The 137,366-nt window shown below is 46.4% G+C and overlaps 3 protein-coding genes and 54 non-coding genes across 58 annotated transcripts; 51 read left to right on the top strand and 6 right to left on the bottom strand.

Annotated features, from left to right (window-relative positions):
* The first annotated feature begins 630 nt into the window (after window positions 1-630).
* On the top strand, window positions 631-702 carry trnag-ucc (transfer RNA glycine (anticodon UCC)). Its single transcript has one exon. It is a non-coding gene; the product is annotated as a tRNA-Gly (tRNA).
* A 528-nt stretch (window positions 703-1,230) lies between these two features.
* On the top strand, window positions 1,231-1,302 carry trnag-ucc (transfer RNA glycine (anticodon UCC)). Its single transcript has one exon. It is a non-coding gene; the product is annotated as a tRNA-Gly (tRNA).
* A 1,418-nt stretch (window positions 1,303-2,720) lies between these two features.
* Window positions 2,721-2,792, top strand: trnag-ucc (transfer RNA glycine (anticodon UCC)). The gene has a single exon. It is a non-coding gene; the product is annotated as a tRNA-Gly (tRNA).
* Window positions 2,793-17,446: 14,654 nt separating this feature from the next.
* On the top strand, window positions 17,447-17,518 carry trnag-ucc (transfer RNA glycine (anticodon UCC)). The gene has a single exon. It is a non-coding gene; the product is annotated as a tRNA-Gly (tRNA).
* Window positions 17,519-18,046: 528 nt separating this feature from the next.
* Window positions 18,047-18,118, top strand: trnag-ucc (transfer RNA glycine (anticodon UCC)). Its single transcript has one exon. It is a non-coding gene; the product is annotated as a tRNA-Gly (tRNA).
* Window positions 18,119-41,169: 23,051 nt separating this feature from the next.
* Window positions 41,170-41,241, top strand: trnag-ucc (transfer RNA glycine (anticodon UCC)). The gene has a single exon. It is a non-coding gene; the product is annotated as a tRNA-Gly (tRNA).
* A 1,041-nt stretch (window positions 41,242-42,282) lies between these two features.
* On the bottom strand, window positions 42,283-42,354 carry trnad-guc (transfer RNA aspartic acid (anticodon GUC)). Its single transcript has one exon. It is a non-coding gene; the product is annotated as a tRNA-Asp (tRNA).
* Window positions 42,355-42,690: 336 nt separating this feature from the next.
* Window positions 42,691-42,762, top strand: trnag-ucc (transfer RNA glycine (anticodon UCC)). The gene has a single exon. It is a non-coding gene; the product is annotated as a tRNA-Gly (tRNA).
* Window positions 42,763-45,516: 2,754 nt separating this feature from the next.
* trnad-guc (transfer RNA aspartic acid (anticodon GUC)) lies at window positions 45,517-45,588 on the bottom strand. Its single transcript has one exon. It is a non-coding gene; the product is annotated as a tRNA-Asp (tRNA).
* A 335-nt stretch (window positions 45,589-45,923) lies between these two features.
* trnag-ucc (transfer RNA glycine (anticodon UCC)) lies at window positions 45,924-45,995 on the top strand. The gene has a single exon. It is a non-coding gene; the product is annotated as a tRNA-Gly (tRNA).
* A 528-nt stretch (window positions 45,996-46,523) lies between these two features.
* On the top strand, window positions 46,524-46,595 carry trnag-ucc (transfer RNA glycine (anticodon UCC)). Its single transcript has one exon. It is a non-coding gene; the product is annotated as a tRNA-Gly (tRNA).
* A 529-nt stretch (window positions 46,596-47,124) lies between these two features.
* On the top strand, window positions 47,125-47,196 carry trnag-ucc (transfer RNA glycine (anticodon UCC)). Its single transcript has one exon. It is a non-coding gene; the product is annotated as a tRNA-Gly (tRNA).
* A 1,188-nt stretch (window positions 47,197-48,384) lies between these two features.
* On the top strand, window positions 48,385-48,456 carry trnag-ucc (transfer RNA glycine (anticodon UCC)). Its single transcript has one exon. It is a non-coding gene; the product is annotated as a tRNA-Gly (tRNA).
* A 528-nt stretch (window positions 48,457-48,984) lies between these two features.
* trnag-ucc (transfer RNA glycine (anticodon UCC)) lies at window positions 48,985-49,056 on the top strand. Its single transcript has one exon. It is a non-coding gene; the product is annotated as a tRNA-Gly (tRNA).
* A 2,050-nt stretch (window positions 49,057-51,106) lies between these two features.
* On the top strand, window positions 51,107-51,178 carry trnag-ucc (transfer RNA glycine (anticodon UCC)). Its single transcript has one exon. It is a non-coding gene; the product is annotated as a tRNA-Gly (tRNA).
* A 530-nt stretch (window positions 51,179-51,708) lies between these two features.
* Window positions 51,709-51,780, top strand: trnag-ucc (transfer RNA glycine (anticodon UCC)). The gene has a single exon. It is a non-coding gene; the product is annotated as a tRNA-Gly (tRNA).
* A 529-nt stretch (window positions 51,781-52,309) lies between these two features.
* On the top strand, window positions 52,310-52,381 carry trnag-ucc (transfer RNA glycine (anticodon UCC)). The gene has a single exon. It is a non-coding gene; the product is annotated as a tRNA-Gly (tRNA).
* Window positions 52,382-52,910: 529 nt separating this feature from the next.
* On the top strand, window positions 52,911-52,982 carry trnag-ucc (transfer RNA glycine (anticodon UCC)). Its single transcript has one exon. It is a non-coding gene; the product is annotated as a tRNA-Gly (tRNA).
* A 1,453-nt stretch (window positions 52,983-54,435) lies between these two features.
* trnag-ucc (transfer RNA glycine (anticodon UCC)) lies at window positions 54,436-54,507 on the top strand. The gene has a single exon. It is a non-coding gene; the product is annotated as a tRNA-Gly (tRNA).
* A 1,450-nt stretch (window positions 54,508-55,957) lies between these two features.
* Window positions 55,958-56,029, top strand: trnag-ucc (transfer RNA glycine (anticodon UCC)). The gene has a single exon. It is a non-coding gene; the product is annotated as a tRNA-Gly (tRNA).
* Window positions 56,030-57,479: 1,450 nt separating this feature from the next.
* On the top strand, window positions 57,480-57,551 carry trnag-ucc (transfer RNA glycine (anticodon UCC)). The gene has a single exon. It is a non-coding gene; the product is annotated as a tRNA-Gly (tRNA).
* Window positions 57,552-59,001: 1,450 nt separating this feature from the next.
* Window positions 59,002-59,073, top strand: trnag-ucc (transfer RNA glycine (anticodon UCC)). The gene has a single exon. It is a non-coding gene; the product is annotated as a tRNA-Gly (tRNA).
* Window positions 59,074-59,602: 529 nt separating this feature from the next.
* Window positions 59,603-59,674, top strand: trnag-ucc (transfer RNA glycine (anticodon UCC)). The gene has a single exon. It is a non-coding gene; the product is annotated as a tRNA-Gly (tRNA).
* A 121-nt stretch (window positions 59,675-59,795) lies between these two features.
* trnad-guc (transfer RNA aspartic acid (anticodon GUC)) lies at window positions 59,796-59,867 on the bottom strand. The gene has a single exon. It is a non-coding gene; the product is annotated as a tRNA-Asp (tRNA).
* Window positions 59,868-60,202: 335 nt separating this feature from the next.
* trnag-ucc (transfer RNA glycine (anticodon UCC)) lies at window positions 60,203-60,274 on the top strand. Its single transcript has one exon. It is a non-coding gene; the product is annotated as a tRNA-Gly (tRNA).
* An 872-nt stretch (window positions 60,275-61,146) lies between these two features.
* Window positions 61,147-61,218, top strand: trnag-ucc (transfer RNA glycine (anticodon UCC)). The gene has a single exon. It is a non-coding gene; the product is annotated as a tRNA-Gly (tRNA).
* Window positions 61,219-62,667: 1,449 nt separating this feature from the next.
* trnag-ucc (transfer RNA glycine (anticodon UCC)) lies at window positions 62,668-62,739 on the top strand. The gene has a single exon. It is a non-coding gene; the product is annotated as a tRNA-Gly (tRNA).
* Window positions 62,740-63,267: 528 nt separating this feature from the next.
* Window positions 63,268-63,339, top strand: trnag-ucc (transfer RNA glycine (anticodon UCC)). The gene has a single exon. It is a non-coding gene; the product is annotated as a tRNA-Gly (tRNA).
* Window positions 63,340-63,867: 528 nt separating this feature from the next.
* On the top strand, window positions 63,868-63,939 carry trnag-ucc (transfer RNA glycine (anticodon UCC)). The gene has a single exon. It is a non-coding gene; the product is annotated as a tRNA-Gly (tRNA).
* A 1,449-nt stretch (window positions 63,940-65,388) lies between these two features.
* trnag-ucc (transfer RNA glycine (anticodon UCC)) lies at window positions 65,389-65,460 on the top strand. The gene has a single exon. It is a non-coding gene; the product is annotated as a tRNA-Gly (tRNA).
* Window positions 65,461-65,988: 528 nt separating this feature from the next.
* Window positions 65,989-66,060, top strand: trnag-ucc (transfer RNA glycine (anticodon UCC)). The gene has a single exon. It is a non-coding gene; the product is annotated as a tRNA-Gly (tRNA).
* A 1,128-nt stretch (window positions 66,061-67,188) lies between these two features.
* Window positions 67,189-67,260, top strand: trnag-ucc (transfer RNA glycine (anticodon UCC)). Its single transcript has one exon. It is a non-coding gene; the product is annotated as a tRNA-Gly (tRNA).
* Window positions 67,261-67,789: 529 nt separating this feature from the next.
* Window positions 67,790-67,861, top strand: trnag-ucc (transfer RNA glycine (anticodon UCC)). Its single transcript has one exon. It is a non-coding gene; the product is annotated as a tRNA-Gly (tRNA).
* A 1,052-nt stretch (window positions 67,862-68,913) lies between these two features.
* trnag-ucc (transfer RNA glycine (anticodon UCC)) lies at window positions 68,914-68,985 on the top strand. The gene has a single exon. It is a non-coding gene; the product is annotated as a tRNA-Gly (tRNA).
* A 528-nt stretch (window positions 68,986-69,513) lies between these two features.
* trnag-ucc (transfer RNA glycine (anticodon UCC)) lies at window positions 69,514-69,585 on the top strand. The gene has a single exon. It is a non-coding gene; the product is annotated as a tRNA-Gly (tRNA).
* A 6,227-nt stretch (window positions 69,586-75,812) lies between these two features.
* On the top strand, window positions 75,813-75,884 carry trnag-ucc (transfer RNA glycine (anticodon UCC)). Its single transcript has one exon. It is a non-coding gene; the product is annotated as a tRNA-Gly (tRNA).
* Window positions 75,885-78,534: 2,650 nt separating this feature from the next.
* On the bottom strand, window positions 78,535-83,143 carry LOC130092429 (uncharacterized). Its single transcript, XM_056260284.1, has 7 exons — window positions 83,115-83,143; window positions 82,704-82,781; window positions 82,503-82,607; window positions 81,162-82,380; window positions 79,934-81,017; window positions 79,758-79,830; window positions 78,535-79,640 (listed from the first exon to the last, which is right to left on the bottom strand). The coding sequence occupies exons 3-7, from the start codon at window positions 82,513-82,515 to the stop codon at window positions 78,592-78,594; spliced, it is 3,438 nt and encodes a 1,145-aa protein (XP_056116259.1). The 5' UTR covers window positions 82,516-82,607; window positions 82,704-82,781; window positions 83,115-83,143; the 3' UTR covers window positions 78,535-78,591.
* LOC130092437 (uncharacterized) lies at window positions 82,890-106,833 on the bottom strand. 2 transcript variants are annotated; one of them, XM_056260297.1, is made up of 5 exons: window positions 106,767-106,833; window positions 85,434-86,142; window positions 85,268-85,339; window positions 84,303-84,371; window positions 82,890-83,312 (listed from the first exon to the last, which is right to left on the bottom strand). In XM_056260297.1, the coding sequence occupies exons 2-5, from the start codon at window positions 86,131-86,133 to the stop codon at window positions 83,242-83,244; spliced, it is 912 nt and encodes a 303-aa protein (XP_056116272.1). In that variant the 5' UTR covers window positions 86,134-86,142; window positions 106,767-106,833; the 3' UTR covers window positions 82,890-83,241. The 2 variants fall into 2 exon arrangements, with proteins under 2 accessions (XP_056116272.1, XP_056116271.1); XM_056260296.1 differs by having other exon boundaries at window positions 84,303-84,374; window positions 106,767-106,831.
* trnag-ucc (transfer RNA glycine (anticodon UCC)) lies at window positions 87,668-87,739 on the top strand. Its single transcript has one exon. It is a non-coding gene; the product is annotated as a tRNA-Gly (tRNA).
* On the top strand, window positions 89,192-89,263 carry trnag-ucc (transfer RNA glycine (anticodon UCC)). Its single transcript has one exon. It is a non-coding gene; the product is annotated as a tRNA-Gly (tRNA).
* Window positions 90,998-91,069, top strand: trnag-ucc (transfer RNA glycine (anticodon UCC)). Its single transcript has one exon. It is a non-coding gene; the product is annotated as a tRNA-Gly (tRNA).
* Window positions 97,308-97,379, top strand: trnag-ucc (transfer RNA glycine (anticodon UCC)). The gene has a single exon. It is a non-coding gene; the product is annotated as a tRNA-Gly (tRNA).
* On the bottom strand, window positions 100,030-104,638 carry LOC130092430 (uncharacterized). The gene is made up of 7 exons (XM_056260285.1): window positions 104,610-104,638; window positions 104,199-104,276; window positions 103,998-104,102; window positions 102,657-103,875; window positions 101,429-102,512; window positions 101,253-101,325; window positions 100,030-101,135 (listed from the first exon to the last, which is right to left on the bottom strand). Exons 3-7 carry the CDS (start codon window positions 104,008-104,010, stop codon window positions 100,087-100,089), a joined length of 3,438 nt encoding a protein of 1,145 aa, XP_056116260.1. The 5' UTR covers window positions 104,011-104,102; window positions 104,199-104,276; window positions 104,610-104,638; the 3' UTR covers window positions 100,030-100,086.
* Window positions 106,834-109,165: 2,332 nt separating the features above from the next.
* trnag-ucc (transfer RNA glycine (anticodon UCC)) lies at window positions 109,166-109,237 on the top strand. The gene has a single exon. It is a non-coding gene; the product is annotated as a tRNA-Gly (tRNA).
* A 527-nt stretch (window positions 109,238-109,764) lies between these two features.
* trnag-ucc (transfer RNA glycine (anticodon UCC)) lies at window positions 109,765-109,836 on the top strand. The gene has a single exon. It is a non-coding gene; the product is annotated as a tRNA-Gly (tRNA).
* Window positions 109,837-111,257: 1,421 nt separating this feature from the next.
* On the top strand, window positions 111,258-111,329 carry trnag-ucc (transfer RNA glycine (anticodon UCC)). Its single transcript has one exon. It is a non-coding gene; the product is annotated as a tRNA-Gly (tRNA).
* A 224-nt stretch (window positions 111,330-111,553) lies between these two features.
* Window positions 111,554-111,625, top strand: trnag-ucc (transfer RNA glycine (anticodon UCC)). The gene has a single exon. It is a non-coding gene; the product is annotated as a tRNA-Gly (tRNA).
* Window positions 111,626-112,447: 822 nt separating this feature from the next.
* On the top strand, window positions 112,448-112,519 carry trnag-ucc (transfer RNA glycine (anticodon UCC)). Its single transcript has one exon. It is a non-coding gene; the product is annotated as a tRNA-Gly (tRNA).
* Window positions 112,520-114,425: 1,906 nt separating this feature from the next.
* On the top strand, window positions 114,426-114,497 carry trnag-ucc (transfer RNA glycine (anticodon UCC)). Its single transcript has one exon. It is a non-coding gene; the product is annotated as a tRNA-Gly (tRNA).
* Window positions 114,498-115,926: 1,429 nt separating this feature from the next.
* trnag-ucc (transfer RNA glycine (anticodon UCC)) lies at window positions 115,927-115,998 on the top strand. Its single transcript has one exon. It is a non-coding gene; the product is annotated as a tRNA-Gly (tRNA).
* A 527-nt stretch (window positions 115,999-116,525) lies between these two features.
* trnag-ucc (transfer RNA glycine (anticodon UCC)) lies at window positions 116,526-116,597 on the top strand. The gene has a single exon. It is a non-coding gene; the product is annotated as a tRNA-Gly (tRNA).
* Window positions 116,598-117,124: 527 nt separating this feature from the next.
* On the top strand, window positions 117,125-117,196 carry trnag-ucc (transfer RNA glycine (anticodon UCC)). The gene has a single exon. It is a non-coding gene; the product is annotated as a tRNA-Gly (tRNA).
* Window positions 117,197-118,617: 1,421 nt separating this feature from the next.
* Window positions 118,618-118,689, top strand: trnag-ucc (transfer RNA glycine (anticodon UCC)). The gene has a single exon. It is a non-coding gene; the product is annotated as a tRNA-Gly (tRNA).
* A 224-nt stretch (window positions 118,690-118,913) lies between these two features.
* trnag-ucc (transfer RNA glycine (anticodon UCC)) lies at window positions 118,914-118,985 on the top strand. Its single transcript has one exon. It is a non-coding gene; the product is annotated as a tRNA-Gly (tRNA).
* An 822-nt stretch (window positions 118,986-119,807) lies between these two features.
* Window positions 119,808-119,879, top strand: trnag-ucc (transfer RNA glycine (anticodon UCC)). Its single transcript has one exon. It is a non-coding gene; the product is annotated as a tRNA-Gly (tRNA).
* Window positions 119,880-121,785: 1,906 nt separating this feature from the next.
* On the top strand, window positions 121,786-121,857 carry trnag-ucc (transfer RNA glycine (anticodon UCC)). Its single transcript has one exon. It is a non-coding gene; the product is annotated as a tRNA-Gly (tRNA).
* Window positions 121,858-123,275: 1,418 nt separating this feature from the next.
* Window positions 123,276-123,347, top strand: trnag-ucc (transfer RNA glycine (anticodon UCC)). Its single transcript has one exon. It is a non-coding gene; the product is annotated as a tRNA-Gly (tRNA).
* The last annotated feature ends 14,019 nt before the right edge of the window (window positions 123,348-137,366 follow it).

Here is a 137,366-nt window from a genome sequence, read left to right as displayed (position 1 = left end):
GCGGCATCCAGTCTATGCCCAACCGCCTGCGTTGGTGGTATAGTGGTGAGCATAGCTGCCTTCCAAGCAGTTGACCCGGGTTCGATTCCCGGCCAACGCATTGCCTTTTGCTCAAGCTGTCGTTAAAACAGTCGTCCGGGGCCCCTGGCCAACTCCTCATTTAACTCGTGGCTGGAGCAAAACTTTTGCATGGGTCTTTGGGCAGCAGTAAAGGACTAGGTCTCCCCGTCGGGGAATCGAACCCCGGTCTTCCGCGTGACAGGCGGAGATACTGTCCACTATACTAACGAGGAGTAACAGAGAAAGGTAGTCGCCCCCGATCAGCGCCCCCCCGACCAGGAACGGCCTCATGCGTCATTTTAGGTCATCGCTTCACAGAAGCCAGTGAAGCCAAAAAAATCATCTAATACCATTTAAATATGAAGTGTCTGTGTAAAACGGGTTACGTTATTAAATTAGAGAGCTTGCTTTTTTAATAAAGAGCCTGGTAGGTCCGGTCAAAAAGTTCATGCGTATTTTTTCCAGTGCCGGGCCCAAACAAAGAGAGTTTCGGTTCCTGCCAGCTGCTAATGTGTTGCCAGCATTCTTGCTGACCGCACAAGGCGGCATCCAGTCTATGCCCAACCGCCTGCGTTGGTGGTATAGTGGTGAGCATAGCTGCCTTCCAAGCAGTTGACCCGGGTTCGATTCCCGGCCAACGCATTGCCTTTTGCTCAAGCTGTCGTTAAAACAGTCGTCCGGGGCCCCTGGCCAACTCCTCCTTTAACTCGTGGCTGGAGCAAAACTTTTGCATGGGTCTTTGGGCAGCAGTAAAGGACTAGGTCTCCCCGTCGGGGAATCGAACCCCGGTCTTCCGCGTGACAGGCGGAGATACTGTCCACTATACTAACGAGGAGTTGCAGAGATAGGTAGTCGCCCCCGATCAGCGCCCCCCGACCAGGAACGGCCTCATGCATCATTTTAGGTCATCGCTTCACAGAAGCCAGTGAAGCCAAACAAATCATCTAATACCATTTAAATATGAAGTGTCTGTGTAAAACGGGTTACGTTATTAAATTAGAGAGCTTGCTTTTTTAATAAAGAGCCTGGTAGGTCCGGTCAAAAAGTTCATGCGTTTTTTTCCAGTGCCGGGCCCAAACAAAGAGAGTTTCGGTTCCTGCCAGCTGCTAATGTGTTGCCAGCATTCTTGCTGACCGTACAAGGCGGCATCCAGTCTATGCCCAACTGCCTGCGTTGGTGGTATAGTGGTGAGCATAGCTGCCTTCCAAGCAGTTGACCCGGGTTCGATTCCCGGCCAACGCATTGCCATTTGCTCAAGCTGTCGTTGAAATAGTCGTCCGGGGCCCCTGGCCAACTCCTCATTTAACTCGTGGCTGGAGCAAAACTTTTGCATGGGTCTTTGGGCAGCAGTAAAGGACTAGGTCTCCCCGTCGGGGAATCGAACCCCGGTCGTCCGCGTGACAGGCGGAGATACTGTCCACTATACTAACGAGGAGTTGCAGAGATAGGTATTCACCCCCGATCAGCGCCTCCGAACAGGAACGGCCTCATGTGTCATTTTAGGTCATCGCTTCACAGAAGCCAGTGAAGCCAAACAAATCATCTAATACCATTTAAATATGAAGTGTCTGTGTAAAACGGGTTACGTTATTAAATTAGAGAGCTTGCTTTTTTAATAATGAGCCTGGTAGGTCAGGTCAAAAAGTTCATGCGTTTTTTTCCAGTGCCGGGCCCAAACAAAGAGAGTTTCGGTTCCTGCCAGCTGCTAATGTGTTGCCAGCATTTTTGCTGACCGCACAAGGCGGCATCCAGTCTATGCCCGACCACCTGTGTTGGTGGTATAGTGGTGAGCATAGCTGCCTTCCAAGCAGTTGACCCGGGTTTGATTCCCGGCCAACGCATTGCCTTTTGCTCAAGCTCGTTAAAACAGTCGTCCGGGGCCCCTGGCCAACTCCTCCTTTGACTCGTGGCTGGAGCAAAACTTTTGCATGGGTCTTTGGGCAGCAGTAAAGGACTAGGTCTCCCCGTCAGGGAATCGAACCCCGGTCTTACGCGTGACAGGCGGAGATACTGTCCACTATACTAACGAGGAGTTGCAGAGACAGGTATTCACCCCCGATCAGCGCCCCCGAACAGGAACGGCCTCATGTGTCATTTTAGGTCATCGCTTCACAGAAGCCAGTGAAGCCAAACAAATCATCTAATACAATTTAAATATGAAGTGTCTGTGTAAAACGGGTTACATTATTAAATTAGAGAGCTTGCTTTTTTAATAAAGAGCCTGGTAGGTCAGGTCAAAAAGTTCATGCGTTTTTTTCCAGTGCCGGGCCCAAACAAAGAGAGTTTCGGTTCCTGCCAGCTGCTAATGTGTTGCCAGCATTTTTGCTGACCGCACAAGGCGGCATCCAGTCTATGCGCAACCACCTGCGTTGGTGGTATAGTGGTGAGCATAGCTGCCTTCCAAGCAGTTGATCTGGGTTTGATTCCCGGCCAACGCATTGCCTTTTGCTCAAGCTCGTTAAAAAAGTCGTCCGGGGCCCCTGGCCAACTCCTCCTTTAACTCGTGGCTGGAGCAAAACTTTTGCATGGGTCTTTGGGCAGCAGTAAAGGCAGAGATGGGGGACTCGAGTCACATGACTTGAATCGAGTCAGACTGCTAATGTGTTGCCAGCATTCTTGCTGACCGCACAAGGCGGCATCCAGTCTATGCCCAACTGCCTGCGTTGGTGGTATAGTGGTGAGCATAGCTGCCTTCCAAGCAGTTGACCCGGGTTCGATTCCCGGCCAACGCATTGCCTTTTGCTCAAGCTGTCGTTAAAACAGTCGTCCGGGGCCCCTGGCCAACTCCTCATTTAACTCGTGGCTGGAGCAAAACTTTTGCATGGGTCTTTGGGCAGCAGAAAAGGACTAGGTCTCCCCGTCGGGGAATCGAACCCCGGTCTTCCGCGTGACAGGCGGAGATACTGTCCACTATACTAACGAGGAGTTGCAGAGATAGTTAGTCGCCCCCGATCAGCGCCCCCCGACCAGGAACGGCCTCATGCGTCATTTTAGGTCATCGCTTCACAGAAGCCAGTGAAGCCAAACAAATCATCTAATACCATTTAAATATGAAGTGTCTGTGTAAAACGGGTTACGTTATTAAATTAGAGAGCTTGCTTTTTTAATAAAGAGCCTGGTAGGTCAGGTCAAAAAGTTCATGCGTTTTTTTCCAGTGCCGGGCCCAAACAAAGAGAGTTTCGGTTCCTGCCAGCTGCTAATGTGTTGCCAGCATTTTTGCTGACCGCACAAGGCGGCATCCAGTCTATGCCCGACCACCTGTGTTGGTGGTATAGTGGTGAGCATAGCTGCCTTCCAAGCAGTTAACCCGGGTTAGGAAACCTAGGCACTTTGACGGATGTTGGCCCATTCAAATAAGTTGCAATATGACACATAAGCGGTCCAATGGACCGTACACCTGAATTTGGATCCATATTCCCACTTAAGCGGATGGCGAGTTGGCGTTTTGTCCCTGAGAGTGCAAACGGCGCAATTATTGTGCAATAAGCTGTTGGTTGACACCACCGGGGGCGCTGTTGCACTGCGCGTCCAACAAACGGCCTATTTCGTCCACCTAGGCGCCTATCCTTCATTAATTCGTCCACCTAGCAGCCTAAAGCGCCACCTAGGCGCCTATTCTTCATTAATTCGTCCACCTAGCAGCCTAAAGCGCCACCTAGGCGCCTATTCTTCATGAATTCGTCCACCTAGCAGCCTAAAGCGCCACCTAGGCGCCTATTCTTCATTAATTCGTCCACCTAGCAGCCTAAAGCGCCACCTAGGCGCCTATTCTTCATGAATTCGTCCACCTAGCAGCCTAAAGCACCACCTAAGTGACTACTCTTCACCGTAGTCTTCCTCTCGTCCTACGAACGGCCTATTCGTCCACCTAGGCGCCTATTCTTCATGAATTCGTCCACCTAGCAGCCTAAAGCGCCACCTAAGTGACTACTCTTCACCGTAGTCTTCCTCTCGTCCTACGAACGGCCTATTCGTCCACCTAGGCGCCTATTCTTCATGAATTCGTCCACCTAGCAGCCTAAAGTGCCACCTAAGTGACTACTCTTCATCCTTAGTCTTCCTCACGTCCCACGGACAGCGTATTCGTCCACCTAAGTGCCTATTTTTCATCAATGTGCCTAAAGCGCACCTAAGTGACTGCTCTTCACCGTAGTCTTCCTCACGTCCCACGAACAGCCTATTCTTCCTCCTAACTGCCTATTTTCTCCAAATTCGACCCGGGGGGCCCCAAACTTTGCACGCTGGTAGCCTAGGGGCCCCACTCCCACATATCAGGAGCCTAGGACCCTGAAACCCGGGATCCTGAACCGGGGGCCCCTGGACAACCACCGTGTCAAATTTGGAGCCCCTGCGACCTTTTGGCCCCTGCTTTCCAGACGTCCGTCCTGCAACCTATCCGACGTAGGCTGTTCCTTGACAGTTGGGCCAATTAAGCACGAAAACGGGTCCGAGGGGCCCCAAACTTCGCACCCTGGTAGCCTAGGGTCCCCACTGCCACATACTAGGAGGACGAGTCCCTAGAGCGCAGGGAAAAAAATGTTCTCTTCCTTTGTCAAAATCTCTCACAAAGGCTTCTTGCACTCATAGACAGAAAGACCCTCTCCAAAGGGCACAATGAAAAGATAGAGTAGGGTTAAGAAAAAGACTCGAGGCCCACCTAGGACCCTGATATCCACGATCCTTACTCAGGGGCCCCTGGACAACCACCGTGTCAAATTTGGAGCCCCTGCGACCTTTTGGCCCCTGCTTTCCAGACGTCCGTCCTGCAACCTTTCCGACGTAGGCTGTTCCTTGACAGTTGGGCCAATTAAGCACGAAAACGGGTCCGAGGGGCCCCAAACTTCGCACCCTGGTAGCCTAGGGTCCCCACTGCCACATACTAGGAGGACGAGTCCCTAGAGCGCAGGGAAAAGTTTTTCTCTTCCTTTGTCAAAATCTCTCACAAAGGCTTCTTGCACTCATAGACAGAAAGACCCTCTCCAAAGGGCACAATGAAAAGATAGAGTAGGGTTAAGAAAAAGACTCGAGGCCCACCTAGGACCCTGATATCCACGATCCTTACTCAGGGGCCCCTGGACAACCACCGTGTCAAATTTGGAGCCCCTGCGACCTTTTGGCCCCTGCTTTCCAGACGTCCGTCCTGCAACCTATCCGACGTAGGCTGTTCCTTGACAGTTGGGCCAATTAAGCACGAAAACGGTCCGAGGGGCCCCAAACTTCGCACCCTGGTAGCCTAGGGTCCCCACTGCCAAATACTAGGAGGACGAGTCCCTAGAGCGCAGGGAAAAAATTTTCTCTTCCTTTGTCAAAATCTCTCACAAAGACTTCTTGCACTCATAGACAGAAAGACCCTCTCCAAAGGGCACAATGAAAAGATAGAGTAGGGTTAAGAAAAAGACTCGAGGCCCACCTAGGACCCTGATATCCACGATCCTTACTCAGGGGCCCCTGGACAACCACCGTGTCAAATTTGGAGCCCCTGCGACCTTTTGGCCCCTGCTTTCCAGACGTCCGTCCTGCAACCTATCCGACGTAGGCTGTTCGTTGACAGTTGGGCCAATTAAGCACGAAAACGGGTCCGAGGGCCCCCAAACTTCGCACCCTGGTAGCCTAGGGTCCCCACTGCCACATACTAGGAGGACGAGTCCCTAGAGCGTAGGGAAAAAAATGTTCTCTTCCTTTGTCAAAATCTCTCACAAAGGCTTCTTGCACTCATAGACAGAAAGACCCTCTCCAAAGGGCACAATGAAAAGATAGAGTAGGGTTAAGAAAAAGACTCGAGGCCCACCTAGGACCCTGATATCCACGATCCTTACTCAGGGGCCCCTGGACTACCACCGTGTCAAATTTGGAGCCCCTGCGACCTTTTGGCCCCTGCTTTCCAGACGTCCGTCCTGCAACCTATCCGACGTAGGCTGTTCCTTGACAGTTGGGCCAATTAAGCACGAAAACGGGTCCGAGGGGCCCCAAACTTCGCACCCTGGTAGCCTAGGGTCCCCACTGCCACATACTAGGAGGACGAGTCCCTAGAGCGCAGGGAAAGAAAATTCTCTTCCTTTGTCAAAATCTCTCACAAAGGCCTCTTGCACTCATAGACAGAAAGACCCTCTCCAAAGGGCACAATGAAAAGATAGGGTAGGGTTAAGAAAAAGACTCGAGGCCCACCTAGGACCCTGATATCCACGATCCTTACTCAGGGGCCCCTGGACTACCACCGTGTCAAATTTGGAGCCCCTGCGACCTTTTGGCCCCTGCTTTCCAGACGTCCGTCCTGCAACCTATCCGACGTAGGCTGTTCGTTGACAGTTGGGCCAATTAAGCACGAAAACGGGTCCGAGGGGCCCCAAACTTCGCACCCTGGTAGCCTAGGGTCCCCACTGCCACATACTAGGAGGACGAGTCCCTAGAGTGTAGGGAAATTTTTGACACCCACCTAGGACCCTGAAACCCGGGATCCTGAACCGGGGGCCCCTGGACTACCACCGTGTCAAATTTGGAGGAAATTACTGAAAAGAGGTGCCTAGGTGGATGAATAGGCTGTTCGCCGGATGAGAGGAAGACTACGGTCAAGTGTAGTCAATTAGGTGGCACTTAAGGCTACTAGGTGGACGAATTACTGAAAAATAGGTGCCTAGGTGGATGAATAGGCTGTTCGCCGGATGAGAGGAAGACTACGGTCAAGTGTAGTCAATTAGGTGGCACTTAAGGCTGCTAGGTGGACGAATTACTGAAAAATAGGTGCCTAGGTGGATGAATAGGCTGTTCGCCGGATGAGAGGAAGACCACGGTGAAGAGTAGTCACTTAGGTGGCACTTTAGGCTGCTAGGTGGACGAATTCATGAAGAATAGGCGCCTAGTTGGATGAATAGGCTGTTCGCCGGATGAGAGGAAGACCACGGTGAAGAGTAGTCACTTAGGTGGCGCTTTAGGCTGCTAGGTGGACGAATTCATGAAGAATAAGCGCCTAGGTGGATGAATAGGCTGTTCGCCGGATGAGAGGAAGACCACGGTGAAGAGTAGTCACTTAGGTGGCACTTTAGGCTGCTAGGTGGACGAATTCATGAAGAATAGGCGCCTAGTTGGATGATTAGGCTGTTCGCCGGATGAGAGGAAGACCACGGTGAAGAGTAGTCACTTAGGTGGCGCTTTAGGCTGCTAGGTGGACGAATTCATGAAGAATAAGCGCCTAGGTGGATGAATAGGCTGTTCGCCGGATGAGAGGAAGACCACGGTGAAGAGTAGTCACTTAGGTGGCATTTAAGGCTGCTAGGTGGACGAATTACTGAAAAATAGGTGCTTAGGTGGATGAATAGGCTGTTCGCCGGATGAGAGGAAGACCACGGTGAAGAGTAGTCACTTAGGTGGCACTTTAGGCTGCTAGGTGGACGAATTCATGAAGAATAAGCGCCTAGGTGGATGAATAGGCTGTTCGCCGGATGAGAGGAAAACCAAGGTGAAGAGTAGTCACTTAGGTGGCACTTTAGGCTGCTAGGTGGACGAATTCATGAAGAATAAGCGCCTAGGTGGCGCTTTAGGCTGCTAGGTGGACATAGTTATTAGGAATAGGCGCTTAGGTGGCACTTTAGGCACTTCGGGGGACAGGAATAGGGAACCTGGCCCCCTAGTGGTGGAAAAAACATCCTACGAAGTGCATACGGTTCCGTAAACCAAATACTGAGGGGAAACCATTCATATACGTTGGACCTAGGATCCGGAATGGTGCCTTTTCATCCCTTTGTCCCACTATTGCACCATATGGCAACTTATATGAACTAGCAAAAATCCACAGACTGCATATTAGTCCTAGTGCTATATATGGTATATGACACCATGGAATAACCTAAATGACAGCCCGTTGACGCGAATCCCTAAGCGCTGCGCGCCGGCCCCTAAAAAATTTTTGGCCCCCAAACGACGCATATGGTTCGATGCGGCCTCACCCCCTGAGCCCGGGGACGGTGGTCCCGTCTCCGGAGACCCTCCAGGGGCCCCGGGGCGGGCAAAATTGACCTAAAAGGGCTTTTACAGATAAGTCACAGGGAGGATGCATTACAATAAAAGGTCATATTTCATAATTACAGTGGTTGTATGTGGTCAAACCTACTGTACACCACACAGGGGACACACCACAACACACGGATGTACATTTCAGCTATTATTTATGAAAAATTAGCATAATACTCAACTATCAGTGGGGAAGCCTATAGGGCACCCGTCAAATAGGTTACAGGATGGATGCTGTTTTTTTAACCGGATGGATCTCGAGAACGAAGCCGACTTTGAGCTCCATACTCTTGGGTCATGTGGGGCCCATGTGCCCCTACCCATGCCCGGAGTTTGGAGCTCAAAGTCGGCGTGGTGTCCGAGATACACCCGGTCAAACTCCCATCTTTGACCGGGCATAACTCAGGAACCAAGCCGACTTTGGGCTCCATACTCTTGGGTCATGTGGGGCCCATGGGTCCCTACCCATGCCCGGAGTTTGGAGCTCAAAGTCGGCGTGGTTTCCAAGATACACCCGGTCAAATCTGGACCGGAAGTGGCCGTAACTCTGGAACGAAGCCGACTTGGGTCTCCATTCTCTGGGCTCTTTGGGGGCCCATGGGTCCCTCCCCATACCCGGAGTTTGGAGCTCAAAGTCGGCGTGGTTTCCGAGATACACCCGATCAAAGCTGGACCGGAAGTGGCCATATCTCGGAAATGGAAGGGCCCAGGAGCTGGGGATGGTGGGTTCTCAAGGGGCCCTATGGGCACCCATCAGGCCCGGAGTTTGGAGCTCCAACTCGGCTTAACTCCCAGGATACACCCGGTTATACATAAGGGACTTTTGGACAAAACGGTCTATATCTCGGAAAGGAAGAGGCCCAGCGGACCGTACTTCGGGGCGGTGAGGGGCCCCTAGGGGCGCTCTCAGACCCCAGAGTCCCGAGCCTCTGGGACCCTTCCTTCTGAAGAGCATTCTTTCCTGTTGGCCCCCGTATCTCGGCCTGTGGGGGCGCTAGAAGCACGGGCTAGGGCGCGTTGGAGAGGGCCCCTCTGGAGCCTACTTTGACCCGAGTTTGGTGTCGCTAGGCGGCCGGGTCCCCGAGTTATAGCCGTTCAAAATTTGGAGCCAACCTGCAACTTATTCGACAGAGCTCCTATAGGCTTCCTCCCGGACTGTGCATTAATGGGTCATATTTCATAACTACAGTGCTTTTATGGGATGGAACCTACTGTACGCCACACAGGGGACACAGCTCCACACACTCATGTACATAACAGCCATTAATTATGCACAATTTGCATAATATTCGACCGTCCAGGGGGAAGCCTATAGGGAGACCGTCAAATAGGTTACAGGATGGAAGCTCTTTCTGACTTAGACATTTTCAGCGGTCAAACTCCCATCTTTGACCGGGCATAACTCAGGAACCAAGCCGACTTTGGGCTCCATACTCTTGGGTCATGTGGGGCCCATGTGCCCCTACCCATGCCCGGAGTTTGGAGCTCAAAGTCGGCGTGGTTTCCGAGATACACCCGGTCAAACTCCCATCTTTGACCGGGCATAACTCAGGAACCAAGCCGACTTTGGGCTCCATACTCTTGGGTCATAGGGGGCCCATGGGTCCCTATCCATGCCCCGAGTTTGGTGTCGCTAGGCGGCCGGGTCCCCGAGTTATAGCCGTTCAAAGTTTGGAGCCAACCTGCAACTTGTTCGACGGAGCTCCTATAGGCTTCCTCAAGGACTGTGCATTAATGGGTCATATTTCATAACTACAGTGCTTTTATGGGGTGGAACCTATTGTACGCCACACAGGGGACACAGCTCCACACACTCATGTACATTACAGCCATTAATTATGCACAATTTGCATAATATTCGACCGTCCAGGGGGAAGCCTATAGGGAGACTGTCAAATAGGTTACAGGATGGATGCTCTTTCTGACTTAGACATTTTCAGCGGGTCAGATCCTGTAAAGGTTTGGGGATTTCACACTATGTGGTGAAGTCCAGTCAGCAACTTATTCGACAGAGCTCCTATAGGCTTCCCCCTGACAGTGCATTAATGGGTCATATTTCATAACTACAGTGCTTTTATGGGGTGGAACCGAATGTACGCCACACAGGGGACACAGCTCCACACACTCATGTACATAACAGCCATTAATTATGCACAATTTGCATAATATTCGACCGTCCAGGGGGAAGCCTATAGGGAGACTGTCAAATAGGTTACAGGATGGATGCTGTTTTCAACCGGATGGATCTCGAGAACCAAGCCGACTTTGGGCTCCATACTCTTGGGTCATAGAGGGCCCATGGGTCCCTATCCATGCCCGGAGTTTGGAGCTCAAAGTCGGCGTGGTTTCCGAGATACACCCGGTCAAACTCCCATCTTTGACCGGGCATAACTCAGGAACCAAGCCGACTTTGGGCTCCATACTCTTGGGTCATGTGGGGCCCATGGGTCCCTACCCATGCCCCAAGTTTGGAGCTCAAAGTCGGCGTGGTTTCCGAGATACACCCGGTCAAACTCCCATCTTTGACCGGGCATAACTCAGGAACCAAGCCGACTTTGGGCTCCATACTCTTGGGTCATAGGGGGCCCATTGGTCCCTATCCATGCCCCGAGTTTGGAGCTCAAAGTCGGCGTGGTTTCCGAGATACACCCGGTCAAACTCCCATCTTTGACCGGGCATAACTCAGGAACCAAGCCGACTTTGGGCTCCATACTCTTGGGTCATAGGGGGCCCATGGATCCCTATCCATGCCCCGAGTTTGGTGTTGCTAGGCGGCCGGGTCCCCGAGTTATAGCCGTTCAAATTTTGGAGCCAACCTGCAACTTGTTCGACGGAGCTTCTATAGGCTTCCTCAAGGACTGTGCATTAATGGGTCATATTTCATAACTACAGTGCTTTTATGGGGTGGAACCTATTGTACGCCACACAGGGGACACAGCTCCACACACTCATGTACATTACAGCCATTAATTATGCACAATTTGCATAATATTCGACCGTCCAGGGGGAAGCCTATAGGGAGACTGTCAAATAGGTTACAGGATGGATGCTCTTTCTGACTTAGACATTTTCAGCGGGTCAGATCCTGTAAAGGTTTGGGGATTTCACACTATGTGGTGAAGTCCAGTCAGCAACTTATTCGACAGAGCTCCTATAGGCTTCCCCCTGACAGTACATTAATGGGTCATATTTCATAACTACAGTGCTTTTATGGGGTGGAACCTACTGTACGCCACACAGGGGACACAGCTCCACACACTCATGTACATAACAGCCATTAATTATGCACAATTTGCATAATATTCGACCGTCCAGGGGGAAGCCTATAGGGAGACTGTCAAATAGGTTACAGGATGGATGCTGTTTTCAACCGGATGGATCTCGAGAACCAAGCCGACTTTGGGCTCCATACTCTTGGGTCATAGAGGGCCCATGGGTCCCTATCCATGCCCGGAGTTTGGAGCTCAAAGTCGGCGTGGTTTCCGAGATACACCCGGTCAAACTCCCATCTTTGACCGGGCATAACTCAGGAACCAAGCCGACTTTGGGCTCCATACTCTTGGGTCATGTGGGGCCCATGGGTCCCTACCCATGCCCCAAGTTTGGAGCTCAAAGTCGGCGTGGTTTCCGAGATACACCCGGTCAAACTCCCATCTTTGACCGGGCATAACTCAGGAACCAAGCCGACTTTGGGCTCCATACTCTTGGGTCATAGGGGGCCCATGGGTCCCTATCCATGCCCCGAGTTTGGAGCTCAAAGTCGGCGTGGTTTCCGAGATACACCCGGTCAAACTCCCATCTTTGACCAGGCATAACTCAGGAACAAAGCCGACTTTGGGCTCCATACTCTTGGGTCATAGGGGGCCCATGGGTCCCTATCCATGCCCCGAGTTTGGTGTTGCTAGGCGGCCGGGTCCCCGAGTTATAGCCGTTCAAAATTTGGAGCCAACCTGCAACTTGTTCGACGGAGCTCCTATAGGCTTCCTCAAGGACTGTGCATTAATGGGTCATATTTCATAACTACAGTGCTTTTATGGGGTGGAACCTATTGTACGCCACACAGGGGACACAGCTCCACACACTCATGTACATTACAGCCATTAATTATGCACAATTTGCATAATATTCGACCGTCCAGGGGGAAGCCTATAGGGAGACTGTCAAATAGGTTACAGGATGGATGCTCTTTCTGACTTAGACATTTTCAGCGGGTCAGATCCTGTAAAGGTTTGGGGATTTCACACTATGTGGTGAAGTCCAGTCAGCAACTTATTCGACAGAGCTCCTATAGGCTTCCCCCTGACAGTGCATTAATGGGTCATATTTCATAACTACAGTGCTTTTATGGGGTGGAACCTACTGTACGCCACACAGGGGACACAGCTCCACACACTCATGTACATTACAGCCATTAATTATGCAAAATTTGCATAATATTCGACCGTCCAGGGGGAAGCCTATAGGGAGATGGTCAAATAGGTTACAGGATGGATGCTGTTTTCAACCGGATGGATCTCGAGAACCAAGCCGACTTTGAGCTCCATACTCTTGGGTCATGTGGGGCCCATGTGCCCCTACCCATGCCCGGAGTTTGGAGCTCAAAGTCGGCGTGGTTTCCGAGATACACCCGGTCAAACTCCCATCTTTGACCGGGCATAACTCAGGAACCAAGCCGACTTTGGGCTCCATACTCTTGGGTCATAGGGGGCCCATGGGTCCCTATCCATGCCCGGAGTTTGGAGCTCAAAGTCGGCGTGGTTTCCGAGATACACCCGGTCAAACTCCCATCTTTGACCGGGCATAACTCAGGAACCAAGCCGACTTTGGGCTCCATACTCTTGGGTCATGTGGGGCCCATGGGTCCCTACCCATGCCCCGAGTTTGGTGTCGCTAGGCGGCCGGGTCCCCGAGTTATAGCCGTTCAAAGTTTGGAGCCAACCTGCAACTTGTTCGACAGAGCTCCTATAGGCTTCCTCCCGGACTGTGCATTAATGGGTCATATTTCATAACTACAGTGCTTTTATGGGGTGGAACCAAATGTACGCCACACAGGGGACACAGCTCCACACACTCATGTACATTACAGCCATTAATTATGCACAATTTGCATAATATTCGACCGTCCAGGGGGAAGCCTATAGGGAGACCGTCAAATAGGTTACAGGATGGATGCTCTTTCTGACTTAGACATTTTCAGCGGGTCAGATCCTGTAAAGGTTTGGGGATTTCACACTATGTGGTGAAGTCCAGTCAGCAACTTATTCGACAGAGCTCCTATAGGCTTCCCCCTGACAGTGCATTAATGGGTCATATTTCATAACTACAGTGCTTTTATGGGGTGGAACCGAATGTACGCCACACAGGGGACACAGCTCCACACACTCATGTACATAACAGCCATTAATTATGCACAATTTGCATAATATTCGACCGTCCAGGGGGAAGCCTATAGGGAGACCGTCAAATAGGTTACAGGATGGATGCTCTTTCTGACTTAGACATTTTCAGCGGGTCAGATCCTGTATAGGTTTGGGGATTTCACACTATGTGGTGAAGTCCAGTCAGCAACTTATTCGACAGAGCTCCTATAGGCTTACCCCTGACAGTGCATTAATGGGTCATATTTCATAACTACAGTGCTTTTATGGGGTGGAACCGAATGTACGCCACAAAGGGGACACAGCTCCACACACTCATGTACATAACAGCCATTAATTATGCACAATTTGCATAATATTCGACCGTCCAGGGGGAAGCCTATAGGGAGACCGTCAAATAGGTTACAGGATGGATGCTCTTTCTGACTTAGACATTTTTCAGCGGGTCAGATCCTGTAAAGGTTTGGGGATTTCACACTATGTGGTGAAGTCCAGTCAGCAACTTATTCGACAGAGCTCCTATAGGCTTCCTCCCGGACTGTGCATTAATGGGTCATATTTCATAACTACAGTGCTTTTATGGGGTGGAACCTACTGTACGCCACACAGGGGACACAGCTCCACACACTCATGTACATTACAGCCATTAATTATGCACAACACCAGGGGGTTCACTCTAAGCAAGGAGAGTCTGCTTTTAGCTATTATGCCAGCCGCAGCTGGAACCAGCTTCCAGAAGAGATCAGATGTGCTCCTACAGTAGTTACATTCAAATCCAGACTCAAAACACATCTGTTTAGCTATGCATTAACTGAATGAGCACTGTGCCACTGTTCGTCCGACTGTTTTTTACTGTACTTTATTTTTTATTCTAAACTGTTTTAATTATTCTCATTTGTTTTGATTATTTTAATTTCTTCTATGTAAAGCACTTTGAATTACCATTGTGTATGAAATGTGCTATATAAATAAACTTGCCTTGCCTTGCCTTAAATGTATTGTCGTGCTTAATTGGCCCAACTGTCAACGGAAAGTCTACGTCGAATAGGTTGCAGTACGGATGTCTGGAAAGCAGGGTTCAAAAGGTCGCAGGGGCTTCAAATTCGACACGGCGGTAGTCCAGGGGCCCCCGGTTCATGATCTAGGGTTTCAGGGTCCTAGGTGGGTGCAAAAATTTTCCCTCAACTCTAGAGACCTGTCCTCCCAGTATGTGGCAGTGGGGCCCCTAGGCTACCAGGATCTGAAGTTTGGGGGCCCTGGGACGACCTGGTGAAAAATAAGCTGTTAGGTGGACAAATAGGCTGTTCGTTGGACGTGAGGAAGACTAGGGATGAAGAATATGCACTTAGGTGGATGAATATGCACTTCGTGGCCTTAATTAGTGTAGAATAGGCGCCTAGGTGGATGAATATGCTGTTTGTTGGACGTGAGGAAGACTAGGATGAAGAATATGCACTTAGGTGGATGAATATGCACTTCGTGGCCTTAATTAGTGTAGAATAGGCGACTAGGTGGATGAATATGCTGTTCGTTGGACGTGAGGAAGACTAGGATGAAGAATATGCACTTAGGTGGACGAATATGCACTTCGTGGCCTTAATTAGTGTAGAATAGGCGCCTAGGTGGATGAATATGCTGTTCGTTGGACGTGAGGAAGACTAGGATGAAGAATATGCACTTAGGTGGATGAATATGCACTTCGTGGCCTTAATTAGTGTAGAATAGGCGACTAGGTGGATGAATATGCTGTTCGTTGGACGTGAGGAAGACTAGGATGAAGAATATGCACTTAGGTGGATGAATATGCACTTCGTGGCCTTAATTAGTGTAGAATAGGGGACTAGGTGGATGAATATGCTGTTCGTTGGACGTGAGGAAGACTAGGATGAAGAATATGCACTTAGGTGGACGAATATGCACTTCGTGGCCTTAATTAGTGTAGAATAGGCGACTAGGTGGATGAATATGCTGTTCGTTGGACGTGAGGAAGACTAGGATGAAGAATATGCACTTAGGTGGACGAATATGCACTTCGTGGCCTTAATTAGTGTAGAATAGGCGCCTAGGTGGATGAATATGCTGTTCGTTGGACGTGAGGAAGACTAGGATGAAGAATATGCACTTAGGTGGATGAATATGCACTTCGTGGCCTTAATTAGTGTAGAATAGGCGACTAGGTGGATGAATATGCTGTTCGTTGGACGTGAGGAAGACTAGGATGAAGAATATGCACTTAGGTGGACGAATATGCACTTCGTGGCCTTAATTAGTGTAGAATAGGCGACTAGGTGGATGAATATGCTGTTCGTTGGACGTGAGGAAGACTAGGATGAAGAATATGCACTTAGGTGGATGAATATGCACTTCGTGGCCTTAATTAGTGTAGAATAGGCGCCTAGGTGGATGAATATGCTGTTCGTTGGACGTGAGGAAGACTAGGATGAAGAATATGCACTTAGGTGGATGAATATGCACTTCGTGGCCTTAATTAGTGTAGAATAGGCGACTAGGTGGATGAATATGCTGTTCGTTGGACGTGAGGAATACTAGGATGAAGAATATGCACTTAGGTGGATGAATATGCACTTCGTGGAAGCCATCTCACAACCTATTCGACGCACGTCGAGTAGGTTGCCCGTTGGACCGTGCTGCCGCCTTGTGGCGAACCCCTGAACTGCAGCATTTTGCAACTTCACCAGTGCGGACTTTGGGGGCCCCTGGAGGGGCCCATGGGGGGGCTAGGAGCGGGGGACAAAGCCCCAGGGCATCATGGGGTGGGGGCCGAGGGACCCCGAGCGACTTGAGACTTGACTTGACTTGAACTGTATGACTCGAGAATGACTTGATATACATTTTTATATAAATCATCGCAACATCCATTGATAAACAAAATGAAAGCAACGGAACCATTGACGTCATCAGATTCTGCGCGATTGCGTGACGCTGCACAAGTCCAGAAATAGCCTACATCGCGGTGAGCGCGCTAAATACAAAAACATCTCCCTGCATCGTATCTTTTTGGATATAAACACTAGAAAATGACCATATTCATGCAAGAAGATTTTTTGTACGCATAATAACTGGCAAGGGATATCGGACGACCATCACAACCTCGAACAGTCGAACTTCATTCACCACGTCTAAAAGTAAGCTATGGCTTGTTTAACCTGTTTGTTATAGTTAATTTGACTATCTTTAAATCTAGAGAGATTAATATTGGTCAAAACAGCATGCCTCTTTATACACAATTATGTTTTCAAATGTAGCTTAATGTTGTCAATATTCAAATGATAATTAATCACGGTATATGTTTTGTATAACATTTGCCACATTTCTTTTTAAATCATGCTTTAAAGCCAAAAATGTTGTTCTTTCCAATGATGAAAAACAATATAGAAAACTGTTAGTTTTGTCGTTTATGTTTCTCTTAATGTTATCAGGGTTTGGTGGCAAAAAATGCCAGCAGAATTAATATGCACCCAAAATTCAAAATGTGGTGGAAAAATGGCCCTAGTATGGCCCTGGCCAACTCCTCCTTTAACTCGTGGCTGGAGCAAAACTTTTGCATGGGTCTTTGGGCAGCAGTAAAGGACTAGGTCTCCCCGTCGGGGAATCGAACCCCGGTCTTCCGCGTGACAGGCGGAGATACTGTCCACTATACTAACGAGGAGTTGCAGAGACAGGTAGTCGCCCCCGATCAGCGCCCCCTGACCAGGAACGGCCTCATGCGTCATTTTAGGTCATCGCTTCACAGAAGCCAGTGAAGCCAAACAAATCATCTAATACCATTTAAATATGAAGTGTCTGTGTAAAACGGGTTACGTTATTAAATTAGAGAGCTTGCTTTTTTAATAAAGAGCCTGGTAGGTCCGGTCAAAAAGTTAATGCGTTTTTTTCCCGTGCGGGCCCAAACAAAGAGAGTTTCGGTTCCTGCCAGCTGCTAATGTGTTGCCAGCATTCTTGCTGACCGCACAAGGCGGCATCCAGTCTATGCCCAACCGCCTGCGTTGGTGGTATAGTGGTGAGCATAGCTGCCTTCCAAGCAGTTGACCCGGGTTCGATTCCCGGCCAACGCATCGCCTTTTGCTCAAGCTGTCGTTAAAACAGTCGTCCGGGGCCCTTGGCCAACTCCTCATTTAACTCGTGGCTGGAGCAAAACTTTTGCATGGGTCTTTGGGCAGCAGTAAAGGACTAGGTCTCCCCGTCGGGGAATCGAACCCCGTTCTTCCGCGTGACAGGCGGAGATACTGTCCACTATACTAACGAGAAGTTGCAGAGACAGGTAGTCGCCCCCGATCAGCGCCCCCCAACCAGGAACGGCCTCATGCGTCATTTTAGGTCATCGCTTCACAGAAGCCAGTGAAGCCAAACGAATAATCTAATACCATTTAAATATGAAGTGTCTGTGTAAAACGGGTTACGTTATTAAATTAGAGAGCTTGCTTTTTTAATAAAGAGCCTGGTAGGTCCGGTCAAAAAGTTCATGCGTTTTTTTCCAGTGCCGGGCCCAAACAAAGAGAGTTTCGGTTCCTGCCAGCTGCTAATGTGTTGCCAGCATTCTTGCTGACCGCACAAGGCGGCATCCAGTCTATGCCCAACCGCCTGCGTTGGTGGTATAGTGGTGAGCATAGCTGCCTTCCAAGCAGTTGACCCGGGTTCGATTCCCGGCCAACGCATCGCCTTTTGCTCAAGCTGTCGTTAAAACAGTCGTCCGGGGCCCCTGGCCAACTCCTCATTTAACTCGTGGCTGGAGCAAAACTTTTGCATGGGTCTTTGGGCAGCAGTAAAGGCAGAGATGGGGGACTCGAGTCACATGACTTGACTCGAGTCAGACTCGAGTCGCAAATTTAAGGACTTGAGACTTGCTTGACTAAATTAAAAAAATGACTCGACTTGACTTTGACTTGAGATCCAATGACTTGAGACTTGACTTGACTTGAACTGTATGACTCGAGAATGACTTGATATACATTTTTATATAAATCATCGCAACATCCATTGATAAACAAAATGAAAGCAACGGAACCATTGACGTCATCAGATTCTGCGCGATTGCGTGACGCTGCACAAGTCCAGAAATAGCCTACATCGCGGTGAGCGCGCTAAATACAAAAACATCTCCCTGCATCGTATCTTTTTGGATATAAACACTAGAAAATGACCATATTCATGCAAGAAGATTTTTTGTACGCATAATAACTGGCAAGGGATATCGGACGACCATCACAACCTCGAACAGTCGAACTTCATTCACCACGTCTAAAAGTAAGCTATGGCTTGTTTAACCTGTTTGTTATAGTTAATTTGACTATCTTTAAATCTAGAGAGATTAATATTGGTCAAAACAGCATGCCTCTTTATACACAATTATGTTTTCAAATGTAGCTTAATGTTGTCAATATTCAAATGATAATTAATGACGGTATATGTTTTGTATAACATTTGCCACATTTCTTTTTAAATCATGCTTTAAAGCCAAAAATGTTGTTCTTTCCAATGACGAAAAACAATATAGAAAACTGTTAGTTTTGTCGTTTATGTTTCTCTTAATGTTATCAGGGTTTGGTGGCAAAAAATGCCAGCAGAATTAATATGCACCCAAAATTCAAAATGTGGTGGAAAAATGGCCCTAGTATGGCCCTGGCCAACTCCTCCTTTAACTCGTGGCTGAAGCAAAACTTTTGCATGGGTCTTTGGGCAGCAGTAAAGGACTAGGTCTCCCCGTCGGGGAATCGAACCCCGGTCTTCTGCGTGACAGGCGGAGATACTGTCCACTATACTAACGAGGAGTTGCAGAGATAGGTAGTCTCCCCCGATCAGCGCCCCCCTGACCAGGAACGGCCTCATGCGTCATTTTAGGTCATCGCTTCACAGAAGCCAGTGAAGCCAAACAAATCATCTAATACCATTTAAATATGAAGTGTCTGTGTAAAACGGGTTACGTTATTAAATTAGAGAGCTTGCTTTTTTAATAAAGAGCCTGGTAGGTCCGGTCAAAAAGTTCATGCGTTTTTTTCCAGTGCCGGGCCCAGACAAAGAGAGTTTCGGTTCCTGCCAGCTGCTAATGTGTTGCCAGCATTCTTGCTGACCGCACAAGGCGGCATCCAGTCTATGCCCAACCGCCTGCGTTGGTGGTATAGTGGTGAGCATAGCTGCCTTCCAAGCAGTTGACCCGGGTTCGATTCCCAGCCAATGCATTGCCTTTTGCTCAAGCTGTCGTTAAAACAGACGTCCGGGGCCCCTGGCCAACTCCTCATTTAACTCATGGCTGGAGCAAAACTTTTGCATGGGTCTTTGGGCAGCAGTAAAGGACTAGGTCTCCCCGTCGGGGAATCAAACCCCGGTCTTCCGCGTGACAGGCGGAGATACTGTCCACTGTACTAACGAGGAGTTGCAGAGACAGGTAGTCGCCCCCGATCAGCGCCCCCCGACCAGGAACGGCCTCATGCGTCATTTTAGGTCATCGCTTCACAGAAGCCAGTGAAGCCAAACAAATCATCTAATACCATTTAAATATGAAGTGTCTGTGTAAAACGGGTTACGTTATTAAATTAGAGAGCTTGCTTTTTTAATAAAGAGCCTGGTAGGTCCGGTCAAAAAGTTAATGCGTTTTTTTCCAGTGCGGGCCCAAACAAAGAGAGTTTCGGTTCCTGCCAGCTGCTAATGTGTTGCCAGCATTCTTGCTGACGGCACAAGGCGGCATCCAGTCTATGCCCAACCGCCTGCGTTCGTGGTATAGTGGTGAGCATAGCTGCCTTCCAAGCAGTTGACCCGGGTTCGATTCCCGGCCAACGCATCGCCTTTTGCTCAAGCTGTCGTTAAAACAGTCGTCCGGGGCCCTTGGCCAACTCCTCATTTAACTCGTGGCTGGAGCAAAACTTTTGCATGGGTCTTTGGGCAGCAGTAAAGGACTAGGTCTCCCCGTCGGGGAATCGAACCCCGGTCTTCCGCGTGACAGGCGGAGATACTGTCCACTATACTAACGAGGAGTTGCAGAGACAGGTAGTCGCCCCCGACCAGGAATGGCCTCATGCGTCATTTTAGATCATCGTTTCACAGAAGCCAGTGAAGCCAAACAAATCATCTAATACCATTTAAATATGAAGTGTCTGTGTAAAACGGGTTACGTTATTAAATTAGAGAGCTTGCTTTTTTAATAAAGAGCCTGGTAGGTCAGGTCAAAAAGTTAATGCGTTTTTTTCCAGTGCCGGGCCCAAACAAAGAGAGTTTCGGGTCCTGCCAGCTGCTAATGTGTTGCGAGCATTCTTGCTGACCGCACAAGGCGGCATCCAGTCTATGCCCGACCCATTTCCTTTTGCTCAAGCTGTCTGTTACGTTGGTCAGCCTGTTGGGAACAATGTCTGTGCTGTTCTTTCTCGCTGTCTCTCCCCATAGGGCACGTGACGTCTCGCCAGCTGCGAGTGGGCGGGGCTTGCTACTATAAGGACGCCGAGATCGACATCCGCTCTCTCTCTCACACCCGTGTTGACGCTCTCACTTTCATTGCTGAGTCGTCTCTGATGGCAGCGCGCGCGCCCTTCAGAGTGCTCTCAGGCGCTCGTCTCCACAGAGGCGTCTACATGATCAGCGTCATGTTTCATGTTTCTTTCTTATGCCGTTCTTAGCGGGACGCTTGTGTATGTACCACGTCTTACCCGTTTTTCTTTTGTTTCGAGCTGGTGGTATTGGTGTTGGGTTATCACGTTGTTTAGTGTAGATTTAGCTAGAACAGCAGTCAGCGGACCCGGAAGACTCACCGGAATATTGTCTTTCTTTTTGGACGGGAGGCAGGAGAGAGCTTTGATCCGAAAGACAGCTGTGAGCAGGGTTTTTCTTTCTGTTTGTTTTACTATTCATTTTACCACCATGCTTTCTTTGTGACTCAATTATTTATCATTTAAACCATTGACAATAAATTGTTTTTGTATTGTCATTTGACGCTTGAGGTGTCGTTTTTATGTGTTATGTTGTCCCTGTTCAAACTCATTTAGTGGGCATGTAACATATAAATGGGGGCTCGTCTTGCCGGGTTTTGGACCATATTTATTTATTTGTTCTTCTCGATTTTTCCTTTCGTAAAAATCTTTTTCGGTGGTGGTTGTACTGCGCGCTGTGGGAGAGCGCCTTTTGTTTTGTTTTCTCTTTCGACTTTTGCCCATTTAGGGAATTTGGAATCACTCGCAATGTTTGATTTAGACGCGTTTATCCTCGCTCCTTCGCAAGAGTTGTTGTTAACGATTACACGTGATGACCTTGTTAGAATCGCTGGCCACTATAAACTTGAAGTGAGTGGTAGCCCTTCCAAGGCTGATCTGCAGGATATGCTTGTGGAAAAGTTGCGAGAACTGGGTGAGTTTGGAAAAGTGTCTCCTGAAGTATCTACATCACCTGATCTGGGTAAGCGTCTTCTTATTGACTCTTCACCTACTAAAGCAGCACTAGAATTGAAACGTTTACAGTTAAGAGAAAAGGAAATTGAATGGGAACGCGAGAAAACTAGGTTAGAGGCTAATAGACAGACAGTACGAGAACGAGAAAAAAGAGAACACGAATTTATATTGAAAGATCTTGAATTTGCACAAGCGTTACGCATTAAAGAACTCGAATTGAAGGCTCGTGAGGCTGGTGTTGCATTTAAGCCAGATCAGTTAGACATAACTCGTAACATTCGCCTCGTTCCACCTTTTAATGAGAGCGAAGTTGATCAGTTTTTTGCGCATTTCGAGCGCGTGGCTACAACATTTAAATGGCCTAAAGAAATTTGGACCATGACGTTACAATGTGTCTTCACTGGAAAAGCGCAGGAAGCTTATTCCTCATTAACTCTCGAAGACGCAGCAGATTACGAAAAAGTTAAACATGCTGTTTTACGCATTTATGCTCTTGTGCCTGAGGCTTATCGACAAAAGTTTCGCAGTTATCTTAAGCCTGAAGCTCTCACCTATGTCGAATATGTTAGAGAAAAAGAAATGTTATTTGATCGTTGGCTTAGTTCACAGGAAGTAACAACTTTTCAATCTCTTCGTGATTTGATTATTCTTGAAGATGTTAAAAACGGTCTTCCTCAAGCTGTCGCTACCCATGTTAGTGAGCATAAAAATCTGACTCCTGCTCGCGCAGCCGTGTTGGCTGACGAGTATGTGCTCACACATAAGCGTGTCCTTCCTAGTTTAAAACTTTCGCAAAATGTCTCGGGTCATTCAAATATGTCTAAAATGTCTAAAGAGACCGTGCCTGCTTCTGCTTGCTCTCCAGACCGCCGTCCGTCGGGGTCTAGTGTTACCGTTCCGACCTGCGCCTACTGTAAGAAACGAGGTCATGTTCTGTCTGAGTGTTATACTCTAAAGCGTAAAAATAGGGCGACAAGTCAGCCCGCTTCTTACAGATCAGAGGTGGGGTTGTGTGTTTCAAATTTATCGGTGAGTAGGAACGACACTAAGTTGGATAAGCACGGTTTTGGGCCGTTTATAATGGATGGTTTTGTCTCTTTGCCCGGTGAGCGTGTAAAAACTCCGGTAAAAATTCTGCGAGATACTGGCGCTTCACAGAGCTTTATTTTACGAGATGTATTGCCTTTCGGTGATGAGACTTTTACTGGTGATAGTATTTTGGTGCGTGGATTCGAAATGGGTCATGTTAATAGTTACATTCAAATCCAGACTCAAAACACATCTGTTTAGCTATGCATTAACTGAATGAGCACTGTGCCACTGTTCGTCCGACTGTTTTTTACTGTACTTTATTTTTTATTCTAAACTGTTTTAATTATTCTCATTTGTTTTGATTATTTTAATTTCTTCTATGTAAAGCACTTTGAATTACCATTGTGTATGAAATGTGCTATATAAATAAACTTGCCTTGCCTTGCCTTAAATGTATTGTCGTGCTTAATTGGCCCAACTGTCAACGGAAAGTCTACGTCGAATAGGTTGCAGTACGGATGTCTGGAAAGCAGGGTTCAAAAGGTCGCAGGGGCTTCAAATTCGACACGGCGGTAGTCCAGGGGCCCCCGGTTCATGATCTAGGGTTTCAGGGTCCTAGGTGGGTGCAAAAATTTTCCCTCAACTCTAGAGACCTGTCCTCCCAGTATGTGGCAGTGGGGCCCCTAGGCTACCAGGATCTGAAGTTTGGGGGCCCTGGGACGACCTGGTGAAAAATAAGCTGTTAGGTGGACAAATAGGCTGTTCGTTGGACGTGAGGAAGACTAGGGATGAAGAATATGCACTTAGGTGGATGAATATGCACTTCGTGGCCTTAATTAGTGTAGAATAGGCGCCTAGGTGGATGAATATGCTGTTTGTTGGACGTGAGGAAGACTAGGATGAAGAATATGCACTTAGGTGGATGAATATGCACTTCGTGGCCTTAATTAGTGTAGAATAGGCGACTAGGTGGATGAATATGCTGTTCGTTGGACGTGAGGAAGACTAGGATGAAGAATATGCACTTAGGTGGACGAATATGCACTTCGTGGCCTTAATTAGTGTAGAATAGGCGCCTAGGTGGATGAATATGCTGTTCGTTGGACGTGAGGAAGACTAGGATGAAGAATATGCACTTAGGTGGATGAATATGCACTTCGTGGCCTTAATTAGTGTAGAATAGGCGACTAGGTGGATGAATATGCTGTTCGTTGGACGTGAGGAAGACTAGGATGAAGAATATGCACTTAGGTGGATGAATATGCACTTCGTGGCCTTAATTAGTGTAGAATAGGGGACTAGGTGGATGAATATGCTGTTCGTTGGACGTGAGGAAGACTAGGATGAAGAATATGCACTTAGGTGGACGAATATGCACTTCGTGGCCTTAATTAGTGTAGAATAGGCGACTAGGTGGATGAATATGCTGTTCGTTGGACGTGAGGAAGACTAGGATGAAGAATATGCACTTAGGTGGACGAATATGCACTTCGTGGCCTTAATTAGTGTAGAATAGGCGCCTAGGTGGATGAATATGCTGTTCGTTGGACGTGAGGAAGACTTGGATGAAGAATATGCACTTAGGTGGATTAATATGCACTTCGTGGCCTTAATTAGTGTAGAATAGGCGACTAGGTGGATGAATATGCTGTTCGTTGGACGTGAGGAAGCCTAGGATGAAGAATATGCACTTAGGTGGACGAATATGCACTTCGTGGCCTTAATTAGTGTAGAATAGGCGACTAGGTGGATGAATATGCTGTTCGTTGGACGTGAGGAAGACTAGGATGAAGAATATGCACTTAGGTGGATGAATATGCACTTCGTGGCCTTAATTAGTGTAGAATAGGCGCCTAGGTGGATGAATATGCTGTTCGTTGGACGTGAGGAAGACTAGGATGAAGAATATGCACTTAGGTGGATGAATATGCACTTCGTGGCCTTAATTAGTGTAGAATAGGCGACTAGGTGGATGAATATGCTGTTCGTTGGACGTGAGGAATACTAGGATGAAGAATATGCACTTAGGTGGATGAATATGCACTTCGTGGAAGCCATCTCACAACCTATTCGACGCACGTCGAGTAGGTTGCCCGTTGGACCGTGCTGCCGCCTTGTGGCGAACCCCTGAACTGCAGCATTTTGCAACTTCACCAGTGCGGACTTTGGGGGCCCCTGGAGGGGCCCATGGGGGGGCTAGGAGCGGGGGACAAAGCCCCAGGGCATCATGGGGTGGGGGCCGAGGGACCCCGAGCGACTTGAGACTTGACTTGACTTGAACTGTATGACTCGAGAATGACTTGATATACATTTTTATATAAATCATCGCAACATCCATTGATAAACAAAATGAAAGCAACGGAACCATTGACGTCATCAGATTCTGCGCGATTGCGTGACGCTGCACAAGTCCAGAAATAGCCTACATCGCGGTGAGCGCGCTAAATACAAAAACATCTCCCTGCATCGTATCTTTTTGGATATAAACACTAGAAAATGACCATATTCATGCAAGAAGATTTTTTGTACGCATAATAACTGGCAAGGGATATCGGACGACCATCACAACCTCGAACAGTCGAACTTCATTCACCACGTCTAAAAGTAAGCTATGGCTTGTTTAACCTGTTTGTTATAGTTAATTTGACTATCTTTAAATCTAGAGAGATTAATATTGGTCAAAACAGCATGCCTCTTTATACACAATTATGTTTTCAAATGTAGCTTAATGTTGTCAATATTCAAATGATAATTAATGACGGTATATGTTTTGTATAACATTTGCCACATTTCTTTTTAAATCATGCTTTAAAGCCAAAAATGTTGTTCTTTCCAATGACGAAAAACAATATAGAAAACTGTTAGTTTTGTCGTTTATGTTTCTCTTAATGTTATCAGGGTTTGGTGGCAAAAAATGCCAGCAGAATTAATATGCACCCAAAATTCAAAATGTGGTGGAAAAATGGCCCTAGTATGGCCCTGGCCAACTCCTCCTTTAACTCGTGGCTGGAGCAAAACTTTTGCATGGGTCTTTGGGCAGCAGTAAAGGACTAGGTCTCCCCGTCGGGGAATCGAACCCCGGTCTTCCGCGTGACAGGCGGAGATACTGTCCACTATACTAACGAGGAGTTGCAGAGATAGGTAGTCTCCCCCGATCAGCGCCCCCCTGACCAGGAACGGCCTCATGCGTCATTTTAGGTCATCGCTTCACAGAAGCCAGTGAAGCCAAACAAATCATCTAATACCATTTAAATATGAAGTGTCTGTGTAAAACGGGTTACGTTATTAAATTAGAGAGCTTGCTTTTTTAATAAAGAGCCTGGTAGGTCCGGTCAAAAAGTTCATGCGTTTTTTTCCAGTGCCGGGCCCAGACAAAGAGAGTTTCGGTTCCTGCCAGCTGCTAATGTGTTGCCAGCATTCTTGCTGACCGCACAAGGCGGCATCCAGTCTATGCCCAACCGCCTGCGTTGGTGGTATAGTGGTGAGCATAGCTGCCTTCCAAGCAGTTGACCCGGGTTCGATTCCCAGCCAATGCATTGCCTTTTGCTCAAGCTGTCGTTAAAACAGACGTCCGGGGCCCCTGGCCAACTCCTCATTTAACTCATGGCTGGAGCAAAACTTTTGCATGGGTCTTTGGGCAGCAGTAAAGGACTAGGTCTCCCCGTCGGGGAATCAAACCCCGGTCTTCCGCGTGACAGGCGGAGATACTGTCCACTGTACTAACGAGGAGTTGCAGAGACAGGTAGTCGCCCCCGATCAGCGCCCCCCGACCAGGAACGGCCTCATGCGTCATTTTAGGTCATCGCTTCACAGAAGCCAGTGAAGCCAAACAAATCATCTAATACCATTTAAATATGAAGTGTCTGTGTAAAACGGGTTACGTTATTAAATTAGAGAGCTTGCTTTTTTAATAAAGAGCCTGGTAGGTCCGGTCAAAAAGTTAATGCGTTTTTTTCCAGTGCGGGCCCAAACAAAGAGAGTTTCGGTTCCTGCCAGCTGCTAATGTGTTGCCAGCATTCTTGCTGACGGCACAAGGCGGCATCCAGTCTATGCCCAACCGCCTGCGTTGGTGGTATAGTGGTGAGCATAGCTGCCTTCCAAGCAGTTGACCCGGGTTCAATTCCCGGCCAACGCATCGCCTTTTGCTCAAGCTGTCGTTAAAACAGTCGTCCGGGGCCCTTGGCCAACTCCTCATTTAACTCGTGGCTGGAGCAAAACTTTTGCATGGGTCTTTGGGCAGCAGTAAAGGACTAGGTCTCCCCGTCGGGGAATCGAACCCCGGTCTTCCGCGTGACAGGCGGAGATACTGTCCACTATACTAACGAGGAGTTGCAGAGACAGGTAGTCGCCCCCGACCAGGAATGGCCTCATGCGTCATTTTAGATCATCGTTTCACAGAAGCCAGTGAAGCCAAACAAATCATCTAATACCATTTAAATATGAAGTGTCTGTGTAAAACGGGTTACGTTATTAAATTAGAGAGCTTGCTTTTTTAATAAAGAGCCTGGTAGGTCAGGTCAAAAAGTTAATGCGTTTTTTTCCAGTGCCGGGCCCAAACAAAGAGAGTTTCGGGTCCTGCCAGCTGCTAATGTGTTGCGAGCATTCTTGCTGACCGCACAAGGCGGCATCCAGTCTATGCCCGACCCATTTCCTTTTGCTCAAGCTGTCTGTTACGTTGGTCAGCCTGTTGGGAACAATGTCTGTGCTGTTCTTTCTCGCTGTCTCTCCCCATAGGGCACGTGACGTCTCGCCAGCTGCGAGTGGGCGGGGCTTGCTACTATAAGGACGCCGAGATCGACATCCGCTCTCTCTCTCACACCCGTGTTGACGCTCTCACTTTCATTGCTGAGTCGTCTCTGATGGCAGCGCGCGCGCCCTTCAGAGTGCTCTCAGGCGCTCGTCTCCACAGAGGCGTCTACATGATCAGCGTCATGTTTCATGTTTCTTTCTTATGCCGTTCTTAGCGGGACGCTTGTGTATGTACCACGTCTTACCCGTTTTTCTTTTGTTTCGAGCTGGTGGTATTGGTGTTGGGTTATCACGTTGTTTAGTGTAGATTTAGCTAGAACAGCAGTCAGCGGACCCGGAAGACTCACCGGAATATTGTCTTTCTTTTTGGACGGGAGGCAGGAGAGAGCTTTGATCCGAAAGACAGCTGTGAGCAGGGTTTTTCTTTCTGTTTGTTTTACTATTCATTTTACCACCATGCTTTCTTTGTGACTCAATTATTTATCATTTAAACCATTGACAATAAATTGTTTTTGTATTGTCATTTGACGCTTGAGGTGTCGTTTTTATGTGTTATGTTGTCCCTGTTCAAACTCATTTAGTGGGCATGTAACATATAAATGGGGGCTCGTCTTGCCGGGTTTTGGACCATATTTATTTATTTGTTCTTCTCGATTTTTCCTTTCGTAAAAATCTTTTTCGGTGGTGGTTGTACTGCGCGCTGTGGGAGAGCGCCTTTTGTTTTGTTTTCTCTTTCGACTTTTGCCCATTTAGGGAATTTGGAATCACTCGCAATGTTTGATTTAGACGCGTTTATCCTCGCTCCTTCGCAAGAGTTGTTGTTAACGATTACACGTGATGACCTTGTTAGAATCGCTGGCCACTATAAACTTGAAGTGAGTGGTAGCCCTTCCAAGGCTGATCTGCAGGATATGCTTGTGGAAAAGTTGCGAGAACTGGGTGAGTTTGGAAAAGTGTCTCCTGAAGTATCTACATCACCTGATCTGGGTAAGCGTCTTCTTATTGACTCTTCACCTACTAAAGCAGCACTAGAATTGAAACGTTTACAGTTAAGAGAAAAGGAAATTGAATGGGAACGCGAGAAAACTAGGTTAGAGGCTAATAGACAGACAGTACGAGAACGAGAAAAAAGAGAACACGAATTTATATTGAAAGATCTTGAATTTGCACAAGCGTTACGCATTAAAGAACTCGAATTGAAGGCTCGTGAGGCTGGTGTTGCATTTAAGCCAGATCAGTTAGACATAACTCGTAACATTCGCCTCGTTCCACCTTTTAATGAGAGCGAAGTTGATCAGTTTTTTGCGCATTTCGAGCGCGTGGCTACAACATTTAAATGGCCTAAAGAAATTTGGACCATGACGTTACAATGTGTCTTCACTGGAAAAGCGCAGGAAGCTTATTCCTCATTAACTCTCGAAGACGCAGCAGATTACGAAAAAGTTAAACATGCTGTTTTACGCATTTATGCTCTTGTGCCTGAGGCTTATCGACAAAAGTTTCGCAGTTATCTTAAGCCTGAAGCTCTCACCTATGTCGAATATGTTAGAGAAAAAGAAATGTTATTTGATCGTTGGCTTAGTTCACAGGAAGTAACAACTTTTCAATCTCTTCGTGATTTGATTATTCTTGAAGATGTTAAAAACGGTCTTCCTCAAGCTGTCGCTACCCATGTTAGTGAGCATAAAAATCTGACTCCTGCTCGCGCAGCCGTGTTGGCTGACGAGTATGTGCTCACACATAAGCGTGTCCTTCCTAGTTTAAAACTTTCGCAAAATGTCTCGGGTCATTCAAATATGTCTAAAATGTCTAAAGAGACCGTGCCTGCTTCTGCTTGCTCTCCAGACCGCCGTCCGTCGGGGTCTAGTGTTACCGTTCCGACCTGCGCCTACTGTAAGAAACGAGGTCATGTTCTGTCTGAGTGTTATACTCTAAAGCGTAAAAATAGGGCGACAAGTCAGCCCGCTTCTTACAGATCAGAGGTGGGGTTGTGTGTTTCAAATTTATCGGTGAGTAGGAACGACACTAAGTTGGATAAGCACGGTTTTGGGCCGTTTATAATGGATGGTTTTGTCTCTTTGCCCGGTGAGCGTGTAAAAACTCCGGTAAAAATTCTGCGAGATACTGGCGCTTCACAGAGCTTTATTTTACGAGATGTATTGCCTTTCGGTGATGAGACTTTTACTGGTGATAGTATTTTGGTGCGTGGATTCGAAATGGGTCATGTTAATAGTTACATTCAAATCCAGACTCAAAACACATCTGTTTAGCTATGCATTAACTGAATGAGCACTGTGCCACTGTTCGTCCGACTGTTTTTTACTGTACTTTATTTTTTATTCTAAACTGTTTTAATTATTCTCATTTGTTTTGATTATTTTAATTTCTTCTATGTAAAGCACTTTGAATTACCATTGTGTATGAAATGTGCTATATAAATAAACTTGCCTTGCCTTGCCTTAAATGTATTGTCGTGCTTAATTGGCCCAACTGTCAACGGAAAGTCTACGTCGAATAGGTTGCAGTACGGATGTCTGGAAAGCAGGGTTCAAAAGGTCGCAGGGGCTTCAAATTCGACACGGCGGTAGTCCAGGGGCCCCCGGTTCATGATCTAGGGTTTCAGGGTCCTAGGTGGGTGCAAAAATTTTCCCTCAACTCTAGAGACCTGTCCTCCCAGTATGTGGCAGTGGGGCCCCTAGGCTACCAGGATCTGAAGTTTGGGGGCCCTGGGACGACCTGGTGAAAAATAAGCTGTTAGGTGGACAAATAGGCTGTTCGTTGGACGTGAGGAAGACTAGGGATGAAGAATATGCACTTAGGTGGATGAATATGCACTTCGTGGCCTTAATTAGTGTAGAATAGGCGCCTAGGTGGATGAATATGCTGTTTGTTGGACGTGAGGAAGACTAGGATGAAGAATATGCACTTAGGTGGATGAATATGCACTTCGTGGCCTTAATTAGTGTAGAATAGGCGACTAGGTGGATGAATATGCTGTTCGTTGGACGTGAGGAAGACTAGGATGAAGAATATGCACTTAGGTGGACGAATATGCACTTCGTGGCCTTAATTAGTGTAGAATAGGCGCCTAGGTGGATGAATATGCTGTTCGTTGGACGTGAGGAAGACTAGGATGAAGAATATGCACTTAGGTGGATGAATATGCACTTCGTGGCCTTAATTAGTGTAGAATAGGCGACTAGGTGGATGAATATGCTGTTCGTTGGACGTGAGGAAGACTAGGATGAAGAATATGCACTTAGGTGGATGAATATGCACTTCGTGGCCTTAATTAGTGTAGAATAGGGGACTAGGTGGATGAATATGCTGTTCGTTGGACGTGAGGAAGACTAGGATGAAGAATATGCACTTAGGTGGACGAATATGCACTTCGTGGCCTTAATTAGTGTAGAATAGGCGACTAGGTGGATGAATATGCTGTTCGTTGGACGTGAGGAAGACTAGGATGAAGAATATGCACTTAGGTGGACGAATATGCACTTCGTGGCCTTAATTAGTGTAGAATAGGCGCCTAGGTGGATGAATATGCTGTTCGTTGGACGTGAGGAAGACTTGGATGAAGAATATGCACTTAGGTGGATTAATATGCACTTCGTGGCCTTAATTAGTGTAGAATAGGCGACTAGGTGGATGAATATGCTGTTCGTTGGACGTGAGGAAGCCTAGGATGAAGAATATGCACTTAGGTGGACGAATATGCACTTCGTGGCCTTAATTAGTGTAGAATAGGCGACTAGGTGGATGAATATGCTGTTCGTTGGACGTGAGGAAGACTAGGATGAAGAATATGCACTTAGGTGGATGAATATGCACTTCGTGGCCTTAATTAGTGTAGAATAGGCGCCTAGGTGGATGAATATGCTGTTCGTTGGACGTGAGGAAGACTAGGATGAAGAATATGCACTTAGGTGGATGAATATGCACTTCGTGGCCTTAATTAGTGTAGAATAGGCGACTAGGTGGATGAATATGCTGTTCGTTGGACGTGAGGAATACTAGGATGAAGAATATGCACTTAGGTGGATGAATATGCACTTCGTGGAAGCCATCTCACAACCTATTCGACGCACGTCGAGTAGGTTGCCCGTTGGACCGTGCTGCCGCCTTGTGGCGAACCCCTGAACTGCAGCATTTTGCAACTTCACCAGTGCGGACTTTGGGGGCCCCTGGAGGGGCCCATGGGGGGGCTAGGAGCGGGGGACAAAGCCCCAGGGCATCATGGGGTGGGGGCCGAGGGACCCCGAGCGACTTGAGACTTGACTTGACTTGAACTGTATGACTCGAGAATGACTTGATATACATTTTTATATAAATCATCGCAACATCCATTGATAAACAAAATGAAAGCAACGGAACCATTGACGTCATCAGATTCTGCGCGATTGCGTGACGCTGCACAAGTCCAGAAATAGCCTACATCGCGGTGAGCGCGCTAAATACAAAAACATCTCCCTGCATCGTATCTTTTTGGATATAAACACTAGAAAATGACCATATTCATGCAAGAAGATTTTTTGTACGCATAATAACTGGCAAGGGATATCGGACGACCATCACAACCTCGAACAGTCGAACTTCATTCACCACGTCTAAAAGTAAGCTATGGCTTGTTTAACCTGTTTGTTATAGTTAATTTGACTATCTTTAAATCTAGAGAGATTAATATTGGTCAAAACAGCATGCCTCTTTATACACAATTATGTTTTCAAATGTAGCTTAATGTTGTCAATATTCAAATGATAATTAATGACGGTATATGTTTTGTATAACATTTGCCACATTTCTTTTTAAATCATGCTTTAAAGCCAAAAATGTTGTTCTTTCCAATGACGAAAAACAATATAGAAAACTGTTAGTTTTGTCGTTTATGTTTCTCTTAATGTTATCAGGGTTTGGTGGCAAAAAATGCCAGCAGAATTAATATGCACCCAAAATTCAAAATGTGGTGGAAAAATGGCCCTAGTATGGCCCTGGCCAACTCCTCCTTTAACTCGTGGCTGGAGCAAAACTTTTGCATGGGTCTTTGGGCAGCAGTAAAGGACTAGGTCTCCCCGTCGGGGAATCGAACCCCGGTCTTCCGCGTGACAGGCGGAGATACTGTCCACTATACTAACGAGGAGTTGCAGAGATAGGTAGTCTCCCCCGATCAGCGCCCCCCTGACCAGGAACGGCCTCATGCGTCATTTTAGGTCATCGCTTCACAGAAGCCAGTGAAGCCAAACAAATCATCTAATACCATTTAAATATGAAGTGTCTGTGTAAAACGGGTTACGTTATTAAATTAGAGAGCTTGCTTTTTTAATAAAGAGCCTGGTAGGTCCGGTCAAAAAGTTCATGCGTTTTTTTCCAGTGCCGGGCCCAGACAAAGAGAGTTTCGGTTCCTGCCAGCTGCTAATGTGTTGCCAGCATTCTTGCTGACCGCACAAGGCGGCATCCAGTCTATGCCCAACCGCCTGCGTTGGTGGTATAGTGGTGAGCATAGCTGCCTTCCAAGCAGTTGACCCGGGTTCGATTCCCAGCCAATGCATTGCCTTTTGCTCAAGCTGTCGTTAAAACAGACGTCCGGGGCCCCTGGCCAACTCCTCATTTAACTCATGGCTGGAGCAAAACTTTTGCATGGGTCTTTGGGCAGCAGTAAAGGACTAGGTCTCCCCGTCGGGGAATCAAACCCCGGTCTTCCGCGTGACAGGCGGAGATACTGTCCACTGTACTAACGAGGAGTTGCAGAGACAGGTAGTCGCCCCCGATCAGCGCCCCCCGACCAGGAACGGCCTCATGCGTCATTTTAGGTCATCGCTTCACAGAAGCCAGTGAAGCCAAACAAATCATCTAATACCATTTAAATATGAAGTGTCTGTGTAAAACGGGTTACGTTATTAAATTAGAGAGCTTGCTTTTTTAATAAAGAGCCTGGTAGGTCCGGTCAAAAAGTTAATGCGTTTTTTTCCAGTGCGGGCCCAAACAAAGAGAGTTTCGGTTCCTGCCAGCTGCTAATGTATTGCCAGCATTCTTGCTGACGGCACAAGGCGGCATCCAGTCTATGCCCAACCGCCTGCGTTGGTGGTATAGTGGTGAGCATAGCTGCCTTCCAAGCAGTTGACCCGGGTTCAATTCCCGGCCAACGCATCGCCTTTTGCTCAAGCTGTCGTTAAAACAGTCGTCCGGGGCCCTTGGCCAACTCCTCATTTAACTCGTGGCTGGAGCAAAACTTTTGCATGGGTCTTTGGGCAGCAGTAAAGGACTAGGTCTCCCCGTCGGGGAATCGAACCCCGGTCTTCCGCGTGACAGGCGGAGATACTGTCCACTATACTAACGAGGAGTTGCAGAGACAGGTAGTCGCCCCCGACCAGGAATGGCCTCATGCGTCATTTTAGATCATCGTTTCACAGAAGCCAGTGAAGCCAAACAAATCATCTAATACCATTTAAATATGAAGTGTCTGTGTAAAACGGGTTACGTTATTAAATTAGAGAGCTTGCTTTTTTAATAAAGAGCCTGGTAGGTCAGGTCAAAAAGTTAATGCGTTTTTTTCCAGTGCCGGGCCCAAACAAAGAGAGTTTCGGGTCCTGCCAGCTGCTAATGTGTTGCGAGCATTCTTGCTGACCGCACAAGGCGGCATCCAGTCTATGCCCGACCCATTTCCTTTTGCTCAAGCTGTCTGTTACGTTGGTCAGCCTGTTGGGAACAATGTCTGTGCTGTTCTTTCTCGCTGTCTCTCCCCATAGGGCACGTGACGTCTCGCCAGCTGCGAGTGGGCGGGGCTTGCTACTATAAGGACGCCGAGATCGACATCCGCTCTCTCTCTCACACCCGTGTTGACGCTCTCACTTTCATTGCTGAGTCGTCTCTGATGGCAGCGCGCGCGCCCTTCAGAGTGCTCTCAGGCGCTCGTCTCCACAGAGGCGTCTACATGATCAGCGTCATGTTTCATGTTTCTTTCTTATGCCGTTCTTAGCGGGACGCTTGTGTATGTACCACGTCTTACCCGTTTTTCTTTTGTTTCGAGCTGGTGGTATTGGTGTTGGGTTATCACGTTGTTTAGTGTAGATTTAGCTAGAACAGCAGTCAGCGGACCCGGAAGACTCACCGGAATATTGTCTTTCTTTTTGGACGGGAGGCAGGAGAGAGCTTTGATCCGAAAGACAGCTGTGAGCAGGGTTTTTCTTTCTGTTTGTTTTACTATTCATTTTACCACCATGCTTTCTTTGTGACTCAATTATTTATCATTTAAACCATTGACAATAAATTGTTTTTGTATTGTCATTTGACGCTTGAGGTGTCGTTTTTATGTGTTATGTTGTCCCTGTTCAAACTCATTTAGTGGGCATGTAACATATAAATGGGGGCTCGTCTTGCCGGGTTTTGGACCATATTTATTTATTTGTTCTTCTCGATTTTTCCTTTCGTAAAAATCTTTTTCGGTGGTGGTTGTACTGCGCGCTGTGGGAGAGCGCCTTTTGTTTTGTTTTCTCTTTCGACTTTTGCCCATTTAGGGAATTTGGAATCACTCGCAATGTTTGATTTAGACGCGTTTATCCTCGCTCCTTCGCAAGAGTTGTTGTTAACGATTACACGTGATGACCTTGTTAGAATCGCTGGCCACTATAAACTTGAAGTGAGTGGTAGCCCTTCCAAGGCTGATCTGCAGGATATGCTTGTGGAAAAGTTGCGAGAACTGGGTGAGTTTGGAAAAGTGTCTCCTGAAGTATCTACATCACCTGATCTGGGTAAGCGTCTTCTTATTGACTCTTCACCTACTAAAGCAGCACTAGAATTGAAACGTTTACAGTTAAGAGAAAAGGAAATTGAATGGGAACGCGAGAAAACTAGGTTAGAGGCTAATAGACAGACAGTACGAGAACGAGAAAAAAGAGAACACGAATTTATATTGAAAGATCTTGAATTTGCACAAGCGTTACGCATTAAAGAACTCGAATTGAAGGCTCGTGAGGCTGGTGTTGCATTTAAGCCAGATCAGTTAGACATAACTCGTAACATTCGCCTCGTTCCACCTTTTAATGAGAGCGAAGTTGATCAGTTTTTTGCGCATTTCGAGCGCGTGGCTACAACATTTAAATGGCCTAAAGAAATTTGGACCATGACGTTACAATGTGTCTTCACTGGAAAAGCGCAGGAAGCTTATTCCTCATTAACTCTCGAAGACGCAGCAGATTACGAAAAAGTTAAACATGCTGTTTTACGCATTTATGCTCTTGTGCCTGAGGCTTATCGACAAAAGTTTCGCAGTTATCTTAAGCCTGAAGCTCTCACCTATGTCGAATATGTTAGAGAAAAAGAAATGTTATTTGATCGTTGGCTTAGTTCACAGGAAGTAACAACTTTTCAATCTCTTCGTGATTTGATTATTCTTGAAGATGTTAAAAACGGTCTTCCTCAAGCTGTCGCTACCCATGTTAGTGAGCATAAAAATCTGACTCCTGCTCGCGCAGCCGTGTTGGCTGACGAGTATGTGCTCACACATAAGCGTGTCCTTCCTAGTTTAAAACTTTCGCAAAATGTCTCGGGTCATTCAAATATGTCTAAAATGTCTAAAGAGACCGTGCCTGCTTCTGCTTGCTCTCCAGACCGCCGTCCGTCGGGGTCTAGTGTTACCGTTCCGACCTGCGCCTACTGTAAGAAACGAGGTCATGTTCTGTCTGAGTGTTATACTCTAAAGCGTAAAAATAGGGCGACAAGTCAGCCCGCTTCTTACAGATCAGAGGTGGGGTTGTGTGTTTCAAATTTATCGGTGAGTAGGAACGACACTAAGTTGGATAAGCACGGTTTTGGGCCGTTTATAATGGATGGTTTTGTCTCTTTGCCCGGTGAGCGTGTAAAAACTCCGGTAAAAATTTTGCGAGATACTGGCGCTTCACAGAGCTTTATTTTACGAGATGTATTGCCTTTCGGTGATGAGACTTTTACTGGTGATAGTATTTTGGTGCGTGGATTCGAAATGGGTCATGTTAATGTCCCTCTGCATGAGATTTTTCTTATGTCTGACTTAGTTACTGGCAACGTTACCGTGGGCGTACGGCCCTCCTTGCCCATTGAAAATGTAGCGATGATACTGGGTAATGATTTGTGTGGGGGAAAAGTTTTGCCTTGCCCCATAGTGTCTCATGCACTTCCAAAAACGTGTACAGATGACTTGTCCATTAGCTTCCCTGAAGTTTTTTCCTCTAGCGTCGTTACTCGAGCCATGGCGAGAAATGAACTAGAGAATGGAATTGAGGAACAGCTTGACCTTAGCGATACTTTTATTGCTCGACCTTCACTCTCAAGCGATAGTGAGTTACTTTTGAATTCTGGTTCACTGTCGTTTCCCTCTGATGTTCATAATTTGTCTATGAGTCGAGAGCAGCTCATTAAGGAACAGAAAAGTGACCCATCTCTGTCTTCTTTTTTTTCAGAAAGTTTGTCTGAAGAAGATATTGAGCATACGCCGCATGGCTATTTTTTACGAGATGGTGTCTTAATGCGCAAGTGGAGACCTCTGATGGCCTCAGCGCAAGATGAGTGGAGAGTTCTTTTTCAAGTTGTTGTCCCAGTTGCTTTTCGTGATAAGGTTCTGAGTTTGGCTCATGACCATCACTTGGCAGGTCATCTTGGCGTAAATAAAACTACTGATAGAGTTCAACGCCATTTTTTTTGGCCAGGTATTAAGAGAGACGTTGTGAGATACTGTAGAACATGTCACGTGTGTCAGGTTACTGGTAAACCTAACCAGGTGATTCCGCCTGCGCCTTTACAGCCAATTCCGGTTGCTTTTGAGCCTTTTGAAAATATTATACTGGACTGTGTTGGTCCATTGCCTCGAACAAAGACTGGGAATCAATGGTTGCTCACCATAATGTGTAGCTCGACTCGTTTTCCAGAAGCTGTCCCGCTCCGCAAAATCACAGCTCCGGTCATTATAAAAGCCCTGATGGGTTTCTTCTCTCTTTTTGGCCTCCCAAAAACAGTTCAGACAGACCGCGGCACCAATTTTATGTCTCGTGTGTTCGCACAAGTTATGCGTCAGCTCGCGGTCCATCATGTTACATCCAGTCCGTACCGTCCGCAGACTCAAGGTGCACTCGAGAGGTTCCATCAAACTTTGAAGAGTATACTCAAGTGTTTTTGCCTCGAGTTCCAGCGTGATTGGGACGAAGGGGTTCCGTCTGCTCTTTTTGCTGTGCGCGAGGTGGTACAAGAGAGTTTGGGTTTTAGCCCGTCGGAGCTGGTTTTTGGGCACACGGTTCGGGGACCTTTAAAGCTGTTGAAGGAGTCTTGGCTTGCTGAGCCTAAAGATTGTCTCAGTTTGACGGATTATGTGTCTAAGATGCGTAGTAGACTCAGTCGTGCATGTCAGTTGGCTAGAGATAATTTAGGGGTCTGTCAGAAGAGAATGAAGCAGAGATTTGATCAGAGGGCTGTTTCTCGAAGTTTCAGTCCTGGGGATAGAGTTCTCGTGTTGATTCCTGGGTTGGGTTCTGCTTTGCAGGCTCGTTACAGTGGTCCCTATCGTGTCGAACGACGAGTGGGTGATTTAAACTATGTTATCTCTACCCCAGATCGAAGGAGAAAGACTACGTTGTGTCACATTAATCGTCTGAAGCTGTTTTGTGATCGAGGAGAAGGTTCAGTTACGGAGCTCAAATCGCCTTCCACTTCAGTTAACAGAACTGATGTTCGCGTGCCAAAAGTGGCGCTGTCCAAGAAGTGGGGTGCTGAAGTTGCTGCTTCGCTGGCGGTGACGGCGCATGTTGAGAATGTGTTTCCGTCGGTACAACAGGGCGCTGTGTTTAGTCCTTTGTTGGAAGATGAAGGTCGTATTCCCTCGAGGGAGGTTATTGAAGGAAGAATGAAGAATTCTGAGGTTCTTAATGATTTAGATTCATTTTTGTCTAACTTATCCACCTTGGAACGTAACGACTTAGTCTCTCTGTTTAAGCAGTATGAGAACCTGTTTCCTGATGTGCCGCATCGGACAACGAAAATTGAGCATGACATTGATGTGGGCGCTACATGCCCAATTAAACAACATCCGTATCGTGTAAATCCACATAAAAGGTTGTTGTTTTCAAATGAGGTGAAGTTTATGCTAAGAAACGGCATTGCAGAGTCTAGTAATAGTCCGTGGAGTTCGCCTTGTTTACTTGTTCCAAAGAGTGACGGTTCCACCCGGTTTTGCACGGATTTTAGGAGGGTGAATGCTGTCACAAGGCCTGACAGTTACCCATTACCGCGCATTGACGATTGTGTTGATCGTCTGGGTTCCGCTGTATTCGTCAGTAAAATTGACCTATTGAAGGGTTACTGGCAGGTTCCGTTGACGCTCCGTGCCAAGGAGATCTCAGCCTTTGTAACACCTGATCACTTCCTCCAGTACACCGCTATGGCCTTCGGCCTTCGTAACGATCCTGCCACCTTTCAGAGGCTTATCAACGGCGTTCTTGAAGGGGTGTCCAACTGCGAGGCTTATTTAGATGATTTGATCATCTATAGTGACTCCTGGTTTTCGCATATGACCCATCTTTCTACTGTGTTTGGCAGGTTGTCTGAAGCTAATTTGACCATTAACCTGGCTAAGTGTGAGTTTGGCCAGGCCACTGTGGTGTATCTGGGTAAAGTGGTTGGTCGGGGGCAGGTGCGCCCTGTCCAGTCTAAAGTGGAGGCGATTTTGAATTATCCTTCTCCAACAACCCGCCGCGAACTCCGCCGCTTCCTTGGCATGGTCGGCTACTATCGGTCGTTTTGTAAAAACTTCTCTGCTCTTGCCTCACCTCTCACTGATCTGCTGAGTCCGAAGGTGTCTTATATCTGGACTTCACGGAGTCAAGCTGCTTTCGACTCTATAAAAGCACTGTTGACTACTGCGCCTGTGCTAGCCGCTCCTAATTTTTCTCTGCCTTTTTCCATCGCTGTTGACGCGAGTGATCTGGGAGCGGGAGCCGTTCTTCTGCAACAGGACGGGGATGGTTTTGAACACCCTGTCTGTTTTTTTTCGCGTAAGTTTACCCGCTGTCAGCGTGCTTATTCGACAATAGAAAAGGAAGCCCTTGCTCTAGTGCTTGCCTTTCAGCACTTCGAGGTCTATGTCGGAGGTGCTTTGTGTCCGGTGGTGGTCTATACAGACCACAACCCTTTGGTTTTTCTTGATCGCATGAGAAATTCCAACCAACGTTTAATGCGGTGGAGTTTGATCCTTCAAGGTTGCAACTTGGAGATTAGACATATTCGAGGACGTGACAACGTAGTTGCAGATGCATTGCCTCGGTCCTGTTGAAAATTGCCAAATAAATTGTTTAATTTTTTTTTCTCTTCCCTGTTTTAGTTCAGCATGTTTCGGAGTCCTTGCTGTTTGTGGGTTTGTAAATGTTATTTATAATCTGTTTATTTATAATCTGTTTATTGGTTATTGATTTAATCCCAATTTATTTTCTTTAAGGGTGGGGGTGTTACGTTGGTCAGCCTGTTGGGAACAATGTCTGTGCTGTTCTTTCTCGCTGTCTCTCCCCATAGGTCACGTGACGTCTCGCCAGCTGCGAGTGGGCGGGGCTTGCTACTATAAGGACGCCGAGATCGACATCCGCTCTCTCTCTCACACCCGTGTTGACGCTCTCACTTTCATTGCTGAGTCGTCTCTGATGGCAGCGCGCGCGCCCTTCAGAGTGCTCTCAGGCGCTCGTCTCCACAGAGGCGTCTACATGATCAGCGTCATGTTTCATGTTTCTTTCTTATGCCGTTCTTAGCGGGACGCTTGTGTATGTACCACGTCTTACCCGTTTTTCTTTTGTTTCGAGCTGGTGGTATTGGTGTTGGGTTATCACGTTGTTTAGTGTAGATTTAGCTAGAACAGCAGTCAGCGGACCCGGAAGACTCACCGGAATATTTGTGGTGTCGTTTTTATGTGTTATGTTGTCCCTGTTCAAACTCATTTAGTGGGCACGTTTATGTACTCATTTATGTATATCGCTTGAGGTGTCGTTTTTATGTGTTATGTTGTCCCTGTTCAAACTCATTTAGTGGGCACGTAACACTGTCGTTAAAACAGTCATCCGGGGCCCCTGGCCAACTCCTCATTTAACTCGTGGCTGGAGCAAAACTTTTGCATGGGTCTTTGGGCAGCAGTAAAGGACTAGGTCACCCCGTCGGGGAATCGAACCCCAGTCTTCCGCGTGACAGGCGGAGATACTGTCCACTATACTAACGAGGAGTTGCAGAGATAGGTAGTCGCCCCCGATCAGCGCCCCCGACCAGGAACGGCCTCATGCGTCATTTTAGGTCATCGCTTCACAGAAGCCAGTGAAGCCAAACGAATAATCTAATACCATTTAAATATGAAGTGTCTGTGTAAAACGGGTTAAGTTATTAAATTAGATAGCTTGCTTTTTTAATAAAGAGCCTGGTAGGTCAGGTCAAAAAGTTCATGCGTTTTTTTCCAGTGCCGGGCCCAAACAAAGAGAGTTTCGGTTCCTGCCAGCTGCTAATGTGTTGCCAGCATTCTTGCTGACCGCACAAGGCGGCATCCAGTCTATGCCCAACCGCCTGCGTTGGTGGTATAGTGGTAAGCATAGCTGCCTTCCAAGCAGTTGACCCGGGTTCGATTCCCGGCCAACGCATCGCCTTTTGCTCAAGCTGTCGTTAAAACAGTCGTCCAGGGCCCCTGGCCAACTCCTCATTTAACTCGTGGCTGGAGCAAAACTTTTGCATGGGTCTTTGGGCTGCAGTAAAGGCAGAGATGGGGGACTCGAGTCACATGACTTGACTCGAGTCAGACTCGAGTCGCAAATTTAAGGACTTGAGACTTGCTTGACTAAATTAAAAAAATGACTCGACTTGACTTTGACTTGAGATCCAATGACTTGAGACTTGACTTGACTTGAACTGTATGACTCGAGAATGACTTGATATACATTTTTATATAAATCATCGCAACATCCATTGATAAACAAAATGAAAGCAACGGAACCATTGACGTCATCAGATTCTGCGCGATTGCGTGACGCTGCACAAGTCCAGAAATAGCCTACATCGCGGTGAGCGCGCTAAATACAAAAACATCTCCCTGCATCGTATCTTTTTGGATATAAACACTAGAAAATGACCATATTCATGCAAGAAGATTTTTTGTACGCATAATAACTGGCAAGGGATATCGGACGACCATCACAACCTCGAACAGTCGAACTTCATTCACCACGTCTAAAAGTAAGCTATGGCTTGTTTAACCTGTTTGTTATAGTTAATTTGACTATCTTTAAATCTAGAGAGATTAATATTGGTCAAAACAGCATGCCTCTTTATACACAATTATGTTTTCAAATGTAAATTAATGTTGTCAATATTCAAATGATAATTAATGACGGTATATGTTTTGTATAACATTTGCCACATTTCTTTTTAAATCATGCTTTAAAGCCAAAAATGTTGTTCTTTCCAATGACGAAAAACAATATAGAAAACTGTTAGTTTTGTCGTTTATGTTTCTCTTAATGTTATCAGGGTTTGGTGGCAAAAAATGCCAGCAGAATTAATATGCACCCAAAATTCAAAATGTGGTGAAAAAATGGCCCTAGTATGGCCCTGGCCAACTCCTCCTTTAACTCGTGGCTGGAGCAAAACTTTTGCATGGGTCTTTGGGCAGCAGTAAAGGACTAGGTCTCCCCGTCGGGGAATCGAACCCCGGTCTTCCGCTTGACAGGCGGAGATACTGTCCACTATACTAACGAGGAGTAACAGAGAAAGGTAGTCGCCCCCGATCAGCGCCCCCCCGACCAGGAACGGCCTCATGCGTCATTTTAGGTCATCGCTTCACAGAAGCCAGTGAAGCCAAAAAAATCATCTAATACCATTTAAATATGAAGTGTCTGTGTAAAACGGGTTACGTTATTAAATTAGAGAGCTTGCTTTTTTAATAAAGAGCCTGGTAGGTCAGGTCAAAAAGTTAATGCGTTTTTTTCCAGTGCCGGGCCCAAACAAAGAGAGTTTCGGGTCCTGCCAGCTGCTAATGTGTTGCGAGCATTCTTGCTGACCGCACAAGGCGGCATCCAGTCTATGCCCGACCATCTGCGTTGGTGGTATAGTGGTGAGCATAGCTGCCTTCCAAGCAGTTGACCCGGGTTCGATTCCCGGCCAACGCATTGCCTTTTGCTCAAGCTGTCGTTAAAACAGTCGTCCGGGGCCCCTGGCCAACTCCTCATTTAACTTGTGGCTGGAGCAAAACTTTTGCATGGGTCTTTGGACAGCAGTAAAGGACTAGGTCTCCCCGTCGGGGAATCGAACCCCGGTCTTCCGCGTGACAGGTGGAGATACTGTCCACTATACTAACGAGGAGTTGCAGAGACAGGTAGTCGCCCCCGACCAGGAACGGCCTCATGCGTCATTTTAGGTCATCGTTTCACAGAAGCCAGTGAAGCCAAACAAATCATCTAATACCATTTAAATATGAAGTGTCTGTGTAAAACGGGTTACGTTATTAAATTAGAGAGCTTGCTTTTTTAATAAAGAGCCTGGTAGGTCAGGTCAAAAAGTTAATGCGTTTTTTTCCAGTGCCGGGCCCAAACAAAGAGAGTTTCGGGTCCTGCCAGCTGCTAATGTGTTGCGAGCATTCTTGCTGACCGCACAAGGCGGCATCCAGTCTATGCCCGACCCATTTCCTTTTGCTCAAGCTGTCGTTAAAAAAGTCATCCGGGGCCCCTGGCCAACTCCTCATTTAACTCGTGGCTGGAGCAAAACTTTTGCATGGGTCTTTGGGCAGCAGTAAAGGACTAGGTCTCCACGTCGGGGAATCGAACCCCGTTCTTCCGCGTGACAGGCGGAGATACTGTCCACTATACTAACGAGGAGTTGCAGAGACAGGTAGTCGCCCCCGATCAGCGCCCCCCGACCAGGAACGGCCTCATGCGTCATTTTAGGTCATCGCTTCACAGAAGCCAGTGAAGCCAAACGAATAATCTAATACCATTTAAATATGAAATGTCTGTGTAAAACGGGTTACGTTATTAAATTAGAGAGCTTGCTTTTTTAATAAAGAGCCTGGTAGGTCCGGTCAAAAAGTTCATGCGTTTTTTTCCAGTGCCGGGCCCAAACAAAGAGAATTTCGGTTCCTGCCAGCTGCTAATGTGTTGCCAGCAATCTTGCTGACCGCACAAGGCGGCATCCAGTCTATGCCCAACCGCCTGCGTTGGTGGTATAGTGGTGAGCATAGCTGCCTTCCAAGCAGTTGACCCGGGTTCGATTTCCGGCCAACGCATCGCCTTTTGCTCAAGCTGTCGTTAAAACAGTCGTCCGGGGCCCCTGGCCAACTCCTCATTTAACTCGTGGCTGGAGCAAAACTTTTGCATGGGTCTTTGGGCAGCAGTAAAGGCAGAGATGGGGGACTCGAGTCACATGACTTGACTCGAGTCAGACTCGAGTCGCAAATTTAAGGACTTGAGACTTGCTTGACTAAATTAAAAAAATGACTCGACTTGACTTTGACTTGAGATCCAATGACTTGAGACTTGACTTGACTTGAACTGTATGACTCGAGAATGACTTGATATACATTTTTATATAAATCATCGCAACATCCATTGATAAACAAAATGAAAGCAACGGAACCATTGACGTCATCAGATTCTGCGCGATTGCGTGACGCTGCACAAGTCCAGAAATAGCCTACATCGCGCTGAGCGCGCTAAATACAAAAACATCTCCCTGCATCGTATCTTTTTGGATATAAACACTAGAAAATGACCATATTCATGCAAGAAGATTTTTTGTACGCATAATAACTGGCAAGGGATATCGGACGACCATCACAACCTCGAACAGTCGAACTTCATTCACCACGTCTAAAAGTAAGCTATGGCTTGTTTAACCTGTTTGTTATAGTTAATTTGACTATCTTTAAATCTAGAGAGATTAATATTGGTCAAAACAGCATGCCTCTTTATACACAATTATGTTTTCAAATGTAGCTTAATGTTGTCAATATTCAAATGATAATTAATGACGGTATATGTTTTGTATAATATTTGCCACATTTCTTTTTAAATCATGCTTTAAAGCCAAAAATGTTGTTCTTTCCAATGACGAAAAACAATATAGAAAACTGTTAGTTTTGTCGTTTATGTTTCTCTTAATGTTATCAGGGTTTGGTGGCAAAAAATGCCAGCAGAATTAATATGCACCCAAAATTCAAAATGTGGTGAAAAAATGGCCCTAGTATGGCCCTGGCCAACTCCTCCTTTAACTCGTGGCTGGAGCAAAACTTTTGCATGGGTCTTTGGGCAGCAGTAAAGGACTAGGTCTCCCCGTCGGGGAATCGAACCCCGGTCTTCCGCGTGACAGGCGGAGATACTGTCCACTATACTAACGAGGAGTAACAGAGAAAGGTAGTCGCCCCCGATCAGCGCCCCCCCGACCAGGAACGGCCTCATGCGTCATTTTAGGTCATCGCTTCACAGAAGCCAGTGAAGCCAAAAAAATCATCTAATACCATTTAAATATGAAGTGTCTGTGTAAAACGGGTTACGTTATTAAATTAGAGAGCTTGCTATTTTAATAAAGAGCCTGGTAGGTCAGGTCAAAAAGTTAATGCGTCTTTTTCCAGTGCCGGGTCCAAACAAAGAGAGTTTCGGGTCCTGCCAGCTGCTAATGTGTTGCGAGCATTCTTGCTGACCGCACAACCCGGCATCCAGTCTATGCCCGACCAACTGCGTTGGTGGTATAGTGGTGAGCATAGCTGCCTTCCAAGCAGTTGACCCGGGCTCGATTCCCGGCCAACGCATTGCCTTTTGCTCAAGCTGTCGTTAAAACAGTCGTCCGGGGCCCCTGGCCAACTCCTCATTTAACTCGTGGCTGGAGCAAAACTTTTGCATGGGTCTTTGGACAGCAGTAAAGGACTAGGTCTCCCCGTCGGGGAATCGAACCCCGGTCTTCCGCGTGACAGGCGGACATACTGTCCACTATACTAACGAGGAGTTGCAGAGAAAGGTAGTCGCCCCCGATCAGCGCCCCCCGACCAGGAACGGCCTCATGCGTCATTTTAGGTCATCGCTTCACAGAAGCCAGTGAAGCCAAACAAATCATCTAATACCATTTAAATATGAAGTGTCTGTGTAAAACGGGTTAAGTTATTAAATTAGAGAGCTTGCTTTTTTAATAAAGAGCCTGGTAGGTCAGGTCAAAAAGTTAATGCGTTTTTTTCCAGTGCCGGGCCCAAACAAAGAGAGTTTCGGGTCCTGCCAGCTGCTAATGTGTTGCGAGCATTCTTGCTGACCGCACAAGGCGGCATCCAGTCTATGCCCGACCATCTGCGTTGGTGGTATAGTGGTGAGCATAGCTGCCTTCCAAGCAGTTGACCCGGGTTCGATTCCCGGCCAACGCATTGCCTTTTGCTCAAGCTGTCGTTAAAACAGTCGTCCGGGGCCCCTGGCCAACTCCTCATTTAACTCGTGGCTGGAGCAAAACTTTTGCATGGGTCTTTGGGCAGCAGTAAAGGACTAGGTCTCCCCGTCGGGGAATCGAACCCCGGTCTTCCGCGTGACAGGCGGAGATACTGTCCATTATACTAACGAGGAGTTGCAGAGACAGATAGTCGCCCCCGAACAGCGCCCCCCGACCAGGAACGGCCTCATGCGTCATTTTAGGTCATCGCTTCACAGAAGCCAGTGAAGCCAAACGAATAATCTAATACCATTTAAATATGAAGTGTCTGTGTAAAACGGGTTACGTTATTAAATTAGAGAGCTTGCTTTTTTAATAAAGAGCCTGGTAGGTCCGGTCAAAAAGTTCATGCGTTTTTTTCCAGTGCCGGGCCCAAACAAAGAGAGTTTCGGTTCCTGCCAGCTGCTAATGTGTTGCCAGCATTCTTGCTGACCGCACAAGGCAGCATCCAGTCTATGCCCAACCGCCTGCGTTGGTGGTATAGTGGTGAGCATAGCTGCCTTCCAAGCAGTTGACCCGGGTTCGATTCCCGGCCAACGCATCGCCTTTTGCTCAAGCTGTCGTTAAAACAGTCGTCCGGGGCCCCTGGCCAACTCCTCATTTAACTCGTGGCTGGAGCAAAACTTTTGCATGGGTCTTTGGGCAGCAGTAAAAGGACTAAGTCTCCCCGTCTGGGAATCGAACCCCGGTCTTCCGCGTGACAGGCGGAGATACTGTCCACTATACTAACAAGGAGTTGCAGAGATAGGTAGTCGCCCCCGATCAGCGCCCCCCGACCAGGAAAGGCCTCATGCGTCATTTTAGGTCATCGCTTCACAGAAGCCAGTTAAGCCAAACAAATCATCTAATACCATTTAAATATGAAGTGTCTGTGTAAAACGGGTTAAGTTATCAAATTAGAGAGCTTGCTTTTTTAATAAAGAGCCTGGTAGGTCAGGTCAAAAAGTTAATGCGTTTTTTTCCAGTGCCGGGCCCAAACAAAGAGAGTTTCGGGTCCTGCCAGCTGCTAATGTGTTGCGAGCATTCTTGCTGACCGCACAAGCCGGCATCCAGTCTATGCCCGACCATCTGCGTTGGTGGTATAGTGGTGAGCATAGCTGCCTTCCAAGCAGTTGACCCGGGTTCGATTCCCGGCCAACGCATTGCCTTTTGCTCAAGCTGTCGTTAAAACAGTCGTCCGGGGCCTCTGGCCAACTCCTCATTTAACTCGTGGCTGGAGCAAAACTTTTGCATGGGTCTTTGGGCAGCAGTAAAGGACTAGGTCTCACCGTCGGGGAATCGAACCCCGGTCTTCCACGTGACAGGCGGAGATACTGTCCACTATACTAACGAGGAGTTGCAGAGACAGGTAGTCGCCCCTGATCAGCGCCCCCCGACCAGGAACGGCCTCATGCGTCATTTTAGGTCATCGCTTCACAGAAGCCAGTGAAGCCAAACAAATCATCTAATACCATTTAAATATGAAGTGTCTGTGTAAAACGGGTTACGTTATTAAATTAGAGAGCTTGCTTTTTTAATAAAGAGCCTGGTAGGTCAGGTCAAAAAGTTAATGCGTTTTTTTCCAGTGCCGGGCCCAAACAAAGAGAGTTTCGGGTCCTGCCAGCTGCTAATGTGTTGCGAGCATTCTTGCTGACCGCACAAGGCGGCATCCAGTCTATGCCCGACCCAGTGAAGCCAAACAAATCATCTAATACCATTTAAATATGAAGTGTCTGTGTAAAACGGGTTACGTTATTAAATTAGAGAGCTTGCTTTTTTAATAAAGAGCCTGGTAGGTCAGGTCTTCCGCGTGACAGGCGGAGATACTGTCCACTATACTAACGAGGAGTTGCAGAGACAGGTAGTCGCCCCTGATCAGCGCCCCCCGACCAGGAACGGCCTCATGCGTCATTTTAGGTCATCGCTTCACAGAAGCCAGTGAAGCCAAACAAATCATCTAATACCATTTAAATATGAAGTGTCTGTGTAAATTAGAGAGCTTGCTTTTTTAATAAAGAGCCTGGTAGGTCAGGTCAAAAAGTTAATGCGCCCCCCGACCAGGAACGGCCTCATGCGTCATTTTAGGTCATCGCTTCACAGAAGCCAGTGAAGCCAAACAAATCATCTAATACCATTTAAATATGAAGTGTCTGTGTAAAACGGGTTACGTTATTAAATTAGAGAGCTTGCTTTTTTAATAAAGAGCCTGGTAGGTCCGGTCAAAAAGTTCATGCGTTTTTTTCCAGTGCCGGGCCCAAACAAAGAGAGTTTCGGTTCCTGCCAGCTGCTAATGTGTTGCCAGCATTCTTGCTGACCGCACAAGGCGGCATCCAGTCTATGCCCAACCGCCTGCGTTGGTGGTATAGTGGTGAGCATAGCTGCCTTCCAAGCAGTTGACCCGGGTTCGATTCCCGGCCAACGCATTGCCTTTTGCTCAAGCTGTCGTTAAAACAGTCGTCCGGGGCCCCTGGCCAACTCCTCATTTAACTCGTGGCTGGAGCAAAACTTTTGCATGGGTCTTTGGGCAGCAGTAAAGGACTAGGTCTCCCCGTCGGGGAATCGAACCCCGGTCTTCCGCGTGACAGGCGGAGATACTGTCCACTATACTAACGAGGAGTTGCAGAGACAGGTAGTCGCCCCCGATCAGCGCCCCCCGACCAGGAACGGCCTCATGCGTCATTTTCGGTCATCGCTTCACAGAAGCCAGTGAAGCCAAACAAATCATCTAATACCATTTAAATATGAAGTGTCTGTGTAAAACGGGTTACGTTATTAAATTAGAGAGCTTGCTTTTTTAATAAAGAGCCTGGTAGGTCCGGTCAAAAAGTTCATGCGTTTTTTTCCAGTGCCGGGCCCAAACAAAGAGAGTTTCGGTTCCTGCCAGCTGCTAATGTGTTGCCAGCATTCTTGCTGACCGCACAAGGCGGCATCCAGTCTGTGCCCAACCGCCTGCGTTGGTGGTATAGTGGTGAGCATAGCTGCCTTCCAAGCAGTTGACCCGGGTTCGATTCCCGGCCAACGCATTGCCTTTTGCTCAAGCTGTCGTTAAAACAGTCGTCCGGGGCCCCTGGCCAACTCCTCATTTAACTCGTGGCTGGAGCAAAACTTTTGCATGGGTCTTTGGGCAGCAGTAAAGGCAGAGATGGGGGACTCGAGTCACATGACTTGACTCGAGTCAGACTCGAGTCGCAAATTTAAGGATTTGAGACTTGCTTGACTAAATAAAAAAAATGACTCGACTTGACTTTGACTTGAGATCCAATGACTTGAGACTTGACTTGACTTGAACTGTATGACTCGAGAATGACTTGATATACATTTTTATATAAATCATCGCAACATCCATTGATAAACAAAATGAAAGCAACGGAACCATTGACGTCATCAGATTCTGCGCGATTGCGTGACGCTGCACAAGTCCAGAAATAGCCTACATCGCGCTGAGCGCGCTAAATACAAAAACATCTCCCTGCATCGTATCTTTTTGGATATAAACACTAGAAAATGACCATATTAATGCAAGAAGATTTTTTGTACGCATAATAACTGGCAAGGGATATCGGACGACCATCACAACCTCGAACAGTCGAACTTCATTCACCACGTCTAAAAGTAAGCTATGGCTTGTTTAACCTGTTTGTTATAGTTAATTTGACTATCTTTAAATCTAGAGAGATTAATATTAGTCAAAACAGCATGCCTCTTTATACACAATTATGTTTTCAAATGTAGCTTAATGTTGTCAATATTCAAATGATAATTAATGACGGTATATGTTTTGTATAACATTTGCCACATTTCTTTTTAAATCATGCTTTAAAGCCAAAAATGTTGTTCTTTCCAATGACGAAAAACAATATAGAAAACTGTTAGTTTTGTCGTTTATGTTTCTCTTAATGTTATCAGGGTTTGGTGGCAAAAAATGCCAGCAGAATTAATATGCACCCAAAATTCAAAATGTGGTGGAAAAATGGCCCTAGTATGGCCCTGGCCAACTCCTCCTTTAACTCGTGGCTGGAGCAAAACTTTTGCATGGGTCTTTGGGCAGCAGTAAAGGACTAGGTCTCCCCGTCGGGGAATCGAACCCCGGTATTCCGCGTGACAGGCGGAGATACTGTCCACTATACTAACGAGGAGTTGCAGAGATAGGTAGTCGCCCCCAATCAGCGCCCCCCTGACCAGGAACGGCCTCATGCGTCATTTTAGGTCATCGCTTCACAGAAGCCAGTGAAGCCAGACAAATCATCTAATACCATTTAAATATGAAGTGTCTGTGTAAAACGGGTTACGTTATTAAATTAGAGAGCTTGCTTTTTTAATAAAGAGCCTGGTAGGTCCGGTCAAAAAGTTCATGCGTTTTTTTCCAGTGCCGGGCCCAGACAAAGAGAGTTTCGGTTCCTGCCAGCTGCTAATGTGTTGCCAGCATTCTTGCTGACCGCACAAGGCGGCATCCAGTCTATGCCCAACCGCCTGCGTTGGTGGTATAGTGGTGAGCATAGCTGCCTTCCAAGCAGTTGACCTGGGTTCGATTCCCTGCCAACGTATTGCCTTTTGCTCAAGCTGTCGTTAAAACAGACGTCCGGGGCCCCTGGCCAACTCCTCATTTAACTCGTGGCTGGAGCAAAACTTTTGCATGGGTCTTTGGGCAGCAGTAAAGGACTAGGTCTCCCCGTCGGGGAATCGAACCCCGGTCTTCCGCGTGACAGGCGGAGATACTGTCCACTATACTAACGAGGAGTTGCAGAGACAGGTAGTCGCCCCCGATCAGCGCCCCCCGACCAGGAACGGCCTCATACGTCATTTTAGGTCATCGCTTCACAGAAGCCAGTGAAGCCAAACAAATCATCTAATACCATTTAAATATGAAGTGTCTGTGTAAAACGGGTTACGTTATTAAATTAGAGAGCTTGCTTTTTTAATAAAGAGCCTGGTAGGTCCGGTCAAAAAGTTCATGCGTATTTTTTCCAGTGCCGGGCCCAAACAAAGAGAGTTTCGGTTCCTGCCAGCTGCTAATGTGTTGCCAGCATTCTTGCTGACCGCACAAGGCGGCATCCAGTCTATGCCCAACCGCCTGCGTTGGTGGTATAGTGGTGAGCATAGCTGCCTTCCAAGCAGTTGACCCGGGTTCGATTCCCGGCCAACGCATCGCCTTTTGCTCAAGCTGTCGTTAAAACAGTCGTCCGGGGCCCCTGGCCAACTCCTCATTTAACTCGTGGCTGGAGCAAAACTTTTGCATGGGTCTTTGGGCAGCAGTAAAGGACTAGGTCTCCCCGTCGGGGAATCGAACCCCGGTCTTCCGCGTGACAGGCGGAGATACTGTCCACTATACTAACGAGGAGTAACAGAGAAAGGTAGTCGCCCCCGATCAGCGCCCCCCCGACCAGGAACGGCCTCATGCGTCATTTTAGGTCATCGCTTCACAGAAGCCAGTGAAGCCAAAAAAATCATCTAATACCATTTAAATATGAAGTGTCTGTGTAAAACGGGTTACGTTATTAAATTAGAGAGCTTGCTTTTTTAATAAAGAGCCTGGTAGGTCCGGTCAAAAAGTTCATGCGTATTTTTTCCAGTGCCGGGCCCAAACAAAGAGAGTTTCGGTTCCTGCCAGCTGCTAATGTGTTGCCAGCATTCTTGCTGACCGCACAAGGCGGCATCCAGTCTATGCCCAACCGCCTGCGTTGGTGGTATAGTGGTGAGCATAGCTGCCTTCCAAGCAGTTGACCCGGGTTCGATTCCCGGCCAACGCATTGCCTTTTGCTCAAGCTGTCGTTAAAACAGTCGTCCGGGGCCCCTGGCCAACTCCTCATTTAACTCGTGGCTGGAGCAAAACTTTTGCATGGGTCTTTGGGCAGCAGTAAAAGGACTAAGTCTCCCCGTCGGGGAATCGAACCCCGGTCTTCCGCGTGACAGGCGGAGATACTGTCCACTATACTAACGAGGAGTTGCAGAGATAGGTAGTCGCCCCCGATCAGCGCCCCCCGACCAGGAAAGGCCTCATGCGTCATTTTAGGTCATCGCTTCACAGAAGCCAGTTAAGCCAAACAAATAATCTAATACCATTTAAATTTGAAGTGTCTGTGTAAAACGGGTTAAGTTATTAAATTAGAGAGCTTGCTTTTTTAATAAAGAGCCTTGTAGGTCAGGTCAAAAAGTTAATGCGTTTTTTTCCAGTGCCGGGCCCAAACAAAGAGAGTTTCGGGTCCTGCCAGCTGCTAATGTGTTGCGAGCATTCTTGCTGACCGCACAAGGCGGCATCCAGTCTATGCCCGACCATCTGCGTTGGTGGTATAGTGGTGAGCATAGCTGCCTTCCAAGCAGTTGACCCGGGTTCGATTCCCGGCCAACGCATTGCCTTTTGCTCAAGCTGTCGTTAAAACAGTCGTCCGGGGCCCCTGGCCAACTCCTCATTTAACTCGTGGCTGGAGCAAAACTTTTGCATGGGTCTTTGGGCAGCAGTAAAGGACTAGGTCTCCCCGTCGGGGAATCGAACCCCGGTCTTCCGCGTGACCGGCGGAGATACTGTCCACTATACTAACGAGGAGTAACAGAGAAAGGTAGTCGCCCCCGATCAGCGCCCCCCCGACCAGGAACGGCCTCATGCGTCATTTTAGGTCATCGCTTCACAGAAGCCAGTGAAGCCAAACGAATATTCTAATACCATTTAAATATGAAGTGTCTGTGTAAAACGGGTTACGTTATTAAATTAGAGAGCTTGCTTTTTTAATAAAGAGCCTGGTAGGTCCGGTCAAAAAGTTCATGCGTTTTTTTCCAGTGCCGGGCCCAAACAAAGAGAGTTTCGGTTCCTGCCAGCTACTAATGTGTTGCCAGCATTCTTGCTGACCGCACAACGCGGCATCCAGTCTATGCCCAACCGCCTGCGTTGGTGGTATAGTGGTGAGCATAGCTGCCTTCCAAGCAGTTGACCCGGGTTCGATTCCCGGCCAACGCATCGCCTTTTGCTCAAGCTGTCGTTAAAACAGTCGTCCGGGGCCCCTGGCCAACTCCTCATTTAACTCGTGGCTGGAGCAAAACTTTAGCATGGGTCTTTGGGCAGCAGTAAAGGCAGAGATGGGGGACTCGAGTCACATGACTTGACTCGAGTCAGACTCGAGTCGCAAATTTAAGGACTTGAGACTTGCTTGACTAAATTAAAAAAATGACTCGACTTGACTTTGACTTGAGATCCAATGACTTGAGACTTGACTTGACTTGAACTGTATGACTCGAGAATGACTTGATATACATTTTTATATAAATCATCGCAACATCCATTGATAAACAAAATGAAAGCAACGGAACCATTGACGTCATCAGATTCTGCGCGATTGCGTGACGCTGCACAAGTCCAGAAATAGCCTACATCGCGCTGAGCGCGCTAAATACAAAAACATCTCCTTGCATCGTATCTTTTTGGATATAAACACTAGAAAATGACCATATTCATGCAAGAAGATTTTTTGTACGCATAATAACTGGCAAGGGATATCGGACGACCATCACAACCTCGAACAGTCGAACTTCATTCACCACGTCTAAAAGTAAGCTATGGCTTGTTTAACCTGTTTGTTATAGTTAATTTGACTATCTTTAAATCTAGAGAGATTAATATTGGTCAAAACAGCATGCCTCTTTATACACAATTATGTTTTCAAATGTAGCTTAATGTTGTCAATATTCAAATGATAATTAATGACGGTATATGTTTTGTATAACATTTGCCACATTTCTTTTTAAATCATGCTTTAAAGCCAAAAATGTTGTTCTTTCCAATGACGAAAAACAATATAAAAAACTGTCGTTTGTTTTGTCGTTTATGTTTCTCTTAATGTTATCAGGGTTTGGTGGCCAAAAATGCCAGCAGAATTAATATACACCCAAAATTCAAAATGTGGTGAAAAAATGGCCCTAGTATGGCCCTGGCCAACTCCTCCTTTAACTCGTGGCTGGAGCAAAACTTTTGCATGGGTCTTTGGGCAGCAGTAAAGAACTAGGTCTCCCCGTCGGGGAATCGAACCCCAGTCTTCCGCGTGACAGGCGGAGATACTGTCCACTATACTAACGAGGAGTAACAGAGAAAGGTAGTCGCCCCCGATCAGCGCCCCCCCGACCAGGAACGGCCTCATGCGTCATTTTAGGTCATCGCTTCACAGAAGCCAGTGAAGCCAAAAAAATCATCTAATACCATTTAAATATGAAGTGTCTGTGTAAAACGGGTTACGTTATTAAATTAGAGAGCTTGCTTTTTTAATAAAGAGCCTGGTAGGTCCGGTCAAAAAGTTCATGCGTATTTTTTCCAGTGCCGGGCCCAAACAAAGAGAGTTTCGGTTCCTGCCAGCTGCTAATGTGTTGCCAGCATTCTTGCTGACCGCACAAGGCGGCATCCAGTCTATGCCCAACCGCCTGCGTTGGTGGTATAGTGGTGAGCATAGCTGCCTTCCAAGCAGTTGACCCGGGTTCGATTCCCGGCCAACGCATTGCCTTTTGCTCAAGCTGTCGTTAAAACAGTCGTCCGGGGCCCCTGGCCAACTCCTCATTTAACTCGTGGCTGGAGCAAAACTTTTGCATGGGTCTTTGGGCAGCAGTAAAGGCAGAGATGGGGGACTCGAGTCACATGACTTGACTCGAGTCAGACTCGAGTCGCAAATTTAAGGACTTGAGACTTGCTTGACTAAATTAAAAAAATGACTCGACTTGACTTTGACTTGAGATCCAATGACTTGAGACTTGACTTGACTTGAACTGTATGACTCGAGAATGACTTGATATACATTTTTATATAAATCATCGCAACATCCATTGATAAACAAAATGAAAGCAACGGAACCATTGACGTCATCAGATTCTGCGCGATTGCGTGACGCTGCACAAGTCCAGAAATAGCCTACATCGCGCTGAGCGCGCTAAATACAAAAACATCTCCCTGCATCGTATCTTTTTGGATATAAACACTAGAAAATGACCATATTCATGCAAGAAGATTTTTTGTACGCATAATAACTGGCAAGGGATATCGGACGACCATCACAACCTCGAACAGTCGAACTTCATTCACCACGTCTAAAAGTAAGCTATGGCTTGTTTAACCTGTTTGTTATAGTTAATTTGACTATCTTTAAATCTAGAGAGATTAATATTGGTCAAAACAGCATGCCTCTTTATACACAATTATGTTTTCAAATGTAGCTTAATGTTGTCAATATTCAAATGATAATTAATGACGGTATATGTTTTGTATAACATTTGCCACATTTCTTTTTAAATCATGCTTTAAAGCCAAAAATGTTGTTCTTTCCAATGACGAAAAACAATATAGAAAACTGTTAGTTTTGTCGTTTATGTTTCTCTTAATGTTATCAGGGTTTGGTGGCAAAAAATGCCAGCAGAATTAATATACACCCAAAATTCAAAATGTGGTGAAAAAATGGCCCTAGTATGGCCCTGGCCAACTCCTCCTTTAACTCGTGGCTGGAGCAAAACTTTTGCATGGGTCTTTGGGCAGCAGTAAAGAACTAGGTCTCCCCGTCGGGGAATCGAACCCCAGTCTTCCGCGTGACAGGCGGAGATACTGTCCACTATACTAACGAGGAGTAACAGAGAAAGGTAGTCGCCCCCGATCAGCGCCCCCCCGACCAGGAACGGCCTCATGCGTCATTTTAGGTCATCGCTTCACAGAAGCCAGTGAAGCCAAAAAAATCATCTAATACCATTTAAATATGAAGTGTCTGTGTAAAATGGGTTACGTTATTAAATTAGAGAGCTTGCTTTTTTAATAAAGAGCCTGGTAGGTCCGGTCAAAAAGTTCATGCGTATTTTTTCCAGTGCCGGGCCCAAACAAAGAGAGTTTCGGTTCCTGCCAGCTGCTAATGTGTTGCCAGCATTCTTGCTGACCGCACAAGGCGGCATCCAGTCTATGCCCAACCGCCTGCGTTGGTGGTATAGTGGTGAGCATAGCTGCCTTCCAAGCAGTTGACCCGGGTTCGATTCCCGGCCAACGCATTGCCTTTTGCTCAAGCTGTCGTTAAAACAGTCGTCCGGGGCCCCTGGCCAACTCCTCATTTAACTCGTGGCTGGAGCAAAACTTTTGCATGGGTCTTTGGGCAGCAGTAAAGGCAGAGATGGGGGACTCGAGTCACATGACTTGACTCGAGTCAGACTCGAGTCGCAAATTTAAGGACTTGAGACTTGCTTGACTAAATTAAAAAAATGACTCGACTTGACTTTGACTTGAGATCCAATGACTTGAGACTTGACTTGACTTGAACTGTATGACTCGAGAATGACTTGATATACATTTTTATATAAATCATCGCAACATCCATTGATAAACAAAATGAAAGCAACGGAACCATTGACGTCATCAGATTCTGCGCGATTGCGTGACGCTGCACAAGTCCAGAAATAGCCTACATCGCGCTGAGCGCGCTAAATACAAAAACATCTCCCTGCATCGTATCTTTTTGGATATAAACACTAGAAAATGACCATATTCATGCAAGAAGATTTTTTGTACGCATAATAACTGGCAAGGGATATCGGACGACCATCACAACCTCGAACAGTCGAACTTCATTCACCACGTCTAAAAGTAAGCTATGGCTTGTTTAACCTGTTTGTTATAGTTAATTTGACTATCTTTAAATCTAGAGAGATTAATATTGGTCAAAACAGCATGCCTCTTTATACACAATTATGTTTTCAAATGTAGCTTAATGTTGTCAATATTCAAATGATAATTAATGACGGTATATGTTTTGTATAACATTTGCCACATTTCTTTTTAAATCATGCTTTAAAGCCAAAAATGTTGTTCTTTCCAATGACGAAAAACAATATAGAAAACTGTTAGTTTTGTCGTTTATGTTTCTCTTAATGTTATCAGGGTTTGGTGGCAAAAAATGCCAGCAGAATTAATATGCACCCAAAATTCAAAATGTGGTGAAAAAATGGCCCTAGTATGGCCCTGGCCAACTCCTCCTTTAACTCGTGGCTGGAGCAAAACTTTTGCATGGGTCTTTGGGCAGCAGTAAAGGACTAGGTCTCCCCGTCGGGGAATCGAACCCCGGTCTTCCGCGTGACAGGCGGAGATACTGTCCACTATACTAACGAGGAGTTGCAGAGACAGGTAGTCGCCCCCGATCAGCGCCCCCCCGACCAGGAACGGCCTCATGCGTCATTTTAGGTCATCGCTTCACAGAAGCCAGTGAAGCCAAAAAAATCATCTAATACCATTTAAATATGAAGTGTCTGTGTAAAACGGGTTACGTTATTAAATTAGAGAGCTTGCTTTTTTAATAAAGAGCCTGGTAGGTCCGGTCAAAAAGTTCATGCGTATTTTTTCCAGTGCCGGGCCCAAACAAAGAGAGTTTCGGTTCCTGCCAGCTACTAATGTGTTGCCAGCATTCTTGCTGACCGCACAACCCGGCATCCAGTCTATGCCCAACCGCCTGCGTTGGTGGTATAGTGGTGAGCATAGCTGCCTTCCAAGCAGTTGACCCGGGTTCGATTCCCGGCCAACGCATTGCCTTTTGCTCAAGCTGTCGTTAAAACAGTCGTCCGGGGCCCCTGGCCAACTCCTCATTTAACTCGTGGCTGGAGCAAAACTTTTGCATGGGTCTTTGGGCAGCAGTAAAGGCAGAGATGGGGGACTCGAGTCACATGACTTGACTCGAGTCAGACTCGAGTCGCAAATTTAAGGACTTGAGACTTGCTTGACTAAATTAAAAAAATGACTCGACTTGACTTTGACTTGAGATCCAATGACTTGAGACTTGACTTGACTTGAACTGTATGACTCGAGAATGACTTGATATACATTTTTATATAAATCATCGCAACATCCATTGATAAACAAAATGAAAGCAACGGAACCATTGACGTCATCAGATTCTGCGCGATTGCGTGACGCTGCACAAGTCCAGAAATAGCCTACATCGCGCTGAGCGCGCTAAATACAAAAACATCTCCCTGCATCGTATCTTTTTGGATATAAACACTAGAAAATGACCATATTCATGCAAGAAGATTTTTTGTACGCATAATAACTGGCAAGGGATATCGGACGACCATCACAACCTCGAACAGTCGAACTTCATTCACCACGTCTAAAAGTAAGCTATGGCTTGTTTAACCTGTTTGTTATAGTTAATTTGACTATCTTTAAATCTAGAGAGATTAATATTGGTCAAAACAGCATGCCTCTTTATACACAATTATGTTTTCAAATGTAGCTTAATGTTGTCAATATTCAAATGATAATTAATGACGGTATATGTTTTGTATAACATTTGCCACATTTCTTTTTAAATCATGCTTTAAAGCCAAAAATGTTGTTCTTTCCAATGACGAAAAACAATATAGAAAACTGTTAGTTTTGTCGTTTATGTTTCTCTTAATGTTATCAGGGTTTGGTGGCAAAAAATGCCAGCAGAATTAATATGCACCCAAAATTCAAAATGTGGTGAAAAAATGGCCCTAGTATGGCCCTGGCCAACTCCTCCTTTAACTCGTGGCTGGAGCAAAACTTTTGCATGGGTCTTTGGGCAGCAGTAAAGGACTAGGTCTCCCCGTCGGGGAATCGAACCCCGGTCTTCCGCGTGACAGGCGGAGATACTGTCCACTATACTAACGAGGAGTAACAGAGAAAGGTAGTCGCCCCCGATCAGCGCCCCCCCGACCAGGAACGGCCTCATGCGTCATTTTAGGTCATCGCTTCACAGAAGCCAGTGAAGCCAAAAAAATCATCTAATACCATTTAAATATGAAGTGTCTGTGTAAAACGGGTTACGTTATTAAATTAGAGAGCTTGCTTTTTTAATAAAGAGCCTGGTAGGTCTGGTCAAAAAGTTCATGCGTATTTTTTCCAGTGCCGGGCCCAAACAAAGAGAGTTTCGGTTCCTGCCAGCTGCTAATGTGTTGCCAGCATTCTTGCTGACCGCACAAGGCGGCATCCAGTCTATGCCCAACCGCCTGCGTTGGTGGTATAGTGGTGAGCATAGCTGCCTTCCAAGCAGTTGACCCGGGTTCGATTCCCGGCCAACGCATTGCCTTTTGCTCAAGCTGTCGTTAAAACAGTCGTCCGGGGCCCCTGGCCAACTCCTCATTTAACTCGTGGCTGGAGCAAAACTTTTGCATGGGTCTTTGGGCAGCAGTAAAAGGACTAAGTCTCCCCGTCGGGGAATCGAACCCCGGTCTTCCGCGTGACAGGCGGAGATACTGTCCACTATACTAACGAGGAGTTGCAGAGATAGGTAGTCGCCCCCGATCAGCGCCCCCCGACCAGGAAAGGCCTCATGCGTCATTTTAGGTCATCGCTTCACAGAAGCCAGTTAAGCCAAACAAATAATCTAATACCATTTAAATTTGAAGTGTCTGTGTAAAACGGGTTAAGTTATTAAATTAGAGAGCTTGCTTTTTTAATAAAGAGCCTTGTAGGTCAGGTCAAAAAGTTAATGCGTTTTTTTCCAGTGCCGGGCCCAAACAAAGAGATTTTCGGGTCCTGCCAGCTGCTAATGTGTTGCGAGCATTCTTGCTGACCGCACAAGGCGGCATCCAGTCTATGCCCGACCATCTGCGTTGGTGGTATAGTGGTGAGCATAGCTGCCTTCCAAGCAGTTGACCCGGGTTCGATTCCCGGCCAACGCATTGCCTTTTGCTCAAGCTGTCGTTAAAACAGTCGTCCGGGGCCCCTGGCCAACTCCTCATTTAACTCGTGGCTGGAGCAAAACTTTTGCATGGGTCTTTGGGCAGCAGTAAAGGACTAGGTCTCCCCGTCGGGGAATCGAACCCCGGTCTTCCGCGTGACAGGCGGAGATACTGTCCACTGTACTAACGAGGAGTTGCAGAGACAGGTAGTCGCCCCCGATGAGCGCCCCCCGACCAGGAACGGCCTCATGCGTCATTTTAGGTCATCGCTTCACAGAAGCCAGTGAAGCCAAACAAATCATCTAATACCATTTAAATATGAAGTGTCTGTGTAAAACGGGTTACGTTATTAAATTAGAGAGCTTGCTTTTTTAATAAAGAGCCAGGTAGGTCAGGTCAAAAAGTTAATGCGTTTTTTTCCAGTGCCGGGCCCAAACAAAGAGAGTTTCGGGTCCTGCCAGCTGCTAATGTGTTGCGAGCATTCTTGCTGACCGCACAAGGCGGCATCCAGTCTATGCCCGACCATCTGCGTTGGTGGTATAGTGGTGAGCATAGCTGCCTTCCAAGCAGTTGACCCGGGTTCGATTCCCGGCCAACGCATTGCCTTTTGCTCAAGCTGTCGTTAAAACAGTCGTCCGGGGCCCCTGGCCAACTCCTCATTTAACTCGTGGCTGGAGCAAAACTTTTGCATGGGTCTTTGGGCAGCAGTAAAGGCAGAGATGGGGGACTCGAGTCACATGACTTGACTCGAGTCAGACTCGAGTCGCAAATTTAAGGACTTGAGACTTGCTTGACTAAATTAAAAAAATGACTCGACTTGACTTTGACTTGAGATCCAATGACTTGAGACTTGACTTGACTTGAACTGTATGACTCGAGAATGACTTGATATACATTTTTATATAAATCATCGCAACATCCATTGATAAACAAAATGAAAGCAACGGAACCATTGACGTCATCAGATTCTGCGCGATTGCGTGACGCTGCACAAGTCCAGAAATAGCCTACATCGCGCTGAGCGCGCTAAATACAAAAACATCTCCCTGCATCGTATCTTTTTGGATATAAACACTAGAATCGAACCCCGGTCTTCCGCGTGACAGGCGGAGATACTGTCCACTATACTAACGAGGAGTTGCAGAGACAGGTAGTCGCCCCCGATCAGCGCCCCCCGACCAGGAACGGCCTCATGCGTCATTTTAGGTCATCGCTTCACAGAAGCCAGTGAAGCCAAACGAATATTCTAATACCATTTAAATATGAAGTGTCTGTGTAAAACGGGTTACGTTATTAAATTAGAGAGCTTGCTTTTTTAATAAAGAGCCTGGTAGGTCCGGTCAAAAAGTTCATGCGTTTTTTTCCAGTGCCGGGCCCAAACAAAGAGAGTTTCGGTTCCTGCCAGCTACTAATGTGTTGCCAGCATTCTTGCTGACCGCACAACCCGGCATCCAGTCTATGCCCAACCGCCTGCGTTGGTGGTATAGTGGTGAGCATAGCTGCCTTCCAAGCAGTTGACCCGGGTTCGATTCCCGGCCAACGCATTGCCTTTTGCTCAAGCTGTCGTTAAAACAGTCGTCCGGGGCCCCTGGCCAACTCCTCATTTAACTCGTGGCTGGAGCAAAACTTTTGCATGGGTCTTTGGGCAGCAGTAAAGGCAGAGATGGGGGACTCGAGTCACATGACTTGACTCGAGTCAGACTCGAGTCGCAAATTTAAGGACTTGAGACTTGCTTGACTAAATTAAAAAAATGACTCGACTTGACTTTGACTTGAGATCCAATGACTTGAGACTTGACTTGACTTGAACTGTATGACTCGAGAATGACTTGATATACATTTTTATATAAATCATCGCAACATCCATTGATAAACAAAATGAAAGCAACGGAACCATTGACGTCATCAGATTCTGCGCGATTGCGTGACGCTGCACAAGTCCAGAAATAGCCTACATCGCGCTGAGCGCGCTAAATACAAAAACATCTCCCTGCATCGTATCTTTTTGGATATAAACACTAGAAAATGACCATATTCATGCAAGAAGATTTTTTGTACGCATAATAACTGGCAAGGGATATCGGACGACCATCACAACCTCGAACAGTCGAACTTCATTCACCACGTCTAAAAGTAAGCTATGGCTTGTTTAACCTGTTTGTTATAGTTAATTTGACTATCTTTAAATCTAGAGAGATTAATATTGGTCAAAACAGCATGCCTCTTTATACACAATTATGTTTTCAAATGTAGCTTAATGTTGTCAATATTCAAATGATAATTAATGACGGTATATGTTTTGTATAACATTTGCCACATTTCTTTTTAAATCATGCTTTAAAGCCAAAAATGTTGTTCTTTCCAATGACGAAAAACAATATAGAAAACTGTTAGTTTTGTCGTTTATGTTTCTCTTAATGTTATCAGGGTTTGGTGGCAAAAAATGCCAGCAGAATTAATATGCACCCAAAATTCAAAATGTGGTGAAAAAATGGCCCTAGTATGGCCCTGGCCAACTCCTCCTTTAACTCGTGGCTGGAGCAAAACTTTTGCATGGGTCTTTGGGCAGCAGTAAAAGGACTAAGTCTCCCCGTCGGGGAATCGAACCCCGGTCTTCCGCGTGACAGGCGGAGATACTGTCCACTATACTAACGAGGAGTTGCAGAGATAGGTAGTCGCCCCCGATCAGCGCCCCCCGACCAGGAAAGGCCTCATGCGTCATTTTAGGTCATCGCTTCACAGAAGCCAGTTAAGCCAAACAAATAATCTAATACCATTTAAATTTGAAGTGTCTGTGTAAAACGGGTTAAGTTATTAAATTAGAGAGCTTGCTTTTTTAATAAAGAGCCTTGTAGGTCAGGTCAAAAAGTTAATGCGTTTTTTTCCAGTGCCGGGCCCAAACAAAGAGAGTTTCGGGTCCTGCCAGCTGCTAATGTGTTGCGAGCATTCTTGCTGACCGCACAAGGCGGCATCCAGTCTATGCCCAACCATCTGCGTTGGTGGTATAGTGGTGAGCATAGCTGCCTTCCAAGCAGTTGACCCGGGTTCGATTCCCGGCCAACGCATTGCCTTTTGCTCAAGCTGTCGTTAAAACAGTCGTCCGGGGCCCCTGGCCAACTCCTCATTTAACTCGTGGCTGGAGCAAAACTTTTGCATGGGTCTTTGGGCAGCAGTAAAGGACTAGGTCTCCCCGTCGGAGAATCGAACCCCGGTCTTCCGCGTGACAGGCGGAGATACTGTCCACTATACTAACGAGGAGTTGCAGAGACAGGTAGTCGCCCCCGATGAGCGCCCCCCGACCAGGAACGGCCTCATGCGTCATTTTAGGTCATCGCTTCACAGAAGCCAGTGAAGCCAAACAAATCATCTAATACCATTTAAATATGAAGTGTCTGTGTAAAACGGGTTACGTTATTAAATTAGAGAGCTTGCTTTTTTAATAAAGAGCCAGGTAGGTCAGGTCAAAAAGTTAATGCGTTTTTTTCCAGTGCCGGCCCCAAACAAAGAGAGTTTCGGGTCCTGCCAGCTGCTAATGTGTTGCGAGCATTCTTGCTGACCGCACAAGGCGGCATCCAGTCTATGCCCGACCATCTGCGTTGGTGGTATAGTGGTGAGCATAGCTGCCTTCCAAGCAGTTGACCCGGGTTCGATTCCCGGCCAACGCATTGCCTTTTGCTCAAGCTGTCGTTAAAACAGTCGTCCGGGGCCCCTGGCCAACTCCTCATTTAACTCGTGGCTGGAGCAAAACTTTTGCATGGGTCTTTGGGCAGCAGTAAAGGACTAGGTCTCCCCGTCGGGGAATCGAACCCCGGTCTTCCGCGTGACAGGCGGAGATACTGTCCACTATACTAACGAGGAGTTGCAGAGACAGGTAGTCGCCCCCGATCAGCGCCCCCCGACCAGGAACGGCCTCATGCGTCATTTTAGGTCATCGCTTCACAGAAGCCAGTGAAGCCAAACGAATATTCTAATACCATTTAAATATGAAGTGTCTGTGTAAAACGGGTTACGTTATTAAATTAGAGAGCTTGCTTTTTTAATAAAGAGCCTGGTAGGTCCGGTCAAAAAGTTCATGCGTTTTTTTCCAGTGCCGGGCCCAAACAAAGAGAGTTTCGGTTCCTGCCAGCTACTAATGTGTTGCCAGCATTCTTGCTGACCGCACAACCCGGCATCCAGTCTATGCCCAACCGCCTGCGTTGGTGGTATAGTGGTGAGCATAGCTGCCTTCCAAGCAGTTGACCCGGGTTCGATTCCCGGCCAACGCATCGCCTTTTGCTCAAGCTGTCGTTAAAACAGTCGTCCGGGGCCCCTGGCCAACTCCTCATTTAACTCGTGGCTGGAGCAAAACTTTTGCATGGGTCTTTGGGCAGCAGTAAAGGCAGAGATGGGGGACTCGAGTCACATGACTTGACTCGAGTCAGACTCGAGTCGCAAATTTAAGGACTTGAGACTTGCTTGACTAAATTAAAAAAATGACTCGACTTGACTTTGACTTGAGATCCAATGACTTGAGACTTGACTTGACTTGAACTGTATGACTCGAGAATGACTTGATATACATTTTTATATAAATCATCGCAACATCCATTGATAAACAAAATGAAAGCAACGGAACCATTGACGTCATCAGATTCTGCGCGATTGCGTGACGCTGCACAAGTCCAGAAATAGCCTACATCGCGCTGAGCGCGCTAAATACAAAAACATCTCCCTGCATCGTATCTTTTTGGATATAAACACTAGAAAATGACCATATTCATGCAAGAAGATTTTTTGTACGCATAATAACTGGCAAGGGATATCGGACGACCATCACAACCTCGAACAGTCGAACTTCATTCACCACGTCTAAAAGTAAGCTATGGCTTGTTTAACCTGTTTGTTATAGTTAATTTGACTATCTTTAAATCTAGAGAGATTAATATTGGTCAAAACAGCATGCCTCTTTATACACAATTATGTTTTCAAATGTAGCTTAATGTTGTCAATATTCAAATGATAATTAATGACGGTATATGTTTTGTATAACATTTGCCACATTTCTTTTTAAATCATGCTTTAAAGCCAAAAATGTTGTTCTTTCCAATGACGAAAAACAATATAGAAAACTGTTAGTTTTGTCGTTTATGTTTCTCTTAATGTTATCAGGGTTTGGTGGCAAAAAATGCCAGCAGAATTAATATGCACCCAAAATTCAAAATGTGGTGAAAAAATGGCCCTAGTATGGCCCTGGCCAACTCCTCCTTTAACTCGTGGCTGGAGCAAAACTTTTGCATGGGTCTTTGGGCAGCAGTAAAGGACTAGGTCTCCCCGTCGGGGAATCGAACCCCGGTCTTCCGCGTGACAGGCGGAGATACTGTCCACTATACTAACGAGGAGTAACAGAGAAAGGTAGTCGCCCCCGATCAGCGCCCCCCCGACCAGGAACGGCCTCATGCGTCATTTTAGGTCATCGCTTCACAGAAGCCAGTGAAGCCAAAAAAATCATCTAATACCATTTAAATATGAAGTGTCTGTGTAAAACGGGTTACGTTATTAAATTAGAGAGCTTGCTTTTTTAATAAAGAGCCTTGTAGGTCAGGTCAAAAAGTTAATGCGTTTTTTTCCAGTGCCGGGCCCAAACAAAGAGAGTTTCGGGTCCTGCCAGCTGCTAATGTGTTGCGAGCATTCTTGCTGACCGCACAAGGCGGCATCCAGTCTATGCCCGACCATCTGCGTTGGTGGTATAGTGGTGAGCATAGCTGCCTTCCAAGCAGTTGACCCGGGTTCGATTCCCGGCCAACGCATTGCCTTTTGCTCAAGCTGTCGTTAAAACAGTCGTCCGGGGCCCCTGGCCAACTCCTCATTTAACTCGTGGCTGGAGCAAAACTTTTGCATGGGTCTTTGGGCAGCAGTAAAGGACTAGGTCTCCCCGTCGGGGAATCGAACCCCGGTCTTCCGCGTGACAGGCGGAGATACTGTCCACTTTACTAACGAGGAGTTGCAGAGACAGGTAGTCGCCCCCGATGAGCGCCCCCCGACCAGGAACGGCCTCATGCGTCATTTTAGGTCATCGCTTCACAGAAGCCAGTGAAGCCAAACAAATCATCTAATACCATTTAAATATGAAGTGTCTGTGTAAAACGGGTTACGTTATTAAATTAGAGAGCTTGCTTTTTTAATAAAGAGCCAGGTAGGTCAGGTCAAAAAGTTAATGCGTTTTTTTCCAGTGCCGGGCCCAAACAAAGAGAGTTTCGGGTCCTGCCAGCTGCTAATGTGTTGCGAGCATTCTTGCTGACCGCACAAGGCGGCATCCAGTCTATGCCCGACCATCTGCGTTGGTGGTATAGTGGTGAGCATAGCTGCCTTCCAAGCAGTTGACCCGGGTTCGATTCCCGGCCAACGCATTGCCGTTTGCTCAAGCTGTCGTTAAAACAGTCGTCCGGGGCCCCTGGCCAACTCATCATTTAACTGGTGGCTGGAGCAAAACTTTTGCATGGGTCTTTGGGCAGCAGTAAAGGACTAGGTCTCCCCGTCGGGGAATCGAACCCCGGTCTTCCGCGTGACAGGCGGAGATACTGTCCATTATACTAACGAGGAGTTGCAGAGACAGATAGTCGCCCCCGAACAGCGCCCCCCGACCAGGAACGGCCTCATGCGTCATTTTAGGTCATCGCTTCACAGAAGCCAGTGAAGCCAAACGAATAATCTAATACCATTTAAATATGAAGTGTCTGTGTAAAACGGGTTACGTTATTAAATTAGAGAGCTTGCTTTTTTAATAAAGAGCCTGGTAGGTCAGGTCAAAAAGTTAATGCGTTTTTTTCCAGTGCCGGGCCCAAACAAAGAGAGTTTCGGTTCCTGCCAGCTGCTAATGTGTTGCCAGCATTCTTGCTGACCGCACAAGGCAGCATCCAGTCTATGCCCAACCGCCTGCGTTGGTGGTATAGTGGTGAGCATAGCTGCCTTCCAAGCAGTTGACCTGGGTTCGATTCCCGGCCAACGCATTGCCTTTTGCTCAAGCTGTCGTTAAAACAGTCGTCCGGGGCCCCTGGCCAACTCCTCATTTAACTCGTGGCTGGAGCAAAACTTTTGCATGGGTCTTTGGGCAGCAGTAAAGGACTAGGTCTCCCCGTCGGGGAATTGAACCCCGGTCTTCCGCGTGACAGGCGGAGATACTGTCCATTATACTAACGAGGAGTTGCAGAGACAGATAGTCGCCCCCGAACAGCGCCCCCCGACCAGGAACGGCCTCATGCGTCATTTTAGGTCATCGCTTCACAGAAGCCAGTGAAGCCAAACGAATAATCTAATACCATTTAAATATGAAGTGTCTGTGTAAAACGGGTTACGTTATTAAATTAGAGAGCTTGCTTTTTTAATAAAGAGCCTGGTAGGTCCGGTCAAAAAGTTCATGCGTTTTTTTCCAGTGCCGGGCCCAAACAAAGAGAGTTTCGGTTCCTGCCAGCTGCTAATGTGTTGCCAGCATTCTTGCTGACCGCACAAGGCAGCATCCAGTCTATGCCCAACCGCCTGCGTTGGTGGTATAGTGGTGAGCATAGCTGCCTTCCAAGCAGTTGACCCGGGTTCGATTCCCGGCCAACGCATCGCCTTTTGCTCAAGCTGTCGTTAAAACAGTCGTCCGGGGCCCCTGGCCAACTCCTCATTTAACTCGTGGCTGGAGCAAAACTTTTGCATGGGTCTTTGGGCAGCAGTAAAAGGACTAAGTCTCCCCATCTGGGAATCGAACCCCGGTCTTCCGCGTGACAGGCGGAGATACTGTCCACTATACTAACAAGGAGTTGCAGAGATAGGTAGTCGCCCCCGATCAGCGCCCCCCGACCAGGAAAGGCCTTATGCGTCATTTTAGGTCATCGCTTCACAGAAGCCAGTTAAGCCAAACAAATCATCTAATACCATTTAAATATGAAGTGTCTGTGTAAAACGGGTTAAGTTATCAAATTAGAGAGCTTGCTTTTTTAATAAAGAGCCTGGTAGGTCAGGTCAAAAAGTTAATGCGTTTTTTTCCAGTGCCGGGCCCAAACAAAGAGAGTTTCGGGTCCTGCCAGCTGCTAATGTGTTGCGAGCATTCTTGCTGACCGCACAAGCCGGCATCCAGTCTATGCCCGACCATCTGCGTTGGTGGTATAGTGGTGAGCATAGCTGCCTTCCAAGCAGTTGACCCGGGTTCGATTCCCGGCCAACGCATTGCCTTTTGCTCAAGCTGTCGTTAAAACAGTCGTCCGGGGCCTCTGGCCAACTCCTCATTTAACTCGTGGCTGGAGCAAAACTTTTGCATGGGTCTTTGGGCAGCAGTAAAGGACTAGGTCTCACCGTCGGGGAATCGAACCCCGGTCTTCCGCGTGACAGGCGGAGATACTGTCCACTATACTAACGAGGAGTTGCAGAGACAGGTAGTCGCCCCTGATCAGCGCCCCCCGACCAGGAACGGCCTCATGCGTCATTTTAGGTCATCGCTTCACAGAAGCCAGTGAAGCCAAACAAATCATCTAATACCATTTAAATATGAAGTGTCTGTGTAAAACGGGTTACGTTATTAAATTAGAGAGCTTGCTTTTTTAATAAAGAGCCTGGTAGGTCAGGTCAAAAAGTTAATGCGTTTTTTTCCAGTGCCGGGCCCAAACAAAGAGAGTTTCGGGTCCTGCCAGCTGCTAATGTGTTGCAAGCATTCTTGCTGACCGCACAAGGCGGCATCCAGTCTATGCCCGACCCATTTCCTTTTGATCAAGCTGTCGTTAAAACAGTCATCCGGGGCCCCTGGCCAACTCCTCATTTAACTCGTGGCTGGAGCAAAACTTTTGCATGGGTCTTTGGGCAGCAGTAAAGGACTAGGTCTCCCCGTCGGGGAATCGAACCCCGGTCTTCCGCGTGACAGGCGGAGATACTGTCCACTATACTAACGAGGAGTTGCAGAGATAGGTAGTCGCCCCCGATCAGCGCCCCCGACCAGGAACGGCCTCATGCGTCATTTTAGGTCATCGCTTCACAGAAGCCAGTGAAGCCAAACAAATCATCTAATACCATTTAAATATGAAGTGTCTGTGTAAAACGGGTTACGTTATTAAATTAGAGAGCTTGCTTTTTTAATAAAGAGCCTGGTAGGTCCGGTCAAAAAGTTAATGCGTTTTTTTCCAGTGCGGGCCCAAACAAAGAGAGTTTCGGTTCCTGCCAGCTGCTAATGTGTTGCCAGCATTCTTGCTGACCGCACAAGGCGGCATCCAGTCTATGCCCAACTGCCTGCGTTGGTGGTATAGTGGTGAGCATAGCTGCCTTCCAAGCAGTTGACCCGGGTTCGATTCCCGGCCAACGCATCGCCTTTTGCTCAAGCTGTCGTTAAAACAGTCGTCCGGGGCCCCTGGCCAACTCCTCATTTAACTCGTGGCTGGAGCAAAACTTTTGCATGGGTCTTTGGGCAGCAGTAAAGGACTAGGTCTCCCCCTCGGGGAATCGAACCCCGGTCTTCCGCGTGACAGGCAGAGATACTGTCCACTATACTAACGAGGAGTTGCAGAGACAGGTAGTCGCCCCCGATCAGCGCCCCCCGACCAGGAACGGCCTCATGCGTCATTTTAGGTCATCGCTTCACAGAAGCCAGTGAAGCCAAACGAATATTCTAATACCATTTAAATATGAAGTGTCTGTGTAAAACGGGTTACGTTATTAAATTAGAGAGCTTGCTTTTTTAATAAAGAGCCTGGTAGGTCCGGTCAAAAAGTTCATGCGTTTTTTTCCAGTCCCGGGCCCAAACAAAGAGAGTTTCGGTTCCTGCCAGCTACTAATGTGTTGCCAGCATTCTTGCTGACCGCACAACCCGGCATCCAGTCTATGCCCAACCGCCTGCGTTGGTGGTATAGTGGTGAGCATAGCTGCCTTCCAAGCAGTTGACCCGGGTTCGATTCCCGGCCAACGCATCGCCTTTTGCTCAAGCTGTCGTTAAAACAGTCGTCCGGGGCCCCTGGCCAACTCCTCATTTAACTCGTGGCTGGAGCAAAACTTTTGCATGGGTCTTTGGGCAGCAGTAAAGGCAGAGATGGGGGACTCGAGTCACATGACTTGACTCGAGTCAGACTCGAGTCGCAAATTTAAGGACTTGAGACTTGCTTGACTAAATTAAAAAAATGACTCGACTTGACTTTGACTTGAGATCCAATGACTTGAGACTTGACTTGACTTGAACTGTATGACTTGATATACATTTTTATATAAATCATCGCAACATCCATTGATAAACAAAATGAAAGCAACGGAACCATTGACGTCATCAGATTCTGCGCGATTGCGTGACGCTGCACAAGTCCAGAAATAGCCTACATCGCGCTGAGCGCGCTAAATACAAAAACATCTCCCTGCATCGTATCTTTTTGGATATAAACACTAGAAAATGACCATATTCATGCAAGAAGATTTTTTGTACGCATAATAACTGGCAAGGGATATCGGACGACCATCACAACCTCGAACAGTCGAACTTCATTCACCACGTCTAAAAGTAAGCTATGGCTTGTTTAACCTGTTTGTTATAGTTAATTTGACTATCTTTAAATCTAGAGAGATTAATATTGGTCAAAACAGCATGCCTCTTTATACACAATTATGTTTTCAAATGTAGCTTAATGTTGTCAATATTCAAATGATAATTAATGACGGTATATGTTTTGTATAACATTTGCCACATTTCTTTTTAAATCATGCTTTAAAGATAGTGATAGTGCTTGTGATAGTGATAGTGATAGTGCTTTTTAATTTTAGATAGACTGATAGTGCGCATGCGCGGGCGGTGTTTGTTTGTGTTTAGAGCTCCGTCGAATTGATTCATTAATCCTTGATTTTCTTCTTTACCACTCATTTATTAACAAGCACTTTCTATTTTTATATCGTGTGAACCTATCCTCGATACTATTCCCTATAAAAAAAACAATCGGATTGCTTTGATATCGCTACTTAGATCCAACTTTGCGAATCTCGGCTACTAGCCTTTAGCCCGTTAGCATTTCACGCGTGGGCTCGCGCCTATCGAGCGTCTGATTTTACACCCGTTTCACTGAAAGGATACAGGTTATATCCAGCATTCCAGTCCTAAATTAGTAGTGATATTGGTAGTATCACTGCTAATTTACTGTTCATCTGTTATAATGGCGAACATATCGGATGTGTGTCTAACGTTACCTCTGAGTGCAGGTGAGGACACATTCGAGCTGATGTCGGTACGATTGGAACTGGAATCGGTGGAGAAACAGATCCGTGGTCTGCTGGAGAGGCAAGCCGAGCTGCGGGATCGGCGATCAGCGCTTGAAACGTCACGCGCCGATGCTCACAAGTCAGTGGTTAGTAACTTTTTGACTCCGACTTCCTCTACTCCGTGCGTTTCTCTGCCCAGGAGGACGCGATCATCTCTGGCTTCATTCACTCCGGCACCTACACAACACCATGGACCCTGGGTGATCCCACAGCGGAAGACACGAGCCAGGACCAGAGCAAGAGCCTCTCCGCCCCTCCCGGTCTTCGAGATCTCCACCCGGAACCGCTTCTCCCCTCTTCACGAGTCGGAACGCGACGACGCCGTGATCATCGGCACTTCCATGGTCCGTCATGTCCGCGCTTCCTCAGGTAAGGGTAAGGTGCGCACTCACTGCTTTCCTGGTGCTCGTGTTCTTGATGTCGCCGCACAGGTTCCCGAGATTCTGAACGGTGACGAGCGCGTCGGAGCCGTTGTCCTCCATGCGGGAACGAACGACATCAGGCTGCGGCAGACGGAGGTTCTGAAGAAGGACTACAGGAGCCTGATCGAGGCGGTACGCAACACAGCGCCTGAGGCAACGATCATCGTGTCTGGACCGCTTCCCACGTACCGACTAGGACAAGAAAGGTTCAGTAGACTATTTGCTCTAAATGAATGGTTAATGTCATGGTGTAATGAACAGAAACTGCTCTTTGTAAATAATTGGAATCTGTTCTGGGAGCGACCTAGGCTCTACCGTGCTGATGGCCTGCACCCCAGCAGAGCCGGAGCGGCTGTTCTGTCGGACAACATCTCCAAGACGTTGCACACCATCTGACTAGTAAGTCAAAGTCCAATTCACAGTCTTTGCTGTCCCAACTTAATTGATATAAGTAGTGTAGAACATTATATAGAAACTGTGTCTATTCCTCGTCTAGTGAGGCCAAACAATAAATGTAGTGTAGGATCTAGGAAAAATCTTATTGTAATTAAACCAGAAAATCTAAATATCAGTGAACAAAAACAATTTCTAAAACTAGGTCTTCTAAACATTAGATCGCTCACACCTAAGGCGGTTATTGTAAATGAAATGGTCACAGATAATAGCTTCGATGTACTTTGCCTTACTGAAACCTGGCTTAAACCAAATGAGTATTTCGGTCTAAATGAGTCTACTCCGTCAGGATATTGTTATAAGCATGAGCCCCGTCTGATCGGTCGTGGCGGCGGTGTTGCAACAATCTATAGAGATATTCTTAATGTTACTCAGAAAACAGGTCACAGGTTTAATTCGTTTGAAGTACTTGTGCTAAATGTTACGCTCTTAGATGTAAGAAAGAAATCCCTATTATCTCTAGCCTTGGCTACTGTATATAGACCTCCAGGGCCCTACACTGATTTCCTAAAAGAGTTTGCAGACTTTCTCTCAGATCTATTGGTCAATGTTGATAAAGCAATAATTGTTGGAGATTTTAACATACACGTAGATAACACAAATGATGCGTTAGGGACTGCGTTTACAGATTTATTAAACTCCTTTGGGGTCAAGCAAAACGTCAGTGGTCCCACTCACCGTCTAAATCACACACTAGACTTAATTATATCATATGGAACCGATCCAACCGATATAGATATTATACCGCAAAGTGACGATCTCACTGATCATCACATGGTAACTTGTATAATACGTACTGCTGAAATTTGTCATGTTGCGCCGCGTTATCGACCAGGCAGAACAATCCTTCCAATCACTATAGATAGATTCTCAAATAGCTTACCTGATCTATCTCAGCTGCTCAGTGAACCCAAACAAACAGATGAACTAGAGGAAATGACCAGCAGTTTGAGCACCATTTTCTCTAGTACATTAGATATTGTTGCACCAATTAGATTGAAAAAGGTTAGAGAGAAAACTAAAGCACCATGGTACAATAGTACTACACATGCTATCAAGAGAGAAACTCGTAACTTAGAGCGTAAATGGAAACAAACTAATTTAGAGGTCTTTAGAATCGCGTGGAAAGACAGTGTGTCACGTTATAAAAAGGCTCTAAAAGCAGCCAGGGCAGAGCATCTCCGCAAACTAATAGAAAATAACCAACATAATCCAAGGTTTTTATTTAACACCGTGGCTAGACTAACAAATAAACAGACATCACCAGAGCAAAATATTCCGTTACAGTATAGTTGTAATGATTTTATGAATTACTTCAATGAGAAAATAGAAAGCATCCGAAATACAATTGTAAATGTACAATCCTCTATGGTGTCTTGTGATTCAGCCTCAATTATCGTCCCTCAAGAACAACTACACCGCTTTACAACTGTAGGACAGGAAGAGCTAAATAAACTTATCATTGCATCTAAACCAACAACATGTTTATTAGATCCAATACCCACTAAACTACTGAAAGAAGTGTTACCTGTAGTGGAAGAGCCTCTTCTCAATATTATTAACTCGTCTTTATCTTTAGGTCATGTTCCAAAAATATTCAAGCTGGCAGTAATAAAACCTCTTATTAAGAAACCGCAATTAGATCAAAATAACTTAGCAAATTACAGACCCATTTCAAATCTTCCATTTATGTCTAAAATACTAGAAAAAATTGTGTCCGCTCAATTGTGTTCTTTCTTGCAAGAAAATGAGATATACGAAAAATTTCAGTCAGGATTCAGACCGCATCATAGCACAGAAACTGCGCTAGTTAAAATTACAAATGATTTACTTTTAGCTTCTGACCAAGGCTGTATCTCAATACTAGTTCTACTCGATCTTAGCGCTGCGTTCGACACTATAGATCATAAAATACTCCTGGATCGACTACAAAACTACACTGGTGTTCAGGGACAGGCATTAAGCTGGTTCAGATCGTACTTATCGGACCGTTACCATTTTGTCTGTTTAAATGGGGAAAAATCAAAGATAACGTCAGTAGACTATGGAGTGCCGCAAGGATCGGTGTTAGGCCCTCTGCTATTCTCAATATATATGCTGCCACTTGGTAATATTATAAGAAAACATGGAATTAATTTCCACTGCTATGCTGATGACACTCAATTATATATTGCATCACGACCAGATGAATACACTAACTTATCTAAATTGACAGAATGTCTTAAAGATATAAAATGCTGGATGACGTGTAATTTCCTGCTACTAAATCCAGATAAAACTGAGGTATTACTTATTGGTCCAAAAAACTACCCACAAAATCTCTTACAATACAACTTTAATTTAGAAGGATGTCCTGTTACCTTATCGACTACAGTAAAATACCTGGGTGTTATACTAGACCGCAACTTGTCTTTCGAAAATCATATTTCGTATGTTACAAGAACAGCTTTTTTCCACCTTAGAAACATTGCTAAATTACGTAACATGCTATCTGTTTCTGATGCAGAAAAGTTAGTTCATGCATTCATGACCTCGAGACTAGATTACTGTAATGCTTTATTAGCTGGTTGTCCTGCATCCTCAATAAACAAGCCACAGTTAGTCCAAAAATGCAGCCGCTAGAGTTCTTACTAGGTCGAGAAAATATGATCATATAACACCGATTTTATCATCTCTGCACTGGTTACCTATTAAGTTCCGTATCAATTACAAAGTACTACTACTGACCTATAAAGCCCTAAATGGTTTAGCTCCTGTGTATTTAATGGACCTTCTATCGCCCTACAATCCATCGCGTTCTTTAAGATCCCGAAATTCGAGGCTTCTGGTCATTCCTAGGATATCTAAGTCCACTAAAGGAGGGAGGGCGTTCTCACATTTAGCTCCTAAACTCTGGAATAGCCTTCCTGATACTGTTCGTGGCTCAGACTCGCTCTCCCAGTTCAAAACTAGATTAAAGACGCATCTCTTCAGCCAAGCATTCACATAATGCTTACCTTTTATACCACTGTTGAATCAGATCGACTGCATTAATATTATGAACAGCAGCTACGCTAATTATCTCCCATCTGTTTTTCTGCTGTTATCTCGGGACGCTAGTCCCGAGGTAAATAGCGTTCGTCAGCTCCAGTTTGTATCCAGCCTCTCACGGAGACTTCAGATGCCCCAACACCTGCGATGAGACGACTCGACGCCTGTGAAGAGACGACTCAACGCCGGCGATATGTTATGCCCTAAATTAATACATGATGATTAACTAACTATATTCTTCTATGTACATTTCTGAAATGCACTTTCTGTAAAGCTGCTTTGAAACAATATGTATTGTGAAAAGCGCTATACAAATAAATTTGAATTGAATTGAATTGAATTAAAGCCAAAAATGTTGTTCTTTCCAATGACGAAAAACAATATAGAAAACTGTTAGTTTTGTCGTTTATGTTTCTCTTAATGTTATCAGGGTTTGGTGGCAAAAAATGCCAGCAGAATTAATATGCACCCAAAATTCAAAATGTGGTGGAAAAATGGCCCTAGTATGGCCCTGGCCAACTCCTCCTTTAACTTGTGGCTGGAGCAAAACTTTTGCATGGGTCTTTGGGCAGCAGTAAAGGACTAGGTCTCCCCGTCGGGGAATAGAACCCCGGTCTTCCGCGTGACAGGCGGAGATACTGTCCACTATACTAACGAGGAGTTGCAGAGACAGGTAGTCGCCCCCGATCAGCGCCCCCCGACCAGGAACGGCCTCATGCGTCATTTTAGGTCATCGCTTCACAGAAGCCAGTGAAGCCAAACGAATATTCTAATACCATTTAAATATGAAGTGTCTGTGTAAAACGGGTTACGTTATTAAAGTAGAGAGCTTGCTTTTTTAATAAAGAGCCTGGTAGGTCCGGTCAAAAAGTTCATGCGTTTTTTTCCAGTGCCGGGCCCAAACAAAGAGAGTTTCGGTTCCTGCCAGCTACTAATGTGTTGCCAGCATTCTTGCTGACCGCACAACCCGGCATCCAGTCTATGCCCAACCGCCTGCGTTGGTGGTATAGTGGTGAGCATAGCTGCCTTCCAAGCAGTTGACCCGGGTTCGATTCCCGGCCAACGCATCGCCTTTTGCTCAAGCTGTCGTTAAAACAGTCGTCCGGGGCCCCTGGCCAACTCCTCATTTAACTCGTGGCTGGAGCAAAAATTTTGCATGGGTCTTTGGGCAGCAGTAAAGGCAGAGATGGGGGACTCGAGTCACATGACTTGACTCGAGTCAGACTCGAGTCGCAAATTTAAGGACTTGAGACTTGCTTGACTAAATTAAAAAAATGACTCGACTTGACTTTGACTTGAGATCCAATGACTTGAGACTTGACTTGACTTGAACTGTATGACTCGAGAATGACTTGATATACATTTTTATATAAATCATCGCAACATCCATTGATAAACAAAATGAAAGCAACGGAACCATTGACGTCATCAGATTCTGCGCGATTGCGTGACGCTGCACAAGTCCAGAAATAGCCTACATCGCGGTGAGCGCGCTAAATACAAAAACATCTCCCTGCATCGTATCTTTTTGGATATAAACACTAGAAAATGACCATATTCATGCAAGAAGATTTTTTGTACGCATAATAACTGGCAAGGGATATCGGACGACCATCACAACCTCGAACAGTCGAACTTCATTCACCACGTCTAAAAGTAAGCTATGGCTTGTTTAACCTGTTTGTTATAGTTAATTTGACTATCTTTAAATCTAGAGAGATTAATATTGGTCAAAACAGCATGCCTCTTTATACACAATTATGTTTTCAAATGTAGCTTAATGTTGTCAATATTCAAATGATAATTAATGACGGTATATGTTTTGTATAACATTTGCCACATTTCTTTTTAAATCATGCTTTAAAGCCAAAAATGTTGTTCTTTCCAATGACGAAAAACAATATAGAAAACTGTTAGTTTTGTCGTTTATGTTTCTCTTAATGTTATCAGGGTTTGGTGGCAAAAAATGCCAGCAGAATTAATATACACCCAAAATTCAAAATGTGGTGAAAAAATGGCCCTAGTATGGCCCTGGCCAACTCCTCCTTTAACTCGTGGCTGGAGCAAAACTTTTGCATGGGTCTTTGGGCAGCAGTAAAGGACTAGGTCTCCCCGTCGGGGAATCGAACCCCGGTCTTCCACGTGACAGGCGGAGATACTGTCCACTATACTAACGAGGAGTAACAGAGAAAGGTAGTCGCCCCCGATCAGCGCCCCCCCGACCAGGAACGGCCTCATGCATCATTTTAGGTCATCGCTTCACAGAAGCCAGTGAAGCCAAAAAAATCATCTAATACCATTTAAATATGAAGTGTCTGTGTAAAACGGGTTACGTTATTAAATTAGAGAGCTTGCTTTTTTAATAAAGAGCCTGGTAGGTCCGGTCAAAAAGTTCATGCGTATTTTTTCCAGTGCCGGGCCCAAACAAAGAGAGTTTCGGTTCCTGCCAGCTGCTAATGTGTTGCCAGCATTCTTGCTGACCGCACAAGGCGGCATCCAGTCTATGCCCAACCGCCTGCGTTGGTGGTATAGTGGTGAGCATAGCTGCCTTCCACGCGGGGGCCAGGCATGTATACCTGTAGATCGGTGACTAGCCAATCAGAAGCGAGAAAAATTTGAGGGCGTGTTCCAGGTTTTATCAATATTATTCCTCACTGAAACTTCGCTTCGAATCCCAGCTGAGGTGAAAATGAAGATGTTATTTATACCTTTTGACACATTCACTAATTCATATATTTAATGGAGTATGAATCAGTAATCACTTTACTTTTGTTTTCTAATATGAAACTTGCTTCTGAAGGATACTTATTTTACTGATAAATTAATTGGTGCACTGTGATATATTACCTATTGGGCTTGCCCAAAATAACAGTCCTTATTTTACTGATAAATTAATTGGTGCAATGTGATATATACTGTAACTTATTGTGCTTGTCCAAAATAACAGTCAAGGATTTAGGGACATTTTCAGTTAAATTATGTTTTAATAAAAAATAAACATCCAAAAGAATAAAAGTATACCTTTATAAAATATACAATTATAAAATAATACCTTTTTCATTTTAAAAGACTAATTATACCACAACACTATGTACAGTACATGTTAAGTACACAATAATGTGAACCAAGGCAATTGGATTGAATGAACCAATAAAAAAAAAATGGGAATATCTCAACATGACCAAAAGAATTAATCAATCTATGAAATCAAGTGACAGTTTAAAAACACCTACTGAACAAAGGTCTATGGAAGAATAAAAAAGAAACAGGCTGAAACAGGCTACACAGTACTTTTTCAGTTAAACAAAGTTCCTACTGCCCATGTGCATGTATACAGTACAGTTATAAATATGATTGTGCCAAAAGTAACAAACTAATAAAAAGTAAGAACAATATAACAACATGCTTAAGAAATATTATATGCAAAAAAAATCTTACAGGTGAGATGCAAAGTATTTACAATTACAAAAGATTAATAGTGCTTTCCATCATCCAAATAATCATAGAGTTTTGAACGAATTGTAAAAACATTTTAACTGATAAATTATGCATATAACAGTAAATGTTGCAGACTTTTTTAACATTTTACAATCATGCATGGACCCACATGGCATTCTAAAGTAAAAAAAAACAAAAACCAGAAAGACAAATAAGGCAAGAACAAACCACAGTGGTTTCAGCATGTAAAAGATATCCATAACAAGATACAGAGTTATTTTTTTACGATACAATAATTACAATGTACACATTCAAAACCAGGAAACATGAGGGCAGTCACTTTCCCTTTTCTGCTACCCATCTCTTCCTTTCTGCCTCATAAAAGGAAGATTGACAGAACTCTCCCCAAGTCATCTCGTGAGTCATCCCCTCTGTCCGATATAGGGAAAACACTTTGGCAGGACAATATACATATTTCCCTGCCACACCAGGGAACCCAGTATGTGTATGTGGACTATCTGGGCCTTGTTTGAGGGGCTTGTGGCAGAACCTACAGAGGCGACCAGTGGGATGCTGCTCCATGGCCTTTCTCTTTCCCCGCTCCTCCATTACCTGTCTTGCCTCTGCAGAGCGCTGCTTTGCGGCCTGTAGCTCTTGATTAAAAAAAGGTGTTTCAGCAAAGTCAGCAAACGGCATTCGAGGATTGGTGAGGCCTTCCGCTGCATACATCTGGTATACCTTTGTAGAGCAGTAAAAGTACTTCACGCTCCCAGACTGATAAAAAAAATGAATGGAGGATCCATCACCAAGGTAACGTGACTTTGGCTGGCCACATGCAAGACAGTTCCGTGTCCTCTTTATAACAGGCTGTTGCTGTTGCTGCTGCTTCTCCACAATCTCTTTCACCATCTGTTCAATCTCACCCTTAGTTAGCGGGGACTCCTGGGGCTTATTTCTGGGTGGGTTCACTGGGGCAGGTGGGAGGGTTACCACTGGAACACTTACAGTTTCACTACCTTTTGTGAGGTGATGCCACAGCTGCTGGGTCTCCAGGAGTTTCTCTGGACTGGTGTTCAGGGATGAACTTGTGTTCGTCATCTTGGCCAGGTGTTTCACATAACGTGAGATATGCTGTTTTGTGGTGGGGTGTAAGAGGCTATTGGGATCCCTGGAGGCAGCCTGCACAAGGGCAGCATACTCCGCATCCACCTGGGTGAGAAGGTCTTTCTGCCCATGGTACTTTGCCAGAAGGCCATCAATGGAATCCCTCATGGGCTGTGTCCACCGAAAATGGTCCAGGACAAAAAGTAGACCCCCTGCCTTGATAGAACCTGTGCGAGCAGCTCGTGGAGAGGGAGCAAAGGGCAGTGGTGGCGTCATCTCATCTAAAAGAGAGGAAAAGGGACAGGAAAATTAAATAATTTTCCCTTTTATCTCTGAAATATCTGTAGTATTCATATAAATAATGAATAATTAAGGGATGACGATGTGAGCTGAATCACCTTTTACATTGGTGGGCTGTGCAGGCTGGATCATTGTTTGTGAGCCAGGAGAAGCCACACCAAAGATGTCATCCTGGAGCATAGGGTAATTAATTTAGGTTACAATCAGTAATTACATAGTTAGATTTTGTATTTTAGTGATTGGGGATATTTGTAAGTACAACAGTCAAGTTTACCTGAGCAAAGTGTTCCTCCCTCACCTCCTCAGGTGTGTCATCAGGTGGGAAGATCTCACTGAGAGCAGACGGCTGTGAGGACTGATGCTCTCCCTCCCCTGCAACAGGTACCTTCTGGGACTTGTGCTTGTCCCAGTCTAGGGGGACAGGACGACAACCAGGCTCCACATACTGCAGTCCAAACCTTTCTCTGGTGTCTGTCTGTGAGACAAGTAAGGCAGGGTACTTGGCCTGGCCTGTCACCACGTCTGAGAGCTTGTTCAGTTCCATGATCAGCACAGGATCAAAGACTGCAGGCAGCTTCACTCCAGGCTGCTTCAGGTCCACAAGGCGCTGGAAATTCCAGCGAGCCACTCCAATCATGCCCTGCGCCTGGAAAAGTTCTGTGGATACCTGAGTGCCTGTGACCCATCTCGCCTGATGGAAATGGAACCCCTCCTGCTGAGAGGTGCCTCTCACAGGGATCCACACGGGTACAGCTGCCGCCTCCCCCTTCACATGGTTCAGCTGGACCGTTCCACCATGCCTATAGAGGATCCCCTCTTCAATCTCTGGGTCACTGAGGCAGCCTCTGAGGATGTGGACTCGCTGAATCCTCCACACCTTCAACATCGATGGTTTGAACAGTGGCCCACCATCAGGATCGCATTCTAAAAAGAATCTTTGGAGAACGCTCTCCACTCTCTCCAGCAGCTCTTTGGGGTGTGGGACCCTAGTGCGACAGTGCTCCCTGATGTGCTTCTTTGTTGGATTTGCAGGCACTATTCCACAGAAGACATAAGCCTGCTTCAGTCTCTGTAGGTCCGTCTGGTCCACAACACTAAAAGCTGCTGACAGAAACTTGCAGAAAGCACTGTGCAGTGGATGGTGCTCTGAAGTACACTCTCTGGAGAATCGCCGCATGCAGTGGAATAAGTCCAGCTTGATGTTGATGTTGCTATTATATTCTTTGCGGGAGGCACAGGTGTTGATGAGATGCCCAGAGGTAGCCGCAGTCACTATAGCCTCAGTGGTCTTCCAAGAATCCCAGAGGAGGTGCTCCTGGGGATCAGGGTTTGGGATCCTGAAGGCAGCACAGCAATCTCTGTTCCACACACAAAGAGAAGTATATTTAAAATATTAAACATTTAAATAAATAGGATACATGTATTTGCTATACTATATTTTGTTTACTTTACAAATATAATATACTGTAGGTGGGAAGGAAAATGTGATGGCTGGTTCTTACCTGTCAACCCACTGGTAGTTGGCTTTTGGCAGTCCTGCAAAAATGTAACGACGGGACAGCCCCTCATACATTGGCTGCAGGGATTTATCACTTTCAGACTGCAGCATCACCCAGGACAAGATCATCCAGTTTTCATTCATCACAGCGTATGACGACATAGTACCGGATGCAAGCACAACCTTCCGGGCCACCTTGCGGGTATGGTCAGCCCTTAATACCTGTCCAAATGTGCCTTGAAGGAGCAGATTGAGTGTGCTCTCCTGCCTATGGTACTCCTGAATGAGGCAGTCAACCAAGTAGTGGGGTGAGACTGTTACTCCAAACCAGCCGTCCACATCACCATACCCACCAAATGGAGCAGGAGTATTTGTTGCTCTTAGTGCCCCTGTGATGGTCTGCTGACCATAAAGTCCACTGTCTCCATCCAGCACATTCTTAACAGTGGACAGGTAAGCCAGGTGTGCACGCTCATACCTGAGGTGGAGAGCTTCGTTCAACTGATTGGCCATATCATTGGGAGACTTTGCTGTGCGCCGCAACTCATCCATCACAGTCTTACATATGGCCTTCTTGTGCGTCAGAAAAGCTGGAAAAATGTTGCAGAATCGACTTGGCAGCATCTCTATCCATTGGGGTTTGTCTGCAAACCAGTACTTTTTACAGACTTTACAGCTGAGCCGAGAGGCCAGCATGTAGTACTGGCTGCTTGTACCAATAATGACACGGGGTCGTCCAACTCCTGATGAGACAACTTGAGGATTCGGACAGCCGTTCAGACATGGCAGAGTGTAGTTGTTGCGGACTCTTTCCATAATGGTGTGCTCTGGTTTCCAAATGAAGAATGGATGAAGTTGAAAGTATTTTGGTGATGGCAGCTTATAGACAGCATCAATAAGCTCAGGCTGAGGTGGGTAACGCCACAAGGAGATCATGTTCATTGGATGTCTCACCAGTCTAGAGCCTGGCCACAGTCCCAAGTTTTCCATTTCTGTTTTCATCCAGATTCTCTGCTGGTGAGAGCAGTTCCATTGGCTTACATCCTGCTCATAGCCTGGCAGTGGTGGAAGTGCTGGCTTCTCCTCCAACTGAGTTGAGGGGTACCCAGCAGAGGCTGCAGGGAGTGCTGTGGGCGGAGTAGAGGCTGCAAGGAGTCTCGACTGGACAGCAGCTGCAGGGGGGCCTGAGGGAGGAGTAGAGACTGTAGACTGTGCAGAGGTCACTGGGAGGAGGGCTGCAGGACAACATGGTTGACATTAGTCATAGATGAGCATTACATTTGTTAAATAGGTTAAATCTGTTTTAAATTGTATTAAGTAATATTATGTTACATTAAGTCCTTACACTGACAGAGCATGGTTTCCTGCACTGGTCTCAAAGGCGATGTGGACTTGCTTGTCGATAACCCCAATTCAAGCAACTCTGGAGGTACTGGCAAAAGAACCCTCACTGGAGTGAATGGAATTGGTGAAAAACAATAACACTGATCAGAAACAGGCATATCCTTACAGTAGAGTCGGCATGTGTACACGTCCATATACTAACCTGGATGTGGAGATGCAGTAGCACTATATTCATCAGGCCGGACTGGTTTTAGGAGTGTTGCTGGTGGTTTACGCCTCCCTAACACAGAAAAATGTAATGTCATTCTAAATACCCTGTAGTACTGTCCCTTAATAAATGTGTTATTACGTAGTAATGTAAATGCATGCAAACCCATAAAACACATGTCAAGACTCTTTATAATATTAAAGGTGTGGTATGTTAATGCATTACCATTACATGAGTACTACATTGCATGAGTACTCTACAGCTTCATGTATCAAAACGGATGCATCATTCTAGTCCAAATTAATACATATTTGTACTTTTGCTGTACTTCTGCATTTTGGTACATACCAAACCTTTAAAGTATAGCATGCAAAAAAACATGCAAAACAAGAACTCTGTACTTACCCTCAATGATGAGATATAAATGCCTTATAAATGTTAGTAGAACAATTGAACACAAGAATTAGAACAGGCCTGAACGTGGCCTAACCAACAAACAGCAACAAATCAATGTAGAACAGATAATCCTGATTCATGTCAGAATCATCCCTAGCATGCAGTAGACAAGACCTTTGACCACTGGGACTCCAACAACTTCTGAACCTGAAAGCATAGTAAAGATAATTTAACTTTCAAGCAATTACAACATAAACAGACACAATGACATATAAAACCCTTTACTGTTAAAGTACAGTACACACCAAACTACACAAAGATGTGAAAAATGTAAAACACTGCTACGTGTCTTTTGCTTGTTCAGTATACAGTGGTGTGTACAGGAGTCACACGTACATGTATGTGCACAAATACACTGTATATACAGTATATATGCACAATTGATCTGAATCTTGAATTGAGTTGAAACTGAATCAACACTGAAGTGACTTGAGCTGAATAATGTCGCAATTGGCTTGTTAGAGCTGCTTTACAGCATCATTTGTTTTGAATTTGTTACTATTGTGAAGCTGCTGCGAAAATCTATACTGTAGCTTGTATGTATATTCAGTATACAGTTTACACACATTGAATATGCATACAAGCCAAGTCAGAAAGTCAACTTTATTTCTAAAGCACTGTATGTGTGTGTGTGTGTGTGTGTGTGTTTGTGTGTGCATATATAAGTATTACATATGTATGTAAAAGTTTGTTTTTCAATTGCGTGTAATGCGTATAAGCGTATAATGTGCTTGCAGTTTTGCAGACTTGGTCTGAAGATTAGGTACATGACTGAATGGTTTTACTGAGTGGGCCTCAAGTTCCACCTTTAGTGTGTAATCAATTTGAAAAAACTGTAGTATAATAATTTACGGGCATTAGAACAGGCCTGATCACGCCTAATAAACAAACAGTGATTTGACAGTGTGTTGGATGGATAATCCTGATTGAAGTCAGAATCATCCCCAGTGTGCATTCAGAATAGGACCTTTGGCCATAGGGACTCCAACATCTCGTGAACCTGAGTGCACAGCGCAGAAACAATGTAACATCCCAAACATTTACCATCTTGAATAACGCTGAATAAAAATGTAATGATGTTTCATGGAAATGAATGCAGTTTGATAGAGCATGTATGTGCATGTATGTGGTTCTCACTCAGTTGGCCTGGAATTTTAGATGAAAGAGTGGGTAGCATCATCCTCCCCAATTCTTCACCTTCCTCCACTTCTATGGAAAAAGAACAAACCAAGGATTGGTATGAAAGGATGGAATTATAAATATCATCAACTGTTGTTTATTCAGGGAAAATTGACTGAGCATTAAGCTCTTTTACAGCAGTACCCCGACTCCACATTCATACGAGTGTACATTCAGAATATGATATCAAAAATATGTATATAGCAGTCACAATAAATACTGTGTGTGTGTGTGTGTGTGTGCGTGTGAGCACACATGCACCTACACTACCGGTCAAAAGTTTTGGAAACAGTTGTGTACATTTTTTTTCAGGATTCTTTGATGAATAGAAAGTTTAAAAGAACAGCTTTAATTTGAAATAGAAACTTTTGTGACATTATAAATGCCTTTACTGTAACTTTTGATCAATTTAATTCATCCTTCATGAATAAAAGTATTTATTTATTGTATTTCTTTCCCCCAAAAAATAACTAACAATTCTTACTGACCCCAAACTTTTGAACGGTAGTGTTTAATGTGACAAAAGCTTTCTATTTCAGATAAATACTGTTCTTTTGAACTTTCTATTCTTCAAAGAATCCTGAAATAAAAATGTAAATAACTATTTGTTCTACTGTAATACTGTAACAATAATACTATTGTTGACAATGATAATAATGAGAAATGTTTCTTGAGCATCAAATCATCAGAATCATGTGACACTGTAGACTGGAGTAATGATGCTGAAAAACCCAGCTTTGATCACAGGAATAAATTACACTCTACAATATATACACATAGAAAACTGCTATTTTGAATTCTAATAATATTTCACAATTTTGACTGTTTTTTTTTATCAAATAAATACAGCCTTGGTGAGTAGAACAGACTTAGTAGAACAAATCTTACTGATCCAAAAAATTGTCTGTGTGAGGTTTTCTTACTCAGTTGGGCTTGGAGTTTGGATGGGGATATAGAAAGCATCATTCTCTCCAATTCTTCATCATCCTCCATTTCTGTAAAACAAAGCATAAAAGCAAAGATGCGAATCATATGTCATCCCACATTTACATATATTTTAACATGACCTTATATGTACTGTCAACAAACCTGGAGGATGAGAGGCAGATGCTGTAAGGCCAGCGGAAGCAGGTTCCGCTGAAACACTCTGAAGCTGGCTCTTTTTCTGAGTGAGGTACAGCTGCAGCCGATACATTTTGCTGCCTGGGACACACTGTTTCTGGAGGATGAATGCAGCATATCCATCTGCTCTGCTCTCCCAAACATCCCTCCAAGTCTTTTCTGCATTAATTCCAAAGCCAACCAAGTTGTCATCTTCATTCTTCACAGGTGGTGCCACTGATCTTCCAGTTAAATACTTTAGGAGGTCCTCGATTTCCTGGAAGCTATTACTGTACTCAAGAAATGAAAGTAGGCTGTCCTTCTTGGGACCCTCTGGTTTAAACTGTCCGGCTCTCTCCTCCTCCTCAACCTTCTTAGTCAAGAATATGGTATAGCCTACATCATTCTCTAGTAGCCACCGGAATGACTTGCCTTTGTACTTTCCAAACTGAAGCACATACTCTCCCAGCACCTCTTTTCTGTCTGACACATCTCCTCCTCTCATGAAGACAACAGAGCGGGCATTCTCCTTTACCTTGTCTTCCCTTTGAGGGTCTGATTTGTCCTGGAGATTGGGGTTGTCTTTGATCCTCTTGGCTTCATCTGAGGGATCTTGTCTCAGATATCCAGTCGGTCCTTTCCTGAAGCACACTTTGATCTTGCCTGGGAAGATCACTTTCACCTTCATCCTGCTGTGCTGTACATATACATTCACAAAGAGCTGATTAGTGTTTATGGTCTGTTGCATTAACACACTTAATTAATTAACACACTTCTATTCTGATTTAAATTATCTTATTTCTTAATAAATAAAACAACAATTCAATGAACCATTTTATTATGAAATACAAATTCATATTAATTGCACAATATCCTCTTTGACACTATTATTGTGTTTATTGATCTATTTTATCATAATAAAATGTTATTCATATAATATATCATTAAATTGCACATTTTTTTTTGTAATTTAAATGTAATATATTTGTGTGTACTATATATTACATTAAAAGTACTACATCACACTGCACTGTTATCATATATATTTTAAACATTTTATTTGAGTCCATAGTAAGAAATCAATGATGAAACATTCACCTTTACAAACAAAGATACTCTTATAAAATAACAGCTGTATTTAACGTTACAACGAGGAGTTTGGTTTACTGGGTTTCTTAACGTCACAAACAATTCAACACAATTAACAATACGATAACATGATAATATACATGCAATTTAAACGATAAAATATATGAATAATAATGTATATGCGGTCACCTGAGGTAAAATCCGTCTGAAGGTAACGTTAGTGTAGAATGTAAATATTTGTTGTAAAAAAACAAAACAATTTGCTGACAATTCGGTAAAATCTGTCTGAAGGTAATTTAGACTGTAAATATTTGTTGAAAAAACCCAAAACAATTTGCTGACAATTCGGTAAACAAATATCTCCGATCGTAAAACGGGTCTCCCCTCCTCCACTGCGAATGATTGACAGATGACACTACGCTTCTTAAATTCCCCGCCACGGAAAAACGAAACAGCGCCATGAAGTCTAAGTGTGGCCAAAAGTATATTGCATCCGTAGTGTTAAGCACTACCATAGAGAATGAATGGGAAAAGTTAAGAGAAGTTAAGCTTAGCCATTTTCGGCTCCCGCGCAGTTGACCCGGGTTCGATTCCCGGCCAACGCATTGCCTTTTGCTCAAGCCGTCGTTAAAACAGTCGTCCGGGGCCCCTGGCCAACTCCTCATTTAACTCGTGGCTGGAGCAAAACTTTTGCATGGGTCTTTGGGCAGCAGTAAAAGGACTAAGTCTCCCCGTCGGGGAATCGAACCCCGGTCTTCCGCGTGCAGGCGGAGATACTGTCCACTATACTAACGAGGAGTTGCAGAGATAGGTAGTCGCCCCCGATCAGCGCCCCCCGACCAGGAAAGGCCTCATGCGTCATTTTAGGTCATCGCTTCACAGAAGCCAGTTAAGCCAAACAAATCATCTAATACCATTTAAATATGAAGTGTCTGTGTAAAACGGGTTAAGTTATTAAATTAGAGAGCTAGCTTTTTTAATAAAGAGCCTGGTAGGTCAGGTCAAAAAGTTAATGCGTTTTTTTCCAGTGCCGGGCCCAAACAAAGAGAGTTTCGGGTCCTGCCAGCTGCTAATGTGTTGCCAGCATTCTTGCTGACCGCAAAAGGCGGCATCCAGTCTATGCCCGACCATCTGCGTTGGTGGTATAGTGGTGAGCATAGCTGCCTTCCAAGCAGTTGACCCGGGTTCGATTCCCGGCCAACGCATTGCCTTTTGCTCAAGCTGTCGTTAAAACAGTCGTCCGGGGCCCCTGGCCAACTCCTCATTTAACTCGTGGCTGGAGCAAAACTTTTGCATGGGTCTTTGGGCAGCAGTAAAGGCAGAGATGGGGGACTCGAGTCACATGACTTGACTCGAGTCAGACTCGAGTCGCAAATTTAAGGACTTGAGACTTGCTTGACTAAATTAAAAAAATGACTCGACTTGACTTTGACTTGAGATCCAATGACTTGAGACTTGACTTGACTTGAACTGTATGACTCGAGAATGACTTGATATACATTTTTATATAAATCATCGCAACATCCATTGATAAACAAAATGAAAGCAACGGAACCATTGACGTCATCAGATTCTGCGCGATTGCGTGACGCTGCACAAGTCCAGAAATAGCCTACATCGCGGTGAGCGCGCTAAATACAAAAACATCTCCCTGCATCGTATCTTTTTGGATATAAACACTAGAAAATGACCATATTCATGCAAGAAGATTTTTTGTACGCATAATAACTGGCAAGGGATATCGGACGACCATCACAACCTCGAACAGTCGAACTTCATTCACCACGTCTAAAAGTAAGCTATGGCTTGTTTAACCTGTTTGTTATAGTTAATTTGACTATCTTTAAATCTAGAGAGATTAATATTGGTCAAAACAGCATGCCTCTTTATACACAATTATGTTTTCAAATGTAGCTTAATGTTGTCAATATTCAAATGATAATTAATGACGGTATATGTTTTGTATAACATTTGCCACATTTCTTTTTAAATCATGCTTTAAAGCCAAAAATGTTGTTCTTTCCAATGACGAAAAACAATATAGAAAACTGTCGTTTGTTTTGTCGTTTATGTTTCTCTTAATGTTATCAGGGTTTGGTGGCAAAAAATGCCAGCAGAATTAATATACACCCAAAATTCAAAATGTGGTGAAAAAATGGCCCTAGTATGGCCCTGGCCAACTCCTCCTTTAACTCGTGGCTGGAGCAAAACTTTTGCATGGGTCTTTGGGCAGCAGTAAAGGACTAGGTCTCCCCGTCGGGGAATCGAACCCCGGTCTTCCGCGTGACAGGCGGAGATACTGTCCACTATACTAACGAGGAGTTGCAGAGATAGGTAGTCGCCCCGGATCAGCGCCCCCCCGACCAGGAACGGCCTCATGCGTCATTTTAGGTCATCGCTTCACAGAAGCCAGTGAAGCCAAACAAATCATCTAATACCATTTAAATATGAAGTGTCTGTGTAAAACGGGTTACGTTATTAAATTAGAGAGCTTGCTTTTTTAATAAAGAGCCTGGTAGGTCCGGTCAAAAAGTTCATGCGTTTTTTTCCAGTGCCGGGCCCAAACAAAGAGAGTTTCGGTTCCTGCCAGCTGCTAATGTGTTGCCAGCATTCTTGCTGACCACACAAGGCGGCATCCAGTCTATGCCCAACCGCCTGCGTTGGTGGTATAGTGGTGAGCATAGCTGCCTTCCAAGCAGTTGACCCGGGTTCGATTCCCGGCCAACGCATTGCCTTTTGCTCAAGCTGTCGTTAAAACAGTCGTCCGGGGCCCCTGGCCATCTCCTCATTTAACTCGTGGCTGGAGCAAAACTTTTGCATGGGTCTTTGGACAGCAGTAAAGGACTAGGTCTCCCCGTCGGGGAATCGAACCCCGGTCTTCCGCGTGACAGGCGGAGATACTGTCCACTATACTAACGAGGAGTTGCAGAGATAGGTAGTCGCCCCCGATCAGCGCCCCCCCCGACCAGGAACGGCCTCATGCGTCATTTTAGGTCATCGCTTCACAGAAGCCAGTGAAGCCAAACAAATCATCTAATACCATTTAAATATGAAGTGTCTGTGTAAAACGGGTTACGTTATTAAATTAGAGAGCTTGCTTTTTTAATAAAGAGCCTGGTAGGTCCGGTCAAAAAGTTCATGCGTTTTTTTCCAGTGCCGGGCCCAAACAAAGAGAGTTTCGGTTCCTGCCAGCTGCTAATGTGTTGCCAGCATTCTTGCTGACTGCACAAGGCGGCATCCAGTCTATACCCAACCGCCTGTGTTGGTGGTATAGTGGTGAGCATAGCTGCCTTCCAAGCAGTTGACCCGGGTTTGATTCCCGGCCAACGCATTGCCTTTTGCTCAAGCTGTCGTTAAAACAGTCGTCCGGGGCCCCTGGCCAACTCCTCATTTAACTCGTGGCTGGAGCAAAACTTTTGCATGGGTCTTTGGGCAGCAGTAAAGGACTAGGTCTCCCCGTCGGGGAATCGAACCCCGGTCTTCCGCGTGACAGGCGGAGATACTGTCCACTATACTAACGAGGAGTTGCAGAGACAGGTAGTCGCCCCCGATCAGCGCCCCCCGACCAGGAAAGGCCTCATGCGTCATTTTAGGTCATCGCTTCACAGAAGCCAGTTAAGCCAAACAAATCATCTAATACCATTTAAATATGAAGTGTCTGTGTAAAACGGGTTAAGTTATTAAATTAGAGAGCTTGCTTTTTTAATAAAGAGCCTGCTAGGTCAGGTCAAAAAGTGAATGCGTTTTTTTCCAGTGCCGGGCCCAAACAAAGAGAGTTTCGGGTCCTGCCAGCTGCTAATGTGTTGCGAGCATTCTTGCTGACCGCACAAGGCGGCATCCAGTCTATGCCCGACCATCTGCGTTGGTGGTATAGTGGTGAGCATAGCTGCCTTCCAAGCAGTTGACCTGGTTTTGATTCCCGGCCAACGGATTGCCTTTTGCTCAAGCTGTCGTTAAAACAGTCGTCGGGGGCCCCTGGCCAACTCCTCATTTAACTCGTGGCTGGAGCAAAACTTTTGCATGGGTCTTTGGGCAGCAGTAAAGGACTAGGTCTCCCCGTCGGGGAATCGAACCCCGGTCTTCCGCGTGACAGGCGGAGATACTGTCCACTATACTAACGAGGAGTTGCAGAGACAGGTAGTCGCCCTCGATCAGCCCCCCCCCCCCGACCAGGAACGGCCTCATGCGTCATTTTAGGTCATCGCTTCACAGAAGCCAGTGAAGCCAAACAAATCATCTAATACCATTTAAATATGAAGTGTCTGTGTAAAACGGGTTACGTTATTAAATTAGAGAGCTTGCTTTTTTAATAAAGAGCCTGGTAGGTCCGGTCAAAAAGTTCATGCGTTTTTTTCCAGTGCCGGGCCCAAACAAAGAGAGTTTCGGTTCCTGCCAGCTACTAATGTGTTGCCAGCATTCTTGCTGACCGCACAACCCGGCATCCAGTCTATGCCCAACCGCCTGCGTTGGTGGTATAGTGGTGAGCATAGCTGCCTTCCAAGCAGTTGACCCGGGTTCGATTCCCGGCCAACGCATCGCCTTTTGCTCAAGCTGTCGTTAAAACAGTCGTCCGGGGCCCCTGGCCAACTCCTCATTTAACTCGTGGCTGGAGCAAAACTTTTGCATGGGTCTTTGGGCAGCAGTAAAGGCAGAGATGGGGGACTCGAGTCACATGACTTGACTCGAGTCAGACTCGAGTCGCAAATTTAAGGACTTGAGACTTGCTTGACTAAATTAAAAAAATGACTCGACTTGACTTTGACTTGAGATCCAATGACTTGAGACTTGACTTGACTTGAACTGTATGACTCGAGAATGACTTGATATACATTTTTATATAAATCATCGCAACATCCATTGATAAACAAAATGAAAGCAACGGAACCATTGACGTCATCAGATTCTGCGCGATTGCGTGACGCTGCACAAGTCCAGAAATAGCCTACATCGCGCTGAGCGCGCTAAATACAAAAACATCTCCCTGCATCGTATCTTTTTGGATATAAACACTAGAAAATGACCATATTCATGCAAGAAGATTTTTTGTACGCATAATAACTGGCAAGGGATATCGGACGACCATCACAACCTCGAACAGTCGAACTTCATTCACCACGTCTAAAAGTAAGCTATGGCTTGTTTAACCTGTTTGTTATAGTTAATTTGACTATCTTTAAATCTAGAGAGATTAATATTGGTCAAAACAGCATGCCTCTTTATACACAATTATGTTTTCAAATGTAGCTTAATGTTGTCAATATTCAAATGATAATTAATGACGGTATATGTTTTGTATAACATTTGCCACATTTCTTTTTAAATCATGCTTTAAAGATAGTGATAGTGCTTGTGATAGTGATAGTGATAGTGCTTTTTAATTTTAGATAGACTGATAGTGCGCATGCGCGGGCGGTGTTTGTTTGTGTTTAGAGCTCCGTCGAATTGATTCATTAATCCTTGATTTTCTTCTTTACCACTCATTTATTAACAAGCACTTTCTATTTTTATATCGTGTGAACCTATCCTCGATACTATTCCCTATAAAAAAAACAATCGGATTGCTTTGATATCGCTACTTAGATCCAACTTTGCGAATCTCGGCTACTAGCCTTTAGCCCGTTAGCATTTCACGCGTGGGCTCGCGCCTATCGAGCGTCTGATTTTACACCCGTTTCACTGAAAGGATACAGGTTATATCCAGCATTCCAGTCCTAAATTAGTAGTGATATTGGTAGTATCACTGCTAATTTACTGTTCATCTGTTATAATGGCGAACATATCGGATGTGTGTCTAACGTTACCTCTGAGTGCAGGTGAGGACACATTCGAGCTGATGTCGGTACGATTGGAACTGGAATCGGTGGAGAAACAGATCCGTGGTCTGCTGGAGAGGCAAGCCGAGCTGCGGGATCGGCGATCAGCGCTTGAAACGTCACGCGCCGATGCTCACAAGTCAGTGGTTAGTAACTTTTTGACTCCGACTTCCTCTACTCCGTGCGTTTCTCTGCCCAGGAGGACGCGATCATCTCTGGCTTCATTCACTCCGGCACCTACACAACACCATGGACCCTGGGTGATCCCACAGCGGAAGACACGAGCCAGGACCAGAGCAAGAGCCTCTCCGCCCCTCCCGGTCTTCGAGATCTCCACCCGGAACCGCTTCTCCCCTCTTCACGAGTCGGAACGCGACGACGCCGTGATCATCGGCACTTCCATGGTCCGTCATGTCCGCGCTTCCTCAGGTAAGGGTAAGGTGCGCACTCACTGCTTTCCTGGTGCTCGTGTTCTTGATGTCGCCGCACAGGTTCCCGAGATTCTGAACGGTGACGAGCGCGTCGGAGCCGTTGTCCTCCATGCGGGAACGAACGACATCAGGCTGCGGCAGACGGAGGTTCTGAAGAAGGACTACAGGAGCCTGATCGAGGCGGTACGCAACACAGCGCCTGAGGCAACGATCATCGTGTCTGGACCGCTTCCCACGTACCGACTAGGACAAGAAAGGTTCAGTAGACTATTTGCTCTAAATGAATGGTTAATGTCATGGTGTAATGAACAGAAACTGCTCTTTGTAAATAATTGGAATCTGTTCTGGGAGCGACCTAGGCTCTACCGTGCTGATGGCCTGCACCCCAGCAGAGCCGGAGCGGCTGTTCTGTCGGACAACATCTCCAAGACGTTGCACACCATCTGACTAGTAAGTCAAAGTCCAATTCACAGTCTTTGCTGTCCCAACTTAATTGATATAAGTAGTGTAGAACATTATATAGAAACTGTGTCTATTCCTCGTCTAGTGAGGCCAAACAATAAATGTAGTGTAGGATCTAGGAAAAATCTTATTGTAATTAAACCAGAAAATCTAAATATCAGTGAACAAAAACAATTTCTAAAACTAGGTCTTCTAAACATTAGATCGCTCACACCTAAGGCGGTTATTGTAAATGAAATGGTCACAGATAATAGCTTCGATGTACTTTGCCTTACTGAAACCTGGCTTAAACCAAATGAGTATTTCGGTCTAAATGAGTCTACTCCGTCAGGATATTGTTATAAGCATGAGCCCCGTCTGATCGGTCGTGGCGGCGGTGTTGCAACAATCTATAGAGATATTCTTAATGTTACTCAGAAAACAGGTCACAGGTTTAATTCGTTTGAAGTACTTGTGCTAAATGTTACGCTCTTAGATGTAAGAAAGAAATCCCTATTATCTCTAGCCTTGGCTACTGTATATAGACCTCCAGGGCCCTACACTGATTTCCTAAAAGAGTTTGCAGACTTTCTCTCAGATCTATTGGTCAATGTTGATAAAGCAATAATTGTTGGAGATTTTAACATACACGTAGATAACACAAATGATGCGTTAGGGACTGCGTTTACAGATTTATTAAACTCCTTTGGGGTCAAGCAAAACGTCAGTGGTCCCACTCACCGTCTAAATCACACACTAGACTTAATTATATCATATGGAACCGATCCAACCGATATAGATATTATACCGCAAAGTGACGATCTCACTGATCATCACATGGTAACTTGTATAATACGTACTGCTGAAATTTGTCATGTTGCGCCGCGTTATCGACCAGGCAGAACAATCCTTCCAATCACTATAGATAGATTCTCAAATAGCTTACCTGATCTATCTCAGCTGCTCAGTGAACCCAAACAAACAGATGAACTAGAGGAAATGACCAGCAGTTTGAGCACCATTTTCTCTAGTACATTAGATATTGTTGCACCAATTAGATTGAAAAAGGTTAGAGAGAAAACTAAAGCACCATGGTACAATAGTACTACACATGCTATCAAGAGAGAAACTCGTAACTTAGAGCGTAAATGGAAACAAACTAATTTAGAGGTCTTTAGAATCGCGTGGAAAGACAGTGTGTCACGTTATAAAAAGGCTCTAAAAGCAGCCAGGGCAGAGCATCTCCGCAAACTAATAGAAAATAACCAACATAATCCAAGGTTTTTATTTAACACCGTGGCTAGACTAACAAATAAACAGACATCACCAGAGCAAAATATTCCGTTACAGTATAGTTGTAATGATTTTATGAATTACTTCAATGAGAAAATAGAAAGCATCCGAAATACAATTGTAAATGTACAATCCTCTATGGTGTCTTGTGATTCAGCCTCAATTATCGTCCCTCAAGAACAACTACACCGCTTTACAACTGTAGGACAGGAAGAGCTAAATAAACTTATCATTGCATCTAAACCAACAACATGTTTATTAGATCCAATACCCACTAAACTACTGAAAGAAGTGTTACCTGTAGTGGAAGAGCCTCTTCTCAATATTATTAACTCGTCTTTATCTTTAGGTCATGTTCCAAAAATATTCAAGCTGGCAGTAATAAAACCTCTTATTAAGAAACCGCAATTAGATCAAAATAACTTAGCAAATTACAGACCCATTTCAAATCTTCCATTTATGTCTAAAATACTAGAAAAAATTGTGTCCGCTCAATTGTGTTCTTTCTTGCAAGAAAATGAGATATACGAAAAATTTCAGTCAGGATTCAGACCGCATCATAGCACAGAAACTGCGCTAGTTAAAATTACAAATGATTTACTTTTAGCTTCTGACCAAGGCTGTATCTCAATACTAGTTCTACTCGATCTTAGCGCTGCGTTCGACACTATAGATCATAAAATACTCCTGGATCGACTACAAAACTACACTGGTGTTCAGGGACAGGCATTAAGCTGGTTCAGATCGTACTTATCGGACCGTTACCATTTTGTCTGTTTAAATGGGGAAAAATCAAAGATAACGTCAGTAGACTATGGAGTGCCGCAAGGATCGGTGTTAGGCCCTCTGCTATTCTCAATATATATGCTGCCACTTGGTAATATTATAAGAAAACATGGAATTAATTTCCACTGCTATGCTGATGACACTCAATTATATATTGCATCACGACCAGATGAATACACTAACTTATCTAAATTGACAGAATGTCTTAAAGATATAAAATGCTGGATGACGTGTAATTTCCTGCTACTAAATCCAGATAAAACTGAGGTATTACCTATTGGTCCAAAAAACTACCCACAAAATCTCTTACAATACAACTTTAATTTAGAAGGATGTCCTGTTACCTTATCGACTACAGTAAAATACCTGGGTGTTATACTAGACCGCAACTTGTCTTTCGAAAATCATATTTCGTATGTTACAAGAACAGCTTTTTTCCACCTTAGAAACATTGCTAAATTACGTAACATGCTATCTGTTTCTGATGCAGAAAAGTTAGTTCATGCATTCATGACCTCGAGACTAGATTACTGTAATGCTTTATTAGCTGGTTGTCCTGCATCCTCAATAAACAAGCCACAGTTAGTCCAAAAATGCAGCCGCTAGAGTTCTTACTAGGTCGAGAAAATATGATCATATAACACCGATTTTATCATCTCTGCACTGGTTACCTATTAAGTTCCGTATCAATTACAAAGTACTACTACTGACCTATAAAGCCCTAAATGGTTTAGCTCCTGTGTATTTAATGGACCTTCTATCGCCCTACAATCCATCGCGTTCTTTAAGATCCCGAAATTCGAGGCTTCTGGTCATTCCTAGGATATCTAAGTCCACTAAAGGAGGGAGGGCGTTCTCACATTTAGCTCCTAAACTCTGGAATAGCCTTCCTGATACTGTTCGTGGCTCAGACTCGCTCTCCCAGTTCAAAACTAGATTAAAGACGCATCTCTTCAGCCAAGCATTCACATAATGCTTACCTTTTATACCACTGTTGAATCAGATCGACTGCATTAATATTATGAACAGCAGCTACGCTAATTATCTCCCATCTGTTTTTCTGCTGTTATCTCGGGACGCTAGTCCCGAGGTAAATAGCGTTCGTCAGCTCCAGTTTGTATCCAGCCTCTCACGGAGACTTCAGATGCCCCAACACCTGCGATGAGACGACTCGACGCCTGTGAAGAGACGACTCAACGCCGGCGATATGTTATGCCCTAAATTAATACATGATGATTAACTAACTATATTCTTCTATGTACATTTCTGAAATGCACTTTCTGTAAAGCTGCTTTGAAACAATATGTATTGTGAAAAGCGCTATACAAATAAATTTGAATTGAATTGAATTGAATTAAAGCCAAAAATGTTGTTCTTTCCAATGACGAAAAACAATATAGAAAACTGTTAGTTTTGTCGTTTATGTTTCTCTTAATGTTATCAGGGTTTGGTGGCAAAAAATGCCAGCAGAATTAATATGCACCCAAAATTCAAAATGTGGTGGAAAAATGGCCCTAGTATGGCCCTGGCCAACTCCTCCTTTAACTCGTGGCTGGAGCAAAACTTTTGCATGGGTCTTTGGGCAGCAGTAAAGGACTAGGTCTCCCCGTCGGGGAATAGAACCCCGGTCTTCCGCGTGACAGGCGGAGATACTGTCCACTATACTAACGAGGAGTTGCAGAGACAGGTAGTCGCCCCCGATCAGCGCCCCCCGACCAGGAACGGCCTCATGCGTCATTTTAGGTCATCGCTTCACAGAAGCCAGTGAAGCCAAACGAATATTCTAATACCATTTAAATATGAAGTGTCTGTGTAAAACGGGTTACGTTATTAAAGTAGAGAGCTTGCTTTTTTAATAAAGAGCCTGGTAGGTCCGGTCAAAAAGTTCATGCGTTTTTTTCCAGTGCCGGGCCCAAACAAAGAGAGTTTCGGTTCCTGCCAGCTACTAATGTGTTGCCAGCATTCTTGCTGACCGCACAACCCGGCATCCAGTCTATGCCCAACCGCCTGCGTTGGTGGTATAGTGGTGAGCATAGCTGCCTTCCAAGCAGTTGACCCGGGTTCGATTCCCGGCCAACGCATCGCCTTTTGCTCAAGCTGTCGTTAAAACAGTCGTCCGGGGCCCCTGGCCAACTCCTCATTTAACTCGTGGCTGGAGCAAAAATTTTGCATGGGTCTTTGGGCAGCAGTAAAGGCAGAGATGGGGGACTCGAGTCACATGACTTGACTCGAGTCAGACTCGAGTCGCAAATTTAAGGACTTGAGACTTGCTTGACTAAATTAAAAAAATGACTCGACTTGACTTTGACTTGAGATCCAATGACTTGAGACTTGACTTGACTTGAACTGTATGACTCGAGAATGACTTGATATACATTTTTATATAAATCATCGCAACATCCATTGATAAACAAAATGAAAGCAACGGAACCATTGACGTCATCAGATTCTGCGCGATTGCGTGACGCTGCACAAGTCCAGAAATAGCCTACATCGCGGTGAGCGCGCTAAATACAAAAACATCTCCCTGCATCGTATCTTTTTGGATATAAACACTAGAAAATGACCATATTCATGCAAGAAGATTTTTTGTACGCATAATAACTGGCAAGGGATATCGGACGACCATCACAACCTCGAACAGTCGAACTTCATTCACCACGTCTAAAAGTAAGCTATGGCTTGTTTAACCTGTTTGTTATAGTTAATTTGACTATCTTTAAATCTAGAGAGATTAATATTGGTCAAAACAGCATGCCTCTTTATACACAATTATGTTTTCAAATGTAGCTTAATGTTGTCAATATTCAAATGATAATTAATGACGGTATATGTTTTGTATAACATTTGCCACATTTCTTTTTAAATCATGCTTTAAAGCCAAAAATGTTGTTCTTTCCAATGACGAAAAACAATATAGAAAACTGTTAGTTTTGTCGTTTATGTTTCTCTTAATGTTATCAGGGTTTGGTGGCAAAAAATGCCAGCAGAATTAATATACACCCAAAATTCAAAATGTGGTGAAAAAATGGCCCTAGTATGGCCCTGGCCAACTCCTCCTTTAACTCGTGGCTGGAGCAAAACTTTTGCATGGGTCTTTGGGCAGCAGTAAAGGACTAGGTCTCCCCGTCGGGGAATCGAACCCCGGTCTTCCACGTGACAGGCGGAGATACTGTCCACTATACTAACGAGGAGTAACAGAGAAAGGTAGTCGCCCCCGATCAGCGCCCCCCCGACCAGGAACGGCCTCATGCATCATTTTAGGTCATCGCTTCACAGAAGCCAGTGAAGCCAAAAAAATCATCTAATACCATTTAAATATGAAGTGTCTGTGTAAAACGGGTTACGTTATTAAATTAGAGAGCTTGCTTTTTTAATAAAGAGCCTGGTAGGTCCGGTCAAAAAGTTCATGCGTATTTTTTCCAGTGCCGGGCCCAAACAAAGAGAGTTTCGGTTCCTGCCAGCTGCTAATGTGTTGCCAGCATTCTTGCTGACCGCACAAGGCGGCATCCAGTCTATGCCCAACCGCCTGCGTTGGTGGTATAGTGGTGAGCATAGCTGCCTTCCACGCGGGGGCCAGGCATGTATACCTGTAGATCGGTGACTAGCCAATCAGAAGCGAGAAAAATTTGAGGGCGTGTTCCAGGTTTTATCAATATTATTCCTCACTGAAACTTCGCTTCGAATCCCAGCTGAGGTGAAAATGAAGATGTTATTTATACCTTTTGACACATTCACTAATTCATATATTTAATGGAGTATGAATCAGTAAACACTTTACTTTTGTTTTCTAATATGAAACTTGCTTCTGAAGGATACTTATTTTACTGATAAATTAATTGGTGCACTGTGATATATTACCTATTGGGCTTGCCCAAAATAACAGTCCTTATTTTACTGATAAATTAATTGGTGCAATGTGATATATACTGTAACTTATTGTGCTTGTCCAAAATAACAGTCAAGGATTTAGGGACATTTTCAGTTAAATTATGTTTTAATAAAAAATAAACATCCAAAAGAATAAAAGTATACCTTTATAAAATATACAATTATAAAATAATACCTTTTTCATTTTAAAAGACTAATTATACCACAACACTATGTACAGTACATGTTAAGTACACAATAATGTGAACCAAGGCAATTGGATTGAATGAACCAATAAAAAAAAAAAGGGAATATCTCAACATGACCAAAAGAATTAATCAATCTATGAAATCAAGTGACAGTTTAAAAACACCTACTGAACAAAGGTCTATGGAAGAATAAAAAAGAAACAGGCTGAAACAGGCTACACAGTACTTTTTCAGTTAAACAAAGTTCCTACTGCCCATGTGCATGTATACAGTACAGTTATAAATATGATTGTGCCAAAAGTAACAAACTAATAAAAAGTAAGAACAATATAACAACATGCTTAAGAAATATTATATGCAAAAAAAATCTTACAGGTGAGATGCAAAGTATTTACAATTACAAAAGATTAATAGTGCTTTCCATCATCCAAATAATCATAGAGTTTTGAACGAATTGTAAAAACATTTTAACTGATAAATTATGCATATAACAGTAAATGTTGCAGACTTTTTTAACATTTTACAATCATGCATGGACCCACATGGCATTCTAAAGTAAAAAAAAACAAAAACCAGAAAGACAAATAAGGCAAGAACAAACCACAGTGGTTTCAGCATGTAAAAGATATCCATAACAAGATACAGAGTTATTTTTTTACGATACAATAATTACAATGTACACATTCAAAACCAGGAAACATGAGGGCAGTCACTTTCCCTTTTCTGCTACCCATCTCTTCCTTTCTGCCTCATAAAAGGAAGATTGACAGAACTCTCCCCAAGTCATCTCGTGAGTCATCCCCTCTGTCCGATATAGGGAAAACACTTTGGCAGGACAATATACATATTTCCCTGCCACACCAGGGAACCCAGTATGTGTATGTGGACTATCTGGGCCTTGTTTGAGGGGCTTGTGGCAGAACCTACAGAGGCGACCAGTGGGATGCTGCTCCATGGCCTTTCTCTTTCCCCGCTCCTCCATTACCTGTCTTGCCTCTGCAGAGCGCTGCTTTGCGGCCTGTAGCTCTTGATTAAAAAAAGGTGTTTCAGCAAAGTCAGCAAACGGCATTCGAGGATTGGTGAGGCCTTCCGCTGCATACATCTGGTATACCTTTGTAGAGCAGTAAAAGTACTTCACGCTCCCAGACTGATAAAAAAAATGAATGGAGGATCCATCACCAAGGTAACGTGACTTTGGCTGGCCACATGCAAGACAGTTCCGTGTCCTCTTTATAACAGGCTGTTGCTGTTGCTGCTGCTTCTCCACAATCTCTTTCACCATCTGTTCAATCTCACCCTTAGTTAGCGGGGACTCCTGGGGCTTATTTCTGGGTGGGTTCACTGGGGCAGGTGGGAGGGTTACCACTGGAACACTTACAGTTTCACTACCTTTTGTGAGGTGATGCCACAGCTGCTGGGTCTCCAGGAGTTTCTCTGGACTGGTGTTCAGGGATGAACTTGTGTTCGTCATCTTGGCCAGGTGTTTCACATAACGTGAGATATGCTGTTTTGTGGTGGGGTGTAAGAGGCTATTGGGATCCCTGGAGGCAGCCTGCACAAGGGCAGCATACTCCGCATCCACCTGGGTGAGAAGGTCTTTCTGCCCATGGTACTTTGCCAGAAGGCCATCAATGGAATCCCTCATGGGCTGTGTCCACCGAAAATGGTCCAGGACAAAAAGTAGACCCCCTGCCTTGATAGAACCTGTGCGAGCAGCTCGTGGAGAGGGAGCAAAGGGCAGTGGTGGCGTCATCTCATCTAAAAGAGAGGAAAAGGGACAGGAAAATTAAATAATTTTCCCTTTTATCTCTGAAATATCTGTAGTATTCATATGAATAATGAATAATTAAGGGATGACGATGTGAGCTGAATCACCTTTTACATTGGTGGGCTGTGCAGGCTGGATCATTGTTTGTGAGCCAGGAGAAGCCACACCAAAGATGTCATCCTGGAGCATAGGGTAATTAATTTAGGTTACAATCAGTAATTACATAGTTAGATTTTGTATTTTAGTGATTGGGGATATTTGTAAGTACAACAGTCAAGTTTACCTGAGCAAAGTGTTCCTCCCTCACCTCCTCAGGTGTGTCATCAGGTGGGAAGATCTCACTGAGAGCAGACGGCTGTGAGGACTGATGCTCTCCCTCCCCTGCAACAGGTACCTTCTGGGACTTGTGCTTGTCCCAGTCTAGGGGGACAGGACGACAACCAGGCTCCACATACTGCAGTCCAAACCTTTCTCTGGTGTCTGTCTGTGAGACAAGTAAGGCAGGGTACTTGGCCTGGCCTGTCACCACGTCTGAGAGCTTGTTCAGTTCCATGATCAGCACAGGATCAAAGACTGCAGGCAGCTTCACTCCAGGCTGCTTCAGGTCCACAAGGCGCTGGAAATTCCAGCGAGCCACTCCAATCATGCCCTGCGCCTGGAAAAGTTCTGTGGATACCTGAGTGCCTGTGACCCATCTCGCCTGATGGAAATGGAACCCCTCCTGCTGAGAGGTGCCTCTCACAGGGATCCACACGGGTACAGCTGCCGCCTCCCCCTTCACATGGTTCAGCTGGACCGTTCCACCATGCCTATAGAGGATCCCCTCTTCAATCTCTGGGTCACTGAGGCAGCCTCTGAGGATGTGGACTCGCTGAATCCTCCACACCTTCAACATCGATGGTTTGAACAGTGGCCCACCATCAGGATCGCATTCTAAAAAGAATCTTTGGAGAACGCTCTCCACTCTCTCCAGCAGCTCTTTGGGGTGTGGGACCCTAGTGCGACAGTGCTCCCTGATGTGCTTCTTTGTTGGATTTGCAGGCACTATTCCACAGAAGACATAAGCCTGCTTCAGTCTCTGTAGGTCCGTCTGGTCCACAACACTAAAAGCTGCTGACAGAAACTTGCAGAAAGCACTGTGCAGTGGATGGTGCTCTGAAGTACACTCTCTGGAGAATCGCCGCATGCAGTGGAATAAGTCCAGCTTGATGTTGATGTTGCTATTATATTCTTTGCGGGAGGCACAGGTGTTGATGAGATGCCCAGAGGTAGCCGCAGTCACTATAGCCTCAGTGGTCTTCCAAGAATCCCAGAGGAGGTGCTCCTGGGGATCAGGGTTTGGGATCCTGAAGGCAGCACAGCAATCTCTGTTCCACACACAAAGAGAAGTATATTTAAAATATTAAACATTCAAATAAATAGGATACATGTATTTGCTATACTATATTTTGTTTACTTTACAAATATAATATACTGTAGGTGGGAAGGAAAATGTGATGGCTGGTTCTTACCTGTCAACCCACTGGTAGTTGGCTTTTGGCAGTCCTGCAAAAATGTAACGACGGGACAGCCCCTCATACATTGGCTGCAGGGATTTATCACTTTCAGACTGCAGCATCACCCAGGACAAGATCATCCAGTTTTCATTCATCACAGCGTATGACGACATAGTACCGGATGCAAGCACAACCTTCCGGGCCACCTTGCGGGTATGGTCAGCCCTTAATACCTGTCCAAATGTGCCTTGAAGGAGCAGATTGAGTGTGCTCTCCTGCCTATGGTACTCCTGAATGAGGCAGTCAACCAAGTAGTGGGGTGAGACTGTTACTCCAAACCAGCCGTCCACATCACCATACCCACCAAATGGAGCAGGAGTATTTGTTGCTCTTAGTGCCCCTGTGATGGTCTGCTGACCATAAAGTCCACTGTCTCCATCCAGCACATTCTTAACAGTGGACAGGTAAGCCAGGTGTGCACGCTCATACCTGAGGTGGAGAGCTTCGTTCAACTGATTGGCCATATCATTGGGAGACTTTGCTGTGCGCCGCAACTCATCCATCACAGTCTTACATATGGCCTTCTTGTGCGTCAGAAAAGCTGGAAAAATGTTGCAGAATCGACTTGGCAGCATCTCTATCCATTGGGGTTTGTCTGCAAACCAGTACTTTTTACAGACTTTACAGCTGAGCCGAGAGGCCAGCATGTAGTACTGGCTGCTTGTACCAATAATGACACGGGGTCGTCCAACTCCTGATGAGACAACTTGAGGATTCGGACAGCCGTTCAGACATGGCAGAGTGTAGTTGTTGCGGACTCTTTCCATAATGGTGTGCTCTGGTTTCCAAATGAAGAATGGATGAAGTTGAAAGTATTTTGGTGATGGCAGCTTATAGACAGCATCAATAAGCTCAGGCTGAGGTGGGTAACGCCACAAGGAGATCATGTTCATTGGATGTCTCACCAGTCTAGAGCCTGGCCACAGTCCCAAGTTTTCCATTTCTGTTTTCATCCAGATTCTCTGCTGGTGAGAGCAGTTCCATTGGCTTACATCCTGCTCATAGCCTGGCAGTGGTGGAAGTGCTGGCTTCTCCTCCAACTGAGTTGAGGGGTACCCAGCAGAGGCTGCAGGGAGTGCTGTGGGCGGAGTAGAGGCTGCAAGGAGTCTCGACTGGACAGCAGCTGCAGGGGGGCCTGAGGGAGGAGTAGAGACTGTAGACTGTGCAGAGGTCACTGGGAGGAGGGCTGCAGGACAACATGGTTGACATTAGTCATAGATGAGCATTACATTTGTTAAATAGGTTAAATCTGTTTTAAATTGTATTAAGTAATATTATGTTACATTAAGTCCTTACACTGACAGAGCATGGTTTCCTGCACTGGTCTCAAAGGCGATGTGGACTTGCTTGTCGATAACCCCAATTCAAGCAACTCTGGAGGTACTGGCAAAAGAACCCTCACTGGAGTGAATGGAATTGGTGAAAAACAATAACACTGATCAGAAACAGGCATATCCTTACAGTAGAGTCGGCATGTGTACACGTCCATATACTAACCTGGATGTGGAGATGCAGTAGCACTATATTCATCAGGCCGGACTGGTTTTAGGAGTGTTGCTGGTGGTTTACGCCTCCCTAACACAGAAAAATGTAATGTCATTCTAAATACCCTGTAGTACTGTCCCTTAATAAATGTGTTATTACGTAGTAATGTAAATGCATGCAAACCCATAAAACACATGTCAAGACTCTTTATAATATTAAAGGTGTGGTATGTTAATGCATTACCATTACATGAGTACTACATTGCATGAGTACTCTACAGCTTCATGTATCAAAACGGATGCATCATTCTAGTCCAAATTAATACATATTTGTACTTTTGCTGTACTTCTGCATTTTGGTACATACCAAACCTTTAAAGTATAGCATGCAAAAAAACATGCAAAACAAGAACTCTGTACTTACCCTCAATGATGAGATATAAATGCCTTATAAATGTTAGTAGAACAATTGAACACAAGAATTAGAACAGGCCTGAACGTGGCCTAACCAACAAACAGCAACAAATCAATGTAGAACAGATAATCCTGATTCATGTCAGAATCATCCCTAGCATGCAGTAGACAAGACCTTTGACCACTGGGACTCCAACAACTTCTGAACCTGAAAGCATAGTAAAGATAATTTAACTTTCAAGCAATTACAACATAAACAGACACAATGACATATAAAACCCTTTACTGTTAAAGTACAGTACACACCAAACTACACAAAGATGTGAAAAATGTAAAACACTGCTACGTGTCTTTTGCTTGTTCAGTATACAGTGGTGTGTACAGGAGTCACACGTACATGTATGTGCACAAATACACTGTATATACAGTATATATGCACAATTGATCTGAATCTTGAATTGAGTTGAAACTGAATCAACACTGAAGTGACTTGAGCTGAATAATGTCGCAATTGGCTTGTTAGAGCTGCTTTACAGCATCATTTGTTTTTAATTTGTTACTATTGTGAAGCTGCTGCGAAAATCTATACTGTAGCTTGTATGTATATTCAGTATACAGTTTACACACATTGAATATGCATACAAGCCAAGTCAGAAAGTCAACTTTATTTCTAAAGCACTGTATGTGTGTGTGTGTGTGTGTGTGTGTGTGTTTGTGTGTGCATATATAAGTATTACATATGTATGTAAAAGTTTGTTTTTCAATTGCGTGTAATGCGTATAAGCGTATAATGTGCTTGCAGTTTTGCAGACTTGGTCTGAAGATTAGGTACATGACTGAATGGTTTTACTGAGTGGGCCTCAAGTTCCACCTTTAGTGTGTAATCAATTTGAAAAAACTGTAGTATAATAATTTACGGGCATTAGAACAGGCCTGATCACGCCTAATAAACAAACAGTGATTTGACAGTGTGTTGGATGGATAATCCTGATTGAAGTCAGAATCATCCCCAGTGTGCATTCAGAATAGGACCTTTGGCCATAGGGACTCCAACATCTCGTGAACCTGAGTGCACAGCGCAGAAACAATGTAACATCCCAAACATTTACCATCTTGAATAACGCTGAATAAAAATGTAATGATGTTTCATGGAAATGAATGCAGTTTGATAGAGCATGTATGTGCATGTATGTGGTTCTCACTCAGTTGGCCTGGAATTTTAGATGAAAGAGTGGGTAGCATCATCCTCCCCAATTCTTCACCTTCCTCCACTTCTATGGAAAAAGAACAAACCAAGGATTGGTATGAAAGGATGGAATTATAAATATCATCAACTGTTGTTTATTCAGGGAAAATTGACTGAGCATTAAGCTCTTTTACAGCAGTACCCCGACTCCACATTCATACGAGTGTACATTCAGAATATGATATCAAAAATATGTATATAGCAGTCACAATAAATACTGTGTGTGTGTGTGTGTGTGTGCGTGTGAGCACACATGCACCTACACTACCGGTCAAAAGTTTTGGAAACAGTTGTGTACATTTTTTTTCAGGATTCTTTGATGAATAGAAAGTTTAAAAGAACAGCTTTAATTTGAAATAGAAACTTTTGTGACATTATAAATGCCTTTACTGTAACTTTTGATCAATTTAATTCATCCTTCATGAATAAAAGTATTTATTTATTGTATTTCTTTCCCCCAAAAAATAACTAACAATTCTTACTGACCCCAAACTTTTGAACGGTAGTGTTTAATGTGACAAAAGCTTTCTATTTCAGATAAATACTGTTCTTTTGAACTTTCTATTCTTCAAAGAATCCTGAAATAAAAATGTAAATAACTATTTGTTCTACTGTAATACTGTAACAATAATACTATTGTTGACAATGATAATAATGAGAAATGTTTCTTGAGCATCAAATCATCAGAATCATGTGACACTGTAGACTGGAGTAATGATGCTGAAAAACCCAGCTTTGATCACAGGAATAAATTACACTCTACAATATATACACATAGAAAACTGCTATTTTGAATTCTAATAATATTTCACAATTTTGACTGTTTTTTTTAATCAAATAAATACAGCCTTGGTGAGTAGAACAGACTTAGTAGAACAAATCTTACTGATCCAAAAAATTGTCTGTGTGAGGTTTTCTTACTCAGTTGGGCTTGGAGTTTGGATGGGGATATAGAAAGCATCATTCTCTCCAATTCTTCATCATCCTCCATTTCTGTAAAACAAAGCATAAAAGCAAAGATGCGAATCATATGTCATCCCACATTTACATATATTTTAACATGACCTTATATGTACTGTCAACAAACCTGGAGGATGAGAGGCAGATGCTGTAAGGCCAGCGGAAGCAGGTTCCGCTGAAACACTCTGAAGCTGGCTCTTTTTCTGAGTGAGGTACAGCTGCAGCCGATACATTTTGCTGCCTGGGACACACTGTTTCTGGAGGATGAATGCAGCATATCCATCTGCTCTGCTCTCCCAAACATCCCTCCAAGTCTTTTCTGCATTAATTCCAAAGCCAACCAAGTTGTCATCTTCATTCTTCACAGGTGGTGCCACTGATCTTCCAGTTAAATACTTTAGGAGGTCCTCGATTTCCTGGAAGCTATTACTGTACTCAAGAAATGAAAGTAGGCTGTCCTTCTTGGGACCCTCTGGTTTAAACTGTCCGGCTCTCTCCTCCTCCTCAACCTTCTTAGTCAAGAATATGGTATAGCCTACATCATTCTCTAGTAGCCACCGGAATGACTTGCCTTTGTACTTTCCAAACTGAAGCACATACTCTCCCAGCACCTCTTTTCTGTCTGACACATCTCCTCCTCTCATGAAGACAACAGAGCGGGCATTCTCCTTTACCTTGTCTTCCCTTTGAGGGTCTGATTTGTCCTGGAGATTGGGGTTGTCTTTGATCCTCTTGGCTTCATCTGAGGGATCTTGTCTCAGATATCCAGTCGGTCCTTTCCTGAAGCACACTTTGATCTTGCCTGGGAAGATCACTTTCACCTTCATCCTGCTGTGCTGTACATATACATTCACAAAGAGCTGATTAGTGTTTATGGTCTGTTGCATTAACACACTTAATTAATTAACACACTTCTATTCTGATTTAAATTATCTTATTTCTTAATAAATAAAACAACAATTCAATGAACCATTTTATTATGAAATACAAATTCATATTAATTGCACAATATCCTCTTTGACACTATTATTGTGTTTATTGATCTATTTTATCATAATAAAATGTTATTCATATAATATATCATTAAATTGCACATTTTTTTTTGTAATTTAAATGTAATATATTTGTGTGTACTATATATTACATTAAAAGTACTACATCACACTGCACTGTTATCATATATATTTTAAACATTTTATTTGAGTCCATAGTAAGAAATCAATGATGAAACATTCACCTTTACAAACAAAGATACTCTTATAAAATAACAGCTGTATTTAACGTTACAACGAGGAGTTTGGTTTACTGGGTTTCTTAACGTCACAAACAATTCAACACAATTAACAATACGATAACATGATAATATACATGCAATTTAAACGATAAAATATATGAATAATAATGTATATGCGGTCACCTGAGGTAAAATCCGTCTGAAGGTAACGTTAGTGTAGAATGTAAATATTTGTTGTAAAAAAACAAAACAATTTGCTGACAATTCGGTAAAATCTGTCTGAAGGTAATTTAGACTGTAAATATTTGTTGAAAAAACCCAAAACAATTTGCTGACAATTCGGTAAACAAATATCTCCGATCGTAAAACGGGTCTCCCCTCCTCCACTGCGAATGATTGACAGATGACACTACGCTTCTTAAATTCCCCGCCACGGAAAAACGAAACAGCGCCATGAAGTCTAAGTGTGGCCAAAAGTATATTGCATCCGTAGTGTTAAGCACTACCATAGAGAATGAATGGGAAAAGTTAAGAGAAGTTAAGCTTAGCCATTTTCGGCTCCCGCGCAGTTGACCCGGGTTCGATTCCCGGCCAACGCATTGCCTTTTGCTCAAGCCGTCGTTAAAACAGTCGTCCGGGGCCCCTGGCCAACTCCTCATTTAACTCGTGGCTGGAGCAAAACTTTTGCATGGGTCTTTGGGCAGCAGTAAAAGGACTAAGTCTCCCCGTCGGGGAATCGAACCCCGGTCTTCCGCGTGCAGGCGGAGATACTGTCCACTATACTAACGAGGAGTTGCAGAGACAGGTATTCACCCCCGATCACCGCCCCCGAACAGAAACGGCCTCATGTGTCATTTTAGGTCATCGCTTCACAGAAGCCAGTGAAGCCAAACAAATCATCTAATACCATTTAAATATGAAGTGTCTGTGTAAAACGGGTTACATTATTAAATTAGAGAGCTTGCTTTTTTAATAAAGAGCCTGGTAGGTCAGGTCAAAAAGTTCATGCGTTTTTTTCCAGTGCCGGGCCCAAACAAAGAGAGTTTCGGTTCCTGCCAGCTGCTAATGTGTTGCCAGCATTCTTGCTGACCGCACAAGGCGGCATCCAGTCTATGCGCGACCACCTGCGTTGGTGGTATAGTGGTGAGCATAGCTGCCTTCCAAGCAGTTGACCCGGGTTCGATTCCCGGCCAACGCATCACCTTTTGCTCAAGCTGTCGTTGAAACAGTCGTCCGGGGCCCCTGGCCAACTCCTCATTTAACTCGTGGCTGGAGCAAAACTTTTGCATGGGTCTTTGGGCAGCAGTAAAGGACTAGGTCTCCCCGTCGGGGAATCGAACCCCGGTCTTCCGCGTGACAGGCGGAGATACTGTCCACTATACTAACGAGGAGTTGCAGAGATAGGTAGTCGCCCCCGATCAGCGCCCCCGAACAGGAACGGCCTCATGTGTCATTTTAGGTCATCGCTTCACAGAAGCCAGTGAAGCCAAACAAATCATCTAATACCATTTAAATATGAAGTGTTTGTGTAAAACGGGTTACATTATTAAATTAGAGAGCTTTCTTTTTTAATAAAGAGCCTGGTAGGTCAGGTCAAAGGGTTCATGCGTTTTTTTCCAGTGCCGGGCCCAAACAAAGAGAGTTTCGGTTCCTGCCAGCTGCTAATGTGTTGCCAGCATTTTTGCTGACCGCACAAGGCGGCATCCAGTCTATGCGCGACCACCTGCGTTGGTGGTATAGTGGTGAGCATAGCTGCCTTCCAAGCAGTTGACCCGGGTTCGATTCCCGGCCAACGCATCGCCTTTTGCTCAAGCTGTCGTTGAAACAGTCGTCCGGGGCCCCTGGCCAACTCCTCATTTAACTCGTGGCTGGAGCAAAACTTTTGCATGGGTCTTTGGGCAGCAGTAAAGGACTAGGTCTCCCCGTCGGGGAATCGAACCCCGGTCTTCCGCGTGACAGGCGGAGATACTGTCCACTATACTAACGAGGAGTTGCAGAGATAGGTAGTCGCCCCCGATCAGCGCCCCCCGACCAGGAACGGCCTCATGCGTCATTTTAGGTCATCGCTTCACAGACGCCAGTGAAGCCAAACAAATCATCTAATACCATTTAAATATGAAGTGTCTGTGTAAAACGGGTTACGTTATTAAATAAGAGAGCTTGCTTTTTTAATAAAGAGCCTGGTAGGTCCGGTCAAAAAGTTCATGCGTTTTTTTCCAGTGCCGGGCCCAAACAAAGAGAGTTTCGGTTCCTGCCAGCTGCTAATGTGTTGCCAGCATTCTTGCTGACCGCACAAGACGGCATCCAGTCTATGCCCAACTGCCTGCGATGGTGGTATAGTGGTGAGCATAGCTGCCTTCCAAGCAGTTGACCCGGGTTCGATTCCCGGCCAACGCATCACCTTTTGCTCAAGCTGTCGTTGAAACAGTCGTCCGGGGCCCCTGGCCAACTCCTCATTTAACTCGTGGCTGGAGCAAAACTTTTGCATGGGTCTTTGGGCAGCAGTAAAGGACTAGGTCTCCCCGTCGGGGAATCGAACCCCGGTCTTCCGCGTGACAGGCAGAGATACTGTCCACTATACTAACGAGGAGTAGCAGAGACAGGTATTCACCCCCGATCAGCGCCCCCGAACAGGAACGGCCTCATGTGTCATTTTAGGTCATCGCTTCACAGAAGCCAGTGAAGCCAAACAAATCATCTAATACCATTTAAATATGAAGTGTCTGTGTAAAACGGGTTACATTATTAAATTAGAGAGCTTGCTTTTTTAATAAAGAGCCTGGTAGGTCAGGTCAAAAAAATATTTGCGTTTTTTTCCAGTGCCGGCCCAAACAAAGAGAGTTTCGGTTCCTGCCAGCTGCTAATGTGTTGCCAGCATTCTTGCTGACCGCACAAGGCGGCATCCAGTCTATGCCCAACTGCCTGCGTTGGTGGTATAGTGGTGAGCATAGCTGCCTTCCAAGCATTTGACCCGGGTTTGATTCCCGGCCAACGCATTGCCTTTTGCTCAAGATCGTTAAAAAAGTCGTCCGGGGCCCCTGGCCAACTCCTCCTTTAACTCGTGGCTGGAGCAAAACTTTTGCATGGGTCTTTGGGCAGCAGTAAAGGCAGAGATGGGGGACTCAAGTCACATGACTTGACTCGAGTCAGACTGCTAATGTGTTGCCAGCATTCTTGCTGACCGCACAAGGCGGCATCCAGTCTACGCCCAACCGCCTGCGTTGGTGGTATAGTGGTGAGCATAGCTGCCTTCCAAGCAGTTGACCCGGGTTCGATTCCCGGCCAACGCATTGCCTTTTGCTCAAGCTGTCGTTAAAACAGTCGTCCGGGGCCCCTGGCCAACTCCTCCTTTAACTCGTGGCTGGAGCAAAACTTTTGCATGGGTCTTTGGGCAGCAGTAAAGGCAGAGATGGGGGACTCGAGTCACATGACTTGAATCGAGTCAGACTGCTAATGTGTTGCCAGCATTCTTGCTGACCGCACAAGGCGGCATCCAGTCTATGCCCAACTGCCTGCGTTGGTGGTATAGTGGTGAGCATAGCTGCCTTCCAAGCAGTTGACCCGGGTTCGATTCCCGGCCAACGCATTGCCTTTTGCTCAAGCTGTCGTTAAAACAGTCGTCCGGGGCCCCTGGCCAACTCCTCATTTAACTCGTGGCTGGAGCAAAACTTTTGCATGGGTCTATGGGCAGCAGTAAAGGACTAGGTCTCCCCGTCGGGGAATCGAACCCCGGTCTTCCGCGTGACAGGCGGAGATACTGTCCACTATACTAACGAGGAGTTGCAGAGATAGGTAGTTGCCCCCGATCAGCGCCCCCCGACCAGGAACGGCCTCATGCATCATTTTAGGTCATCGCTTCACAGAAGCCAGTGAAGCCAAACAAATCATCTAATACCATTTAAATATGAACTGTCTGTGTAAAACGGGTTACATTATTAAATTAGAGAGCTTGCTTTTTTAATAAAGAGCCTGGTAGGTCAGGTCAAAAAGTTCATGCGTTTTTTTCCAGTGCCGGGCCCAAACAAAGAGAGTTTCGGTTCCTGCCAGCTGCTAATGTGTTGCCAGCATTTTTGCTGACCGCACAAGGCGGCATCCAGTCTATGCGCGACCACCTGCGTTGGTGGTATAGTGGTGAGCATAGCTGCCTTCCAAGCATTTGACCCGGGTTTGATTCCCGGCCAACGCATTGCCTTTTGCTCAAGATCGTTAAAAAAGTCGTCCGGGGCCCCTGGCCAACTCCTCCTTTAACTCGTGGCTGGAGCAAAACTTTTGCATGGGTCTTTGGGCAGCAGTAAAGGCAGAGATGGGGGACTCAAGTCACATGACTTGACTCGAGTCAGACTGCTAATGTGTTGCCAGCATTCTTGCTGACCGCACAAGGCGGCATCCAGTCTACGCCCAACCGCCTGCGTTGGTGGTATAGTGGTGAGCATAGCTGCCTTCCAAGCAGTTGACCCGGGTTCGATTCCCGGCCAACGCATTGCCTTTTGCTCAAGCTGTCATTAAAACAGTCGTCCGGGGCCCCTGGCCAACTCCTCATTTAACTCGTGGCTGGAGCAAAACTTTTGCATGGGTCTTTGGGCAGCAGTAAAGGACTAGGTCTCCCCGTCGGGGAATCGAACCCCGGTCTTCCGCGTGACAGGCGGAGATACTGTCCACTATACTAACGAGGAGTTGCAGAGATAGGTAGTCGCCCCCAATCAGCGCCCCCCGACCAGGAACGGCCTCATGCATCATTTTAGGTCATCGCTTCACAGAAGCCAGTGAAGCCAAACAAATCATCTAATACCATTTAAATATGAAGTGTCTGTGTAAAACGGGTTACGTTATTAAATTAGAGAGCTTGCTTTTTTAATAAAGAGCCTGGTAGGTCCGGTCAAAAAGTTCATGCGTTTTTGTCCAGTGCCGGGCCCAAACAAAGAGAGTTTCGGTTCCTGCCAGCTGCTAATGTGTTGCCAGCATTCTTGCTGACCGTACAAGGCGGCATCCAGTCTATGCCCAACCGCCTATGTTGGTGGTATAGTGGTGAGCATAGCTGCCTTCCAAGCAGTTGACCCGGGTTCGATTCCCGGCCAACGCATCGCCTTTTGCTCAAGCTGTCGTTGAAACAGTCGTCCGGGGCCCCTGGCCAACTCCTCATTTAACTCGTGGCTGGAGCAAAACTTTTGCATGGGTCTTTGGGCAGCAGTAAAGGACTAGGTCTCCCCGTCGGGGAATCGAACCCCGGTCTTCGACCCGGGTTCGATTCCCGGCCAACGCATCACCTTTTGCTCAAGCTGTCGTTGAAACAGTCGTCCGGGGCCCCTGGCCAACTCCTCATTTAACTCGTGGCTGGAGCAAAACTTTTGCATGGGTCTTTGGGCAGCAGTAAAGGACTAGGTCTCCCCGTCGGGGAATCGAACCCCGGTCTTACGCGTGACAGGCAGAGATACTGTCCACTATACTAACGAGGAGTAGCAGAGACAGGTATTCACCCCCGATCAGCGCCCCCGAACAGGAACGGCCTCATGTGTCATTTTAGGTCATCGCTTCACAGAAGCCAGTGAAGCCAAACAAATCATCTAATACCATTTAAATATGAAGTGTCTGTGTAAAACGGGTTACATTATTAAATTAGAGAGCTTGCTTTTTTAATAAAGAGCCTGGTAGGTCCGGTCAAAAAGTTCATGCGTTTTTTTCCAGTGCCGGGCCCAAACAAAGAGAGTTTCGGTTCCTGCCAGCTGCTAATGTGTTGCCAGCAATCTTGCTGACCGCACAAGGCGGCATCCAGTCTATGCGCGACCACCTGCGTTGGTGGTATAGTGGTGAGCATAGCTGCCTTCCAAGCAGTTGACCCGGGTTTGATTCCCGGCCAACGCATCACCTTTTGCTCAAGCTGTCGTTGAAACAGTCGTCCGGGGCCCCTGGCCAACTCCTCATTTAACTCGTGGCTGGAGCAAAACTTTTGCATGGGTCTTTGGGCAGCAGTAAAGGACTAGGTCTCCCCGTCGGGGAATCGAACCCCGGTCTTCCGCGTGACAGGCGGAGATACTGTCCACTACACTAACGAGGAGTTGCAGAGACAGGTATTCACCCCCGATCAGCGCCCCCGAAAAGGAACGGCCTCATGTGTCATTTTAGGTCATCGCTTCACAGAAGCCAGTGAAGCCAAACAAATCATCTAATACCATTTAAATATGAAGTGTCTGTGTAAAACGGGTTACGTTATTAAATTAGAGAGCTTGCTTTTTTAATAAAGAGCCTGGTAGGTCCGGTCAAAAAGTTCATGCGTTTTTTTCCAGTGCCGGGCCCAAACAAAGAGAGTTTCGGTTCCTGCCAGCTGCTAATGTGTTGCCAGCATTCTTGCTGACCGTACAAGGCGGCATCCAGTCTATGCCCAACTGCCTGCGTTGGTGGTATAGTGGTGAGCATAGCTGCCTTCCAAGCAGTTGACCCGGGTTCGATTCCCGGCCAACGCATTGCCATTTGCTCAAGCTGTCGTTGAAATAGTCGTCCGGGGCCCCTGGACAACTCCTCATTTAACTCGTGGCTGGAGCAAAACTTTTGCATGGGTCTTTGGGCAGCAGTAAAGGACTAGGTCTCCCCGTCGGGGAATCGAACCCCGGTCTTCCGCGTGACAGGCGGAGATACTGTCCACTATACTAACGAGGAGTAGCAGAGACAGGTATTCACCCCCGATCAGCGCCCCCGAACAGGAACGGCCTCATTTGTCATTTTAGGTCATCGCTTCACAGAAGCCAGTGAAGCCAAACAAATCATCTAATACCATTTAAATATGAAGTGTCTGTGTAAAACGGGTTACGTTATTAAATTAGAGAGCTTGCTTTTTTAATAAAGAGCCTGGTAGGTCAGGTCAAAAAGTTCATGCGTTTTTTTCCCTTGCCGGGCCCAAACAAAGAGAGTTTCGGTTCCTGCCAGCTGCTAATGTGTTGCCAGCATTTTTGCTGACCGCACAAGGCGGCATCCAGTCTATGCCCGACCACCTGTGTTGGTGGTATAGTGGTGAGCATAGCTGCCTTCCAAGCAGTTGACCCGGGTTTGATTCCCGGCCAACGCATTGCCTTTTGCTCAAGCTCGTTAAAACAGTCGTCCGGGGCCCCTGGCCAACTCCTCCTTTAACTCGTGGCTGGAGCAAAACTTTTGCATGGGTCTTTGGGCAGCAGTAAAGGACTAGGTCTCCCCGTCGGGGAATCGAACCCCGGTCTTCCGCGTGACAGGCGGAGATACTGTCCACTATACTAACGAGGAGTTGCAGAGACAGGTATTCACCCCCGATCAGCGCCCCCGAACAGGAACGGCCTCATGTGTCATTTTAGGTCATCGCTTCACAGAAGCCAGTGAAACCAAACAAATCAACGCATCACCTTTTGCTCAAAATGTCGTTGAAACAGTCGTCCGGGGCCCCTGGCCAACTCCTCATTTAACTCGTGGCTGGAGCAAAACTTTTGCATGGGTCTTTGGGCAGCAGTAAAGGACTAGGTCTCCCCGTCGGGGAATCGAACCCCGGTCTTCCGCGTGACAGGCGGAGATACTGTCCACTATACTAACGAGGAGTTGCAGAGACAGGTATTCACCCCCGATCACCGCCCCCGAACAGAAACGGCCTCATGTGTCATTTTAGGTCATCGCTTCACAGAAGCCAGTGAAGCCAAACAAATCATCTAATACCATTTAAATATGAAGTGTCTGTGTAAAACGGGTTACATTATTAAATTAGAGAGCTTGCTTTTTTAATAAAGAGCCTGGTAGGTCAGGTCAAAAAGTTCATGCGTTTTTTTCCAGTGCCGGGCCCAAACAAAGAGAGTTTCGGTTCCTGCCAGCTGCTAATGTGTTGCCAGCATTCTTGCTGACCGCACAAGGCGGCATCCAGTCTATGCGCGACCACCTGCGTTGGTGGTATAGTGGTGAGCATAGCTGCCTTCCAAGCAGTTGACCCGGGTTCGATTCCCGGCCAACGCATCACCTTTTGCTCAAGCTGTCGTTGAAACAGTCGTCCGGGGCCCCTGGCCAACTCCTCATTTAACTCGTGGCTGGAGCAAAACTTTTGCATGGGTCTTTGGGCAGCAGTAAAGGACTAGGTCTCCCCGTCGGGGAATCGAACCCCGGTCTTCCGCGTGACAGGCGGAGATACTGTCCACTATACTAACGAGGAGTTGCAGAGATAGGTAGTCGCCCCCGATCAGCGCCCCCGAACAGGAACGGCCTCATGTGTCATTTTAGGTCATCGCTTCACAGAAGCCAGTGAAGCCAAACAAATCATCTAATACCATTTAAATATGAAGTGTCTGTGTAAAACGGGTTACATTATTAAATTAGAGAGCTTTCTTTTTTAATAAAGAGCCTGGTAGGTCAGGTCAAAGGGTTCATGCGTTTTTTTCCAGTGCCGGGCCCAAACAAAGAGAGTTTCGGTTCCTGCCAGCTGCTAATGTGTTGCCAGCATTTTTGCTGACCGCACAAGGCGGCATCCAGTCTATGCGCGACCACCTGCGTTGGTGGTATAGTGGTGAGCATAGCTGCCTTCCAAGCAGTTGACCCGGGTTCGATTCCCGGCCAACGCATCACCTTTTGCTCAAGCTGTCGTTGAAACAGTCGTCCGGGGCCCCTGGCCAACTCCTCATTTAACTCGTGGCTGGAGCAAAACTTTTGCATGGGTCTTTGGGCAGCAGTAAAGGACTAGGTCTCCCCGTCGGGGAATCGAACCCCGGTCTTCCGCGTGACAGGCGGAGATACTGTCCACTATACTAACGAGGAGTTGCAGAGATAGGTAGTCGCCCCCGATCAGCGCCCCCGAACAGGAACGGCCTCATGTGTCATTTTAGGTCATCGCTTCACAGAAGCCAGTGAAGCCAAACAAATCATCTAATACCATTTAAATATGAAGTGTCTGTGTAAAACGGGTTACATTATTAAATTAGAGAGCTTTCTTTTTTAATAAAGAGCCTGGTAGGTCAGGTCAAAGGGTTCATGCGTTTTTTTCCAGTGCCGGGCCCAAACAAAGAGAGTTTCGGTTCCTGCCAGCTGCTAATGTGTTGCCAGCATTTTTGCTGACCGCACAAGGCGGCATCCAGTCTATGCGCGACCACCTGCGTTGGTGGTATAGTGGTGAGCATAGCTGCCTTCCAAGCAGTTGACCCGGGTTCGATTCCCGGCCAACGCATCGCCTTTTGCTCAAGCTGTCGTTGAAACAGTCGTCCGGGGCCCCTGGCCAACTCCTCATTTAACTCGTGGCTGGAGCAAAACTTTTGCATGGGTCTTTGGGCAGCAGTAAAGGACTAGGTCTCCCCGTCGGGGAATCGAACCCCGGTCTTCCGCGTGACAGGCGGAGATACTGTCCACTATACTAACGAGGAGTTGCAGAGATAGGTAGTCGCCCCCGATCAGCGCCCCCCGACCAGGAACGGCCTCATGCGTCATTTTAGGTCATCGCTTCACAGACGCCAGTGAAGCCAAACAAATCATCTAATACCATTTAAATATGAAGTGTCTGTGTAAAACGGGTTACGTTATTAAATAAGAGAGCTTGCTTTTTTAATAAAGAGCCTGGTAGGTCCGGTCAAAAAGTTCATGCGTTTTTTTCCAGTGCCGGGCCCAAACAAAGAGAGTTTCGGTTCCTGCCAGCTGCTAATGTGTTGCCAGCATTCTTGCTGACCGCACAAGACGGCATCCAGTCTATGCCCAACTGCCTGCGATGGTGGTATAGTGGTGAGCATAGCTGCCTTCCAAGCAGTTGACCCGGGTTCGATTCCCGGCCAACGCATCACCTTTTGCTCAAGCTGTCGTTGAAACAGTCGTCCGGGGCCCCTGGCCAACTCCTCATTTAACTCGTGGCTGGAGCAAAACTTTTGCATGGGTCTTTGGGCAGCAGTAAAGGACTAGGTCTCCCCGTCGGGGAATCGAACCCCGGTCTTCCGCGTGACAGGCAGAGATACTGTCCACTATACTAACGAGGAGTAGCAGAGACAGGTATTCACCCCCGATCAGCGCCCCCGAACAGGAACGGCCTCATGTGTCATTTTAGGTCATCGCTTCACAGAAGCCAGTGAAGCCAAACAAATCATCTAATACCATTTAAATATGAAGTGTCTGTGTAAAACGGGTTACATTATTAAATTAGAGAGCTTGCTTTTTTAATAAAGAGCCTGGTAGGTCAGGTCAAAAAAATATTTGCGTTTTTTTCCAGTGCCGGCCCAAACAAAGAGAGTTTCGGTTCCTGCCAGCTGCTAATGTGTTGCCAGCATTCTTGCTGACCGCACAAGGCGGCATCCAGTCTATGCCCAACTGCCTGCGTTGGTGGTATAGTGGTGAGCATAGCTGCCTTCCAAGCATTTGACCCGGGTTTGATTCCCGGCCAACGCATTGCCTTTTGCTCAAGATCGTTAAAAAAGTCGTCCGGGGCCCCTGGCCAACTCCTCCTTTAACTCGTGGCTGGAGCAAAACTTTTGCATGGGTCTTTGGGCAGCAGTAAAGGCAGAGATGGGGGACTCAAGTCACATGACTTGACTCGAGTCAGACTGCTAATGTGTTGCCAGCATTCTTGCTGACCGCACAAGGCGGCATCCAGTCTACGCCCAACCGCCTGCGTTGGTGGTATAGTGGTGAGCATAGCTGCCTTCCAAGCAGTTGACCCGGGTTCGATTCCCGGCCAACGCATTGCCTTTTGCTCAAGCTGTCGTTAAAACAGTCGTCCGGGGCCCCTGGCCAACTCCTCCTTTAACTCGTGGCTGGAGCAAAACTTTTGCATGGGTCTTTGGGCAGCAGTAAAGGCAGAGATGGGGGACTCGAGTCACATGACTTGAATCGAGTCAGACTGCTAATGTGTTGCCAGCATTCTTGCTGACCGCACAAGGCGGCATCCAGTCTATGCCCAACTGCCTGCGTTGGTGGTATAGTGGTGAGCATAGCTGCCTTCCAAGCAGTTGACCCGGGTTCGATTCCCGGCCAACGCATTGCCTTTTGCTCAAGCTGTCGTTAAAACAGTCGTCCGGGGCCCCTGGCCAACTCCTCATTTAACTCGTGGCTGGAGCAAAACTTTTGCATGGGTCTATGGGCAGCAGTAAAGGACTAGGTCTCCCCGTCGGGGAATCGAACCCCGGTCTTCCGCGTGACAGGCGGAGATACTGTCCACTATACTAACGAGGAGTTGCAGAGATAGGTAGTTGCCCCCGATCAGCGCCCCCCGACCAGGAACGGCCTCATGCATCATTTTAGGTCATCGCTTCACAGAAGCCAGTGAAGCCAAACAAATCATCTAATACCATTTAAATATGAACTGTCTGTGTAAAACGGGTTACATTATTAAATTAGAGAGCTTGCTTTTTTAATAAAGAGCCTGGTAGGTCAGGTCAAAAAGTTCATGCGTTTTTTTCCAGTGCCGGGCCCAAACAAAGAGAGTTTCGGTTCCTGCCAGCTGCTAATGTGTTGCCAGCATTTTTGCTGACCGCACAAGGCGGCATCCAGTCTATGCGCGACCACCTGCGTTGGTGGTATAGTGGTGAGCATAGCTGCCTTCCAAGCATTTGACCCGGGTTTGATTCCCGGCCAACGCATTGCCTTTTGCTCAAGATCGTTAAAAAAGTCGTCCGGGGCCCCTGGCCAACTCCTCCTTTAACTCGTGGCTGGAGCAAAACTTTTGCATGGGTCTTTGGGCAGCAGTAAAGGCAGAGATGGGGGACTCAAGTCACATGACTTGACTCGAGTCAGACTGCTAATGTGTTGCCAGCATTCTTGCTGACCGCACAAGGCGGCATCCAGTCTACGCCCAACCGCCTGCGTTGGTGGTATAGTGGTGAGCATAGCTGCCTTCCAAGCAGTTGACCCGGGTTCGATTCCCGGCCAACGCATTGCCTTTTGCTCAAGCTGTCATTAAAACAGTCGTCCGGGGCCCCTGGCCAACTCCTCATTTAACTCGTGGCTGGAGCAAAACTTTTGCATGGGTCTTTGGGCAGCAGTAAAGGACTAGGTCTCCCCGTCGGGGAATCGAACCCCGGTCTTCCGCGTGACAGGCGGAGATACTGTCCACTATACTAACGAGGAGTTGCAGAGATAGGTAGTCGCCCCCAATCAGCGCCCCCCGACCAGGAACGGCCTCATGCATCATTTTAGGTCATCGCTTCACAGAAGCCAGTGAAGCCAAACAAATCATCTAATACCATTTAAATATGAAGTGTCTGTGTAAAACGGGTTACGTTATTAAATTAGAGAGCTTGCTTTTTTAATAAAGAGCCTGGTAGGTCCGGTCAAAAAGTTCATGCGTTTTTGTCCAGTGCCGGGCCCAAACAAAGAGAGTTTCGGTTCCTGCCAGCTGCTAATGTGTTGCCAGCATTCTTGCTGACCGTACAAGGCGGCATCCAGTCTATGCCCAACCGCCTATGTTGGTGGTATAGTGGTGAGCATAGCTGCCTTCCAAGCAGTTGACCCGGGTTCGATTCCCGGCCAACGCATCGCCTTTTGCTCAAGCTGTCGTTGAAACAGTCGTCCGGGGCCCCTGGCCAACTCCTCATTTAACTCGTGGCTGGAGCAAAACTTTTGCATGGGTCTTTGGGCAGCAGTAAAGGACTAGGTCTCCCCGTCGGGGAATCGAACCCCGGTCTTCGACCCGGGTTCGATTCCCGGCCAACGCATCACCTTTTGCTCAAGCTGTCGTTGAAACAGTCGTCCGGGGCCCCTGGCCAACTCCTCATTTAACTCGTGGCTGGAGCAAAACTTTTGCATGGGTCTTTGGGCAGCAGTAAAGGACTAGGTCTCCCCGTCGGGGAATCGAACCCCGGTCTTACGCGTGACAGGCAGAGATACTGTCCACTATACTAACGAGGAGTAGCAGAGACAGGTATTCACCCCCGATCAGCGCCCCCGAACAGGAACGGCCTCATGTGTCATTTTAGGTCATCGCTTCACAGAAGCCAGTGAAGCCAAACAAATCATCTAATACCATTTAAATATGAAGTGTCTGTGTAAAACGGGTTACATTATTAAATTAGAGAGCTTGCTTTTTTAATAAAGAGCCTGGTAGGTCCGGTCAAAAAGTTCATGCGTTTTTTTCCAGTGCCGGGCCCAAACAAAGAGAGTTTCGGTTCCTGCCAGCTGCTAATGTGTTGCCAGCAATCTTGCTGACCGCACAAGGCGGCATCCAGTCTATGCGCGACCACCTGCGTTGGTGGTATAGTGGTGAGCATAGCTGCCTTCCAAGCAGTTGACCCGGGTTTGATTCCCGGCCAACGCATCACCTTTTGCTCAAGCTGTCGTTGAAACAGTCGTCCGGGGCCCCTGGCCAACTCCTCATTTAACTCGTGGCTGGAGCAAAACTTTTGCATGGGTCTTTGGGCAGCAGTAAAGGACTAGGTCTCCCCGTCGGGGAATCGAACCCCGGTCTTCCGCGTGACAGGCGGAGATACTGTCCACTACACTAACGAGGAGTTGCAGAGACAGGTATTCACCCCCGATCAGCGCCCCCGAAAAGGAACGGCCTCATGTGTCATTTTAGGTCATCGCTTCACAGAAGCCAGTGAAGCCAAACAAATCATCTAATACCATTTAAATATGAAGTGTCTGTGTAAAACGGGTTACGTTATTAAATTAGAGAGCTTGCTTTTTTAATAAAGAGCCTGGTAGGTCCGGTCAAAAAGTTCATGCGTTTTTTTCCAGTGCCGGGCCCAAACAAAGAGAGTTTCGGTTCCTGCCAGCTGCTAATGTGTTGCCAGCATTCTTGCTGACCGTACAAGGCGGCATCCAGTCTATGCCCAACTGCCTGCGTTGGTGGTATAGTGGTGAGCATAGCTGCCTTCCAAGCAGTTGACCCGGGTTCGATTCCCGGCCAACGCATTGCCATTTGCTCAAGCTGTCGTTGAAATAGTCGTCCGGGGCCCCTGGCCAACTCCTCATTTAACTCGTGGCTGGAGCAAAACTTTTGCATGGGTCTTTGGGCAGCAGTAAAGGACTAGGCCTCCCCGTCGGGGAATCGAACCCCGGTCTTCCGCGTGACAGGCGGAGATACTGTCCACTATACTAACGAGGAGTTGCGGAGATAGGTATTCACCCCCGATCAGCGCCTCCGAACAGGAACGGCCTCATGTGTCATTTTAGGTCATCGCTTCACAGAAGCCAGTGAAGCCAAACAAATCATCTAATACCATTTAAATATGAAGTGTCTGTGTAAAACGGGTTACGTTATTAAATTAGAGAGCTTGCTTTTTTAATAATGAGCCTGGTAGGTCAGGTCAAAAAGTTCATGCGTTTTTTTCCAGTGCCGGGCCCAAACAAAGAGAGTTTCGGTTCCTGCCAGCTGCTAATGTGTTGCCAGCATTTTTGCTGACCGCACAAGGCGGCATCCAGTCTATGCCCGACCACCTGTGTTGGTGCTATAGTGGTGAGCATAGCTGCCTTCCAAGCAGTTGACCCGGGTTTGATTCCCGGCCAACGCATTGCCTTTTGCTCAAGCTCGTTAAAACAGTCGTCCGGGGCCCCTGGCCAACTCCTCCTTTGACTCGTGGCTGGAGCAAAACTTTTGCATGGGTCTTTGGGCAGCAGTAAAGGACTAGGTCTCCCCGTCGGGGAATCGAACCCCGGTCTTCCGCGTGACAGGCGGAGATACTGTCCACTATACTAACGAGGAGTTGCAGAGACAGGTATTCACCCCCGATCAGCGCCCCCGAACAGGAACGGCCTCATGTGTCATTTTAGGTCATCGCTTCACAGAAGCCAGTGAAGCCAAACAAATCATCTAATACAATTTAAATATGAAGTGTCTGTGTAAAACGGGTTACATTATTAAATTAGAGAGCTTGCTTTTTTAATAAAGAGCCTGGTAGGTCAGGTCAAAAAGTTCATGCGTTTTTTTCCAGTGCCGGGCCCAAACAAAGAGAGTTTCGGTTCCTGCCAGCTGCTAATGTGTTGCCAGCATTTTTGCTGACCGCACAAGGCGGCATCCAGTCTATGCGCGACCACCTGCGTTGGTGGTATAGTGGTGAGCATAGCTGCCTTCCAAGCAGTTGATCTGGGTTTGATTCCCGGCCAACGCATTGCCTTTTGCTCAAGCTCGTTAAAAAAGTCGTCCGGGGCCCCTGGCCAACTCCTCCTTTAACTCGTGGCTGGAGCAAAACTTTTGCATGGGTCTTTGGGCAGCAGTAAAGGCAGAGATGGGGGACTCGAGTCACATGACTTGAATCGAGTCAGACTGCTAATGTGTTGCCAGCATTCTTGCTGACCGCACAAGGCGGCATCCAGTCTATGCCCAACTGCCTGCGTTGGTGGTATAGTGGTGAGCATAGCTGCCTTCCAAGCAGTTGACCCGGGTTCGATTCCCGGCCAACGCATTGGCTTTTGCTCAAGCTGTCGTTAAAACAGTCGTCCGGGGCCCCTGGCCAACTCCTCATTTAACTCGTGGCTGGAGCAAAACTTTTGCATGTGTCTTTGGGCAGCAGAAAAGGACTAGGTCTCCCCGTCGGGGAATCGAACCCCGGTCTTCCGCGTGACAGGCGGAGATACTGTCCACTATACTAACGAGGAGTTGCAGAGATAGTTAGTCGCCCCCGATCAGCGCCCCCCGACCAGGAACGGCCTCATGCGTCATTTTAGGTCATCGCTTCACAGAAGCCAGTGAAGCCAAACAAATCATCTAATACCATTTAAATATGAATTGTCTGTGTAAAACGGGTTACGTTATTAAATTAGAGAGCTTGCTTTTTTAATAAAGAGCCTGGTAGGTCAGGTCAAAAAGTTCATGCGTTTTTTTCCAGTGCCGGGCCCAAACAAAGAGAGTTTCGGTTCCTGCCAGCTGCTAATGTGTTGCCAGCATTTTTGCTGACCGCACAAGGCGGCATCCAGTCTATGCCCGACCACCTGTGTTGGTGGTATAGTGGTGAGCATAGCTGCCTTCCAAGCAGTTAACCCGGGTTAGGAAACCTAGGCACTTTGACGGATGTTGGCCCATTCAAATAAGTTGCAATATGACACATAAGCGGTCCAATGGACCGTACACCTGAATTTGGATCCATATTCCCACTTAAGCGGATGGCGAGTTGGCGTTTTGTCCCTGAGAGTGCAAACGGCGCAATTATTGCGCAATAAGCTGTTGGTTGACACCACCGGGGGCGCTGTTGCACTGCGCGTCCAACAAACGGCCTATTTCGTCCACCTAGGCGCCTATCCTTCATTAATTCGTCCACCTAGCAGCCTAAAGCGCCACCTAGGCGCCTATTCTTCATTAATTCGTCCACCTAGCAGCCTAAAGCGCCACCTAGGCGCCTATTCTTCATGAATTCGTCCACCTAGCAGCCTAAAGCGCCACCTAGGCGCCTATTCTTCATTAATTCGTCCACCTAGCAGCCTAAAGCGCCACCTAGGCGCCTATTCTTCATGAATTCGTCCACCTAGCAGCCTAAAGCACCACCTAAGTGACTACTCTTCACCGTAGTCTTCCTCTCGTCCTACGAACGGCCTATTCGTCCACCTAGGCGCCTATTCTTCATGAATTCGTCCACCTAGCAGCCTAAAGCGCCACCTAAGTGACTACTCTTCACCGTAGTCTTCCTCTCGTCCTACGAACGGCCTATTCGTCCACCTAGGCGCCTATTCTTCATGAATTCGTCCACCTAGCAGCCTAAAGTGCCACCTAAGTGACTACTCTTCATCCTTAGTCTTCCTCACGTCCCACGGACAGCGTATTCGTCCACCTAAGTGCCTATTTTTCATCAATGTGCCTAAAGCGCACCTAAGTGACTGCTCTTCACCGTAGTCTTCCTCACGTCCCACGAACAGCCTATTCTTCCTCCTAACTGCCTATTTTCTCCAAATTCGACCCGGGGGGCCCCAAACTTTGCACGCTGGTAGCCTAGGGGCCCCACTCCCACATATCAGGAGCCTAGGACCCTGAAACCCGGGATCCTGAACCGGGGGCCCCTGGACAACCACCGTGTCAAATTTGGAGCCCCTGCGACCTTTTGGCCCCTGCTTTCCAGACGTCCGTCCTGCAACCTATCCGACGTAGGCTGTTCCTTGACAGTTGGGCCAATTAAGCACGAAAACGGGTCCGAGGGGCCCCAAACTTCGCACCCTGGTAGCCTAGGGTCCCCACTGCCACATACTAGGAGGACGAGTCCCTAGAGCGCAGGGAAAAAAATTTTCTCTTCCTTTGTCAAAATCTCTCACAAAGGCTTCTTGCACTCATAGACAGAAAGACCCTCTCCAAAGGGCACAATGAAAAGATAGAGTAGGGTTAAGAAAAAGACTCGAGGCCCACCTAGGACCCTGATATCCACGATCCTTACTCAGGGGCCCCTGGACAACCACCGTGTCAAATTTGGAGCCCCTGCGACCTTTTGGCCCCTGCTTTCCAGACGTCCGTCCTGCAACCTATCCGACGTAGGCTGTTCCTTGACAGTTGGGCCAATTAAGCACGAAAACGGTCCGAGGGGCCCCAAACTTCGCACCCTGGTAGCCTAGGGTCCCCACTGCCAAATACTAGGAGGACGAGTCCCTAGAGCGCAGGGAAAAAATTTTCTCTTCCTTTGTCAAAATCTCTCACAAAGACTTCTTGCACTCATAGACAGAAAGACCCTCTCCAAAGGGCACAATGAAAAGATAGAGTAGGGTTAAGAAAAAGACTCGAGGCCCACCTAGGACCCTGATATCCACGATCCTTACTCAGGGGCCCCTGGACAACCACCGTGTCAAATTTGGAGCCCCTGCGACCTTTTGGCCCCTGCTTTCCAGACGTCCGTCCTGCAACCTATCCGACGTAGGCTGTTCGTTGACAGTTGGGCCAATTAAGCACGAAAACGGGTCCGAGGGGCCCCAAACTTCGCACCCTGGTAGCCTAGGGTCCCCACTGCCACATACTAGGAGGACGAGTCCCTAGAGCGTAGGGAAAAAAATGTTCTCTTCCTTTGTCAAAATCTCTCACAAAGGCTTCTTGCACTCATAGACAGAAAGACCCTCTCCAAAGGGCACAATGAAAAGATAGAGTAGGGTTAAGAAAAAGACTCGAGGCCCACCTAGGACCCTGATATCCACGATCCTTACTCAGGGGCCCCTGGACTACCACCGTGTCAAATTTGGAGCCCCTGCGACCTTTTGGCCCCTGCTTTCCAGACGTCCGTCCTGCAACCTATCCGACGTAGGCTGTTCCTTGACAGTTGGGCCAATTAAGCACGAAAACGGGTCCGAGGGGCCCCAAACTTCGCACCCTGGTAGCCTAGGGTCCCCACTGCCACATACTAGGAGGACGAGTCCCTAGAGCGCAGGGAAAGAAAATTCTCTTCCTTTGTCAAAATCTCTCACAAAGGCCTCTTGCACTCATAGACAGAAAGACCCTCTCCAAAGGGCACAATGAAAAGATAGGGTAGGGTTAAGAAAAAGACTCGAGGCCCACCTAGGACCCTGATATCCACGATCCTTACTCAGGGGCCCCTGGACTACCACCGTGTCAAATTTGGAGCCCCTGCGACCTTTTGGCCCCTGCTTTCCAGACGTCCGTCCTGCAACCTATCCGACGTAGGCTGTTCGTTGACAGTTGGGCCAATTAAGCACGAAAACGGGTCCGAGGGGCCCCAAACTTCGCACCCTGGTAGCCTAGGGTCCCCACTGCCACATACTAGGAGGACGAGTCCCTAGAGTGTAGGGAAATTTTTGACACCCACCTAGGACCCTGAAACCCGGGATCCTGAACCGGGGGCCCCTGGACTACCACCGTGTCAAATTTGGAGGAAATTACTGAAAAGAGGTGCCTAGGTGGATGAATAGGCTGTTCGCCGGATGAGAGGAAGACTACGGTCAAGTGTAGTCAATTAGGTGGCACTTAAGGCTACTAGGTGGACGAATTACTGAAAAATAGGTGCCTAGGTGGATGAATAGGCTGTTCGCCGGATGAGAGGAAGACTACGGTCAAGTGTAGTCAATTAGGTGGCACTTAAGGCTGCTAGGTGGACGAATTACTGAAAAATAGGTGCCTAGGTGGATGAATAGGCTGTTCGCCGGATGAGAGGAAGACCACGGTGAAGAGTAGTCACTTAGGTGGCACTTTAGGCTGCTAGGTGGATGAATTCATGAAGAATAGGCGCCTAGTTGGATGAATAGGCTGTTCGCCGGATGAGAGGAAGACCACGGTGAAGAGTAGTCACTTAGGTGGCGCTTTAGGCTGCTAGGTGGACGAATTCATGAAGAATAAGCGCCTAGGTGGATGAATAGGCTGTTCGCCGGATGAGAGGAAGACCACGGTGAAGAGTAGTCACTTAGGTGGCACTTTAGGCTGCTAGGTGGACGAATTCATGAAGAATAGGCGCCTAGTTGGATGATTAGGCTGTTCGCCGGATGAGAGGAAGACCACGGTGAAGAGTAGTCACTTAGGTGGCGCTTTAGGCTGCTAGGTGGACGAATTCATGAAGAATAAGCGCCTAGGTGGATGAATAGGCTGTTCGCCGGATGAGAGGAAGACCACGGTGAAGAGTAGTCACTTAGGTGGCATTTAAGGCTGCTAGGTGGACGAATTACTGAAAAATAGGTGCTTAGGTGGATGAATAGGCTGTTCGCCGGATGAGAGGAAGACCACGGTGAAGAGTAGTCACTTAGGTGGCACTTTAGGCTGCTAGGTGGACGAATTCATGAAGAATAAGCGCCTAGGTGGATGAATAGGCTGTTCGCCGGATGAGAGGAAAACCAAGGTGAAGAGTAGTCACTTAGGTGGCACTTTAGGCTGCTAGGTGGACGAATTCATGAAGAATAAGCGCCTAGGTGGCGCTTTAGGCTGCTAGGTGGACATAGTTATTAGGAATAGGCGCTTAGGTGGCACTTTAGGCACTTCGGGGGACAGGAATAGGGAACCTGGCCCCCTAGTGGTGGAAAAAACATCCTACGAAGTGCATACGGTTCCGTAAACCAAATACTGAGGGGAAACCATTCATATACGTTGGACCTAGGATCCGGAATGGTGCCTTTTCATCCCTTTGTCCCACTATTGCACCATATGGCAACTTATATGAACTAGCAAAAATCCACAGACTGCATATTAGTCCTAGTGCTATATATGGTATATGACACCATGGAATAACCTAAATGACAGCCCGTTGACGCGAATCCCTAAGCGCTGCGCGCCGGCCCCTAAAAAATTTTTGGCCCCCAAACGACGCATATGGTTCGATGCGGCCTCACCCCCTGAGCCCGGGGACGGTGGTCCCGTCTCCGGAGACCCTCCAGGGGCCCCGGGGCGGGCAAAATTGCCCTAAAAGGGCTTTTACAGATAAGTCACAGGGAGGATGCATTACAATAAAAGGTCATATTTCATAATTACAGTGGTTGTATGTGGTCAAACCTACTGTACACCACACAGGGGACACACCACAACACACGGATGTACATTTCAGCTATTATTTATGAAAAATTAGCATAATACTCAACTATCCGTGGGGAAGCCTATAGGGCACCCGTCAAATAGGTTACAGGATGGATGCTGTTTTTTTAACCGGATGGATCTCGAGAACCAAGCCGACTTTGAGCTCCATACTCTTGGGTCATGTGGGGCCCATGTGCCCCTACCCATGCCCGGAGTTTGGAGCTCAAAGTCGGCGTGGTGTCCGAGATACACCCGGTCAAACTCCCATCTTTGACCGGGCATAACTCAGGAACCAAGCCGACTTTGGGCTCCATACTCTTGGGTCATGTGGGGCCCATGGGTCCCTACCCATGCCCGGAGTTTGGAGCTCAAAGTCGGCGTGGTTTCCAAGATACACCCGGTCAAATCTGGACCGGAAGTGGCCGTAACTCTGGAACGAAGCCGACTTGGGTCTCCATTCTCTGGGCTCTTTGGGGGCCCATGGGTCCCTCCCCATACCCGGAGTTTGGAGCTCAAAGTCGGCGTGGTTTCCGAGATACACCCGATCAAAGCTGGACCGGAAGTGGCCATATCTCGGAAATGGAAGGGCCCAGGAGCTGGGGATGGTGGGTTCTCAAGGGGCCCTATGGGCACCCATCAGGCCCGGAGTTTGGAGCTCCAACTCGGCTTAACTCCCAGGATACACCCGGTTATACATAAGGGACTTTTGGACAAAACGGTCTATATCTCGGAAAGGAAGAGGCCCAGCGGACCGTACTTCGGGGCGGTGAGGGGCCCCTAGGGGCGCTCTCAGACCCCAGAGTCCCGAGCCTCTGGGACCCTTCCTTCTGAAGAGCATTCTTTCCTGTTGGCCCCCGTATCTCGGCCTGTGGGGGCGCTAGAAGCACGGGCTAGGGCGCGTTGGAGAGGGCCCCTCTGGAGCCTACTTTGACCCGAGTTTGGTGTCGCTAGGCGGCCGGGTCCCCGAGTTATAGCCGTTCAAAATTTGGAGCCAACCTGCAACTTATTCGACAGAGCTCCTATAGGCTTCCTCCCGGACTGTGCATTAATGAGTCATATTTCATAACTACAGTGCTTTTATGGGATGGAACCTACTGTACGCCACACAGGGGACACAGCTCCACACACTCATGTACATAACAGCCATTAATTATGCACAATTTGCATAATATTCGACCGTCCAGGGGGAAGCCTATAGGGAGACCGTCAAATAGGTTACAGGATGGATGCTCTTTCTGACTTAGACATTTTCAGCGGTCAAACTCCCATCTTTGACCGGGCATAACTCAGGAACCAAGCCGACTTTGGGCTCCATACTCTTGGGTCATAGGGGGCCCATGGGTCCCTATCCATGCCCGGAGTTTGGAGCTCAAAGTCGGCGTGGTTTCCGAGATACACCCGGTCAAACTCCCATCTTTGACCGGGCATAACTCAGGAACCAAGCCGACTTTGGGCTCCATACTCTTGGGTCATGTGGGGCCCATGTGCCCCTACCCATGCCCGGAGTTTGGAGCTCAAAGTCGGCGTGGTTTCCGAGATACACCCGGTCAAACTCCCATCTTTGACCGGGCATAACTCAGGAACCAAGCCGACTTTGGGCTCCATACTCTTGGGTCATAGGGGGCCCATGGGTCCCTATCCATGCCCCGAGTTTGGTGTCGCTAGGCGGCCGGGTCCCCGAGTTATAGCCGTTCAAAGTTTGGAGCCAACCTGCAACTTGTTCGACGGAGCTCCTATAGGCTTCCTCAAGGACTGTGCATTAATGGGTCATATTTCATAACTACAGTGCTTTTATGGGGTGGAACCTATTGTACGCCACACAGGGGACACAGCTCCACACACTCATGTACATTACAGCCATTAATTATGCACAATTTGCATAATATTCGACCGTCCAGGGGGAAGCCTATAGGGAGACTGTCAAATAGGTTACAGGATGGATGCTCTTTCTGACTTAGACATTTTCAGCGGGTCAGATCCTGTAAAGGTTTGGGGATTTCACACTATGTGGTGAAGTCCAGTCAGCAACTTATTCGACAGAGCTCCTATAGGCTTCCCCCTGACAGTGCATTAATGGGTCATATTTCATAACTACAGTGCTTTTATGGGGTGGAACCTACTGTACGCCACACAGGGGACACAGCTCCACACACTCATGTACATTACAGCCATTAATTATGCACAATTTGCATAATATTCGACCGTCCAGGGGGAAGCTTATAGGGAGACCGTCAAATAGGTTACAGGATGGATGCTCTTTCTGACTTAGACATTTTCAGCGGGTCAGATCCTGTTAAGGTTTGGGGATTTCACAATACGTGGTGAAGTCCAGTCAGCAACTTATTCGACAGAGCTCCTATAGGCTTCCCCCTGACAGTGCATTAATGGGTCATATTTCATAACTACAGTGCTTTTATGGGGTGGAACCGAATGTACGCCACACAGGGGACACAGCTCCACACACTCATGTACATAACAGCCATTAATTATGCACAATTTGCATAATATTCGACCGTCCAGGGGGAAGCCTATAGGGAGACTGTCAAATAGGTTACAGGATGGATGCTGTTTTCAACCGGATGGATCTCGAGAACCAAGCCGACTTTGGGCTCCATACTCTTGGGTCATAGAGGGCCCATGGGTCCCTATCCATGCCCGGAGTTTGGAGCTCAAAGTCGGCGTGGTTTCCGAGATACACCCGGTCAAACTCCCATCTTTGACCGGGCATAACTCAGGAACCAAGCCGACTTTGGGCTCCATACTCTTGGGTCATGTGGGGCCCATGGGTCCCTACCCATGCCCCAAGTTTGGAGCTCAAAGTCGGCGTGGTTTCCGAGATACACCCGGTCAAACTCCCATCTTTGACCGGGCATAACTCAGGAACCAAGCCGACTTTGGGCTCCATACTCTTGGGTCATAGGGGGCCCATTGGTCCCTATCCATGCCCCGAGTTTGGAGCTCAAAGTCGGCGTGGTTTCCGAGATACACCCGGTCAAACTCCCATCTTTGACCGGGCATAACTCAGGAACCAAGCCGACTTTGGGCTCCATACTCTTGGGTCATAGGGGGCCCATGGATCCCTATCCATGCCCCGAGTTTGGTGTTGCTAGGCGGCCGGGTCCCCGAGTTATAGCCGTTCAAATTTTGGAGCCAACCTGCAACTTGTTCGACGGAGCTTCTATAGGCTTCCTCAAGGACTGTGCATTAATGGGTCATATTTCATAACTACAGTGCTTTTATGGGGTGGAACCTATTGTACGCCACACAGGGGACACAGCTCCACACACTCATGTACATTACAGCCATTAATTATGCACAATTTGCATAATATTCGACCGTCCAGGGGGAAGCCTATAGGGAGACTGTCAAATAGGTTACAGGATGGATGCTCTTTCTGACTTAGACATTTTCAGCGGGTCAGATCCTGTAAAGGTTTGGGGATTTCACACTATGTGGTGAAGTCCAGTCAGCAACTTATTCGACAGAGCTCCTATAGGCTTCCCCCTGACAGTACATTAATGGGTCATATTTCATAACTACAGTGCTTTTATGGGGTGGAACCTACTGTACGCCACACAGGGGACACAGCTCCACACACTCATGTACATTACAGCCATTAATTATGCACAATTTGCATAATATTCGACCGTCCAGGGGGAAGCCTATAGGGAGACCGTCAAATAGGTTACAGGATGGATGCTCTTTCTGACTTAGACATTTTCAGCGGGTCAGATCCTGTAAAGGTTTGGGGATTTCACAATATGTGGTGAAGTCCAGTCAGCAACTTATTCGACAGAGCTCCTATAGGCTTCCCCCTGACAGTGCATTAATGGGTCATATTTCATAACTACAGTGCCTTTATGGGGTGGAACCGAATGTACGCCACACAGGGGACACAGCTCCACACACTCATGTACATAACAGCCATTAATTATGCACAATTTGCATAATATTCGACCGTCCAGGGGGAAGCCTATAGGGAGACTGTCAAATAGGTTACAGGATGGATGCTGTTTTCAACCCGATGGATCTCGAGAACCAAGCCGACTTTGGGCTCCATACTCTTGGGTCATAGAGGGCCCATGGGTCCCTATCCATGCCCGGAGTTTGGAGCTCAAAGTCGGCGTGGTTTCCGAGATACACCCGGTCAAACTCCCATCTTTGACCGGGCATAACTCAGGAACCAAGCCGACTTTGGGCTCCATACTCTTGGGTCATGTGGGGCCCATGGGTCCCTACCCATGCCCCAAGTTTGGAGCTCAAAGTCGGCGTGGTTTCCGAGATACACCCGGTCAAACTCCCATCTTTGACCGGGCATAACTCAGGAACCAAGCCGACTTTGGGCTCCATACTCTTGGGTCATAGGGGGCCCATGGGTCCCTATCCATGCCCCGAGTTTGGAGCTCAAAGTCGGCGTGGTTTCCGAGATACACCCGGTCAAACTCCCATCTTTGACCAGGCATAACTCAGGAACAAAGCCGACTTTGGGCTCCATACTCTTGGGTCATAGGGGGCCCATGGGTCCCTATCCATGCCCCGAGTTTGGTGTTGCTAGGCGGCCGGGTCCCCGAGTTATAGCCGTTCAAAATTTGGAGCCAACCTGCAACTTGTTCGACGGAGCTCCTATAGGCTTCCTCAAGGACTGTGCATTAATGGGTCATATTTCATAACTACAGTGCTTTTATGGGGTGGAACCTATTGTACGCCACACAGGGGACACAGCTCCACACACTCATGTACATTACAGCCATTAATTATGCACAATTTGCATAATATTCGACCGTCCAGGGGGAAGCCTATAGGGAGACTGTCAAATAGGTTACAGGATGGATGCTCTTTCTGACTTAGACATTTTCAGCGGGTCAGATCCTGTAAAGGTTTGGGGATTTCACACTATGTGGTGAAGTCCAGTCAGCAACTTATTCGACAGAGCTCCTATAGGCTTCCCCCTGACAGTGCATTAATGGGTCATATTTCATAACTACAGTGCTTTTATGGGGTGGAACCTACTGTACGCCACACAGGGGACACAGCTCCACACACTCATGTACATTACAGCCATTAATTATGCAAAATTTGCATAATATTCGACCGTCCAGGGGGAAGCCTATAGGGAGATGGTCAAATAGGTTACAGGATGGATGCTGTTTTCAACCGGATGGATCTCGAGAACCAAGCCGACTTTGAGCTCCATACTCTTGGGTCATGTGGGGCCCATGTGCCCCTACCCATGCCCGGAGTTTGGAGCTCAAAGTCGGCGTGGTTTCCGAGATACACCCGGTCAAACTCCCATCTTTGACCGGGCATAACTCAGGAACCAAGCCGACTTTGGGCTCCATACTCTTGGGTCATAGGGGGCCCATGGGTCCCTATCCATGCCCGGAGTTTGGAGCTCAAAGTCGGCGTGGTTTCCGAGATACACCCGGTCAAACTCCCATCTTTGACCGGGCATAACTCAGGAACCAAGCCGACTTTGGGCTCCATACTCTTGGGTCATGTGGGGCCCATGGGTCCCTACCCATGCCCCGAGTTTGGTGTCGCTAGGCGGCCGGGTCCCCGAGTTATAGCCGTTCAAAGTTTGGAGCCAACCTGCAACTTGTTCGACGGAGCTCCTATAGGCTTCCTCCCGGACTGTGCATTAATGGGTCATATTTCATAACTACAGTGCTTTTATGGGGTGGAACCAAATGTACGCCACACAGGGGACACAGCTCCACACACTCATGTACATTACAGCCATTAATTATGCACAATTTGCATAATATTCGACCGTCCAGGGGGAAGCCTATAGGGAGACCGTCAAATAGGTTACAGGATGGATGCTCTTTCTGACTTAGACATTTTCAGCGGGTCAGATCCTGTAAAGGTTTGGGGATTTCACACTATGTGGTGAAGTCCAGTCAGCAACTTATTCGACAGAGCTCCTATAGGCTTCCCCCTGACAGTGCATTAATGGGTCATATTTCATAACTACAGTGCTTTTATGGGGTGGAACCGAATGTACGCCACACAGGGGACACAGCTCCACACACTCATGTACATAACAGCCATTAATTATGCACAATTTGCATAATATTCGACCGTCCAGGGGGAAGCCTATAGGGAGACCGTCAAATAGGTTACAGGATGGATGCTCTTTCTGACTTAGACATTTTCAGCGGGTCAGATCCTGTAAAGGTTTGGGGATTTCACAATATGTGGTGAAGTCCAGTCAGCAACTTATTCGACAGAGCTCCTATAGGCTTCCCCCTGACAGTGCATTAATGGGTCATATTTCATAACTACAGTGCCTTTATGGGGTGGAACCGAATGTACGCCACACAGGGGACACAGCTCCACACACTCATGTACATAACAGCCATTAATTATGCACAATTTGCATAATATTCGACCGTCCAGGGGGAAGCCTATAGGGAGACTGTCAAATAGGTTACAGGATGGATGCTGTTTTCAACCGGATGGATCTCGAGAACCAAGCCGACTTTGGGCTCCATACTCTTGGGTCATAGAGGGCCCATGGGTCCCTATCCATGCCCGGAGTTTGGAGCTCAAAGTCGGCGTGGTTTCCGAGATACACCCGGTCAAACTCCCATCTTTGACCGGGCATAACTCAGGAACCAAGCCGACTTTGGGCTCCATACTCTTGGGTCATGTGGGGCCCATGGGTCCCTACCCATGCCCCAAGTTTGGAGCTCAAAGTCGGCGTGGTTTCCGAGATACACCCGGTCAAACTCCCATCTTTGACCGGGCATAACTCAGGAACCAAGCCGACTTTGGGCTCCATACTCTTGGGTCATAGGGAGCCCATGGGTCCCTATCCATGCCCCGAGTTTGGAGCTCAAAGTCGGCGTGGTTTCCGAGATACACCCGGTCAAACTCCCATCTTTGACCGGGCATAACTCAGGAACAAAGCCGACTTTGGGCTCCATACTCTTGGGTCATAGGGGGCCCATGGGTCCCTATCCATGCCCCGAGTTTGGTGTTGCTAGGCGGCCGGGTCCCCGAGTTATAGCCGTTCAAAATTTGGAGCCAACCTGCAACTTGTTCGACGGAGCTCCTATAGGCTTCCTCAAGGACTGTGCATTAATGGGTCATATTTCATAACTACAGTGCTTTTATGGGGTGGAACCTATTGTACGCCACACAGGGGACACAGCTCCACACACTCATGTACATTACAGCCATTAATTATGCACAATTTGCATAATATTCGACCGTCCAGGGGGAAGCCTATAGGGAGACTGTCAAATAGGTTACAGGATGGATGCTCTTTCTGACTTAGACATTTTCAGCGGGTCAGATCCTGTAAAGGTTTGGGGATTTCACACTATGTGGTGAAGTCCAGTCAGCAACTTATTCGACAGAGCTCCTATAGGCTTCCCCCTGACAGTGCATTAATGGGTCATATTTCATAACTACAGTGCTTTTATGGGGTGGAACCTACTGTACGCCACACAGGGGACACAGCTCCACACACTCATGTACATTACAGCCATTAATTATGCACAATTTGCATAATATTCGACCGTCCAGGGGGAAGCCTATAGGGAGACCGTCAAATAGGTTACAGGATGGATGCTCTTTCTGACTTAGACATTTTCAGCGGGTCAGATCCTGTAAATGTTTGGGGATTTCACAATATGTGGTGAAGTCCAGTCAGCAACTTATTCGACAGAGCTCCTATAGGCTTCCCCCTGACAGTGCATTAATGGGTCATATTTCATAACTACAGTGCTTTTAAGGGGTGGAACCGAATGTACGCCACACAGGAGACACAGCTCCACACACTCATGTACATAACAGCCATTAATTATGCACAATTTGCATAATATTCGACCGTCCAGGGGGAAGCCTATAGGGAGACCATCAAATAGGTTACAGGATGGATGCTCTTTCTGACTTAGACATTTTCAGCGGTCAAACTCCCATCTTTGACCGGGCATAACTCAGGAACCAAGCCGACTTTGGGCTCCATACTCTTGGGTCATAGGGGGCCCATGGGTCCCTATCCATGCCCCGAGTTTGGTGTCTCTAGGCGGCCGGGTCCCCGAGTTATAGCCGTTCAAAGTTTGGAGCCAACCTGCAACTTGTTCGACGGAGCTCCTATAGGCTTCCTCAAGGACTGTGTGCATTAATGGGTCATATTTCATAACTACAGTGCTTTTATGGGGTGGAACCTATTGTACGCCACACAGGGGACACAGCTCCACACACTCATGTACATTACAGCCATTAATTATGCACAATTTGCATAATATTCGACCGTCCAGGGGGAAGCCTCTAGGGAGACTGTCAAATAGGTTACAGGATGGATGCTCTTTCTGACTTAGACATTTTCAGCGGGTCAGATCCTGTAAAGGTTTGGGGATTTCACACTATGTGGTGAAGTCCAGTCAGCAACTTATTCGACAGAGCTCCTATAGGCTTCCCCCTGACAGTGCATTAATGGGTCATATTTCATAACTACGAGATACACCCGGTCAAACTCCCATCTTTGACCGGGCATAACTCAGGAACCAAGCCGACTTTGGGCTCCATACTCTTGGGTCATAGAGGGCCCATGGATCCCTATCTATGCCCGGAGTTTGGAGCTCAAAGTCGGCGTGGTTTCCGAGATACACCCGGTCAAACTCCCATCTTTGACCGGGCATAACTCAGGAACCAAGCCGACTTTGGGCTCCATACTCTTGGGTCATAGAGGGCCCATGGGTCCCTATCCATGCCCGGAGTTTGGAACTCAAAGTCGGCGTGGTTTCCGAGATACACCCGGTCAAACTCCCATCTTTGACCGGGCATAACTCAGGAACCAAGCCGACTTTGGGCTCCATACTCTTGGGTCATAGGGGGCCCATGGGTCCCTATCCATGCCCGGAGTTTGGAGCTTTCAGCGGGTCAGATCCTGTAAAGGTTTGGGGATTTCACACTATGTGGTGAAGTCCAGTCAGCAACTTATTCGACAGAGCTCCTATAGGCTTCCCCCTGACAGTGCATTAATGGGTCATATTTC

Source organism: Rhinichthys klamathensis, unplaced genomic scaffold (genome assembly GCF_029890125.1).
Source record: "Rhinichthys klamathensis goyatoka isolate OS25496 unplaced genomic scaffold, OSU_Roscu_1.1 h1tg000176l_1, whole genome shotgun sequence".
NCBI classification, from domain to species: Eukaryota; Metazoa; Chordata; class Actinopteri; order Cypriniformes; family Leuciscidae; genus Rhinichthys; species Rhinichthys klamathensis.
This window is presented reverse-complemented; position numbering and strand designations above follow the sequence as displayed.

Bases quoted from the DNA above. Each gene is read 5' to 3' on its own strand.
- LOC130092437 (XM_056260296.1), bottom strand. From the start codon at position 86,133: ATGAAGGTGAAAGTGATCTTCCCAGGCAAGATCAAAGTGTGCTTCAGG. The intron at 84,375-85,267 runs GTAAGAAAACCT...CTTTTTCCATAG, and splicing joins CAAACTCCAAGCCCAACTGA to AAGTGGAGGAAGGTGAAGAA. The intron at 83,313-84,302 runs GTGAGAACCACA...CTATGCTTTCAG, and splicing joins TAAAATTCCAGGCCAACTGA to GTTCAGAAGTTGTTGGAGTC.
- LOC130092429 (XM_056260284.1), bottom strand. The intron at 81,018-81,161 runs GTAAGAACCAGC...TGTGTGGAACAG, and splicing joins AACTACCAGTGGGTTGACAG to AGATTGCTGTGCTGCCTTCA. The intron at 79,831-79,933 runs GTAAACTTGACT...CCTATGCTCCAG, and splicing joins GGGAGGAACACTTTGCTCAG to GATGACATCTTTGGTGTGGC.
- LOC130092430 (XM_056260285.1), bottom strand. The intron at 102,513-102,656 runs GTAAGAACCAGC...TGTGTGGAACAG, and splicing joins AACTACCAGTGGGTTGACAG to AGATTGCTGTGCTGCCTTCA. The intron at 101,136-101,252 runs GTGATTCAGCTC...CCTCTCTTTTAG, and splicing joins ACAGCCCACCAATGTAAAAG to ATGAGATGACGCCACCACTG.